General features: G+C 41.8%; 5 protein-coding genes across 6 annotated transcripts; 4 read left to right on the top strand and 1 right to left on the bottom strand.

Annotated features, from left to right (window-relative positions):
- The first annotated feature begins 34,444 nt into the window (after positions 1-34,444).
- On the top strand, positions 34,445-57,983 carry SPATA31H1 (SPATA31 subfamily H member 1). Its single transcript, XM_090280723.1, has 8 exons — positions 34,445-34,586; positions 45,937-45,991; positions 46,204-46,284; positions 46,682-48,483; positions 49,576-53,502; positions 53,590-54,194; positions 54,264-54,306; positions 54,475-57,983. The coding sequence occupies exons 1-8, from the start codon at positions 34,445-34,447 to the stop codon at positions 57,981-57,983; spliced, it is 10,164 nt and encodes a 3,387-aa protein (XP_090136849.1).
- Positions 57,984-58,454: 471 nt separating this feature from the next.
- On the top strand, positions 58,455-87,905 carry ZNF512 (zinc finger protein 512). 2 transcript variants are annotated; one of them, XM_090281000.1, is made up of 14 exons: positions 58,455-58,568; positions 59,099-59,157; positions 70,252-70,433; positions 71,105-71,200; positions 71,484-71,567; positions 72,230-72,354; positions 72,857-72,943; positions 73,460-73,558; positions 74,139-74,306; positions 77,237-77,431; positions 81,141-81,242; positions 84,222-84,284; positions 85,422-85,520; positions 86,216-87,905. In XM_090281000.1, exons 1-14 carry the CDS (start codon positions 58,539-58,541, stop codon positions 86,522-86,524), a joined length of 1,698 nt encoding a protein of 565 aa, XP_090137126.1. In that variant the 5' UTR covers positions 58,455-58,538; the 3' UTR covers positions 86,525-87,905. The 2 variants fall into 2 exon arrangements, with proteins under 2 accessions (XP_090137126.1, XP_090137125.1); XM_090280999.1 differs by having other exon boundaries at positions 70,249-70,433.
- A 3,309-nt stretch (positions 87,906-91,214) lies between these two features.
- Positions 91,215-106,816, top strand: GPN1 (GPN-loop GTPase 1). Its single transcript, XM_090280998.1, has 14 exons — positions 91,215-91,353; positions 92,735-92,828; positions 93,708-93,747; positions 94,532-94,598; positions 95,309-95,346; positions 97,442-97,520; positions 97,719-97,813; positions 98,698-98,743; positions 99,427-99,573; positions 101,501-101,583; positions 102,844-102,883; positions 103,508-103,598; positions 104,798-104,905; positions 106,164-106,816. The coding sequence occupies exons 1-14, from the start codon at positions 91,246-91,248 to the stop codon at positions 106,247-106,249; spliced, it is 1,122 nt and encodes a 373-aa protein (XP_090137124.1). The 5' UTR covers positions 91,215-91,245; the 3' UTR covers positions 106,250-106,816.
- Positions 106,817-109,018: 2,202 nt separating this feature from the next.
- Positions 109,019-115,728, bottom strand: SUPT7L (SPT7 like, STAGA complex subunit gamma). Its single transcript, XM_090280189.1, has 4 exons — positions 115,242-115,728; positions 111,822-112,146; positions 110,903-111,140; positions 109,019-109,705 (listed from the first exon to the last, which is right to left on the bottom strand). The coding sequence occupies exons 1-4, from the start codon at positions 115,652-115,654 to the stop codon at positions 109,443-109,445; spliced, it is 1,239 nt and encodes a 412-aa protein (XP_090136315.1). The 5' UTR covers positions 115,655-115,728; the 3' UTR covers positions 109,019-109,442.
- A 1,932-nt stretch (positions 115,729-117,660) lies between these two features.
- SLC4A1AP (solute carrier family 4 member 1 adaptor protein) lies at positions 117,661-142,306 on the top strand. Its single transcript, XM_090280997.1, has 14 exons — positions 117,661-118,523; positions 118,730-118,925; positions 121,673-121,795; positions 122,627-122,687; positions 123,034-123,173; positions 129,800-129,960; positions 131,256-131,325; positions 131,699-131,885; positions 133,145-133,256; positions 135,431-135,665; positions 137,347-137,433; positions 138,354-138,418; positions 139,779-139,848; positions 141,983-142,306. The coding sequence occupies exons 1-14, from the start codon at positions 117,870-117,872 to the stop codon at positions 142,030-142,032; spliced, it is 2,211 nt and encodes a 736-aa protein (XP_090137123.1). The 5' UTR covers positions 117,661-117,869; the 3' UTR covers positions 142,033-142,306.
- Positions 142,307-143,243: the final 937 nt, after the last annotated feature.

The raw sequence follows: 143,243 nt of genomic DNA, 5'->3' as shown, positions 1-143,243 counted from the left end.
TGCTAAATTCACTGCAGATGTGACATTGATTTAGTCTTTGCTTACTAATGAAATTTATAATCCAGTATATGCACTGATAACCATCATAGAATTAATAATCAGTTTGGGTACACTTTGCAGTTTAGAGTTTGGAAACGGCATCAGTATGTCTTGGTGCCAATGCAGCTTTGCTTTTGGGCCCAAGAGAGAAAGAAAGCAGTTTTACACCTCTGGTCCTCAGTTTTCTCACAGGACACCTGTCCACCACCTATGGAGCAGAAACATGGCCCTGAAGGGTTGCCTTGGAGAGATGTGGTATTCAAACCACCACTTCCAGGAAGATTCCTGACTTGACCAGACACCAGCTGGCACACTCCTTACCTGCACTCAGAGCCCAATGGAAGCCTTGTCCCCTGAGCAGGGGACCCGTGCTCCCTCCAATATGTATCTTTGTCTCACCTTCCAAATGGTGCTCATTGGTCACATCCCTACGCCTCAGCATGCCTTCCACATTTATTGTCTCCTTTGAGATTTCACATCTTCTAAGAAGTCTTCTCCAATTAAACCCTGTTCCACACTTATAGGTCCCATTGCACAGTCATAATTCCTAATACATATATTAGCCTTTGAATTTGATGAAATATTTCATATATATTATCTCAGTTCTCATAATCGCCTAAGGAATGTATGTTTAATGTTCATATTTCCCAGATGAGGAAGCTGATACTAAAAGATTAAGAGATTGCCTTGACTGGTGTGGCTCAGTGGGTTTGGCATCATCCCGCAAACTGAAAGATAGCTGGTTTGATTCCTGGTCAGGGCACGTGCCTGGGTTGCAGGCCAGGTTCCCAGTTGGGGGAGTAACAGAGGCTATAGATCAGTGTTTCTCTTGCATATCGATGTTTCTTTCCCTCTCATCCCATCTCTTTAAAAATAAATAAATTAAAAAAAATTTTTTTGAAGACAGATTGTAATCATTACCACATAGCTAAGATAGGAGTGAGGACTTGAAACTAGGTATTGTGACGGTAAGTCCATGGTTTATTTTATCATACAATGTACATTTCAACCATATCCATGAGTTAAGCCACATTCCTTTACTCATTTATCCAACAAATATATTTTTATGGACCTATCACATGTCACGTATTATTCCAGGGATAGGGATATAGTAGGGAATGTTAGTTAGTCTGTGATCTTTTTAAACATTTTAAAGAAAATTGTACTTATGATAACAATCATTTGTATTGTAAATACTTTAGACAATACAGAAATCAAAAGAAGGAAAAAATAGTTTATAATCCTCCTTTTTCCAAAAAACCACTCTTAGGCAGATTTTGGAGAATGCCCCTCTAGACTTCTTTTTTATGCATATATAAATATATTCATACAAAAAGAACCATACTTGACATGCTGTTTTTAACTTGCTTCTCTTCATTTAAAATTTATGAGCATCTTTTTGTGCTACTGTATCTACATCATCATTTATAACGTAAGTGTATTATTCCATCCTATGGATGGATGTACCATAATTTGCTTCCTGTAACCCCCTTTGTCAGATTTTGTAGACAGTTTCGATATTATAGCTTTTATTAAAATGCTGCACTGAACATTGTTATACACACATATGGCTATTTTATTAGGATAAACATCCAAGAGTAGAATCACTGGGTCAAAGAGTGTGTAAAATTTTAAGGCTTTTTTATACATGTGGTCAAATTGACCTCTGAAGAGGCTTATAAACAAAGTGAGAAATTGCTTGTTCCTTAATCACCTTAAAATACTGGGTTGTATTGTTCTTTTTAATCTTCACTAATCAGTAAAGAAAAAAGTAAAATAGTTAATTGTTTTAATTGATATTCCTTTAATTACTATGGAGATCGGTTACTTAAAGATACATATTAGCCATTGATTGTTTTTCTTTATTGTACTGCTTCATATCGTAGGGGCATAGTCACCTATTCTTTTGGGAGATATTTTGGCTAATTTGTAAGGGGGCGTGTATATAACAAGAACAGTAGGCTTCTTATACTGTTCTGTATTTTCCCCAGTTTATTATTATTATTTTATTTTATTTTTGTAGATGCTGTCTATGTAGAGATATTTTATTTACATTTTTATGTAGTCAAATCTATCTTTTTGTGTGTGTGTGTGGGTTTGGTCTTTCGTTTGATTCAAGTTTTTATCTTTCTAAATAAATGCATTGAAATTGTTTGAAATAAGGAGGCTTTCAGAGGGCTTGTAAATCTTTAGTTGTAGCAATATTTTTGATGTGAACTCCCCCACACATTCATTTTGAAAAATTTGAAACCTACAGAAAAATTGCAAGAATCAGACAATGAACACCCACACGCTTTCCCTAGATTCACCAACCATTAGCATTTTCCCACATCTGCTTCATCTCTCTTTTCCCACTGAATCATCTGAGATAATTGGAGATATGATGACACTTGACATAAATTACTGTGTCCCCTACAAACAAGGGCATTTGCCTACATAACTATGATATAATTATCACCTCAGGAAAATGACAATTAAAACACTATAATTATCTAATATACAGACCGTGTCGAATCTCCCAAATGATCCCTGTATTGTTTTCATTTTCCAGATCCAGGATCCAGTCACGGATAATACATTGCATTTAGTTAGCAGGTCTCTTTAGTTTCCTTTAATCTAGATGCGGATATGACAGCGGGGCCCCGCTAACCCACACGACAGCGCGGACGTGACCGCGCAACCCCACTTACCCACTGCCTGTGCGGACGTGACCGTGAGGTCCCATTTACCCACACCCCAGTGCGGACGTGACTGGGCAGCACGGTTCACCCACAGGCAAGCGCGGATCTGACAGAGCAGCCCCGCTCACCCACACGCCAGCGCGAACGTGACTGTGAGGCCCCGCTGATGAGGACGCGAGCGCGGACGTGAGGGCGCGGCCAGACCCGCTCACGACGACGCCACCGCGGATGTGGCCGCGCGGGGTTGCTAACGGTCATGCCACCGCGGACGTGATTCCCGAGACCCGCTCACACACACGCCAGCGCGAACGTGACAGCGGGTCCCCGCTCACCCAAATGCCAGCACAAACGTGACCGCACCGCCCCACTCACTCTGGAGCCAGCGCTGATATGACAGCGGGGCCCCACTCACCCACACGCCAGCGCAGACGTGACCGCACAGCCCCACTCACCCAGGCGCCAGCGCGGATGTGATTCCCCAGACCCGCTAACAGAGACGCCAGCGCGGAAGTGACTGAGCAGTCCCGATCACACACACGCCGGCGCACCGTGAACGCGCAGCCCCTGATCTCCTCTACAGAGCAGAAGTGACCGCGCAGCCCCACTCACCCACACGCCAGCACAGAGGTGACCGGGCAGCCCCGCTCACACAGGCGCCAGCGCGGATAGAAGAGCGGGGACCGGCTCAGTCACATGCCAGCGCGGACGTGACCGCGCAACCCCGCTTACACACAGGCAAGCGCGAACTTGACCGCGCAACCCCGCTTACACACAGGCAAGCGCGAACTTGACCGAGCAGCCCCGCTCACCCAGGCGCCAGCGCGGACGTGATTCCCCGGCACCGCTGCCCCACTCGGCAGCGCTGACATGACCGGGTAGCCCTGCTCACCCAGGCGCCAGCGCGGATGTGACAGCGTGGCCCAGCTAAACCACACGCCAGCGCGGACGTGACCGCGCAACCCCACTTACCCACTGCCACTGCGGACGTCTCCGTGAGGTCCCACTTACCCACACGCCACTGTGGACGTGACTGGGCAGCCCGGTTCACCCACAGGCAAGCGCGGATCTGACAGAGCAGCACCGCTCACCCACACGCCAGCGCGGACATGACCGTGAGGCCCCGCTCATGCGGACGCGAGCGCGGACGTGAGCGCGCGGCCAGACCCGCTCACGACGACGCCAGCGCGGATGTGGCCGCGCGGCCTTGCTAACGGTCATGCCACCGCGGACGTGATTCCCGAGACCTGTTCACACAGACGCCGGCGAACCGTGACCGCGCAGCCCCTGATGTCCTCTACAGAGCAGAAGTGACCGCGCAGCCCCACTCACCTACACGCCAGCGCGGACGTGACCGAGCAGCCCCGCTCACCCAGGCGACAGCGCAGATGTGACAACGGGGCCCCGCTCACCCAAACGCCAGCTCTGAGGTGACCGCACAGCCCCGCTCACCCAGGCGCCAGCGCGGACGTGATTCCGCAGACCCGCTGACACAGACGCCAGCGCGGAAGTGACTGAACAGCCCCGATCACGCACAGGTCGGCGCACCGTGACCGCGCAGGCCCTGATCTCCTCTACAGAGCAGAAGTGACCGCGCAGCCCCACTCACCCACACGCCAGCACAGAGGTGACCGGGCAGCCCCGCTCACACAGGCGCCAGCGCGGATAGAAGAGCGGGGACCGGCTCACCCACATGCCAGCGCGGACGTGACCGCGCAACCCCGCTTACACACACGTAAGCGCGAACTTGACCGGGCAGCCCCGCTCACCCAGGCGCCAGCGCGGACGTGATTCCCCGGCACCGCTGCCCCACTCGCCAGCGCTGACATGACCGGGTAGCCCTGCACACCCAGGCGCCAGTGCGGATGTGACAGCGGGGCCCCGCTACCCCACACGCCAGCACGGACGTGACTGCGGGTCCCCGATCACCCAAATGCCAGCACAAACGTGACCGCACCGCCCCGCTCACTCTGGTGCCAGTGCTGATATGACAGCGGGGCCCCACTCACCCACACACCAGCGCAGACGTGACCGCGCAACCCCGCTTACCCACAAGCAAGCGCGAACTTGACCGGGCAGCCCCGCTCACCCAGGCGCCTGTGCGGATGTGACAGCGGGGCCCCGCTGACCCACACGCCAGCGCGGACGTGACCGCGCAACCCCACTTACCCACACGCCAGTGCAGATGTGACTGGGCAGCCCGGTTCACCCACAGGCAAGCGCGGATCTGACAGAGCAGCCCCGCTCACCCACACGCCAGCGCGGACGTGACCGTGAGGCCCCGCTCATGCGGACGCGAGCGCGGACGTGAGCGCGCGGCAAGACACGTTCACGACGACGCCAGCGCGGATGTGGCCGCGCGGGCTTGCTAACGGTCATGCCACCGCGGCCGTGATTCTCCAGACCCGCTCACACACATGCCAGCGCGGACGTGACAGCGGGTCCCCAATCACCCAAATGCCAGCACAAACGTGACGGCAACGACCCGCTCACTCTGGCGCCAGCGCTGATATGACAGCGGGGCCCTGCTCACACACAAGCCAGCGCAGACGTGACCGCACAGCCCCACTCACCCAGGCGCCAGCGCGGATGTCATTCCCCAGACCCGCTGACAGAGACGCCAGCGCGGAAGTGACTGAGCAGCCCCGATCACACACACGCCGGCGCACCGTGAACGCGCAGCCCCTGATCTCCTCTACAGAGCAGAAGTGACCGCGCAGCCCCACTCACCCACACGCCAGCACAGAGGTGACCGGGCAGCCCCGCTCACACAGGCGCCAGCGCGGATAGAAGAGCGGGGACCGGCTCACCCACATGCCAGCGCCGACGTGACCGCGCAACCCCGCTTACACACAGGCAAGCGCGAACTTGACCGAGCAGCCCCGCTCACCCAGGCGCCAGCGCGGACGTGATTCCCCGGCACCGCTGCCCCACTCGGCAGCGCTGACATGACCGGGTAGCCCTGCTCACCCAGGCGCCAGCGCGGATGTGACAGCGTGGCCCAGCTAAACCACACGCCAGCGCGGACGTGACCGCGCAACCCCACTTACCCACTGCCACTGCGGACGTCTCCGTGAGGTCCCACTTACCCACACGCCACTGTGGACGTGACTGGGCAGCCCGGTTCACCCACAGGCAAGCGCGGATCTGACAGAGCAGCCCCGCTCACCCACACGCCAGCGCGGACGTGACCGTGAGGCCCCGCTCATGCGGACGCGAGCGCGGACGTGAGCGCGCGGCAAGACCCGTTCACGACGACGCCAGCGCGGATGTGGCCGCGCGGGCTTGCTAACGGTCATGCCACCGCGGACGTGATTCCCCAGACCCGCTCACACACATGCCAGCGCGGACGTGACAGCGGGTCCCCAATCACCCAAATGCCAGCACAAACGTGACGGCAACGACCCGCTCACTCTGGCGCCAGCGCTGATATGACAGCGGGGTCCTGCTCACACACAAGCCAGCGCAGACGTGACCGCACAGCCCCACTCACCCAGGCGCCAGCGCGGATGTCATTCCCCAGACCCGCTGACAGAGACGCCAGCGCGGAAGTGACTGAGCAGCCCCGATCACACACACGCCGGCGCACCGTGAACGCGCAGCCCCTGATCTCCTCTACAGAGCAGAAGTGACCGCGCAGCCCCACTCACCCACACGCCAGCACAGAGGTGACCGGGCAGCCCCGCTCACACAGGCGCCAGCGCGGATCGAAGAGCGGGGACCGGCTCACTCACATGCCAGCGCGGACGTGACCGCGCAACCCCGCTTACACACAGGCAAGCGCGAACTTGACCGCGCAACCCCGCTTACACACAGGCAAGCGCGAACTTGACCGAGCAGCCCCGCTCACCCAGGCGCCAGCGCGGACGTGATTCCCCGGCACCGCTGCCCCACTCGGCAGCGCTGACATGACCGGGTAGCCCTGCTCACCCAGGCGCCAGCGCGGATGTGACAGCGTGGCCCAGCTAAACCACACGCCAGCGCGGACGTGACCGCGCAACCCCACTTACCCACTGCCACTGCGGACGTCTCCGTGAGGTCCCACTTACCCACACGCCACTGTGGATGTGACTGGGCAGCCCGGTTCACCCACAGGCAAGCGCGGATCTGACAGAGCAGCCCCGCTCACCCACACGCCAGCGCGGACGTGACCGTGAGGCCCCGCTCATGCGGACGCGAGCGCGGACGTGAGCGCGCGGCAAGACACGTTCACGACGACGCCAGCGCGGATGTGGCCGCGCGGCCTTGCTAACGGTCATGCCACCGCGGACGTGATTCCCCAGACCCGCTCACACACATGCCAGCGCGGACGTGACAGCGGGTCCCCAATCACCCAAATGCCAGCACAAACGTGACCGCAACGACCCGCTCACTCTGGCGCCAGCTCTGATATGACAGCGGGGCCCTGCTCACACACAAGCCAGCGCAGACATGACCGCACAGCCCCACTCACCCAGGCGCCAGCGCGGATGTCATTCCCCAGACCCGCTGACAGAGACGCCAGCGCGGAAGTGACTGAGCAGCCCCGATCACACACACGCCGGCGCACCGTGAACGCGCAGCCCCTGATCTCCTCTACAGAGCAGAAGTGACCGCGCAGCCCCACTCACCCACACGCCAGCACAGAGGTGACCGGGCAGCCCCGCTCACACAGGCGCCAGCGCGGATAGAAGAGCGGGGACCGGCTCACCCACATGCCAGCGCCGACGTGACCGCGCAACCCCGCTTACACACAGGCAAGCGCGAACTTGACCGAGCAGCCCCGCTCACCCAGGCGCCAGCGCGGACGTGATTCCCCGGCACCGCTGCCCCACTCGCCAGCGCTGACATGACCGGGTAGCCCTGCTCACCCAGGCGCCAGCGCGGATGTGACAGCGTGGCCCAGCTAAACAACACGCCAGCGCGGACGTGACCGCGCAACCCCACTTACCCACTGGCACTGCGGACGTCACCGTGAGGTCCCACTTACCCACACGCCACTGTGGACGTGACTGGGCAGCCCGGTTCACCCACAGGCAAGCGCGGATCTGACAGAGCAGCCTCGCTCACCCACACGCCAGCGCGGACGTGACCGTGAGGCCCCGCTCATGCGGACGCGAGCGCGGATGTGAGCGCGCGGCAAGACCCGTTCACGACGACGCCAGCGCGGATGTGGCCGCGCGGGCTTGCTAACGGTCATGCCACCGCGGCCGTGATTCCCCAGACCCGCTCACACACATGCCAGCGCGGACGTGACAGCGGGTCCCCAATCACCCAAATGCCAGCACAAACGTGACGGCAACGACCCGCTCACTCTGGCGCCAGCGCTGATATGACAGCGGGGCCCTGCTCACACACAAGCCAGCGCAGACGTGACCGCACAGCCCCACTCACCCAGGCGCCAGCGCGGATGTGATTCCCCAGACCCGCTGACAGAGACGCCAGCGCGGAAGTGACTGAGCAGCCCCGATCACACACACGCCGGCGCACTGTGAACGCGCAGCCCCTGATCTCCTCCACAGAGCAGAAGTGACTGCGCAGCCCCACTCACCCACACGCCAGCACAGAGGTGACCGGGCAGCCCCGCTCACACAGGCTCCAGCGCGGATAGACGAGCGGGGACCGGCTCACCCACATGCCGGCGCTGACGTGACCGCGCCACCCCGCTTACCCACAGGCAAGCGCGAACTTGACCGGGCAGCCCCGCTCACCCAGGCGCCAGCGCGGACGTGACCGCGCAACCCCACTTACCCACTGCCACTGCGGACGTCACCGTGAGGTCCCACTTACCCACACGCCACTGTGGACGTGACTGGGCAGCCCGGTTCACCCACAGGCAAGCGCGGATCTGACAGAGCAGCCCTGCTCACCCACACGCCAGCGCGGACGTGACCGTGAGGCCCCGCTAATGCGGACGCGAGCGCAGACGTGAGCGCATGGCCAGACCCGCTCACGACCACGCCAGCGCGGATGTGGCCGCAGGGCCTTGCTAACGGTCATGCCACCGCGGACGTGATTCCCCAGACCCGCTCACACACACGCCAGCCCGAACGTGACAGCGGGTCCCCGCTCACCCAAATGCCAGCACAAACGTGACCGCACCGCCCCACTCACTCTGGCGCCAGCGCTGATATGACAGCGGGGCCCCACTCACCCACACGCCAGCGCAGACGTGACCGCGCAACCCCGCTTACCTACAGGCAAGCGCGAACTTGACCGGGCAGCCCCGCTCACCCAGGCGCCAGCGTGGATGTGACAGCGGGGCCCGGCTAAGCCACGCGCCAGAGCGGACGTGACCGCCCAAACCCGCTTACCCACAAGCAAGCGCGAACTTGACCGGGCATCCCCGCTCACCCAGGCGCCAGCGCGGACGTGATTCCCCGGCACCGCTGCCCCACTCGCCAGCGCTGACATGACCGGGTAGCCCTGTTCACCCAGGCGCCAGCGCGGATGCCACAGCGGGGCCCCGCTACCCCACACGCCAGCACGGACATGACTGCGGGTCCCCACTCACCCAAATGCCAGCACAAACGTGACTGCAACGCCCTGCTCACTCTGGTGCCAGTGCTGATATGATAGTGGAACATAATAAAGTTTAACAAACTCCGCATCTTAGTCCATGATACACTAAAGCTTTCCGGAACTGCATTTCCCTCTGTCATTGAAGAGGCTGTTCTCAAAGTCACCCTGAACCTTGAATAATCTGCATAATGGTTATTTGATTCTGTTAGCACAATGTGATTTTTTTTTTCTTCTTCATGGACATAGTAGCTGTATCTCCCTGATTATGCTTTCTTTGAGCTGCTTTCAAAAATGTAATGTGGGGAAATTTTTTCATTTTCTCATCTCAGAAGAAGCCAATTCTGTAGAATGAATATTTGACAAATCAAACCTTCCTCACCCCACCAAAACCCATTCTACCCTATCTCTTCTCTCTCTGTTCCTCATCAAGTGGCTTCCAAGGAGCGAGAATGGGTGAGCAAGCTCAGTGCCTGGGTTTTGCTTTTCTAATAGGACATCAGAGCAAGAGCTGTATTGCTTTGGGGGTGCTCAGGAGAGAGTTCCTTTCTGGCTTAACTAGTTCTGTGACTTGACTGTGGTGGCGACGACACAAATCTAGATGTGATAAAAGTGTGCAGAACCACACGCACCTACATGAATAAGTGCACACAAATCTGAATAAGGTCTGCAGTCTAGTCAGCAGTATCCTACCCACGGAGTCTATGATCTGGTTTCCACTCGAAGAAGCTGAGTGGGAAAGGGAATGCAGGACCTTCTCTGTTTTATTTTTGAAACTTGCTGTGAGCCTGTGACTATTTTGAAAATACAAAGTGTGAAGTAACTGGAATGTATCAGTTGTTAGTTCATACAGGGATGCTTAAGCACATGTGACCTTCACGGTGACAAATTGCTGAGTGGCTCTATCACCACCACTTGCCACCAGTGTCCGCTAGCTCAGTCCAATGTCCTTGTGGGTCCTCCAGAAGAAAACCACTAAGAAAGGAATAAAAGAAACGACAGCCACTATCTCCTTTGTTTCTCTACTTAATTTTCAAAGTAATCTTTGGAGGTTGGTGCTGGAATTCCAGAATCAGCAGTGGTGGTTTAGTAACCTGCCCCTAGTTTGAGCCTGAGCTGAGATTAGCAGGGGACCAGCATGCTCTTCGTCAGAGCTCAAGCCCAGCCGTTGGCAGAGAGCGGGGTCCCCTTTCACTCCGCAGCCTCTGCTGGGTTTCTGTCTGAGGTGCAGTTGGAGGCACCGGGAAGAACCCCCTGGTCCTGGAAGCTTCCTTGCCCTTCCCAGTACCTGCTACTCCACTGACAATGCCTTTGAGTTAAGACATAATTTCCCAAGCTGCTGTTTGGAAGAACTCTCTGTAGGAGGTTAGTAAGTAGTATGAGGAGAAGGGCCTATTTTCAACTATGTTTGGGAAAATTAATACAGCAGAATAAATGGAGAAAGTTGAGAAATATACTCTACATGTTGAAGTATTTCAAGGCTCTACCCTAAATCCTAAAAGAAGCTCCCATAAGAGGCTCTGACCTCAGTAATCCCCATTAGGTAATCATTACATCAACCTATTTTGTGTGTTACCATTCCCAGGAGCATTCACTTTTAAAGGTGCCAATGGACAATTTAAGGTTGAAGTACTTTAAGGATATACAGGCATTAGATGGAAGTATTTCAGGGAAGGAATTGGAGGGAAGACACCTAACATCACATCTTGCAGGAGACCACGTAACTCACACATCTAAACAGAGATCCTCTTCTGCCCGCCCGTCCATGGCTAACACCAGTTCTTCCCCAATGTTCTCTATATCACGAAAGGCATCATTTTCTACCCCATTGCCCAAGGCAGAGATTTATCTTTAGGTCAGATTTCTTATGATTTACATATAGTGAAATTCACCTTTTTTGTCATTGCTCTTAGAGTTTTGATACCAGCTTACAGCGGTGTAACCACTTCTATAATCAGGGCATAGAACAGTCCCACCACCTCTGACACTTCCCTTATGCCCTTGGTCACATGGTGACCAAGCCCAGCTCCTGGAAACCACTGATCTGTTTTCTGTGCCAATAACTGTGCATTTTCCAGGATGTCATATGAATGGAATCACACACAACATATCCGCGCTGGCGCCTGGGTGAGCGGGGCTGCCCGGTTAAGTTCGCGCTTGCTTGTGGGTAAGCGGGGTTGCGCGGTCACGTCCGCGCTGGCGTGTGGGGTAGCGGGGCCACGCTGTCACATCCGCGCTGGCGCCTGGGTGAGCAGGGCTACCCGGTCATGTCAGCGCTGGCGTGTGGGGCAGCGGTCCCGGGGAATCACATCCGCGCTGGCGCCTGGGTGAGCGGTGCTGTGCGGTCACGTCTGTGCTGGCGTGTGGGTGAGTGGGGCCCCGCTGTCACATCCGCGCTGGCGCCTGGGTGAGCAGGGCTACCCGGTCATGTCAGCGCTGGCGTGTGGGGCAGCGGTGCCGGGGAATCACGTCCGCGCTGGCGCCTGTGTGATCGGGGCTGTCCGGTCACCTCTGTGCTGGCGTGTGGGTGAGTGGGGCTGCGCGGTCACTTCTGCTCTGTAGAGGAGATCAGGGGCTGCGCAGTCACGGTGCGCCGACCTGTGCGTGAGCGGGGCTGCTCAGTCACTTCCGCGCTGGCGTCTGTGTCAGCGGGTCTGGGGAATCACATCCGCGCTGGCGCCTTGGTGAGCGGTGCTGTGCGGTCACGTCTGCGCTGGCGTGTGGGTGAGCGGGGCCCCGCTGTCATATCAACGCTGGCGCCAGAGTGAGCGGGGCGGTGCGGTCACGTTTGTGCTGGCATTTGGGTGATTGGGGACCCGCTGTCACGTCCGCGCTGGCATGTGTGTGAGCGGGTCTGGGGAATCACGTCCGCGGTGGCATGACCATTAGCAAGCCCGCGCGGCCACATCCGCGCTGGCGTGGTCGTGAGCAGGTCTGGCCGTGCGCTCACGTCCGCGCTCGCGTCCGCATGAGCGGGGCCTCACGGTCACGTCCGCGCTGGCGTGTGGGTGAGCGGGGCTGCTCTGTCAGATCCGCGCTTGCCTGTGGGTGAACCGGGCTGCCCAGTGACGTCCGCACTGGCGTGTGAGTAAGTGGGGTTGCGCGGTCACGTCCGCAGTGGCAGTGGGTAAGTGGGGTTGCGCGGTCACGTCCGCGCTGGCGTGTGGGTTAGCGGGGCCCCGCTGTCACATCCGCACTGGCGCCTGGGTGAGCGGGGCTGCCCGGTCAAGTTCGCGCTTGCCTGTGGGTAAGCGGGGTCGCGCGGTCACTTCAGCACTGGCGTGTGCTTGAGTGGGCCTGCGCGGTCACTTCTGCTCTGGAGAGGAGTTCAGAGGGTGCGTGGTCACGTCCACGCCGTAGTCTGGGTCAGCGGGTCTGGTGAATCACGTCTGCGCTGCCTTGTGGGTGAGTGGGTCTGCGCTGTCAGGTCCGCGGTGGTGTCTTGATGAGTGGGGCCGCGTGGTCACTTTCGCGTTGGCGTGTGGTTGAGTGGAGCTACCCACAGGAGCATCATCCTGTCCCACTGGCATCAAGGGGAGCCCACATTTACTGAGTTCGTACGATGTGGGAGTCTCTAAACTGAGCCCAGGGCCTTTGCGGGCCCTCTAGGATTTGCATCCCTCCCCCAGAGTAGTTAGGGACCTTGGATCTGAGTTTTGCTGCATCAGAGGGGAACTTTGGGATATGAGTGAGGGGCAGGAGGTGAGACGTCACTAGGCAGTCAAGATGGGTTACATTTTGAATGTGGAAAGGTGGGGATAGGGCAGTGGCCTTCTGGAGGCAGGGCAGGTTTGGGTTGAGCCCCCCCAACCCAGAGAGTTTAACGTGTGCTGGAACTGTAGGAGTGGCCAGAGTGTTTTCAGGGTTGGGTTCCATCTGCAGCACTGCAGCATCCTTGTTGAAATAAACCCGGTCCTCGTGGAGGAGTCTTGCTTACAGAGGAGAAGCTACCGTGGAAAGAAGAGCTCATATTCAAGAGCTGAAATCAAAGTCCTTCACCTGGGCCGCAAGTGTAACATGTGAAGCGGAGAGCAGTCACGTCTCATATGGTGTGGTATTTATTTCCTCCTGACTCTGGCTCGGAGCTTTCGTTTTCATTGCCCTGTTCTTGGCTTTTCTTCCTTTCCTCCTTTTCTTTTTCTTTTTCTTTCTTTCTTTCTTTCTTCCTTTCTTTCTTTCTTCCTTTCTTTCTTTCTTTCTTTCTTTCTTTCTTTCTTTCTTTCTTTCTTTCTTTCTTTCTTTCTTTCTTTCTTTCTTTCTTTCTTTCTTTCTTTTCTTCCTTCCTTCTTTTTTCTCTCCTCCTTCTTTATTCTTTTCCTTCCTTCCTTTCCCTCTCTCTCTCTCTCTCTCTGTCTCTCATCTCTCGTCTCTGGTCTCTGTCTCTCTCGCTTGCCTGTGATTTGGCCTGGGCCAGGAGAGGCCCTGGGTGTTCTCAGGCAGTCAGTGAAGGAAGGACCCAACTGCTCATTTCATGGTCTCTGAGGGGTGCAAATCCTGGTACCAGGCACAGAGTTTCCCCACCAGGAGCCTGAACAGCCTGTGGTAGAAGGTCAGCTTTCACAAGTGGAAGACCATGCGGGGCTGTGCTCAGCCCAGAGATCAGCCCACTGGGGCCAAACTGCAGAGTCTCGTATCCTTGCCATATTCAGCATGCTTGTACATGGCTGCATGTGTGTGAGTGTGCATGCATGTGGCTGTGGGCGCAGGCTCTCCGTCCCCAGCAGCTGCCTGTTACCCCAGGGAGAGCAGGGGTTCTCTTCTTCCCTCCCTGACTCCCTCGTGTCCACTCTCCTGGATCTCAACCCTGGTATTTGAGTGGTGAGCCTTTGAAACAAATAGTCTTTAAAAACCAGACTCAGAAAGGGAGGTAGGGGATTTTTCTTTCTCCTGGATGTGGCAGCTGAAGATCCCTGGAGACATCTGGTCCCTGGAGCCCCAGACTCGGAGGTTCTGGATTCACTGTGAGAGGCTGGACGTGCCGAGGGAACGATGGTCTGACATCAGAAGCAGTGAGGGGAAGACTGCCACACCACCCCCCAATGTGCTCCCGCCTGTTTTCACTTGTAGGGGCCACATCTCACCCCCTGGCCCTGGAACAGCTACACTGGTGTGTGTGTGTGTGTGTGTGTGTGTGTGTACACGCATACCAACCCCCCCCCCCCAATTTTATAACTAAGATGTGCAAAACCTGTCAAGTCTGCTGCATAGTGACAGATGAGCACCTCTGGTGTGTCCAGAGCTGTGCTTGGTACTTGGAGCAAGAATATAACAGACATGGTGTCTGCTCTCAGGGAGCTTTTATACTAGCCAGGGAGGAAGATGGGAACAAAGTACAAGCTGACATTTAAACAGGAGTCACGGCACCCACGTGAAGGAAACAGCAGGGTGCTGTGAGAGACAAGCATGGGGTAGATTTAATTTATGTGCCGCGAGTAGGTGACGGAAATGGCCTCTCTGAAAGAGAATTTTATTTATTTATTTAATCAACATTGAACTATCTGCTAAGTTCCTACCACTCAAGGTGCTCCACAGCACAGGGGATAAAACAGGGAACTCCCTGTCCTCCATGAGTTTGTCCTTCCTGTGAGCAGTGATAGACAAGATCCCAAAGATAAATAGGCACTAACGAGAGGTAAGTACTAGGGAGGGGGTTTGAGCAGGAGTGATGGCTGCCGGCTGTGCCTTCCACGGGGTACGGGGCCAGGCTTTGCTGCAGGGGCGCCCTGTGGGGAGAGACTGGAATGAGCGGGGCAGCGAGCCTCACAGGTACTGGGGAAGAGCCCTCCAGGCTGCGCGAAGAGCAGCTGCCCCGATGCAGGGACGCTGTGATTTTCAGTGCGGCTGGAGCGCAGTTGAGGGAGGCGAGAGTGAGCTGGAGAGGAGGCTGAGCCCAGGGTGCAGGGGCCCCCCGTGCACCGCGGAGATGCTGGCTGTGGCCCTGAGTGGGAGGGGGAGCCCCTGAAGGTGCAGAGCAGGACAGCGATGTGATCCGATGCCTCTTTCACAGGACCCCTGGCTGCTGGGAGTCACCGAGGCAGACACTTGCAGAGGGGTGCCGGGAGATTTAGGAAGGGAAGGGGACATACCTGTTACTCCCCCAGGGCGGGGCTCAGGCCTGGGAGAGGAGAGCTGGGATCCCTTCTGAGTCCCGCCTGACAAGACTGGAGGACATGCATAAGCAGCCAAGGACTGAGGAGCCCTGCGTGGCACCTGTTTGTGACAGGCTTGGAGTTGTTATTCAGTGACTGGGGTGGGGTTCCGAGGGTGAGGAGCCAGGATGCCTGGGCTGATGTCCCAGCTCAGCCGGGCACTGCCAGGCCAGTGGCCTGGGGTCTCTGAGCCCTGGTTTCTCTGTGGTAAATGGGTATCGTGACACCTGCCACATTCAACGGGGCTGCTGAGCAAAAGAAATGGATACAAAAGTGCTTCAGGCATTTTAAGCACAGTACAAATCTAAATGTAAAAGGAAACCTAAGTTTGGGTTCTCAAGCTTCCAGATTTGATAACATTGGAAACTTTCTCCTTGAAAGATTTCTGAACCAAAGGAAAGAAAACATTTCCTTTCCTTTTAATGTGATTAAATTTTTTTCTTGGAATAATTTTAGGTTTATCAAGAGATGTAAAGTGAATACAGAGAATTTCCATATTCCCTTTACCCAGTGTCCCCTAATGTTATATTTTACATAACTATGGCACATAGCTTTTAGGATTTGCTTCTTGCCTTTAAGCCTTGTCATTTTAACTATGATGTGGACCTTCTTGAGTTCATCTTGTTTGGGACTTTCTGTATTTCCTAGATTGTATGCCCATTTCCTTCACCAAGTTAAGGAAGTTTACTATTATTATTTTCTCAAATAGGTTTTCTATTTTTTGCTTTCTCTCTTCTCCTTCTGGCACCATCATGATGAGGATATTGGTATGCTTGAAGTTGCCCCAGAGGCTCCATATACTATCTTCATATTTTTAGATACTTTTTTCTTCATGTTGTTCTGACTGGGTGTTTTTTTTTGTGTGTGTTTTGTTTTGTTTTGTTTTGTTTTTTTTGCTTCCTTATATTCTAAATAGCTGATTTGATTCTCAGCTTCTTCTACTCTACTTTTGATTTTGTATACACTGTATTTTTTAAATTTCAGTTAATGTATCCTTCATTTCTGACTGGTTCTTTATTATGGTTTTCATGCTCTTTTTTATGCTATTGATGTTCTCATTAAATTCACTGAATATCCTTATAACCAGTGTTTAGTTCTTTTTCTGGAGTTTTATTCTGTTCTTTCATTTGTGCCATGTTTCTTTGACTCCTCATTTTGGCTATCTCCCTGGGTTTGCTTCTATATATTAGGAAGAGCTGCCATGACTCCCTGGCTTGGAAGGGTGGCCTGATATAGTAAGTCTCCTATAGGGTCCAGTGGCACAGCCTCCCCTATTATTCAAGCTGGGCACTCAAGGTGTGCCCACCATGTGGGCTGTGTACACCCTTCTCTTATAGTTGATACTTGATTGCTATTGGCAGATCAATGGGAGGGATTTAGCCAGGCTGCTCAGCTATAAGGACTGGGTATGTGTAATGACCACCAACCTCTAACCACTGTGGGGTCAGCTGTGCATAGGTCCACTCCACAGAGCAGAACTACTTCAGCAGGGCTCTGGTGTCCACTGAGTCTGCCCTTTGAGTGTATCACTTGTGGAGGTGGTCGGGTGATGGTGCTCTGACATGGTCTGTAGCTGTCCACTAGTTGTGCAGGTTCTGGGGCCTGTTCTAATCTATAAAAGGGAATGATAACACACTTCTTCCCTTCAATTCTCCTAGATGTGCTATTAGTAACTGTTTCTTGAACTTAGTATATGTATTAACTTATCCCAAAAGTTATAGCTTCTTCTCTTATTTAGTAATATTTGTATCACATCAGCATCTCTTTTTGATCTTTTAACATTATACTTCTCAGGATATCTCAATTTTGCCACATATCTCCCTCACCCTGGAAGTGGAGTTAAAGTTCCATGGTAATATTTTATTTTATTTTAAAGTTCCATGCTTATTAATTTCTAATTTTGCTGATTTAACTGAGATATATCTTCAAATGTATTTCTTCAAAATCATCAAACCTCTCTAATGCCACCTATTGCTCTATATCCTTGTAAGTATAAAAGATTCACTTTCAGATGATTTCCACTGTTAAACTTTATTATGCCCATTCCTTTCTCTTACGTGCAGTGCGCATGGGTTGACCCATAGCGAAGGTTCCTAAATATTCTGGTTGCTCCATAGCTCTACCACTGTAGCCCATTCCAGCTGCTTCTGAGTCCCAGATCATTGAACCTCTTGGTTCTCTGAGACTGCTTCTTGGGCCCCTGTACAAAACCCTCTGATAGGGTAATGCCCAGCGTCTATACACTGGAAGGATGGCACAAAATCTCAACAGACTGGGAAACCACCAGGGCAAGCTGGACAATACAGAATTGTGGCAATGGCCGCACTTATATCAATATGCAATCTGAAAATGTCAGCACTTTGCAATCTCCCAAACTCAGATGTAAGTCTCTCCCCCAGGGTGACCCCCAAGGGGACATAGTTCTGATGGCCAAACTCTGGCTCCTGCCTAACAATTCAATGACTGTGCGTGATTTCTGGACGTGTGGGAATTCAGAGACCTTCCCTGCTACGAGTCTGCCACCTGAGAGCCTGTCTAGGTACAGCTCTCAGCTCTGGGCACCAAGCATCTGTGAGGCATTAACACATGAACAATCATGTCCCTGTTTTGAGTCATGGCTCTTTCAACTGTAAAGTGGGGATAATAAATATCTCTAAAACAATATTATTGTAAAATTAATGAGTTAATGTGTTTAAAGCACTCAACCCGATGCCTGGACTATAGGAGATACTAACTAAATTATGTCTGTATTTAAGCCTATGATCCCCCTGGCTGGTTTGGCTCAGTGGATTGAGCATCGGCCTGCGAGCTAAGTGTCGCTGGTTCGATCTTCCAGTCAGGGCACATCAGAGAAGGAAAACTCTGACTCCAAAAAACCTCCGCTGCCTTGCGGCATACCTCCTCAGGGGAAAGGCTAAGGGAGTAAACCCCGACAGAAAATCCGGAGCCGGAGTCCCTAAGGCGGTTTGATGTTGTAGTCAACACCGGCAACTCCTGCGGCGCACCTGAAGCCAAGCTGTATTGACTCCGTCTTTCCCCTTGGATCCTTCAGCTGTGAAGAGAGGGGGGGTCTGCTGCATGGGCAACAGCTGGCCCTCCATATCACCCTGCCCAGGCTTTGTAGCTTCACTGGAGAGGACACTCCAGCGTCATCGCAAGATGTCGATTCAACACGGGAGGAGACAGATACCGTGTCACTCCCGAGTCGGACTGCACAGCCATTCTCGGCGGTGCAGATAGACTCTTAAGAAGCTACACCATCGTCTCTCGAGACGGACGGCTGCCGAATATGTGTGTATGTGTAATGGTTTACCTAGTCACCTCCTATGTAGGAGCACACAATGTTGTCCTAGATTCGCCTTGTACTTTTCCTGGTTCTAGCCCTGGAATCAGCCATTTTCCAAAGACTTCCAGTTGCTGTTACTGGAGATTGGTACTTAGAAACCTAGGTGCTAGGTATGCTCACTGCTACTGGTGTGTCCTTGCCTCTAAGCGTTTTCACACACATACATATATAGACATATATGTATATAATGAATCCCCTCAATTTCTTTACTGGACTCCTGTTGCCCTCAAATTGTGGTAATAGTTGTTACTAGTGTAAGATATGAGGGCCAAGGACAGATGGTAGTTACACTCGCAGTACCATGTGTTTGTACACATTTTGGTTTTCAGTGTTCTTTCACATGCATTATCTCATTCACATAGGAGATGACTGTGGCAAAGTAGGAAGTGCCCTCACCACTGAATCAGAAGACCTGGATTGAGATCCTGACTCTGAGTCATATGAGCTTATTCAAGACAATTTATTTCTGGCCTCTAGTTTCTGCATATAGAGAAATGGGGATAGAAAAATCTATTTCATAGCGTTGTTATAAGGATTAAATTGAATTCATTTTTCAACAAACATGCATTGATCAGTAATCACATGTCAGTCAGGAAAGCAAGGTTGCTAGATTTAGCAAGTAAAAATAGAGAACACAAGTTAAGTTTGCATTTGATAAATAAAAATAAAATTTTAGTATATGTCCCATCATATACTTATACTATTTTTTTCATAATTCATCTAAAATTCCTATTTAACTGGATGTCTTGTATTTTTATATGCTAAGTTTGGCAACCCTACATGAAAGGAATCAATCAATGAGTATTGAGTGGGCACCCACCAGGGTCCTAAAACAACCTTCTCAAATGATTAGAACCAACCAACCAACAGGGAAAAAAGAAAGTTTTATGTTCTTCTAGTTCCTGGGATTGGGGTAGGAAAGGGAGAACCAGAGATGTGTTTGAGCTGGCCCTTGCCATCCCAGAGTGGCCCATCTAATGGAGGAGAGGCAAAACCCACAGTTGAAACAGAGGACAATTAAGTGTCAAACTACATGATCCTTACTGAAGTCCAACAGAACTTCAAAGAAGGTAGGGTCTGTGTGCACTACAGCAAGACGGAAGTCTGCATGGAAGAGGTGATATTTGAGCTAGGTGTCATGGTTATGACTTGGATAGGTGAAGGGCAGAAGGACATCCTTGTTAGAAAAAACATTAGCCAAGGCCCAGAAGGGGACTAGGCATGACCTATGAGGGACAGAGGTCCGACTAGAGTGAAGTGTCATTTCACAGAGTAGTGAGGGATTATGAGGGAGCACGAAGGAGAGAGGTTGTGCAAGATCAAAGGCCAGACAGGAACTTGGACTTGCCAAGTGTAGCTAGACCTATGCTGTCTACAACACTTGAAATGTGGCTAGTGTGACTGAGGAATTGAACTTTAAATTTTATTTTTAAGCTGAAACAATGTAATCCTTTTCATTAAATGAAACTTTATTGTTTTGGTAGAACTATATTTCACTTTTACATTAAAATTCAGCGCTCAAATTGAGATGTGCTGTAATTGTAAAATGCACACTGAATTTTACAGAGATAGCACAAAGCGATTGTAAACTATCTCACTGATCATTTTTAATATTGAAACAATATTTTTGGATATATTGGATTAAATAAAACAGTTCAACTTTATTGTGCCTGTTTCTTTTTTCATGCAGTACTAGACAATTTAAAGTGACATATGTGGCTCATATCGTATTTCCATTGGGCGGTGCAGAGCTAGACAGAAGGCAGGGGTGACACAACAGAAGCAGGGCTGTGGATGAAGAGCCTGGACCGCAGTGTGAAGGATGCATATGCTTAGGGAGGAGACCAGAGGGAGTGAATTCACTTAAAATTACCAATCTATGGGGATGGTGGGACGTGGCTGAAAATTTGCTATTAATTCTCCAGTTTAACCTAACTCATCAAGATTCACCACTAACCCTTTGACCCCAGTTTTTCTTTATATTTGGGGATTATGAGTTTCGGATTGCCTACACAGACGAATTCTCTACAGCCTCTCTAGCCAGTGTTCAGGATCCCAGCCTCCCCCTCTCCTGCTTCTTTCTCCTCGCTTGACCCTATTCTTCGCTCTATTGGCCTTCCGGCCCAACACTGACCTTATCACTCCTTCCACAGCGGTTCTCTGGGCAGCCCAAGACTCAAGGCATCAAGAGCCTCTTCCAGGTGACCCACTTCCCTCAGCCCCTGTCAGACAATATTTGGCCTGCTCCCATCTCCTTCCACAGTCAGGTTGCACATGAGAAGGAACAGGTGTCCTGCTGATTGCTAGTCACTCAGCAAACACTTATTGAGTACTTTCAGTGTGTCAGAAACTTTGTTGGCACTAGGTTTACAAAGCTCAGTGACACTGTCAAGGAGCTCTCTATTCTTGGCGGGGGTGGGGGGGTGGCATGATTGTGATAAGGAGTCACAAAGGTATGAAAATGGTACTACAGAGGTGCAGAAAAGGGTCTTCAGGTCTGCCTAGGAGGGGAGTTGGGAAAGAGAGATAGAAGGGGTCTTTGAACTTGGTCTTGAAGGATGAATAGGAGTTTTCTGGGTCAGGCTGAAGGCTTCTCTCTGCTCTTGACCCACCACTTTACAATTTCTGGTCTTAATAACTCCTTTCCATTCCTGCATCATACCTGGTGGCTTCTGACTTCCGCATTGGATGCTCTAGTTCCTCCAGAGTTCTTCCTCAGATGACCACACATTTTCAGGCTTCAGTTTTCCCTGCCTCTCCCCCACAAGTGACCCTGTAGCCTTGCTGAGCCTCCTAATCTTATCCCAGATCCACACCAGCTCTTCAGTGCCTATGATGTATTGTTGCATGAATATTTGTGGAAAGAGATGCTGAGATTAAGTCCAGCAAGCAGGACGAGTGGTCAGCAACGAACGGAGGGCTATAACTTTCTCTGGTTACCAGCGATTGTTCACAGCCCTACCATTCCTTTTATTGGGTTGCAGAAAAGATTTTTTTAAAGTAAAACTAAATAGAAACTGAAAAGGCTTACATGGTAACAAACATTCTTTCCACTAAAAGGGACATACATTAACCTATAGAGCTACAGAACTAAAAGGCTTACATGATCCCACTAAGAAGGATAAACATTAACCTATAGAGCTACAAAGCTAAAAGGCTTACATGATTCCACTAAGAGGGGCAAACATTAACCTATAGGGCTACAGAGCAAAGTGGTAAATCACAAAAAGTCCAAGGGTCTGTCCCAAATCCAATATAGTTGCTATGAGAGAGGAAACACTACTTTTCAAGCTTCTTTGTTCTTAGAGACTTGTAAACTGGTCCCCAAGAATTGTGTGCAGGTAAGGGTCCAAGGGTCTGCACCACATCCGATCTTATCACTATGGGAAGGAGGCTTAGGTCTTCAGCCCACTCTGTTCCCTGGCTTTCATGACTCAGTTACCAGGAGCCACGTGCAGCTGCTGGCGTCAGCAAGACTCGCTTGCAAGTTCTTGCAGGCTGAGATCACAGGACACCTGGGTAGGGAGCCCGCTTGCAGGCCTCCCTGGCAAAGGGCTTGTGACTTTCGCCTACATTTCCCCCTTTTTGTTTTACAGACATCTTGTGGTGCATGACCGAAAATATTGCCAAAGTAGTGGCATTAGCCTTTTCCCTTTTTCTAATGCGCTTACAAATCATAATCAATAGGACAAGCAAAAGAGTAAGGAAAATTAGCAATCCAGCATGTGATCATATATATCCTTCAATATAGTTAATAGGATTTATGCGTTCAATGCCTGTCATAACATCTTCAAAAACACTTTGTCCAGACAGTTGTTCTAAATGCTTTTCGAAGGTACTATGTATTTTAGTCTGGAGAGAAATAATATGCTGAGTTAAATTATCATGATTTAACAAATGCTTCCTAACTACTTCCCAAGGAAATTCAGTTTCATTATAAGGAACAGGAGCAATACAATAAGTAGATTGATTCCAATCATATTTCAACGACAATTGCCTTTTTACACTTTGTAATTGATCACCTAACAAAATAACAGCTTGGTTTAAATCAGCTAATTCAGACTGCATTTCAGTGTCAATCTGACGCTGAGCAGTCCATAATTGTTCAGAATTCTTGTGCCAGGTCCTAACGAGATCAGCCGTCTGTACGGACTGGTGGAGAGCAACTCCAGCGGTGGCTGCAGTAGCTGTTATGGCTACTAGTCCCATGACGATGGCAATAAGAAGTCCAAGGAAGCGTTTGCTTCTGCGTAGTAGTTGTTCAGCCATTTTTTGAAAAAGTCTGGAGGCAGGGCTATCCTGCCAGAGTCGATTCAGTTGAACAGGAATCCAAACTCTGGTCCTGGCCCTGAGTACATAGATGCTTTCCTCAGGAGCTAAAATCATAGTATGATTAATACAAGTATGTAAAGTACAGTTATAACAAGAGATTTCTCCACTATCAGGCTTCCAGGTTATTTGTCCTTTTAATAGCAAATATGGAATATGAACACAAGCTTGAATATAGCGGGTAAGATTTTTAGTCATGGTCAAATTATGAATACTATTATGTTGTTGTAATTGACCAGTCCACAGATTTACAGGATCGAATGCAGCACTCAATTTCCATAAATGATGCTGAATATAAAATCCTTTTAAATAAGGCTCGGGGGGTGCAAATCCACCCCCGTGCCACATAATGGTCTCTTTGGCCAGAGTGGATACTACATTGGCATATTTGATCCACCTTAAAGTTCTTTTTGTCTTTGCCGTACGAGCAGAGCCGTAAGGATTCCAATTAATGACACTTCCATAGGAACTATTAATTAAAACTCGTACTTCTTCTCCCCTACATCGAGTCCAGTGAACCCAATCAGTTATTGAGAGAAAAGTTGGCATGGAACATAGTGGCATATCTGGAGGGGGATAAGATTTATTGTTAGATTGTATAAAACCCTTAAAACTTGTTGCTGCAAGTAAAATTAATTCTTTGTCATAAAGACCCATTTTATTTTGCTGCTTAGTTAACCAGGCTTGTATGGCTGGTTTAAGACAATGATTTCCAGCACCTAAACAAATTGGAAGCCCTGAAACTCCAGTAACATACTGTTTCATGATGGTCCCCTCTTCTTCAGGTTTTAAAGGTCCTCTTACATCAAAAGGACCGGGCAACCATCCCGTTTCATTATGATATACGGGAACAGTGGGGTCCCACCAGGAAACTCCTCTCGTCAGAGGTGGGTTAGCAATGTAGGCCCAATAAGTGTAATTTTCAGCATTAGCCCTGGAAGCTTGGGCAAACATGATAGCAAGCGTAGCAAGAAACAGCACTGCACATGTAAGAGGGTCATGATTAGCTCTTACTAATACTTATCCTTGATCTACTAATTGTTTAATTTGATTCCAAGTTGGCAGGTTTGGCAGGTTCCTTCAGTCCTTGTTGTTGTTGTCGTTTTGCCCCCTCTTCTGGGCGGACATAGCGTGACTTAAGGCGTTTATTAGGAATTCAGATATTCTGAGTGCCTGTGGAAATATAAGCATAGCCTCGGCCCCATCGAATAACAGTTGCTGGTAGCCAGTTAGAGGTTAAAACATCATAAAAAATAGGTTGATTTAAAAGTGACACAGCTTTCACAGTCCAATATTTTTGAGCTGCTGAGAGGGAATCATCTCCTCAATTAAAAAAATTTAAAGTAAATAATGCATTCATAGTTCTCTTCCTTGGGGAATCCATACCATATCCCCCCTTTTTGTTTTTCAAGAAGCTCTTTAAGAGTCTGATTAAGACGTTCAGTAAGAGCTTGTCCTGTGCTGTTATAAGGAATATTAGTAATGTGCTTGAATATTATATTGAGAAAAAAATTCCTGACATTTTTTAGAAAGATATTCAGGAGCATTATTTGTTTTAATAGTTTCTGGCTTTCCAATTACAGCAAATGCTTCAAGTAGATGTGTAATAAGACATTCAGAACATTCAGAAGACATAGCTGTAGCCCAGGAAAATTCTGAGCAAGTATTAATGGAATGATGAACAAATTTAAGTTTTCCAAAGCTAGGTACAATAGTAACATTCATCTGTCAGATTTGGTTAGGAACTAAACCTTTAGGATTAACACCTGTTGGTAAAGAAGGTTGGTTAATTACTTGACACATAGGGCAATTACGAATAATTTGACGCGCTTGTTGCCAGGTAAGATTATGCCATTCCTTAAGTGAGCGAGCATTAGTATGATGTAGCTGATGCTCAGACTGAGCACTTAAAACGGAGCCAACAAGTGTATCGACATGTTCATTGCCAGCAGACAAAGGTCCCGGTAAACCTGTATGAGATCGAATGTGGGTTATATAAATCGAATGATGTCTTTTCCTAAGGAGAAAATGGAGCTGTAAAAAAAGCACATTAAGTTCTGAACGGTTTTGAGGAATGGTTACAGTTTCAAGAGTTTGAACAGTATGAGCCGCATGTTGAGAATTTGTGATGATATTTAGTGGAACTGAAAAAACATTTGTTAACAGCATGACAATGGCAAACAATTTAGCCTTTTGCACAGAAGTATAAGGGCTTTGAATAGTTATACTGTTTTTTAAATTACTATATTCAGCGACGCCTAATTTATTGGCATTTGTAAACTATGTCTCTGCTTCAGAGATGGGCTGCAGAGCAACACATTTTGGAAGTATCCACTGAGTTCTTTTTAAAAACTGAAACCTTTTAGAGGAAGGATAAGAATTGTGAATTTTACCCAAATAATTAGAAAAGGCATTTTGCCACTCCTCACATAACATCCAGTGAGAGGCAATTTCCTTATTTGTAAAAGGAACAATAATTTCACTAGGGTCTTGACCACAAAGTTGCCTGAAACGTAATTTGCCACAAATTATAACTTGAATGATTTTATTAAGATATGTTTTGTGTCTTTTAGTTGATTTGTGGGATAAGAATAACCACTCAATAATATTTTCAGCTTGGCATAATACTCCTGTAGGAGAATGAATGTTATGGATAACAACAAGCTTTAAATTAGTTAATTGCTGGATACGATCTAACTGACTATTTTGAAAATATTGCTCAATTAGTTCAAGCTCCTTTTCAGCCTCTTTTGTTAAGGATCTGGGACTGTTTAAGTTAGAGTCACCCTCGAGGGTGCGAAAAAGATTTTCAAGAGCGTACGTGGGAATTCCCAAAGAAGGATGGAGCCAATTAATATCACCAAGTAATTTTTGAAAATCATTTAGCGTTTGGAGAGAATCCTTGCGAAGTTTAACCTTTTGAGGTGCTATATGACTTCTTGTTATTTGGTGACCTAAATAATTCCATGGCTCCTTCTTTTGAATTTTGAAGGCCATACTTAACACACAAATCAGAAGTTACTTTAAACATTTGCAATAACTGTGCCTCTGAAGGATGTGCTAACAAGATGTCATCCATATAATGTATGCACATTCCTTCAGGGAATTGGCTTCGAAGCTCTTCTAAAGGTTGATTAACAAAATATTGGCACATTGTGGGACTGTTTAACATTCCCTGAGGAAGTACTTTTCATTGGTATCTTTGACTAGGCCGCTGATTATTTAAAGCAGGCACTGTGAAGGCAAATTTCTCACAGTCCTCAGGCTGCAAATGAATGGTAAAAAAGCAGTCCTTTAAATCTATTATAATGATATGCCAATTTTGGGGAATTAAGGCAGGGTTAGGCAACCCTGGCTGTAAAGGTCCCATTGGTTGTATAACTTCATTAATTTTTCGCAAATCAGTTAACATTCTCCACTTTCCTGATTTTTCTTTAATACAAAGACAGGAGAATTCCATGGGCTAGTGCTGATTTCTATATGATTTTGATTTAATTGCTCTTTAACTAGTTGATGGAGCCCTTCTAACTTAATGCTGGTAAGGGGCCACTGTTTTACCCACACCGGCTTATTTGTTAGCCATTTTAGAGGGAGGGAGAAGCACTCGACAGTGGCCCTTAAAATAAATTTGAATCAAGGGATGGATATCCTAAACCCCTACGGTCCTGTCCAATTCTGGTATTGAGATTAGGCAACCTTTGCTGTGAAGAAACTGGATTAAAGCCCATATTAAGCATTATGTCTTTTGTTATCGGAGAAATTGTAGGTATAGACAACATAGCACCCCACTGTTGTAACAAATCTCTTCCCCATAGGGTAATGGATATAGGAGCCATATAAGGTTGTAAGACAGCCTTCTGGCCCTCAGGCCCATAGCAGTTGTGGGCTTTACACTTCGGTGTATTTTATTAAGCGTCCCTAGGCCGACAAAGGTGGCTTCTATAATATTAGTGCCCCACCGCTTTGGCCAATGTTCGGAGGATATAATGGACACATAGGCTCCAGTATCCGCTAGTCCTGTAATAATAGTCCCATCTTCAAATTTAACTGTTAATTGAGGCCGTTGATCATTAATTAACATATGCCAAAATACTTGTTTTTCTGTGCTTCCAAATCCTCTGGTGCACTTAACAGGCGCTGATTTTCCGGGGATATAAGGAAGAATAAGTAACTGAGCAATGCGCTGGTCCTTTTCAAAAGAAATAGGGGCATTTGTTGACATCATAACTTCAATTTCTCCTGTAAAATCAGCATCAATTACTCCCATATGAACTGTAATTACTTTGCTAGTTAAGCTGCTTCTTCCCACTAGCAAACCAACACTGCCAGCCGGCAGGGGGCCATAAACACCAGTAGGAATTCTCTGGACCCCTTGATCAGAAGACAAAGAAAACGAGGCAGGAGCCGGTATATCTAAGGCCGCGCTTGTAACGGTGGCGTGGTATAATTCCGAGATTAGTAATTTGGATTTAGGTTTTGATTCATCTGCTGATGGGTTTGCCCCGAGCTGACAGGATACTGAGTAATTAGGCTCGTATTGTTTGATATTGGGCCCCGAGCTGGGCCCTGCTGCCAGTTTCCCGACCCTGCTGAAGGGAGGGGCGGCAGAGGATTGCCTCGTTTGTCTTTTTTAGAATGACATTCATTGGTCCAGTGCCTTCCTCTGTAACACCTTCAGCACAGTCCCAGAGGCTGGGAGGATTGTCCTCCCCCTTTTTGTTCTTTTCCTATTTTACACTCTTTTCTAGTATGTCCAATTCTGCCACAATTATAACACCTAATTTTAGAATTTTGTGAGCCTTCCTTCATAGCTGAGGCAAACAAATTAATACTGTAAGTCTGAGATTCAATTACTCTACATGCTGTGATATAATCTTCAACCGTTCCATCCTTTTGTTTTTCAAGAGCCAACGCCCTTTTACAATTCTCATTAGCATTTTCATAGGCCAGGTTTAAGAGTAATAGATTCTGTGCTTCAATGCCAGTAGTGGCCTTTCTGATAGCATTCTGAAGTCTGGCAAGAAATTCAGTATAGGGCTCATTAGCCCCTTGGAGGATTTTTACAAAAGATTTTGCTACCTCCCCAGGATTTTGTAATTGTTGCCAAGCAAAGAGGCAAATATCCTTCACTTGCGCAAAAGTCTGATTAGGTAATTGAATTTGATCGGTAACCGCGGAGAAGGCCCCGGTACCCGTAAATTGCTCAAATGTTGCTCCCGGCGGCTGATGGGCAGCGTTCTCACGGCTGACCCGCCCCGCCTCCTCGCGCCACCAAGATTTAAATTGTAAATACTGCGCGGGCTCCAGGGAGGACGAGAAAGAACATCCCAATCTGCTGGGATTAAATGATTATCATTAGCAAATGAGGAAATGATACCGTACACGTAGGGAGAGTTCGGTCCATAACTAGAAACAGAGGATTTAAGGACTTTAAAAAATTGAAACTCAATGTTGCGATGAGCAACAACAACCTGGCCCTGCGGATGTTGATCATCCGGAGGCTGTTGAATTCTTATTACCGGAAATATTGAAGAGGTATTAGTTAACAACTTTGAGGGAGGTGTTTCGTCCTCTGCCTGAAGCATGACCCTTGTTAAATTTGGAGGCCTTGAAAAACAAAAGGTGGAATCGGTATAATCAGAAGGATTTTTTGGAACAAAAGCTGCAGTAGTGGCAGCCGGAGGCAGCGTCGGAACAGACGGCGGAGCCCCCTGAGCTAGAAATACAGCAGGAGGAGCAGTGTGCTCCTTAGTATCCATACGATTAGCAAGTTTTTCAAACTTATTATCTATATTAACAGCGAACTTCTCAAACAATTTAGACATGTTGTTAAAGGCTGCTAACAGCTGGGCATTCTCATCAGGAAATGCTGCAAGTGGCAACCCCGGAGGATACAGGGGTGGAGCCTCATTTTCTAATTCAAAATTGGAAAGCGGGACTGGAGCTGCTGCTAGCAGAGGGCTGAGCACAGCGGCTGTAGTTAGGGCGGGGGTGGGCTCTCGTTCTCCATATCCTCCGCCGAAACAGAGGGGGCTGCAATGGCACCCTGAATATTTCCCGGAGCTTCATTGCTAATTTTCTCCGGCTGGTCATACATTTGAGGCGAGGGCTGACTACAACGAGCTTTTATTGAATCTGTCTCAGAGTCCGATTGAAATGGCTGCAAGGCCACAGCCACCTGGTTAAAAGCAGCCCATGTTTCACCTGCTATAGGATGACCAGTTTGATGAGCTCTTCTGAGAGCTTTACCAACTTGTTTCCACATCTTTAAATTTAACTGATTCTTTTTTTCTGGAGTAGACCAATAACAGTACTTCCTGATCTGCAGGAGTAAATCTGTTAAAGTACTCTCTTTTATCTGTAAACCTGAGCTTTTAAGTAAAGACTTTAAAAGCTTAACATATTCCTCATTTACTGAGGGATTGTTCCCCATTACTCCGAATCGTTTTTCCGAAAAGTTTTGCATACTACTGCGAAACCAGTTCCTTTTAGGTCCTGCCTGTTCCCGGTCCTTACCTTCGGGTCCCTAGTTCCAGGCGCCAGATGTTGCTTGAATATTTGTGGAAAGAGACGCTGAGATTAAGTCCAGCAAGCAGGATGAGTGGCCAGCAACGAACGGAGGGCTGTAACTTTCTCTGGTTACCAGCGATTGTTCACAGCCCTACCATTCCTTTTATTGGGTTGCAGAAAAGATTTTTTTAAAGTAAAACTAAATAGAAACTGAAAAGGCTTACATGGTAACAAACATTCTTTCCACTAAAAGGGACGTACATTAACCTATAGAGCTACAGAACTAAAAGGCTTACGTGATCTCACTAAGAAGGATAAACATTAACCTATAGAGCTACAAAGCTAAAAGGCTTACATGATTCCACTAAGAGGGGCAAACATTAACCTATAGGGCTACAGAGCAAAGTGGTAAATCACAAAAAGTCCAAGGGTCTGTCCCAAATCCAATATAGTTGCTATGAGAGAGGAAACACTACTTTTCAAGCTTCTTTGTTCTTAGAGACTTGTAAACTGGTCCCCAAGAATTGTGTGCAGGTAAGGGTCCAAGGGTCTGCACCACATCCGATCTTATCACTATGGGAAGGAGGCTTAGGTCTTCAGCCCACTTTGTTCCCTGGCTTTCATGACTCAATTACCAGGAGCCACGTGCAGCTGCTGGCGTCAGCAAGACTCGCTTGCAAGTTCTTGCAGGCTGAGATCACAGGACACCTGGGTAAGGGGGCCCGCTTGCAGGCCTCCCTGGCAAAGGGCTTGTGACTTTCACCTACAATGTATTACTCTGATAGTAGAGAGCTGGCTCCCCCTTGTGCCTGAGATATACCAACTAACAGACACCCAGGAAGTCTGGGGATAAAACCTCTCTGAAGTTCACTTGAACCTTTAGGCAGGAGGGTGACTACTAAGTAGTCAAACAGATCTTGGTTTTATGAGGGTAAAATAATCAACCTTTGAAAGGTCCTCTCTATATCTCCAGCCTCCAGCCTCTATTGGAGCTCTCTTTTCTCTCTCTACATTCACATTAAATCATTAACCAATGCCTTTCCTCAACCACCACCGGTCCCACAGTGCATCTGTGTGTCATCCTCTGATTTTCATTCTCTGCAAAGACCTCTTCCTAACTACAACTAGACATGGGTCAAGTTAGGAAAGGATCCTCCAAAGGTTCTCTGCTTCTCTTTCCCTTTAATTCTCTTCCATGTGCTTTCATTGGGTAAATTCCTCTCTCATCTTGGCAGTATGAGCAAGGTCAAGTCAGAGAAGAGACCCAGGTTTCTAGGCCTGGGAAAGGCAAAACAACCCTTGATCCTGTCAATGAAGCCAATGTGTGCAGCAGCCCCACTCCCACGTGTGGAATAGCTATGATATAGGATCAGATTTCCCTAAGGCTGGATGCAGGAGGACTCTAGAAGTTCAGAAGGTTTTCTCTTTACTTGCCAAGTATGTGGTACAAAGACATCAAGTGAATTCGATATTTATACAGCTGCATATGATATCCAGGTGTTCTGAACAACGTGAAGTCCTGCTCATCTTAGGGGGTTTTAGAGGCTGGCTACACTCTGGCACAGTGGAGAAGATAGAGGTGACTAAGATCTGACCCTACCTGTTAGGAACTCACAAACACATATGAGCAGTTCCAGTACGAGAGAGAGTTGAAGTGGATTGGGACAGCAGGATAGGTTCAAAGAGCTGTGGGAACTCTTTTGGGAGATTACAGAGTAGGCCAAGAATCAAGGAAAATTTTGGTAAGGTTGGGGTGAGGAAACACCACAGAAAACCCAGGAATGTTTGGTGGCTTGCACTGCTGAGTGGATCCAATATCAGAGAGTCAGGTCATTGTCAGTAGAACCTGAATTCTAGACAGAGCTAAAGAGGTTCAAAATTAAAGTATATATTAGGATCACAATACACCTTTGTTAGATAACTAGAAAATCCCCCTATGTCTAGAAATTTAAAAAATGAATGACTAAATAATCCATGAATCAAGCAAGAAATCATTATGGAAATTAGAAAAACAGTTGGGACAGAAGGATAACAAAATTCTACATATCATAACTTGTGAAATGAAGCTAAAGTAGTACTAAGGAGGAAATTTACATCCTCCAGTGCCTATGTCAGGAAAAAAGAGCTAAAAATGAATGATCTAGGCACTTATCTCAAGAAGTTGAAAAAAAAAAGCCCAGCAAAATAAATACAAAGAAAGTAAAAGTAGTTATATGTCAAGTATATTTCAATAAAGCTGGGGGTGAGGGAGGAAAAAGTAGAAATAAGCAAACAAAAACAAAGGCAAAAAGTATTGAAATAGAAAACAAACATACAGAAAGTTGGCTCTTTGAAAGGATTAATTAAAATGGACGATTCTCTAGCAAAATAGATATAGGAAAGGGAAAAAAGAGAAGAAACAAAAAAACAATATTGTAAAAACAAAGTAGACGGTACTAGATTTGGATAACTTTTTACCAATACATTTGAAAATATAGATTAAATGGAAAAAAATATTAGAAAATGTAACTCTCTAAAGCTGACTCAAAAAAATTTACAAATTCTCAGTGGTATTGTAACCTACAAGTAAATTGAAATCTGTAATCAAAAACAGTCACTCAAAGAAAGTTTCCAGATTATATGCTTTGCTGACCAGTTGTACTAAACATTGAAGGATCAAATAGTTCCAATCTTATACAAACTCTTTCAAAGTATAAAGAAAGAAAACATTCCTCGACAATAAGTCTAGCATAATCCCGTCACCAAAAATCCTGAAGGACAAAACAAGAGAGGAAAATTACAAGCTGGTCTCACTTATGAAAATAGGTAACAAAAATCCTAAACAGACTATTAGTAACTAGAATATAGCAATATACTTAAAGACAAGTGCCCGCTTAACTTATGCAAATATGTTCACAAGTTAGTAATTATTAGTAATCAAACATTGATGTTAAAACCACAAGAAATGCCATTACCACATATACCAGACTGGCTAAAGTTAAACAGCGTGACAATACTGCATGTTGGCGTGAGCATGAAGCAGGAACTGCCTGCCATTCACCACTGGTGGAAGTATCAACATCACCACTTGGGAAAAATAGTTTGGCACTGTCTACTAAACCTTAAGTTACCTATACTCTAGGTAGATACCCAACAGCCAGGATCCTCGAAGTGTGGTCCCTGGAAACTTGCATCAGCATCATCTGGAAACTTGCTAAAACTGTCAAATTCCAGGATCGACTCCAAAGTTACTCAGTCAGTGACTCTAGGGTCCAGCAACCTGTGTTTTAACATGCCCTCCAGATGATTCCGATGCATGTTAAAGTTTGAGAAACACTGCCATGGAGAAATAGGAATGTAAATCCACCAATGTACATGAACGAAGATATTTTTAACAGCATTGCTTATAATAGCCAAATACAAAAAAACCAAGCCAAATGTTCATCAATATAATGGATAAATAAGTTATGGTATGGTTATATAATGCAATGAAATAATGTAATACAAAAGAGCATAAATGACTCTCAAAGATAATGGTGAAAAATATTTAAGACACAAAGAGTACATTTATATATATATATATATATATATATATATATATATATATATATATATATATATATAAGAAAAAGTTCTTGTCAAACTGTACCTATATATTTTAAGAACCAGCCTTAATCTTTTCTTAGAGCTCTGGGCTGGCACATAACTAGTACCTGCCATATAATGTGTGCTCAGTATGACAGGTCTCATTCTTTATAAAATTTATAGTGACTGTAGAGTATTTCATAATATGAATATACCGAATCTCTTTAAACACTTCCTTGTTGATGGGTTTTTCAAGAATATAACTTTGGCTGCCCCAATAACCTGAAAATTCTGAGAGGTGAGAGATTGTATCTGTCTTCATCTAAGACAGTGTCTGCTATTCAATAGTTATTTAACTGATTTTCCAGATTAACTTTCCTATAAGAAAAAAATGTCCTGGAGAGTTCTATTTATCTTTGTTAGAGCATAAATTTATTCCTTGCAATTTTTTAAAATCCTCACCCAAGAATATGTTTACTGATTTTAGAGGGGGAGGAAGGGAGGGTAGAGAGAGACATTGATCAGTTGCCTCCCATACACACCCTGACTGGGGATCAAACCCTCAACCTAGGAATTTGCCTTGACTGGGGATTGAACCCACAATCTTTTGGAGTATGGGACGCTCCAACCAACTGAGTCACTTGGCCAGGGCAATTCCTTGAAAATTTCGTTTACAGGGAATTAACCCTAGAAAATCCATTCAACTGGGTGTAATGACAAAATAAACATTCTAGACTTGGAAAATTAGATCATAGATTCTGGACTAGAGTGATCCTCTAAGATCATTTAATATCCCTATGTGACACCTCTTCTTTGCCTCAGTGCAAGAGCAACTAGGAAACATGTCAAGCCTTAGAGTTAGGGAACCATAAATATCACATTTTCTGAGAGTACCCACTTAAACTATCCTAGCTTTCTTAACTGTACTTGACCCATTGTAATTTGTGACTTGGAACATATGACACCATACCTGGAGCTCTAGGGAATAACTGGCTCCAGAGAAGATGCTTATAGGGCAGGGCAGGCCAATTGGGAGTCCTGCCCCTTCTAAACCTTGACTCCACACTCTCTACTTTATGCCAAGTTTTCCAGCCTGAGCCTAGAAGAGTTATAAAAGTGTTGACTGTCGGAGCAAAGACCATGGGCAGCTGCTGGAAGGTGCAAACAGATGGGCATGGCTCAGAGAAGGGACTCAGCAGCATGCACAGTGGCTGGACCCTGTCAGGTTTACCTTGGATTGGAACGCCCATTGTGATGTCACACAGAGTCATATCCCTGAGAGAAAACAACAGTTTGGCTGAGAGGGAATGGGGTTGAGTAATGGCGCTGACATGGGGCCCAGCCCTCCCACTGTCATCACAAGTCAGCCTTCTACTATTATTCGGTTTCCTTGTCTGGGGACTTTGGGTGCTTTGGGTGCTATTTTCTGGGAAACAGAGCAGGGAACAGGAGGCAGCAGAGACAGACTCAGAGGTATGTGAGCAATACTCTCTTGAAACTCACTGCTCCTTGCCCATGCCCCTGCCCCTGAAGCCAGAGAAACTCCTACATCTTGGGCCGTGGGGGAAATCAGATGGGGGTGGGTGGGAAGAGGGGAGTTGAGATAGTGCTTTTGAATGTCTTCCTATATGTGTCATTCTCAATCCTTTTTCCTTCAGTTCATTTCAACAAACCTTGAGCATTTATTATATGACAGCGTACTAGACATTGAAGAAGAATAAAACACCATCTCCACCTTCTAGGAGCTTGAGACAAAGAGGGGCAGACAGGCTGACAGATATATATTGAATGTATAACTCAAGAAAAGGGGAAGTGATAAGATTTCATAGAGGTATAAATATTGCTAAAGAGATGGGACGCAAAGAGTATTTTGATCTATAAAATGCCCTCTGGATCTATAAAATGGCTTCTGGGAGAGCTCAGTTTGAGTTGTGCTTCAGAGAAAGGGTAGGATTTTGAAGGTGGATAGGGTAGGGAGAGGAGAGTAGCGGAAGATTCTTAAGACAGAAGGGATATATTGGGGGAAAGTGTGGGAAGCAGAAGAGTGCTGGATGTGTTCAAGGAGAGCTGAAGACACCTACCTGAAGAGAGTGTAGAAGTGCAGGGAACTCAGTGAGAGAAAAGGCTGAACATTGATAGAGGTCACATTGCAGAGGTCTGGGAATGCCAGGCTGAATACTTTGTGGTATAAATATTATTCTTATGCAACTAAAAGACACCAATAAATTTAAAGCCAGGTAAAAAAATGTGCTTAGATCTGTGTCTTAGAGCAGTGCTTCTCAAACTTTAACAGACTTACGAATCACCTGGTGGTCTTTTTTAAAAGCAGATTCTGATTTAGGTGTGGGGTAGGCACTGAAAGTCTGCATATCTACCAAGCTCTCAGGTGATGCTCCTATTGTTGAGCAAACCTTGAAAATAACTCCAGTGAGTGTAAATGGTAGTCCTCTGGCGTAAATAAGCCAATGGGAGGCTATATTAACGACTTAGTGTGAAGGAGGGCAAAGGAAATGAAAGAATCAGAGCAGTAAGATGGAAAAGAGGACATGGATTTTTTTCTTCGAATGTTTATCACCCATCACCATCACAATGTGCAGGGCCCTCCTTAGGCTGTATAGACAGGTAGTAAAACAGGGACAAAACACTCTGGGTCTCAGAGATGTGAAAGAGGAGGGGTAAACTATGGTGAAAGTTTGGATGTGGGAAGCGAGGCAGGAAGTGAGGCAGAAAGAGAGGGAAGTAGCTGAGTCTTTTCCTGATTGAGCCTTAAATACAAAGAGCTAAATAGGAACATTATCATCAGTTTATGAGGACTATATTCATCTTTGCATCCCCTGTGCCTAGCATAATGCCTGGAGTAGTAAGTGATCCATAAGTGTCTGTGAAATGAAGGATGACTTCTCAATGTTAACCCTGAATGACTGATACGATGATGGCCTTTCAAATAATAGAAAATATTAGAAGGAAGAAGTCATGAGTCCAGCCCCACCGTTTGGCCTAGGCACACCTACCAGCTCCATCATTGGCAGAATGGCACACATTGCTTCTGTAAAGTGACATCCTTCAGATATTTTGTGGCTTTTTGGATATGCATATCTTAATGGCCCAAGCAGTTTCATGAGTGTTCTTAAAGTGAAGACAAAGATTTGAACCTCTTGATTTGTGTGATTTTGTGGTGTTTTCTGGGTCAAGTGAATAGTGAACCAGTTTTAGAAGTCACCAGGAGACACTGAACCTCCAGCACCAACCACAGGCTGTCTGTACCCCTGCTGCCCCCATCATGCCCATTGTGCCCCTCTTTGGGCTAAAAGGCTGCATGGTCCTATGGTGTCAAGTTAGGTGCTCTGATCTGTCATCTAATTTTTTAAATATAGAAATCATATGTGGGGGGAGAATAAAAAAAAAAGAAATCATATGTACTTTAAAGTACATGTCTTTTAACAATATTTGTATTGACTGTGAGTTTCTTTATATTGCCCATTCGTCTTACCTTCTAGTATACATGGCTTCTTTTTCTTAAATACCAGGCATGCTATATGTAAAGTTACTTTCCTCCAGACATCAGAGTTACTTTTGCTTCCAGAAGTTGTTTAGCATAGAGAAACTCATCTTAATCCAATCAAGGATTGAACTCATCAAAGGCTGAGTTTCAATTTTTTAAAAATTAAAAAGATTTTTTCAGTTACAATTGACATTCAGTATTTTTTAAAATATATTTTATTGACTATGCTATTACAGCTGATCCAATTTTTCCCCTTTTTGACCCCTCTGCCCAGTATCCCCATTCCCTCCAGCAATCTCCCCACCTCCCCTTAGTTCTATGAGTCATGCATGTAAGTTCTTTGGCTTCTCCATTTCCTATACTGTTCTTAACATCCCCCTGTCTATTTTTTACCTACCAATCTATGCTTCTTAATCCCTGTACCATATCCCCCATTCTCCGCCTCTCTGCCCCCCTGCCCCACTGATAACCCTTCAAATGATCTCCATATTTATGCCTCTGTTCCTGTTCTGGTTGTTTGCTTAGTTTGTTTTTGTTTCTTTAGATTCAGTTCTTGATAGTTGTGAGTTTATTCTCATTTTAATGTTCAGAGTTTTGATCTTTTTTTAAAAAATAAGTTCCTTTAACATTTCATATAATAAGAACTTGATGATGATGAACTCCTTTAGCTCTATTGGGAAGCACTTTATCTGCCCTTCCATTCTAAACAATAGCTTTGCTGGATAGAGTAATCTAGGTTATAGGTCCTTTTTATCACTTTACTACTTCTTGCCAGCCCCTTCTTGCCTGCAAAGTTTCTTTTGAGAAATCAGCTGATAGTCTTATGGGAACTCTTTTGTAAGTAACTCTTTGCTTTTCTCTTGCTGCTTTTAAGATTCTCTCTTCATCTTTAACCTTTGGTATTTTAGTTATGATGTGTCTTGGTGTGGTCCTCTTTGGGTTCAATTTGTTTGGGACTCTCTGTGTTTCTGGGACTTGTATGTCTATTTCCTTCACTGAATTAGGGAAATTTTCTTTCATTATTTTTTCAAATAGGTTTTCAATTTGTTGCTCTTCCTCTTCTCCTTCTGGCATCCCTATTATTTGGCTGTTGGTACGTTTGGAGATGTTGCAGAGGCTCCTTAGTCTATTTTTGTTTTTTCTTTTTAATTCTTTTTTTCTTCTTCTTTCTTTTTCTTCTGTAGAAATAACCTATTTAATAAAATGCAGTATTCATGGGTATTTTCTGAAGCCTAGGATAAAGATCTTCCTCCGAGAGTATTTTATTTGCTTTTGACTATGGCATCATCAATCCAGGACTACTTTAAATTCATAGTTTGAGGGTTTTTATTTCGTGAAGTTTAGCTGCAAATTACACAAAAGTCAACCTGTGGTTACAACTTTCCAGGGACTTCTCTTTAGTCCTCTGAACTTTTGGTGTCGTGAGGTTCCAGCTGAATGTGGCAGGGTCTTCTATTGGATTTTTTTTTTTTGTCTTATGGTTTGTATTTTTGAAGTTTTCTTTAAACCATTCTTCTGTATTATAGGTCACAAATATTCTTCCTTAAATTTTTTGGAGGCTCCAGGCTTACCTTTCACATTTTAATTTTTAATACACTTAGAATCCACCTCTATATATAGTATTAAGAAATGATCCAATTTTATTTGTCCCTTTATAGTGAGCCAGTGTTCTCATTACTATTTGCTAAAGAACCTCTCCCCCATTGATTTGTGGAACTCCCTTTATCATATACATGACTCTATCTTTGAGTTCTCTACTCTGTTCCATTGGTTTGTTTGTTCCAGTATTTATTGTCATAGATTTGTAGTGTGTTTTAGTGTTTGGTACAGTAGGTTTTTTCTTTGCCCTTCTTCTTAAGGTTGACTTAGCTATTAGTGGACCTTTCTTTTGCCATATAATTTTAGAGTTTAACAAGTTCTTGAAACTTTCCAAATGAAATTTAAACTGGGAATGTATTAAAGTATAATTTAATTTGGGGAATACTGATATCTTCATAATTTCAAGTTATTCCAACCAAAAGCCCAGAATGCCTCTTTATTTATTCAGATTATTTTCTATGTCCTTTATTAGAGTTCCATAGTTTTCTACATGAATGTCTTCTGTAGTCTTCGTTAACTTAATACTGTGATACTCTATCATTTGTATTGCTATTATGAAGGACATATCTTTTATTATTTAAAATTATATTTTTCTAGTTTTTTTGATGTAGTAGAGAAATGCTATTGATACTTATAAGTTCTGGTATTTAGAAACTTGAATTCTTTTATTAGGTCTGATGGAGAATGTCTTTATCATTTGATTGTTTTCACACTTATTCGTCTATTCAACTGGTATATATTTTTTGCCTGCCTTTGATATCTTACATTTTTCTAAGAATTTAACCATTTCATCAAGTATTTTTCATTTAGTAAAGTATAGTTATTCAAACTGTTTCCCTTCTCCTTCCTCTTCTACTTCAATTTCCAAAGAGATTTTATATTTACTTTCCTCTTTTGCCCTATGGGCATTGCCAGCCAAGAACCACTTTTTTTTTTTTTTTTTTTGAGGGTTCCTGATGACACAGTTAAGTATAAATTAGTATTCCAAACCAGCATGAGTATAGACTCTTGGTTAAAATTCTCAGAAAAGGCTGTTTTCTTTTTTCCCCTACCCAGAGTTCAAGTTCTATTGTCTGGTGGGCAGATTTTTTTTCTAGCCACCTTTTTACTGAGTTTGCAACAATTTGAAAATCCTGTCTCTTTTTCCCTGGGGTATCAATTCCAAATATCCACTTCACATGAACCTTTTGTTCCTTTCTTGTTGTTATCAAAAGTCCTTTAGGGACCAACACTGCAAATCACCTAGGTCATTGAAGTATACTCTGACTTTCCGCTCTGGTTTTTCAGTTTTCTATTTTTGGCCTATATATTTCCCTTATTGTCTTGTAAGGATCTAAGTTCTCCATTTTAAAGAATATTTGTTATATTTTATTGGGCATTTTCAAATGTTTTGTAGTGGGGAATTATTTAGGTTTGTGGTATGTAGAGATCATTTTGAGATAAATATATAGAAAGATCATTTGTAAATATATTAACCTGTATTTCAACATCAGTTTTCCTTTTGCTTGATGTTTTTAGTTAATAATTATTGACATAAATAATACATAACTAAGCATAAAATCAACTTAAAACTATTTAAAAGTTAACACTACCACTGTGCTAGGGATATTCAAATGAGTGATAAGCTGAATGACTGAATTATGTAGACGTTCATGAATTCCTCAGTAGTCGTTTTGGAGGCTCTTTTAATATACTCTCAGAGACTGATGCTCTAGTTTAAAGAGAAGAAATAAAAAATCGTAATGAATGTCATCTTTGCCTTTCAAGTGACCTGGAACACCCTTGGAAAAACCCAGGAGTTTACTAACTGCTGGTTGGGAAATTTTTTCCTACAGGACAAAATAAAAATGCTACAGTTGGCATAATCTGGCTTCTACCTACCTTTTCAGTTTCATCTCTCACTACTTAGCAAAAGTGCACTTGAAATCATGACTTTCTAATCTCAGTGATGTCCCCAAGCCTGAAAGGCTCTTTCTTCACCTAAAAACTCTCTTCTCATTCTCCAAACTCCAATACAAATGACAACTTCTTGTGTAATTCTTATCTTCCCTCCCAAGCAGTTAATAACTGTCCTCTATATTCCCTGGCACTTATATTTCTGTTACAGCAATTACCACACAGCATTGCAATTTATATGTTTACAGATACATTTTATACCTACTATATAAGTTCCTAGAATACAGGGGTCATATTTATCTTTGTAGTTCTGGCACCCCACAAAATACCAAGAATTTAGTACTCAATAAATGATTCATGAATAAAAGAATGAGGTGGTATTTGTTCCTGTGGATAAGGATGCCAATTGTATCAATACTTGTGTCTATAAGATGAAATGCAATGTCAATAAATTCTCTAACCTAGAGCATTACCTGAATTTCTTTTTCTTTTTATGCCTCTCTAGACTTCAAAGCAACATCGATTGAAAAAGATCCAGAAATTCACAGGTTAGAAAGATCCTGTTTTATTCTTCAGCTCAAGGCTAATGACAGATCAGCTGTGGTTTGCTTTAAGACTCTATCCTTTAGCCCTGGCTGGTGAGGCTCAGTGGATTGAGCATCAGCATGAGGATGGAAAGGTTGCTGGTTCATTTTCCAGTCAGGGCATGTTCCTAGTTGTGGGCTCTCACACAAAGATATTTCTCTCCCTCTCTTTCTCCCTCCTTTCCCCAATTTCTAAAAATAAATAAAATCTAGACTTCCAGTCAAGATGGAGGTGTAAGTAGACATGCTTTGCCTCCTCGCACAACCATAAGAAGGATCACAACTAAACTCAAAGCAGAAAACACCCAAAACTGCCAGAAAACTTGAACTATGTGGAAGTCCGACAGCCAAGGATTTAAAGAAGCCGTATTCATCCAGATGAATAGAAGGGGCAGAGATGAGGAGGAGGTGGGGTGGAGAGGATGCATGGTGGTGGTGACAGGGTGGCGGTGGCAGCCGATGGCCAGTGGAATGGGTCGTCCCATATTCACATGTGGTGGATAAAAATCAGGAGTGATACCTGGGGAGGGAGCAATCCCGGCCCCAGCCATACTGCGCAGCTCAGGGTTCCAGTGCCAGGAAAAGTAAGCCCCGTAACTTCTGGCTGTAAAAACCAGTGGGGCCTGGGGCGGCAGAAGAAACTGCCAATCTTTCAGGAGAGTCCATATAAAGGGTCCACATGGTCCTAGAACATATGCAAACCCACCCACTCTGGAAACAACTACCAGGGCAAGGGCTAGAGGGGTGCCAGTCACACACGGGAAGTGGATGAAGTGACTGGAAATAGGGTGAGTGCAGAGTAAGTCTCCAGCAGACAGCAGAGGCATTGTCCCCTCTTCACTCTTCCCCACATACAGAGCCACAAAGTGGTGAAGCAGGTTGCCCTGCCCTGACAATCACCTAAAGTTCCGCCCTTACAACAAAACAGGTGTTCCAAGACAGGAAGTCAAAGCAGCTCTACCTAATACACAGAAACAAACACAGGGAGGCTGCCAAATTGATGAGACAAAGAAATATGGCTCTAATGAAAGAAAAGAACAAAACCCCAGAAAAAGAACTAAACAAAACAGAGAAAGTCAATCTATCAGATACATAGTTCAAAACACTGGTGATAAGGATTCTCAGAGAACTCATTGAGTATGGCAAAAGCATAAGGGAAGAAATGAAGGCTATACTAAGTGAAAGAAAGAAAAATCCACAGGTAATCAACAGTGAAGGGAAGGAAGCTGGGGTTCAAATCAATAATTTGGAACATAAGGAAGAAATAAACAGTCAACCAGAACATAATAAAAAACAAGAATTCAAAAGAATGAAGAGAGAATAAGAAGACTCTGGCACATCTCCAAAAGTGTCAACATGCGAATCATAGGGATGCCAGAAGGAGAAGAGGAAGAGCAACAAATTGAACTCATTTGAAAAATAATGAAAGAAAACTTGCCTAATTCAGTGACGGAAATAGACATACAAGTCCAGGAAGCACAGAGTCCCAAACAAGTTGGATGCAAAGAACCACACCAAGACACATCATAATTAAAATGCCAAGGGTTAAAGATCAAGAGAGAATCTTTTTTTTTTTTCTATTTTATTTACTTATTTTTTAATATGCTTTATTGATTATGCTGTTACAGTTGTCCCAATTTCTTTTCCCTTTGTTCCCCTCCACCCAGTAACCTGGTTCCCTCCAGTTGTCTGCCCACTTAGTCCATGCCCATTGGTTGTGCATATAGTTCTCAACATCTTCCTGTCTACTCCACTCCCTCCTACTATGCTTCTTAATTCCTGTACCATCTCCCTCCCTTTCCCTTTTTCCCTCTCTCTACTGAACCCCCCCCATAATGTTCCCCATACCTATAATTCTTTTCCCATTCTCGTTGCCTACTTAGTTTGCCTTTGTTTAGGTTCCCTAGCTTCTGTTGTTGGTCGTTGTGATACAGTTCTCATTTTAATGTTCATAGTTTTGATCCTCTTCCTCCTAAACAAGTTCCTTTAACATTTCGTATAACAGTGGTTTGGATCTGATGAACTCCTTCAGTTTTACTTTGTCCTGGAAGCACTTTCTCTGCCCTTCTATTCTGAATGACAGCTTCACTGGATAGAGTAATCGTGGTTGAAGGTTTTTTCTTTTCATTACTTTGAATATTTCTTGCCAGTCCCTTCTTGCCTGCAGAGTTTCTTTTGAGATTTCAGATGAGAGTGTTATTGGGACCCCTTTGTACGTAATTTTTCTCTCTTGCTGCTTTTAAAATTCTCTCTTTATCCTTTATTTTTGACATTTTGATTATAATGTATCTTGGGTGGTTCTCCCGGTGTCCACTTTTTTTTATAACTCTCTGTGCTTCCTGGACCTGTAAATCTATTTCCTTCCCCAAGTTAGGGAAGTTCAGGTTCATTATTTTTTCACATAATTTTTCAATTTCTAGTTCTTCTTCACCTTCTGGCTACCCTATGATTCAGATGTTGGTCCGCTTATAGCTGTCCCATAGGTTTCTGAGCCTCTCCTCATTTTCCTCTTTTTGTTTCCTCTTTCTGCACTGGTTGACTGTTTGTTCCTTCCTACGTCTCCCTCATCCAGACAGGTAGGAGGGGCGGAGCTGGGGCAGAGAGGATGTGGTGTGGTGGTGGTGGCAGCAGCAGCAGCAACAGTAGCAGTAGTGGCAGGCTGGCAAAAATTGTAGTCACATGTTTTAAGAAGTCAGGAGGGACACCTGAGGAGCGTTCCCAGTTCCTCACCGGACCTCGCAGTCCACGGTCCCAGCACTGGGGAAAATCAAGCCTCATTGCTTCTGACTGTGCAGACCAGTGGGGGCTGGGGTGGAGGCCTCAGCAGAGTCCGCTTGTTTGAAGGGCCCCCTGGTCCTAGAGCATCCGCAGACGCACCCACTCTGGGAACGACGGCCAGGGCAGCAGCTGGAGGGGCGCCAGTCTGGTGCAGAAGTGGGAGAAGTGCCTGGAAGACGGGCGAGTACTGGGCAGGCAGCATTGTTCCCTCTCAGACCCCTTCCCCACATACAGCGCCGCAACGTGGTGAAGCAGGTCGCCCTGTGCTGACAAATCCCCAGGGTTCCGCCACTTGCAACGTAACAGGAGCGATGGCTCTGCCTGGGATGTGGAGGTGAACAAACACAGGAGCCTGTCAGAATGAGGAGACAGAGAAGTATGGTCCAGAAGGGGAAACAGATCAAGGTTCCAGTGGGAGAACTAAGCAACGATGAAGAGATAGCCAACCTAACAGATGAGGAGATAGACAACCTAACAGATGCAGAATTCAAAACACTGGTGATAAAGATGCTCACAGGCTTGACAGATATGCTTGAGTATGGCAACACATAAGACAAGAAGTGAAGGCTATGCTAAGTGAAACAAAGAAAAATCCACACAAAACCAATGGTGAAGGCATGGAAACCGGGGTTCAAATCAATGATTTGGAACATAAGGAAGGAAAAAAACAGTCAACCAATGCAGAATGAGGAAGCAAGGATTGAAAAAAATGAGGACAGCTTCCCAAATTTTGTGAAGGATATGAACATACAGGTCTGGGAAGCACGGAGGGTCCCAGGCAAGCTGGACCCAGAGGGGACCACACCAGGACACATTATGACTGAGATGCCAAAGGTGAAAGATAAAGACAGAGTTCTGGGATAGCAAGAGAGAGGCAGAGAGTTGCCTACAGGGGGGTGCCTATAGGACTATCAGCTGATTTCTCAGAGGACACTTTGCAGGCAGGAAGGGATTGGCAAGCAGTATTCAATGTGATGAAAAGCAACCTACAACCAGGATTACTCTATCTAGCAAAGCTATCATTTGGAATGGAAGGGAAGAAGTGCTTCCCAGACAAGGTGAAGCTAAAGGAGTTCATCATCACCAAGCCATTATTATATGAAATGTCAAAGGGACTTACTTAAGAAAAAGAAGATCAATACTATGAACACTAAAATGACAACAAACTCACAACTATCAACAACTGAATCTAAAAAATAAAAGCAAAACCCAACTAAGCAAACCAGAATAGAAACAGAATCATAGGTATGGGGTCATATGGAGAGTTATCAGCTGGGAGGGGGAAAGGGGAGAGATGGGGAAATGGTGCAGGGACTAAGAAGCATAATTGGTTGGTACAGAATAGACAGGGGGAAGTTAAGAATAACACAGGGCAGGGTGAAGCCAAAAAACTTACATGCATGACCCATGGACATGAACTAAGGGAGTGGGGTTGCTGGAGGGAAGGGGGGTACTGGGCAGAGGGGAGCAAAGAGGAAAAAATTTGGAACTACTGTAACAACATAATCAATAAAAAAAAAAAAAAGACAAACTCACAACTATCAAGAACTGAATCTAAAAAACAAGCTAAGCAAACAACGAGAACAAGAACAGGATCATAGGTATGGAGATCACTTGGAGGAGTATTAGCAGGGAGGGGGAAGGGGCAGAATGGGGCAAATGGTGCAGGGATTAGGAAGCATAATTAGTAGGTACAAAATAGACAGGGGAATGTTAAGAATAGTATAGGAAATGGAGAAGCCAAAGAACTTACACGCACAACCCATGGTTATGAGCTAAGTGGGGGGGGGTAGGGGTTGCTGGAGGGAAGGAGGTATGGGGGGAGGGGCTCAAAGGGGAATAATTGGGACCACTGTAATAGCATAATTAATAAAATATATTTTAAAAATAAATAAAAATAAACAAATCTTAAAAAATTCTGACCTTTAATATATGATGGGAGGTGGGAGGTAGAAAGAACTGTGTTTATTCTAGCATCTCCACTTCCAGAGAGATGTAAGTGGCTCCATAATTGTTTCCATGCTTCCTTTCCTCATCTCATTTTATACAAAGTTCAAAGCATCAGGAAATAAACTTGGTGAGATTGGAGAATGGAGAAGGAATAACTACCAAGAGTTTGACATGGAAAGTTTCAGTACTTTTTTTCTCTACCATAGACACTGGGAGACTCCTTTGGAGGGAAAGATATATATACTATGACCTCTGTTTCCTCCACTCCAACTCCCTACTGCCATGGTTATTCCCGCTCTTTCCAATTGCTTACATCTATACTTTATGGAGAAGGCAGCATTGTATAATTTAAAAAACAAACTTGAGACCTAGGTTAAACCTTAGCTCTACCACTAATTAGCTTTGTGATCTTGAACATGAATTCATCTTTGTTTCCTTATTTGCAAAATAAGGGCTTTGGATTAGGTGATGCCAGTCATCATAATACTAATAGATTCTTCATCTCTTCTCCCAGCTCAACAGTGGGAAGAAGATCTGAGGTTGGGTTGCGTTAAAACTAATCTGACATGGTGAGTAATATTGATCTTCACTGTTATCTATTTTTTCTCTTTTCAGTCTATGCTACTGACAAACTGTAAAAAGTTAGGAGTAAGATACCTCGGACTCTTTTACTTCCCACATTATCATAACTGTCTCTAAGTTAAGTCTCTCTTCTTATTGGTTTCCTTACTAGTACTTTTAATATTACTTTAGTTACATGGACATACTCTTTTTCATCCAGCTTTTCGGGACTCCATGAACGATGGACCCAGGAATGTCTACTCAGTCTTCAACAGATCTTCCAGCATCTGGAAAATGCAAGGTCAGGCAATGTAGTTTTTGAGTGGGGATTGAAGGTGGTAGAGCTTTTAAAAGGGAGGAAGGAAGGGAGTAAAGGAGAGAGGAAGGGATATGAGTAAGGAGGGAGGGAGAGGGAAAAGAGCATTACTTAGTTAGTTTTGGCAATGGGGGAAGGTTCTAGGTTAAAGGAAGTTCAAATGGGTTTATTGATCATTTCTGATTGGAATGGGACAAATGCCTCCCTTTGTCTTGATGGAGGAATTCTTTCCAAAATTAACTGATGTTGGGTAAAGCAATTTGTTGTCCTCCTTCAGTCCAAAATATTTTGCATTTGAAATGGCCATTATTTTTCCCTTTTTCTACTTTTCCTACCCTTTTATGTTTTAAAGCAAAACAAAACTTTTCTCTTTATTCTTTAGATCAGCTCTTATGGAATCATGTTTGCCTGAACCACAGTATACAATTTCTTCCTCCACCTCCACTGTTTTTGAGGCTCAGGAGCCTATTCTACCCTTTTGTGACTGTAAGACAGCAAAATATTCCACTACCCACAGCACCTCCTCTGGATCATCATGCAGCACCTCCAGTTTGTCTCACTTTCCTGTCTTTTCTGAAGGAAAAGCCTCAAAATTCCAGAGCCACAGCTTACCTATTTTTTCTAAAAAGCAACCATCTGTGTTCAAGAATGTAGGAACATCCTTGCCTCCTCTTCAGGTGTCAGAGGTTGGGAAATCAAAACTCTTTCAGGATTTGGCAGCTCTTTCAGCCTTAAGATCTCAAGGCTCTTTCACCAACTCTACTTTCTGCAAACAAGTGAAAACAAAGGATGGGAGAAGGAGCAATAATAATTTGACATCAGGTCATCAGCCAAATTCTATTTTCAAGGAGACACCACAATCCCCAGGTCTGGCTCCAGCCCAGATAGCTCCTTTGACTAGGTGGGAGTTGGAGGGACATATAGCTTGGAAGGTTTGTACTTTGCGGAAACAAACAGTACCTCTGCCTGTGAGGGAATCATGGGCGATGCTGAATTATTTAATTGAGGTACAAGGAAGCATTCCTGAACCAGGGAAACCCCAAATCCACTTATCTATGCCCATTCATCAAAGCACTGAGAAAAATATCAACAATGAATCCTCAGACCGTCCATCATTTCAGTGCCATGTGAACATTGGAGTGAAATCTGGATTAAACAGAACAGAAAAAAAAATTTCACAATCACTTATCCCAAGTAAGCAGTCACAGCACAGGAATGGCCCCCAAATCCTTGGATCCAAGCTGTCAGTTACATCAATGGGCACTCCACCTCCCAAAAGTTTAGAAGTTGACGTAATTCATAAAGAAACCACTTTACTACAGAAGGACCCAAAACATATGCTAGAGCTTAGTATAGAGCAGAGGGTAATAGGTCTTCCAGAAAAAAGCATACAGAAGCATGAGGTCCAAGTGACTAGTGTGGAGTTGACTCCAAGGCTACCATATCAAGTCACAGAGAGCATAAAGGTAACTCCATTGGCATTACTTCAAACCATGGATTTGATGGGGATGATCCCAGAATCACATTCAGAAGTGACAGAATCTGTGGGTTTGTTTCAACGGCCAAATGAAGTTGTGAAACCAATGGAAAAAATGAGTGTGAGCTCAAAACCAGCATACCAAGTCACTGAATCAGTGGAAGTAACCCCAAGGCCTCAGCACCAGGTTATAGAATCAAAGAAGATGACCTCAAGACCACTGAATCAAGTCACAGATAATGTAAAGGTAACTCCTGTAGCATTGCTTGAAGTCATGGATTCTATGGGGATGATTAAAAAATCACCTCCACACATCATAGAATCAATGGGAATGACCCCAAGACCACAACATCAAGTCAAGGAGTCAGTAAAAATGAACACATTGTTGGACCATCAAGTCATACAACCAGGAAAGATGAGTCCAAGGCAACAACATACAGTCATGGAAACTGTGAAAATGACTGCAGGGCCACAGCATAAAGTTATTGAATCAGTGGGCATAACTTCGAAGCCACAGAATCAAGTCATAGAACCACTGAAAATTATTCCAGGGCCAATATGTCAAAACACAAAATCATTGAGCATGAAGCCTAGGCCATTGCACCAAGTTATGAATATCATGAAAGTAACTCCAGTGGCACTATTACAAGCTATGGATGGTATGGGAATAATTCCACCAGCACAACCAGATGGTATAGGATCTGGGAGCTTAACTCCAGATTTATGGACTCATATTTCAAATTTAACCCCAAGGGCAACTCAGCTAGATGATTTGACATCTTCTAGTTTCCCTCCTACTATTGATCCACCTGGAATTAGAGAGGCTATGGGTGTACCTCCAAAACCACTACCTAAAGTCATAGACTCAGTAGAGATGCCATTACATCAATCCATACATTCTCTAAAGAAAACCCCAATAGTACTGGGGTCATCCAATGAAATGATCACAGAACCACAGTCACAAGTTGTAGAAACTCAGTGTTTGACCCCAAGGTCAATATCTCAAGTCAAGAAATCCTTGGAGTTGACTCCTAGGCCATGGATTCAAGTGCTAGACCCTGTGGGGATGACTGCACAACCATATAACCAAGGTACGGAATCTATGGCATTAACCCCAGTGCCACCTCAAGATATGGAATCTTTGAGGTTGACCCCATGGCATCAAGTCCTGGAAGATTCAGAGATGAGCCCAAGGCAAAATCATCAAGTTATAGATACTATGGGATTGACCTCTGACAAATGCCTTCAAATGAAGAAATCTGTAGAGTTGACACAGTCACAACATCAAATAATGGAATCTTTAGGGACAATCCCAAAGTTGCTGGGTCAAGGTACAGAATCTATGGGAATGAGCCAAAGACCACTGCATCAGGTTACAGAATCCTCAGTAATATCTACCACATCACTGCTTCAAGGTGTGAAAATGCCACAACTTAAAGTTACGGATTCTATGAATTTATCATCAGGGTTGCCAAATGTAAAATTAGAGAAACAGACCATGGGATCAGGGTTGAAAAGTATAAAACCTATAGATTCACTGCCACAAATAGCAAAATATGGACAGCTGATCCCAACTGTGAACTCTATAGAATCAGCCATAGAACTTCAACAGCAGAGTGTAAAATCTGATGAGTTGACCTCCATACCACAGCTGCAAAGTGGGAAATCTGTGCAGTCATACCTAGGATCTCAGCTTCAAGATGTGAAATCTACCCAACTGACCCTAGGACCACAACAGCGAAGTGAAAAATCTGCTGAGTTGGCCCCAGCAGCACAGTTGCAAAGTAGGAAACCTATAGATTTGACCTCCAGTTCACAGTTGCAAGGTATGGAATGTGTTCATTTGAGTCTACCACCAAAGTTGCCAGATATAAAAACTGTGGAGTTGACCCCAAGACCACAAGAGGAAGATATGAAATCTGTGGAGTGGGCCCCCAAACCATGGTTACAAGATATAAGATCTGAGGAGATAGCCCAATTACTATTGATTAAAGATGTGAAAACTCCTCAGATGGTAGAATGTAGGAGGCTGATTCCTGAGCCACAGGTAGAAGGTATGAAATATGAGGAGCTGATCCCAAGAACACATATTCCAGCAGTAAAATCTATAGAACTGGTACCCAAACCAAATAATCAAGCCACAGGACCTGAAGAATTGACTCCATGGCATCAAGCTTCAGATTCTTTAGGGATGATTTCAGAGCCAGGATATCAAGAAACAGAAGCAAAGTTGACCTCTGACACTTGTGACCACAAGAAAGAATCTGTGGGGTTGACAGAATCATCTTTAGGAAATACCCCAGTGCCATTGAGATATGCTTCAAAATCTAGGCAGATGAACTCAGTGTCATTCCAAGGTACTCCTGAGACAAAGCTTCAAAGTGTAAAAGCCTCAGGGGAGACTCCAGTTTCACAACATACAATACAAGAATCTCTGAAGGTGGTACCAGGATCAGAGAGGCAAGGTATGAAATCAGAGGTGTTGATCCCAGACTCCAAATGTATTAAGTCTGTTCTGAATCTAGGATCATATTCAGAAATTATGAACTATGAGGAGCTGACTTCAGAACCACAATTTCAAAGTGTGAAATCTGTGCCATTGACCTCAGAACCACAGCACCAAAGTATAAAACTTGAGTCAGTCCCATTAGTGGTAGGATCTAAAGAATTTATTGCTGGACGAAAACCACCTGTAATGGAGTTGACTCCAGAGCCACAGACCAAGGGATTAAAGTCCAGGCAGTTGGATCCAGAGCCACAATTACAGTATATGGAATACATTAATTTAAACCAACAGTCAACTACTACTAGAATGGTAGAATCTGAGAAGCTGATACAAGAGCCACAGTCACAGAGCTTTAGATTTTCAAAGTTATCTCCAGGGCCACTTCTTCAAGGAGAAAAGTCTATAGATTTAATCTCAGGGCCCTCATACCATGGTATGAAATCTGATGAATTGATCCCAGCTTCCCCAGTGCAAGAAATTAAATCATCAGATTTAATCCTACAGCCAAAACATCGACATGCTATGTCTGTACAGTTGACTCCTGAACCACAACCTCAAGGTATGAAATTTGTGGAATTAAACACAAGGCCATGCTCGAAAGATGTTAAATTTTCTGATTTGGACCCAGAATCAAAGCATAAAGGTTTCAAACATGTGCAGTTTATACCAGGAACACAGATTCAAGATATAAAGTCTGTAGGGTTTGCAGCAAAGTCATCTTTGCAGTTAAACCAAGACCTCCCGGTTGAAAATATGAAATCTGTTTTGTCTATTGAAGGATCACAATTTCACAGCATGAAATCTGTGAAACTGACTTCAGAAATACAATTTCAAGATGTGAAATCTGAGGAACTGAAACCAGGGCCAAGGCAGCAAGATGTCAAATTTTCTGAATTGACTTCAGAGCCAAAACTTCATGGTGTCACGTTTGGAGAGAAAATCCCAGGATCATTGTTTCATGGTGTGAATTCTGTGGAGATGACTCCAGAGTTAGTGCTTCAAGATTCTAAATTAGCAAAGATGTCTCCAGGGGTTCCAGTTGAGAAACAGGTCGGGCTTAATTCAGGGCCATGGCTAAAAGACGTCAAATTTTGTGATCTGACATTAGGAACTCAATCTCAAGGTATGAAATCCTCAGAGTTAAAATCAGGGCCACAACGACAATGTGTGAAATTTTTTGAGTTGACTCCAGAATCAAATATTCAAAGTATGAAATCTAAAGAGTTTAAGCCTGAACCACAGTTGCAAAGCATAAAATCTCCCAAATTGACCCCAGGGCCACAGTTGTACCAAGTGAAACCCCTGGTGTCAACTTCAGAACCACAGTATCAAAAGGTGAAAACTGCTGACCTAAAACAAGAGCCACGGCTTGGAAGTATGAGATGCATTCAGTGGATACCAGGACCTGAGTTCCAAGGTGTGAAATCTATAGGGTCACAATCTCAAGGTGTCAAATCTGCAGAGTTGAAATCTTTGATACAGTCAAGAGATAAGTCATCTAAATTGACTCAAGGGCCAAAAACTCAAGGTGCAACATATATGGAGTTCAACTGTGGGCCACAGTTGCAGAGTGTGAAAACCCTTGAGTTGTCCCCAGTACAATGGGAAAAAGGGCAATTTTCGGCATCAACCTCAGAGCCACAGCTTCAAGACATAAGAAGTGTAGAGTTAAGCCAAAATCCACAGCTTCAATGGATACCTGCACTAGAGTTTCAATGTCTGAAATCTTTGCTAAATCTTGGGTTACAATCTCAATGTGTCAAACCAGCAGAGTTGAAACCTTTGATACAGTTAAGAGATACAAAGTCATCTATGTTGACTCCAAAGCCAGAGCTCCAAAGTATAGGTTCTTTAGCATCACTCCAGAAACATCAGCCTGAAGGTCTGAGTTTGAAACCTTGTCCACAGTTTAGAAATATGAAATCATGTGACCGGACTTCAAGGTCAAAGCCCTATGATATAAAATCTGTGATGTTCAAATCTAGGCTTCACTTGCGTGACGGGAAAGCTCCTAAATTGACCCAAAGACTACAGCTTCAAGAAGTGAAACCCTTACAGTCATTCCCAGGAACACAACTTCAAGGTGTAAAGTCTCTAGTGCTTACACAAGAACCACAACTTCCAGGTGTAAAATCTGGGCTGTTAAGTCAAGGGTCACAATCACAAAGTAATAAAACTAGAGAGTTGTGCTCCCCACTACACTTGAAAAGTATGAACTCACCTGAGTTGGCTCTTCAGACAAAGTTTCAAGGTGTGAAATCTAAGGATTTCAACTCTGGGTCACAGTGGCAAGGTTTAAAATCTTCTAAGTTGCCACCTGAGCTAAAGTTCCAAGATATGAAATTTAATGAGTTAAATCTCAGCTCACAGTTTCAAAGTAGAACATTTTCTAAATCGACTGCAGGGACAAAGATTCAAAGTGTCAAATGTATAGATTTCAGGCCTGGGTCATTGTTACAAGGTATGAAATCTTCTGAAAGGACTTCAAAGGCAAAGCTTCAAAATATAAAACACAAAAAATTCAACTTTGGCCCCCAGTTACAAGTTGTGAACTCTTCTGAGCCAACACTGGGGACACAGCTTGAGAAAGGGAAATCCGCAGAATTCAAGTCAGGCCCAGAGTTGCAAGATATAAAATCATCTAGGATGATCATGGGTATAGAGCTTCAAGATGTAAAATCTATGAATTTCAGGTCTGGGCCACACTTGCAGGGTATGAAATCTTCTGAAGTAATCCCAAAGGAAAAGCTTCAAGGTGTGAAATCTGTAGAATTGAAACCTAGTCCAAAGTTACAAGATGAGAAATCAGATTTGACTCTGGGGAGGAAGTTTCCAGGTACAAAATCTGTACAGTTGCAATCAGGTCCAAAGTTGCAAGACATAAAATGTTCTGACTTGATCATGGGTATAAAGCTTCAAGATGTAAAATCTATGGGGTTCAACTCCAGACCACACTTTAAAGGTATGAAATCTTCTGAAGTGATCCTAGGGACAAAGCTTCAAGAAATGAAATCATTTTTCAACTCTGAACCACAGATAAAAAGTAAAAAATCTGAGTCAATTCAAGAGACAAAGCTTCAAGATGTGAACTCCTTAAGGTTCAACCATGGTCCAAAGTTACAAGGTGGAAAATCTTCTGATTTAACCCAGAAGAGGAAGCTTCAAGATGTGAAAACTGTGGAGCTCAACCCTGGACCACAGACAGAAGATGAGAAATCTGATTTGACACTAGAGTGGAAGCTTCGAGATCTGAAATCTTTTGAGTTAAAACCTGTTCCACATTTACAAGTTGTGACATCTGAGTTACCGCCAGAGACAAAGCTTCAAAGTGAAGAATCTGTGGCGTTCATCACCAGGCCAATGTGGCAAGATATGAAATCTTTTGAATCGACTCTAGCTACAAAGGAACAAGATGTTAAATCTTTCGGGTTTAACTCAGCCCCACAAGATAGGAAATTGTCTATGCTGACACAAGGCACATACCTACCAGGTGTGAAATCTGTGGAATTCAACCCTGGGACAAACTTGCAAGGTGCAGAATCTTCTGAGCTTATAAAACATCAAATAATGACCTCTACAGAGATCAATGATGCCCAAAAATTTCAGGTTGCAAAACCCTCTGAGTTGGCCTCAGAATCAAAGGTTCACGGTGTAGTATCTTCTGAGTTCAATGCTGGGAAGCAGTGGCAAGAGATCAGATCTGAGTTGAGCACCAAGATGAAGCTTCCAGATGAGCCATTTTTGGAGTTAAAGCATGTACTTAAATTGCAAGGTGGGGAATCCTCTAAACTGAATCCAGGGCCACAGTTTCAATGTATAAATTTTATGGCATTCAACACTGGGCCAGAGTTGCAAGGTCTAGAATCTTTTGAATTGAATCCTGGGCCAGAGCTTCAAGGTACAGAATCTAAGGTGTTCTGCCTTAAGCCACATTTGCAAGGTATGAATTCTTCCTCATTCACTTTGGAACCAAAACTTCAGTGTGTAAATTCTACTGGATGCAACCCTGGGCCACAGCTGCAAGGTGTGAACTCTTCTGAATTGAATTCAGGCTCAGAACTTCAATGCATAAACTCTATAAAGTTTAATCCAGGGCCACAAATACAAGGCACGAGACCTTGTGAGTTGAACCCTGGGCCAGAATCTCAAGGCACGAAGTCTATTTTGTTTAATCCTGGACTACATTTGCAAGGTGTAAAATCTTCTAAGTTAACTCCAGGCACAAAGTTTCCAGAAGTCCAAGTTTTGGAGAACCACCTTGGGTCACAGCAACAACTTGGGGACTCTCTTTTGGGTCTTCAGTTAAATGGTGCAAAATCTATGTTATTTTTACCAGAGCCATGGCTTGAAGATGTAAAGTCTGTGACAATGAACAAGGAGCCGTTGCTTTGTGGTGCAAATTCTGTGAAATCAATTTCAGATTCTGAGCTGCAGGACTTAAAATGTGAGGTGCTTGGACTAGAGTCATGTTTTAAAAAAGTTAAATCTGTGGAGTTAAATCCAGGGTCAAATATTGAATTGAAATCTGCAGAATTAACCTCACAGCCAACATCTCCATTTGAGGATCCTATAGTGTTGACTCAGGAACAGGGGCTTCAGGCTGTGAAATCTATAGGGATAAAAATAAGGCCTCCTCAAGTTATGAAATCTGAGGATTTGAATCTAAGACAGGTATATCAGAATAGGGAATCTGAGGAGTTAACATCAGGAGAAGAGTTACAAATGAAGAATTATTTCTCTAGGTTTCTACACAACTCTTCAAACTCAGTCACCTCAAGCTCTGTCAAAACATCTGAATTAGGAGGACTTTGGGATTCTGAGATGACAGAAATATCAAGAACCTTGGATACAAAAAACCTTTGGGCAGATGTTTTGCAGCCTGAAGAGTCCTTTATAGACCCTGCTTCAACCTTTCCCTTGTCCCTTCATAATCAACCCTCTGATAAGACAGCTAACACTGTAGAAACCCCCCATTCTGAGATCCCAGGAGTGACTGTCATACCTAAGGAAAGGATTCAGAGGGAGCAGGTGGCAGAGTTAGAGAACTCACTCCAGGGCCTCTTCCATTATCCACCACAAAGCTGGAGATCACCAGTTAAGACTTTCCAGACAGGATCAGGGGCTCAAAGAGACCTTACGTGGTCTGTTCTGGGAAGACAACAGAATGTCTGGGAGAGTCACTCCTGGAAGCAGAAACTACCTAGAAAATATCTCTCCAATATGTTAATGCTGGGGAATGTCTTGGGGACCACTATGGAAAGGAAGCTTTGTTCTCAAATACCTTCAACAGAAAGAGCCACTGCAGATACTCTTCAATCTATTCAGAATTTATTTGGAGTTCCAGCTGAATTGATGGAATTTTCCCAGAGTCTGCTGGAGATGAGTCGAGGTACTCTTTCTCAGGCTTCTGTGGTCAAAAACTACATTCAGAGACATACTTCATGCCATGGTCATGAGAAAAGAATGGCTTTAAGGATGTGGACACGTGGTTCTATGTCCTCCATAATACAGCAATACTCTGGAACTAGAGTGAGAATAAAGAAAATAAAGCTCAGTGATATATCCCAGGGAGTCATTCAGGACATGCCTGTTTCATATACAGGGGACCAACTTGTTGACACAGTGACGTCAGAGTCTTCCGTCAATATATTTTTCACTGTGAAAGATCCTGTTCTAGTGAAAGAGAGTGAGAACTTACAGAGTGATTCAGAGACAAGAATTTTTGAGTCTCAATACCCCCTCAAGCCAAGTTATCTTTCCCAGGACAAGGCTGACTTCTCAGAACAGCTCCAGTTGTTACAAGATCTGCAGCTAAAAATAGCAGCAAAACTGTTAAGAAGTCAAATACCCCACAATGTACCTCCACCACTAGCTTCAGGACTGGTCCTAAAATACCCTATCTGCTTACAGTGTGGCAGATGTTCAGGTTTTAATTGCTGTCATAAATTACAGGCCACTTCGGGGTCTTATCTGCTTATCTATCCACAGCTCCGCCTTGTGAGCACTCCTGAAGGTCATGGAGAGATTAGATTGCATCTTGGCTTTAGGTTACGAACTGGGAAAAGATCTCAAGTCCAAAAATATCATAGAAGAGACAGACCCATTACACCAAGGAGTCCAATATCACCATCACTAAGGAAAACTAAAATCTGTACTCAAGCTTCCAAGAGTCCTACTTCCACAATAGATTTCCCATCTCAGTCTTCCCAGTCTCCTGTTCCTGTACAAGTACACATTAGGCAAAAGCAATGTGGCAGCCCTGACCTTCTAGGAAAGACAGGTAGTGGAGAGCCTGGGCACTATAAATTCACTGAAGTTCGCTCTTTACCAGAGAGTGACTCTAAAAGCAATCAGGATGAAATATGGGCTGAAGTGAGAACCCAAAACACTTGTGATTCAAAATATCCAATGAAAAAAATCACCAAAGGAGTTAGAACGCAAAACAAAAAGTCCCACACAAACAGTAGAACCTTAAAACACAGTCTTTCTAGGGAATTACCAGCCCAATTAAAAAGGAACAGGAATGGGGGACCTCAGACAACTACTGGCTCTTTTAAAAGACAACCTAGGAAATTCTCCCAACCCAAATTCATTCAACTGGTTTTTCAGGGTCTAAGGAACGCATTCCACACGGCACAGAGAATTATGGCATTTGTTGGGCAGAAGCCTGAGGACGACAGAACAAGGGCAGGCCATTTGTGGTCAAGAAGAAACTACCGAACAAAACAAAAAGACACAGACTACTGCTTACTAAGACATATCAAAAGAGACAGGATGCCAGCAGATCCAACTACTAAACAGGAGAGCATGTTGTGGGAAGGTACAGACCAATTCAGATCACCTCAACAACCAAAAAGAGATAGCTCTTTCCAACCCAGACCTTTTCCATTCCCCAGGTGCAGAGTTTCCCAAGGAAGTACCACTTCCCAAACCACCACAATCAGTCATCCTTTGGGTACCATTCAAAATGACAGTGGCAGCAGACCTAAGAAAAACTACAGAAAAGAAATCTCGAGCCCAGAGCCCAAGAACTCCAATACAGAAATCAGAGGTCAGGCCCAAGGGAGAGTCCTACATGGTACCACTATGAAAAGAACCTCCCACAGTCACCTTATAGAGAAACTCACACATAAGAAACCAAACCACCGCAGCTTCCTTAGGGAAAGAACCCCATGTAATTTCTCTTTGAGGAGCCATCTCAGTCGCTCTCGGAGGAGTCATCGCAGTCCATCTGGGAGGAGCTGTCACAGTCCCTCCCAGAGAAACCGCCGCAGTCCCTCTCAGAGAAGCCACCGCAGTCCCTCTGAGAGGAGTCGTCGCAGTTCATCTGAGAGGAGCCGTCGCAGTCTCTCTCAGAGAAGCCATCGCAGTCCATCTCGGAGGAGCCATCGCAGTCCCTCTCAGAGGACACGTCGCAGACCCTCTCAGAGGAGATGTCGCAGTCCCTGTAAGAGGAGAGGATACAGTCTTTCTGAGAGCAGACAGCCCAGGCCCTGTGAGAGGAGCCATCACAGTCCCTCTAAGAGGAGAGGACGTAAGCGTTCTGAGAGGCGCAGACACAGTCACTCTGAGAGAACTCATCACCGCTCCCCTCCTGAGAGGCCCAGACATAGTTTGTCTGAAGATTCCAAGAGTTACTCAAAGATGTCTCCTAGGACCACACAAAAAAAACCCCAAAGCAGAGCGAGTTTGGAGTCTTGAAGCAAGTGGATGAGCTTTCCGCCCCCATTATTCGTTTTTTCGCTCAGGTCTTCATCAAGCTTGCTTTTCCTGGCTTCTTTCCTGCTCAGCCACTGGCTCCAATTCTTGCACCCTCAGCAATGCAAGAGCTTATGCCTCTCCTCCTGCGGGCTGGGACAGCGGGAGTGGGTGTGCCATTTTTCTAAGCTAAATAAAGGGGCAATAACTGATTTCCTTGTGCAACTAGAAAGCCTACTCGCCATGCTGGGTGGAGAACGGAGGGTGGAGGGACATTAAAGGCGAGGGTCCGGAGGCCAGATTAAGGCTCCACCCCCAACTCACGGCCCCGCGGCCCCCACAACCTAATCCGGGAGCGGGGTCTCGGAGGACTGGGAGGGCGACTCGTCACGTGACTCACTCCGTCCGCAGCCCCCGGGAAAAGCGCTAGGCGGAAGTAGACTTCCAGAGCGGGGTTGGGCGGCACGGCCTCCACATCCGGGAGAGGCGAGGAGAGCGGAAGTGGCGTTGGTCTGGCCGGAGCCCTTGGGTGAATTTGTTAGGCGTGGAGAGGGAGTGATGTCTTCCAGACTCGGTGCAGTACCCGCCGTGAGTTTCTCGGTTTGACCGTTATGCTTCAGAGGTAGCGCTGTCGAGCCTGCAACACGCGGTCCTCGCTTTTGTCCCAAGCTCACAATTGGTTTTACTAGAGCCCATCGCAGGCCCCACCCTTCTTGGTCAGGTTTACCTGGCCCCCTCTTTCCCCTCACTTTTCGCTGCCTGTTCCCCACCTCCTTGGACTCCGTTCGTCGCCAGATTGCCGTTAGTTTCTATTCCTTTTATAAATCCAGTGCCTCCTATATCCCTTGTCCTCTCTTTTCTTCTCCCTTTACAGCCTTTATCGAGACAGGGCTTTAAAAATAGGGGAGATGAAGGCTCTGGGGTTGTCACTTGCCGTGACTCTCTGTAGGAAGTCCTTTTTAAGGACCTTTCCTTAAAAAAAGTCCTGCCTCCTTCCGTTTGAGGTAGCTTAGCTGCCCCGGGGGGAGCTTCATTTCTTTCTGGGCACAGAGGGATTGTCTTTTTGTGGTCGAGGTTCAGAGGTCTCTAGCATTCACTCCTGTGCTTGCGTTTGCTAGACTCCGGGACCCACATCCTTTAAGCAGCAGAGGAGCACGAGGATCGTGGGAGCTAAGAAGTAAGTGAGGCTTTCTGAGGTCCGTTTCTAATTGTGTCGCCAGCGCTGTCCGTTCGAAGGATCTGTGATGATGAAAATTTTTTGTATCCACACTGTCCAGTACTGTTGCTACTGGCCACATATGGTTTTTGAGCACTTGAAATGTGGCTAGTATGAATTTTAAATTTAATTTTAAATCACTTAAATTTAAATAGCCACCTGTAGCTAACGTCTACCTTATTGCACAGTGTGGGTCTAAACCTAGAGAAAAACTTAGCTTGCCCCGCTCAAAGTACGAATTATAATAAAAATGGAACGTATGAGTCAGTATAGCCTTGCATTTATGTACTCATGGATACACTGATGAACATGGGAAGGACTAATAAAAATGACTGTAAGAAATCCTTGTATTTTCAAACTACTTGGCTTCCAGACTTGTGTATTATTTTGTATATTGAATGTGCTAAGCTTTTCCATACTTGTTAATACAAAAAGGTTATTGTTAACTAGATACTCATTGGAAGGGATTACATACTTCATTCCGGTAACAGTTACTAAATAATTGTTATGTTCCAGCTGTGTAATAGGTTTGATATTAAAAACACAGAACTAACAGTCTGAATGGGGAGATAGACAAGTAGATCAACACAATACGGTATAATTCAATATTTTTGAACAGGAATTTAATATAGCCTTTAGGAAAGGGGAGTGATTGTTTAGAGGGGGAGGGTTGCCAGAGCAAGTCAGACTTGAAAGTTAAGGAATAATTTAGTCAGCCAGAAGGGAGAGAGATTTTTTCCAGCAGAGAGAACAGGAGGTGAACAGGTAAAAATAATTTAATGGGATTGCAAGTGAGTAACTGTTAAAAAATATAAGGGTTAATAGGCCCTCATTTATTAATCTAAATCAGAATCATTGGGGTTAGGGCATTGAAATTTCTTTCTTTTTTTTTTTTTAAATCATTAAAAATATTGTTATTTTATTACAGTTGTCCCAGTTTTCCGCCTTTGCCTTCCTCCGCCCATCCCAACCCCCTACTCCTGCAGTCAGTTCTCACACTCTTGTCCATGTCCGTGGGTCTTTCATACATGTTCTTTGACTCGTCCCTTCCCCTTCTTTCTGCCATGGTCCCCCTGACATACTTAATTGGCTCCCTAGGGGATTGTGAAATCTGAGAACCAGTGGTGAGAAGTAAGACTAGAAGTGAGTGGAGGATGAAACCATGAAGAATACAAGCATTTAAGGATTGGGTGGAATAAAAGGCTGCAAAATACTTTGTTAATGAAATCTAAATATTTATACCTAGAGAATGAACTAGAAGTTCTTAAAAATTCTTCCTATATCAGAAAGCAGTTGAAAATAAGGTTAAATTTTTCATCTTTGTGATCAGAAGCAGAGATTGAAAAGTAGTGGCACCGACAACAAATTATAAAGTCGTTATTATAGTCATTGTTTGACCAAAAGCTTTTTTTCTTCTTCTTTTGGTCATATTTATGGAAAGGGAAGTTTGAGATTAATGTTTTTTTTTTTTCCTCCATTTTTTTATTGTTGTTCTATTAGAGTTGTCCCATCTTTCCCCCATGGCTCTCCCCTCCCCCCCCCACCTCCTTCCTCTCCCACAGTCAATCCCCACTCTGTTGTCCATGCCCAGGGGTCATTTATACTAGTTCCTAGGCTAGACCCTTCCCCTTCTTTCCCCGCTTCTCCCTTTTCCCTCTGCCCTCTGGTCACTGTCAGTCTGTTCCTTGTTTCCATGCCTCTGGTTCTGTTTTGCTCATTTGTTTTGTTCAGTAGGTTCCTGTATTCGGTGAGATCATATGGTATTTTTCTTTTGCCACCTGGCTTATTTTACTAAGCAAAATACTCTCCAGTTCCATCCATGTTGTCACAAAAGTAATCTGGTTTTTAACAAATAATGAAATGCCCTGACTTAATAGATATGTAGTATAAGTATAAAATATTTCAGAACTGTTTTTGCTGAGTCTTTAAAAAATAAACAGAGACCTGGAGGCATTTCCTAACCATGTTGACTCAATACCCAAGATGTTAATCATGCTGGTCATATAAACTATGGATTTTTGTTTTACTATGCTCATGCTTATTTATGAAAAGAGATATGGCTATCTTTGAGTCCTACACTGAGAGTAAAGAAATTTCTATGAGGATAATTTCCTAAGAGGAGTCACATGGGACGTGACTCTCAATGGCCTGTAGATACTATCAAGTCTTTCTAGTAAAGATTGCTCCTACTGTTTGGGATGTTAGGTTTTGGCCCTAAAGGATGGCCAATTCCCATTGAAAATGTTTTTTAATACTTTTATTGAAGTATAATTGAAGTACAATAGACTGTATTTATTTAAAGTATATAGTATTATCAGCTTTGACATATGTAAGTAGCTGTGAAACTGTCAACACAATCAAGATAATACTTCAGCCTCTCCCAAAAGCTTTTTTGTATCCCTTTGCAATCCATTCCTTCTTCTACTGTCCCCAGAGACCACTAACCTGTTCTCTGTCACCATACAGTGGTTTGCATGTTCTAGGATTTTATGTAAATGAAATTATACAGTTTGTTGCCTTTTTGCATGATTTCTTTCACTGAGAATAATGATTTTGAATAAAATATAGTTTTTATTACTGAATACAATTTCATTATGGATATATCATAATTTGTTTAGCCATCTATTTTGATGAATATTTGGGTTATTTTCCAATTGGGGGTATTACAATAAAGCCGCTACAAACAGTCATGTACAAGTGTCTGTGTGGAAAAATGTTTTTGTTTTGCTTGAAAAATACCTAAGATGGTATTTATTTAACAAGATGATATTTAGCATTCAAGATAGTTAGGTCATATGTCAGGAATGTATTTAACTTTGTAAGACATTACTTGTTTTCTAAAATGGTGGTGGTATCTTATATTCCTATCAGCAGTGTAAAAGAGTAAGTCTTTAATTTTAACTAATTTAGAGGGCGTAGTGGTGTTTCATTGTGTTTTTCTAAAATAACTTTTATTTTTCTGCTTATTTTTAGTTTCAGGTGTACAACATAGCGCTTAGACATTCATACAATTTATGAAGTCATCACCCTGATAAATGTAGTACCATCTGACACCATACCTAGTGTTACAATATCATTGACTATATTCTCTATGCTGTACTTTACATTTCCATGACTGTTCTTTAACTACAAATTTGTATTTCTTAATCCTTTCTACTTTTTCACCCATCTCCTCCCCATCCCACTCCCATCTGACGCCCATTAAAATGTTGTCTGTACCTATGAGTTTGTTTCTTTGTTTATATTTTTTTTTTAGATTCCATATGTAAGTGAAATCATATGTATTTTTTTTGTGTGACTTATTTTACTTAGCATTACTTCTAGGTCCATTCATGTTGCTACAGATGGCAAGATTTCTTTCTTTTCTTTTTAAAGTTGGTTTTAGAGTGAGAGGGAGGGAGAGATAGAGGGGGGTGGGGTGGGGGATGTCGTTCCACTTATTTATGCATTCATTAGTTGATTCTTGTGTGTGCCCTAACAGGGATCCAGGATCGAATACCCAGCCTTGGTATATTAAGGGGATGCTCTAAACAACTGAGCTACCTGGCCAGGGCTAAATTGTAGCATTTAAAAATATATGTATATATATTCGGAATACAATTCCTTTGTCTGATACATGTTTCTTTCTTTTTTTAAAATCCTCACCCAAGGATATGTTTATTGATTTTTAGAGCTAGAGGAAGGGGGGGGGGGAGAGAGAGAGAGAGAGAGAGAAAGAAAGAAAGAAAGAGAAGCATCCATGCAAGAGAGAAATATTGATTGGTTTGCCTTCCTGACTGGGGATCAAACCCGCAAACTTTGATGTATCGGATGACTGTCCAACCAAATGAACCCCTTGGCTAGGGCTGATATATGTTTCCTTAATACTTCCTTCCAGTTCACAGTTTGCATTTTATTTGCTTAATCGTGTCTTTTGAACAACAAAGGTCTTAAATTTACATTAAAAATGATAAAAATGCCTGGTTGGTATGGCTCAGTGGCTTGAGCAAAGGCTGAGAACTGAAGGGTTGCCTGTTTAATTCCCAGTCAGGGCACATGCCTGGGTTGTGGACCACATCCCCAGTTGGTGGCTTGTGAGGGGCGACTCAAACACATCAATGTTTCTCTCCCTCTCTCTCTGTCCTGTCCCCTCTCTAAAAAATAAAATCTTTTTAAAAATGATAAAAGTGTTATTATTGTTTTTTTGGTTTCTTGCTTTTTGTATTCTATTTAAGAAAACTTCATCATCTCTAAATGATTTTCTACTATGTTTTCCTCTTAGAAGTGTTACAGCTTTTACATTTAGGTCTGTGACTCCTTTGGAGTTATTATTTTAATCCTCACCTGAGGATAGAGCTAGTTTTTGTGTGTGGCGTGTCTTAAGGGTCAGTGTTAATTTCTTTCCGTTTGTATATCCAATTGTTGAAAAGACTTTCTTTTCCCTAATTTGAATGTGTGTGTGTGTTTCTGTTTCTGAACTCTCTTCCTTCTGTTCCATTGATGTATAAGTCTGTATTTTTACCAGTTGTAAAGTGTCTTGATACTGCAGCACTAGAGTAAGTCTTAAAATTAGGGTAAGTCAGCTAACTTTTTTGTTCTTTTTCAAAATTGTTTTGGCTATTCTAGAGTCTTTGCATTTTTATATGAATTGTAGAATCAGTCAACATCTAAAAAAATATGCTGTAGTATTGATTGGTATTACTTTGAATGTGTAGGTCAATTTGGGGAGAAATGCCGTTTTAACAATTTTGAATTTTCTGGCTTATGAGCATGCTGTATTTTTCCATTTATTTGGATCTTTAATTTCTCTCACCAGTGTGTTGTAATTTTCATTGTAAAAGTCTTGGATGTCTTTTGTTAAAATTGTTCTTAGACATTTTATATGTTTTTTATGTTATTGTAATTGTTTTATTTTTATAAATTTATTTTTTAGTTGCTTATTGCTAGTATCTAAGAATACAATTAACTTTTTTTGGTTAACCTTGTATCCTACCAGTTGCTAAATTTATTTTTAGTCCTAGTGATTTTTTTTTATAGTCCCTGCAATTTTCTTTATAAACAAACATCAGTATGCAAGTAGGAGCAGTTTTACTTTTTCCCTTTTGATCCTCATGCCTCGCCTTTTATAAAAACCTTATTGCAATGGCATTTAACCATGGCACCTTCTGGGCCTGGAGTTTTCTTTTTGAGAGGTTTTTATAAAAAAAAAAGAAGTTCAATTTCTTTAATAGATAGAGAGCTTTTCAGGTTTCCAGTTTCTTGTTTCAATTTTGGTAAGTTGTATTTTTCAAGAAATTTGTTTTTAACTTGTCAATTTATTGGCATGTAATTGTTCAAGTTATTATCTTATTATTTTAATGTCCATTTGATCTGTGGTAATAACCCCTCTTTCATTCCTGACATTTGTTATTTGTGGTATCTTTAAAAAAAAATCATCTAGCTACAAGGTTGTCAATTTTGTTGTCTTTTCAGAGAACTAGATTTTCTCTATTGTCTGTTTTCTAATTCATGAATTTCTCCTCTTATGTTTTTCCTTCTATTTACTTTGTTCTTCTTTTTAAGGTTTCTTAAGAGGAAATCTTAAGTTACTGGTTTTCTAATATAAGCATTTAGAGCTTTTAAGTTTCCTTTTAAGTACTGCTTTGGTTGTACCCCACAAATTTTGATATGTGCATTTTTGTGTTAATATTTGCAAATTTTCCTTGTGGTTTCATTTTTGATCCATGAATTATTTAGAAGTAGAATGTTTAATTTCCAGATTCTTCTTCTTTTCTTCCTCCTCCTTGGCCTCCTCCTCCTCCTCCTCCTCCTCCTCCTCCTCCTCCTCCTTCTTCTCTTTCTTCTCCTTCTCTTACTAGTCTTGATTTCTAAAGTAATTCCAGTGTGGTCAGAGAAAACATGTGTAATTTTCATCTTTTTAAGTTTGAAGTTTATGGGCCAGCATATGATTTGTCTTGGTGAATATACAACATGCACTTGACATGAATGTATATCCTGTGATTGTTGGAGATAGTGTTCTACAAATGTCAACATAACAAGGTGGCTAATAGTGCAGTCCAGATCTTCTTTGTCTTCCCTGAATTCTTGTATAGCTCTTTCAATTGCTGAGAGGAGGAAGTCTTAAAATTTTCTGCTGAGAGTGAAGAATTGTCTATTTTCCCTTTTAATTTTACCAGTTATGCTTTGTGTACTTTGAGCCTCTATTGTAGACACATACAATAGTAATTATATCTTCCTGATGTTTTGTTATCATTCTGAAGTGTCCCTTTTTATCTCTGGCAATATTCTTTGTCTTGAAGTCAGTTTTATCTGCTATTAAAATAGACACTTCAGCCTTCTTGTGTTTGCTGACTGCATGGTATAATTTTTTTGTCCATTTACTTCCAATCTATATATGTCTTTATATTTAAAGTGTGTACCTTGTAAGCATCATATTCTAGGGTATTGCTTTCTTATTTACCCTGTCAGCTTGATTTTTAACTGGAGTGTTTAGACATAAGCATTTAAATTATGATTGGATTTGGGTGTCCCATTATATGATCTGTTCTTTGTCCTGCTTTTGTTCCTCTATACCTTCTTTTTTGAATATTTAGAGTCCCATTTTATTTTATCTGTTTGATTTTTGTCTTTCTCTCTCTTGGTAGTTGTTGCTCTAGGAACTACAATATGCATGCCTATCTTTGCACCGTCTACTTAGTTAAGATCCTACTACTTTGCTTAAATATAGAAACCTCACAGCCATATAGATTCCTTTAATCCCCTGCCTGACCATTAAGTTATAGGTGTCATTACAAGGCTTGTCCAGAAGGTATCCAGCCATGTAATATGAAAAATAATAATATTTACTTAAGAAGGTACAAGACAGAAGAAACATTGTACATAGGACAATGACCCCTTAGTCCCCTTCAAAGTAGGCACCTTGGTACCTCACATATTTCTCCTAGTCACCATTAGCTGCCCCATCATATTTTCCTGAATCTCATTGATGGTCTGAAATCTCTTCCCTTTCAAATGGGATCTTAGTTTTGGGAAAAGCCAGAAGCCACAGGGCACCAAATCTGGGCTGTAGCGAGGATGAGGCACCTGGGTGATCTGATGTTTTATCAAAAAACTGCACAAGGTGTGATGCATGCCTGAGTGGCTTCAGATGTTGTGATGAAGCTCCCAACCACCGGTTGCCCATAGCTGTGGCCTTCTGAATTGTCCAGATAGTTTCCACAGAGGAATGTTCAAGCTTAACACAAAATTTGATGCAGATTCTTTGCTCTACTTGCTCAGTCATTTTAAATGAGATAGCCACACAGTACACATGCTCACTCAATGGCTTCTACCACTCCCCCCGAGTAGTGCAGTGACGTTGTCATTGTTCATGCATGAGCATTCCAGTCCACTTTCCTTGGCGGCCAGGTTATACCAATGTCACGCAAACTGCTCTTGTTACATTAACAATGGCTGGACTTTTGCTGGACAGACCTCATTGTATATTGAGAACCTTACGAGATGATGTTAAAACTTTGCTTTAAAGACATATATATATATTTATAGTTACCCAATACCATTTCTGTTCCTCTTTATTCTCAGACTCTCTTTCTGGTGTCATTCTTCTTCAGCTGGAATAATTTTCTTTAGTATTTCTTATAAAGCAGGCCTATTGACAAATTTTCTTAGTTTTTCTGTATTTGAAGAAATATTTCTAAAGGATATTTTCTCAGCATCTTTTCTGTCAGTATTTAAAAGATGATGTTGCACTGTCTTCTGTCCTTCATGGTTTCTGTTGCGAAATCCATGATAATTTGAATCATCATTGCCTGTATATAATGTCATTTTTCTAGCTGCTTTCTAGATTTTCTTTTACTCTTCCATTTTGAACAGTTTTGTTAAGATGTTTTAAGTGTGTTTTTACTTACTTTTCTTTTTTACGTACTAGATTACCAGTTTATTATAAAAGAATATAACTCAGGAATAGCCAGATGAAAGAGATGCGTAAGGCAAGGTATGTGGGAAGGGGGTGCAGAGCTTCCAGGCTCTCTTAGTGCTCTGCCTCCCTAACTCTCCAGGGGTTCACCAGGCTGAAAGCTCTAGGTGTGTTCTCTTTGAGTTTATCCTTTTAAGTGTTCATTGAGCTCCTTGAATCTAAACTCATTAAATTTGGGGAGATTTCCCATCATTATTGTTTTCAAATGTATTTTTCTGCCTCAGTCTCTTTTTCTTCTTTTTCTGGGATTACAGCTACACTTAAGTTAGACCTACACATTATTGACCCACATTTTGGTGCTCATTTGACTGTTTTTCAGTCATTTTTTGTCATTCATATTAGATAATTTTTATTGATCTATCATCAAGTTCACAGATTCCTCTGTCATCTCCATTCTTTTACTAAGTCCATCTAGTGAATTTTCATTTGGTTCTTTTTTATGGTTTCTAATTTTTGCTGAAAATTCCTACCTTTCTCTTCATTTCAAATGTGTTTTCCTTTATTTCATGGAGCATAGTTACAATAGCTGCTTTAAAGTGTATGATGGTTTCAGTATCTAGATTATCTAAGGGTTGACATTTCTTAATCTGTTTCTCTGAGAATTGCTCACATTTTCCTGGTTCTTTGTGTGTTGCATAATTTTGGAATTTAGTCTCAAGATTATGATTGTTATATATGTAGACTCTGGTCTTTAAGAATCTTCTGGAAGTGTTAACATTTTTATTTTAGCAGGTGACCTGTTTAGGTTCAGACCATAAGTTCTGTTTTGCCTTCTGAGGGCATTGGTTGAATATTAGTTTCAGTCTTTGTTATGAGGGTTTAGGCTTGTTTTGTACACAAACAGCTCACGAGTTAGTCTGAGACTTTTTTTGGGTGTTTCAAATCTTGTTTTCACTCTCAAAGCTTTTGCTACATTGGCTTGGGTCTATCACACACTAGTAGCTCAGGGGTTAGTCTGAGATTTGTGCATTTGTTCAAATCTTATTTCACTTTTCAAAGCCTTTTCTAAAGCTGGTTGGGTATGCTCCGCACATGCATAGCTCAGGCTAAGCTGTGACTTGTGTGGATTCATATATAAAATTATAGGCTCTCTTCTTTGCCTATATCTCTTCTTCACCATTCCCTTCTACTCTGTGGTCTATAAGGATCTCTCTTCCTGGTTTCTCTGGCCAGAAAGGTGTAGATTCTATTGGAATTTAGGCTGCCCATGCTGCTCTGCAAGTGGGGTCCACTGTGGTTGCAAAGCCACATGTGAGGGGGTGGAACCTGGGAAACACACCCCCATGTGGATCACTTCTCTCAGTTTTGACTCTTCTTCACAATCTACTTGATTTTGTTTGCTTTTCAGAGCCCAGAGTTTTCGGTTGTAATCGGCAGGGGTGGTGGGCTTATGCCACCATGCCAGAACCAGGACTTCTTTATATTAAATTTGTAATGTTGGCCCTCATGTGCAGAGAGCTGAAAACCCTTCCCTTTTCATAGCATACTGACATCTACAGTCCCTGTTATTTTTTCTTATCTCCATTTCTATTCCCTTCCTCCCACAGAGAACCATGTTAACAAATTTGATATTTACCCTTAAATATAGGGGTGGGGCAAAAGCAGGTTTACAGTTGTGAGTGCATGAAACACAGAGTTTATTCTTGTATTCTTATTTATTAATTATTGTATTATTTCCCATATGAACAACTGTGAGGCTACTTTTGCCTATCTGTATTTATGAATTTTTATAAAATAGCTAGTGCTATTTACACGTGTATTTGTTTTTAATTTACTGAATTGACATTGTACTATATAGATCTTGTTTTGTTTCTCTTTTTATTCAATAGTATACTTTTTAGTTATGTTCATGTCTCTATGTAGAAATGGTTTATTGCTTCTAACAACTACCTAGTATTCCATAGTGGGCATCTGTCACATTTTACTTACATACCTTCCTCAGAATGGTCACCTGAATTTCATCCAACTCTTTGCTTCTAAAACTTCTTTCTGTAATTCTTATCAGCTTTACCTCTAAAGTGCTATCTTGAATCTGTCAGCTTATCTTTACTACAAAACCTTAGACCAAGCCCTCCTTATCTTATCCATACAGTTGAAACAAGCTACTAATGCTTCCTCCTTCATTCACTTTTCCTCCATGCATCGTCTTCCATACAGCATTCAGAGTGACCTTTCTAAACCGTAAATCTAAAGTGGCCTCAGATTTTGACAACTGTTGCTCTACCACATCCTGAGCCACCTAGAAGATACTTGGTGGTTACTCAGTAATGTTTGTTAATGACATACTGACTGTTCTTGGATTCGGGAATTTGGATCCAACTGTATACCACATTTCTCGGGCCAGCTTCACTTAGACAAGATAGCACCCTTCCTTTAGCTAAACGAGCTAAGTATCATGTTGCCTAAGTAAGATAGGGTGACTCTGGCATCAGGGTTTAGGGAAGAGGCTAAGGGAGAAGGAACATGGATCAGACTACAGCCTACGAACTGTTCTGTCTTTATTCTCAGGGGTATTGCTTAGTTCCTGTCCTTCTGTCAGAGAAATAGGGAGACCTGGACATACCTGGTTACAGATCCAGGGGATCTCCTGGCCACACAACACCCTGTTCCTTAGGCCAGGGGTCCCCAACCTCCAGGCCGCAGACTGGTACCTGTCTGGGCCTGTTAGGAACCAGGCTGCACAGCAGGAGGTGAACTTGCGTGTAATGCACTTGAATCATCCCTAATCCGTGCGCCTCATCCCAGTCTCTAGAAAAATTGTCTTCCATGAAACTGGTCCCTGGTCCCATAAGGGTTGGGGACCACTGACTTAAATTACTTTTCTTTTCTTGGATGAATCCAGGAAGGAATGTGTACTTGGACTGCAGAGTGTTCATTATGTGAATAGCTTACTCTTTTGGATTATAATGAAGTCTGATACTAGTTGTGTGTGTTGTATTAGGTCAACCATTGTAATTGTTTGAAGGTTAAAATATAAATTCTGTTTTATTATCAGACTTCTTTGTTTTTGCAAAAATAACCAAGGTGCTTATCATCTTATGGTATAAAATAATTAATAGGAACTTTATTTCACACCCCCTTTTGTGGCATATTAATAGCAGGACCAAGTGCTCCATAAAGGATAACAGTTTCCAGTACACTATTCCTCATGATGACTCCTTAAGTGGCTCATCATCTGCCTCTTCTTGTGAACCAGTAAGTGATTTTCCAGCATCCTTTCGAAAATCTACCTCCTGGATGAAGATGAGAAGGATCAAGCCAGCTGCTACTCCCCATGTTGAAGGTATCATTCTCGATATTTTATTCCAAAGACAGAGCACTCTCTAAAGTTATATTTTCAGGTAGCCATTGTATGGCTCTTAAAGTATTAAGTATCACATATGTGTTTCTCATTAGTGACCACTTTTTTTTAAGGTGTTAGGCTATCACATACTGTTAGCTTCATAAATGGTCCCTCTATTTTAGAGTGAAATTCTCCCGATCTTCTTTAGGTTATATCAGCCTTTCCTATTCATGATTTGAACTTCTTTCCCCTTGTTCTGGTTTAATCCTTTCTTGAGGGTTTAGGGGCTTGTGTAGGTTATTCTGGGAAAAATTTTCTTGGTGGTCATAGTCTCAAGGGTCCTTGGTAGCCCTCTATTTTGAACAATTCTGCTTCAGTGTTAACTTCAAACCACAATGAAACAAAGCACACCGCCTGCAGTCTCCTGTTACTCACAGGCAACTACTGATCACTTGTGATGGAGAATAATACAAAAGGAAAAGGGGAGATCGAGTTAGTTATTAAAAAGTTATACCAATTTCCCTAACAATGTCACAGACACTTCTGTGAGGCCTGTGTTTGCTGACGGTCTTCCCCTTTGATGGTCTTGTGAGTAATGTTTTGAAGGTAGTCCCAGATGTTTACTTATATACCATACTTAGGTTTTCTTCTGTTTTTGTATGGTATTTCAGGGTCAGGTGGAGTATCAACCAAAGGAAAAAGGAAACCCAGGCAGGAAGAAGATGAAGATTATCGAGAATTTCCTCAGAAGAAACATAAGCTTTATGGTAAGGGAGTAACTTTGCTAACTCTTTTCTCCCCAGGTGCCTGGGCTTTATTGTTTGAGGGAGAGACCTTAGGGTTGAAGCACTTTTGAAGCCTTTGGATTTTTTGGCAAGGCATGGCCTCCACCCTGCCTTATTTTACTCTTTCCTTTTGTCATGATTTAAGGGAGTCAGGTGGTTAAGGGACCGGGGCGTAGGGTGTTGAGGCAAGGAGGGTAGAGATGTTGGTACTAGAGAGGGGTTAGCAAAGTGATATGTTGGGCTTCAAGTTTCTGTCTTGTGTCAGGGAGGAAGCAACGGCCTAAAACTCAGCCTAATCCCAAACCCCAGGCTCGTCGTATTCGGAAGGAACCACCAGCTTATGCCGCAGGTACGCTTTCTGTTGGAAGCTTTGTGGGCTCTAGTTCTCTCATTCTGACTTTTGTTGTTACTGTTGGTAAAGGAACGCTGTACAAAAGCCTTTCTTTAAGGAGGCAGGTGTTAATGGCATTGGTTTGCAGGTCAGACAGACCCTTGATCAAGTTTTGGGTCTTCATTAATTTTCTCATCTGCTTCAATTTGTTTTAATTTTTGCAAGCTTCAGTTTCCCTGTCGCTAAACAGGGATAATAAAAGCAGTCAGAATTATGAAAATTAAATGGGATAAAAACATTTAACAAAATCTCAGCCACCTATGAAACACTCAGCACACTGACTGTTATATATCTCGGCATCCCATTATTACATGCTGCTGTGAAAAATGTTGCCCATTGTCCGTTATACCCCAATAAAGCTGGGAAAAATGTGGCCTAGTTCTTTAAGTCATTGGGACTTGAATGTTTCTCTGATGGTTTTTATCACTGGAATTGAGTAGAAGTTTCAGAAACTCCTTACTGTCTGAAAAATATTATTTCTAGAAGTTATGCACAGCAGGAGCCTCTTACCCGCAGAGGCAAAAAACCATTTTGTGATACTTTTCCGAAGTTGTGGAATTGTGCTTTTTGTTTCTGGAGAATGCTACAGGTTATATCATGTTCTTTTCTCTTCTTTGTAGGCAGTTTAGAGGAGCAGTGGTACTTAGAAATTGTGGATAAAGGCAGTGTCTCCTGTCCTACCTGCCAGGCAGTGGGGAGAAAGACCATAGAGGGCTTAAAGAAACACATGGAAAACTGCAAACAGGTTAGATCTCTTCTGGCATGGTGTTGGGTATGCTGATTACTGTGGCGAAGAGGCAACGTGGTGTCACAGGGAAAACATTGGCTTTGGAGTGTGACAGGCTTGGGTTTGAATCTCCAGGCAGTCACTCACTAGTTGTAGCATTTAGCTATTTATGTGTGAGCCTCGGTTTCCTCACTTCTAAAATAGAGAAAAAATAATTACTACTTTGAGTAGTCCATGACAGGATAAGAAATAAAAGATACGTGCTAAGTTTCTACCCCATTACTTGACAAATATTGGCACCCAGTAAGTGGTAGTTTCAATTAAAAAGAAAAAAAAAAAACAATTGCTTTTACTTCTTTGCCCTTGAGGATATGACCTTGAGCTTATGGGAGTTTGAGAGTCATTGACTATTGAGTTTGGGAAATAAGGGCGATAAAAACAAGAGCATTTGAATCGGATTTTGTGACCTTCTGTTTCTTTGTTGAACAGTCTGGCACTGAGCAGTGTTTTTTCACTGTAGGAAATGTTTACTTGCCACCATTGTGGGAAACAACTTCGTTCACTGGCAGGGATGAAGTATCACGTCATGGCAAATCATAATAGTTTGGTAAGAGTGTCTTCTGTCCTATATGAGCCTACATGGTGTTCGGCTCTTTTAGATGAGTATAGATAACTCAGTGGAGGTGGTGAAGGCTCTGGGACTTTATAGGAGTGTAAGTAAGAAAACCCTTTTAATAGAAGACTTATGTACAATGAAGCCCTTGTGGTGGTTACATAGGTATTTGTGTGTTTAGGTTAGTCCCAAATGTTCGTGTCCTGGGAAGTAGAAGCTTAGAACTCTGATTTTCATTATCTTTTTTCCTTGTCCGTCTAGGAGATGGAGAAAGCCAGGAGTCAGATAACTTAGACTCTGTGGGCATAAGCTTAGGTGCTTACTAGTCCTGTCCTTGATTCTTATTTATTTATTTATTTATTATTTTTATATATGCTTTACTGATTATGCTGTTACAGTTGTCCCAATTTCTTTTTCTTTTGTTCCCCTTATTCTTCTATGATACAGATTTTTTTTCCGTATCTGTCTTTTCCATGAATTATCTGCTTGTTTGCTTCTCTTGCTTCCTAGCCCATTTTGAAGACCGGAGATGAAATAGATGAGCCAAGTGAGAGGGAACGGCTCCGAACAGTCCTAAAGAGACTGGGAAAGCTCAGGTGCATGCGTGAGGTAAGAGCCCAAGGACAGCAGCTCCTCTGCCTGGAGTCTTAGCTCCAGGTCTTTCTGTTGTTCTCTGTCATGTGTCCTCCTTCTCCCTTGTAGGCCTGGTTCTGTATCATCTTCCAAATAAGAGTGGCTCCTGCTTTTCCAGGTCTCCTGAACTCATTAAATGGTCTTTATTTTCTTTCTTGTCTCTAAAAAATTACTTTTCTTCCCTTATCCTTTGTTAGAAGGGGTTTCTTTACCATCTTTTCTTTGGCGTGATGAAAAGGACCCTAGTAACCTCACTGTGAGGAGCTTTGATGTTGCTGGGTATTTGATATTGGAGTGGAATTGGATCATAGACTAAGGACGAAGCACTGACACAGAAGAAGTGCAGAGTTCTAGTTTATTGAATGTTGACTGAATATTGAATGTGATGCTTGGTGGTAGACAGAACAGCCATTGGGATGTGCCAGTGGGAACTTTTGGAGATGGTCTAGTGATATCAGAGGGTCTATTTGTGTGGAATGCCTTGTGGCTGTTCATAGATGTAGAGATCATGTCAAAAGATGTAAGATTGTAATTTAGGTCTCTCTTCTGTGTTCAGAGTTGCTCTAGTAGCTTCACCAGCATCATGGGATACCTGTATCATGTCAGAAAATGTGGCAAAGGGGCTGCGGAGCTGGAGAAGATGACCCTGAAGTGTCACCACTGTGAAAAGCCATATAGATCGAAGGCTGGACTTGCGTATCACCTGAGGTCAGAGCATGGGCCTGTGAGTACTGATTACTTTCTAGATCCTGTTGCGATATATTTTGTGGTCACTGCTTACCCCTACATCTTGCCAAGTATTCTTGGTTCCTCATTTGTATCCCCATTCAATCTTTGATTGCTTGTGTTCTCTCTTACTTGTTCTTCTTTTGTTCTCTTATTTCTGCCTTTTGAACGTTCTTAGCTTACAGAAATCAAAGTTCATTTTATAGTCTAGGCAGAAATAAACTCATTATATCTTTAAAGCTTAAGGCGTTCCTCCTTAGCTAGAAAAATTTTGTGGGAATCTGCCCAGCTGTTTTCTGTATTCCAAGTTTTTTGTTGTGACTTCTGTTCCTGGTTACATTTCTATACTCTCCCCACCTCATTTTTCTTTTTTAAGTTTCAAGATATAATTTATATATGGTAACTAATATTTATACTTTGGTGTAGTTATAAAAGTTTTGACAATTATATACCGTCATGCAACCACCACCATAAACAATGTATTGAGGAATTTGGTTATCCCCCCAAATTCCCTTTGTAGTCAGCTGTTCTGGCCATTCCCAACCCATAGCAACCATTGATTTATATTCTGTCTTTATAGTTTTGCTGTCTGTCTGCCTGTCTGTTTATCTATCTATCTATCTATTTATCTATCTATCTATCTATCTATCTTTATAGTTTTGCCATTTATTTATTCATCACCCGAGGACATGTTTATTGATTTTAGAGAAAAAGAAGGGAGGGAGAGAGAGAGGAAGAGAGAAAGAAACATCGATCAGTTGCCTTCTGTACATGCCCTGACTGGGTGTTGATCCTACAACCTAAGTATGTGCCCTGACTTGGGATCGAACCTGCAAACTTTTGGTTTACGGGATGCCACTCCAACCAACTCAGCCACCTGGCCAGGCTAGTTTTGCCTTTTTTTTTAGAATGCCATTTAAATGGAATCATATGGTATATAAACTTTTGAGTCTGGCTTCTTTCACTTAGCTGATGCATTCATGTGTTGGCATGTATCTTTAGTTTATTCCTTTTAATTTCTGTCTAGTTTTCCATTATATGCATGTCTCACAATTTGTTTATCCATTTACTAATTGAAGAATGTTTGGTTATTTCCATTTGGGGCAATTATGAATAAAGATGCTCTAAACACTTAAAAGTTTTTGTGGGGAAATAAGTTTTAATTTCTCTTGGATAAATTCTGAGGAATGGGATTACTAGGTCACATGATAAACGTATGTTTAACTTTATAAGAAACGGTCAAACTATTTTCCAAGTGGCTATGCCATTTTGTCTTCTCATCAGCAAAGGATGAGAATTCCAGCTGTTTTACATTCCTCTCAGCACTTGCTATTTTCAGTTTCATTTAATTCATTCTAATAGGTATATAGTGGTATTTTACTGTGGTTTAAATTTAAAAAAATTTTTTTAATTGATTTTAGAGAAAGAGAGGGAAAGAAATACTGATTTGATGTTCCACTTCTTCATGCATTCATTGGTTGATTCTTGTATGTGCTCTGACCAGTGATCAGACCCACGCCCTTGGTGTATCAGGACAATGTTCTCTAACCAACTGAACTGCTGGGCTGGGGCTGCTACTGTGGTTTAAATTTGCATATCCTTGATGTTTAGTGATGTTGACCGTCTTCTCATGTGCTTATTAGCAATGCCAATCTTTAGTGAAGTGTCTTCATTTGTGAAGTGTCTATTAAAATCATTTGTTCATTTTATTATGGAGTTCTTGCTGTCTTACTGTTAAGTTTTGAATACATTCAGATTTTTCTTTTTTGCCTATTCTGGACACAAGTCCTTTATCAGATACGTTTTGTAAATATTTTCTTTCAGTCTGTACCCTGTCTTTTCATTTTTATAGTGTTTTTCAAAGAGCGTATTTCTTAATTTTGATGAAGTTCACTTAATACATTTTTTTTTCATTTATGGCTAATGCTTTTGTTGTTGTACCTAAGATATTTTTGCCCAGCCTAATGTATAACTTTCTGTTGCTGCTGTAAGAAAAATAATCATAAAACTATTGGCACAAACAACACAACTGTATTATCTCACAGTTCTTCAGGCCAGAAGTCCAGGTACAGAACGGCTCAGCTGGCTCCTCTGCGTAAAGCCTCCACGGGCTGGCATCAAAGTTTCATTAGGGCCATTCCTTTCTGGAGGTTCTAGGGGAGACTCTGTTTCTAGGCTCCTTAAGATTGTTCAAGAATTTAGTTCCATGCAGTTGTGGGACCTCATTTCCTTGCTTGCTGTAGGCCAAGAGTTGTTCTCAGCTGCTAAAGGCCACCTCCATTCCCTGGTTCATGGTCCGCTTCGTCTTCAAGTCAGCAGTGGTATTGAGCCTGTCTCATTCTTGGAATCTCTCCTGACCCTTCTTCTGTCACATCTCTCTTACTTAAAGTCCACTGATTATGGACTTTAATTAGATCTACAAATACCTTCCCATCAGCACCTAGATTAGTGTTTGAATAACTGACGACTGTAGCCTAGCCAAGTTGATACATCGAAAAAGCATCACACCCCTAATATGATATTGTACGATATGTTAATTTTAACTGAAAAATAAATTTAAAAATTATTCATCTACCCAGGATCACAAAAATTTTCTCTCTTGGTTTCTTCTAGAAGTTTTGTTGTTTACATTTAGGGCTATTATCCATTTTGAGTTTATTTTTGTTTGTAGCATGGGGTATGGGTTAAGATTCATTTCTTTGCATATGGATGTGTGTTGACTTTGAACCACTTTCACTTATTACAAAAGAATAGATTTTAGTCTGTTAAGAATATCTTTTACCAATAAAATGTACATTAAGATGGTGTGGAGCTTTATGAGCAAGCCAATAGCTCTTCGGATATTTAGAGCAAAAGGACAGCCTTAATCACTGTCTCTGAGGGAAGCCACTTCTCAGGCTTGTGTTTTGCTATGTTTCATCTTTGCAGATCTCCTTCCTTCCAGAGTCAGGACAGCCAGAGTGCTTAAAAGAGATGAACCTGGAGTCAAAGAGTGGGGGCCGAGTTCAGAGGCGTTCCGCCAAGATAGCTGTATACCACCTGCAGGAGCTGGCCTCTGCAGAACTGGCCAAGGAATGGCCTAAGAGGAAGGTTCTTCAGGATCTGGTACCTGATGATCGGAAGGTAGGGTAGAAACTTGTATTAATTTGAAGATTATGTCTGATACTGGGCTTGTTACATACAGAAAAGTAAATGCACTTGAGTGAGTACATGATAAACAGTGTTTTGCTTCTTGATTCTTGGAGATCGAGTACATCTGATCCAGCTCTAGTGTTTAATTTCCTATAGGTTTTAGTCCATTTCAGAAGCTCCTTCAAGAAGCCTCTCAATTTTGGACCACTTCCAGAGGGCACCTAAAATCCCAAATTAGTTCTTTGCATAGTCCTTGCCTAGTGTGTTTCTGCTTCATTAGTTTATATGTAGTGGTTTGTATATAGCTTAGGTAAATGCCAAACACTTGATTACGGTGTGTTGTCCAGTTTTTTCCCCATAGCAAAATAACAGTTTTCCACTTTGCAATTAGTGAATATTTTGTGGAGAGCCTGAGACTACATAACTAACCTGTGTTTTTTATCATACTTCTACCCACTTTAGCATCCATCAGGGATTCATGCCTGCACCGTGGTGTTTACTTAATGATGATTTTTTTCTGTCCATTACTTCTTCTATAGTTATTAATTGGAATTAAATTGTGAGAAAGATCTGTTCTTTTCTTTAGTATGGACTCGAGGATATTTATTTTAGTCTGTGGCCTATGATCCAATGCTATTTGCTGCTTGTTGCGTTGGTTGTGATTTCGGACGCTGAAATAAATCCGGCAGGCAGGATTATTGGCCAGTAACGAACGGAGGGCTGTGGCTCGCTCAGACCATCAGCGGAGAGCGGGAAGCCTCATCCTCTTTTTATTAGGGTTTCAAAAGTTACTAAAAATAGAACGGGGGGTGTGACATTCCAGCCAACAACAGGAGAATTTTACAAGTGAAAGAATTCTTACAGTAGCATTAATATGTAAAATACGGCCAGGGTAACTCCTGGTTTAGCTAGCACCTATCAAGGAAGCAAGGCAGATCCACTAATCCTCAAGGCCAGCTCCATTTTAAGACTTCATTAACAAGGAAGCAGATGGAGTACACAACAGAACCTGTTTTACCCAGGATTCCATGACTCAGTGGCCTCGACAGCCTAAAGCCGAAGGCGGAGATGAGTTGCTCATCGTCTCCTGAGTCACGGGATGCCACCTGCGTGGTGGGGCATGAGAATGCCCCTACCCAGAGATCTGTCTTCCTGCAACAGCTGCTCATATTGTCCCAGATTTGGGCATCAAGAACTTTTTTTTTTTTTTTTCTTTTTAAGATTTTATTTACTTATTTTTAAGAGAGATCTGAAAGGAGGAAGAAAGAGGGAAGAAATGTCAATGTGCAAGAGACACATCAGCTGGTTGCTTCTCGCACACCCCCATGTGGGTACCTGGCCCGCAGCCCAGGCATGTGCCCTGACTGGGAATTGAACCAGTGACTTTTAGGTTTGCAGTCCTTAGCAGGGTTCAAGTGCTCTTCTCAGTGAGCTCCTCTATCTTTTTGACATTCCCCTATCATTTTTTTAAAACTCCTTTTTACTCTCTGAGATACTGTAGGCTCATCTTGTGTTTTTCCTGTCCTAACCTTGGAAACAATAATTTCTTAAAGGAATTCTGGTTCCTCTTATTGGAAAATATATTTAGAAACCAAGAGTTGAGTGCTAGATGTATATTCATTCCTATTGGGGTATCATGCTTCTGGGACCTGTTGGTGGATAGAGCTAGGATATATATATATAAATATATATAGATATAGATATAGATATATATATGTGTGTGTGTGTGTGTGTGTGTGTGTATTCATAGATACATACACACAGTTTGCATTTATTTTTATGTTTACCTGTTCAGGGTGGGCAAAGGTCTGTTTACAGTTGGGAGTATGCAAAACAGAGTATATTCTTATTTATTAATTACTTTATTATTTGTATTATAGCTGTAAACCTACTTTTGTCCACCCCTGTATGTATGTTTAAAGCCATGATAACATTAATTCCAATCCAACATAGGAGTTTTATTTTCACCTTCTTCTTTCCTTATTTGTAAGTCCTTTTTCCAACAGTGAGAAACGCTGACTCTTGTTGTCTACAGTATATTTACTAAGTTCAATCCTAGTATAAATAACACAGTTTCAGAACTGTTAATCTATACGCTTTTAAAAAACAAATTTTACTAACTGAAAGAACAATATCTGTGTATAGTTACTTTCATCTTTAGCCTTACAGAACATAGTTAAAGTACAGTTTTCTAGTTACTTAGGCTGGTTTTTATCACCCATCCCCATCATTCTCTTTTCTCATTTATAATAATTGGGTTTATGTGTCACTCATTAATTTTGGGTTCTGCCTACATTCTATTTAATTTAAACTACTCATTAATTTTGTGGTATGTGAAACATTACCATAGTTTTAAAAATCAGACCTATGCAAACAGGTCTTCTCAGAGAAGTGTCACTGCCCCTCTTCCCAACTGTCCTGTTCCAAGTTCCCTTTTCTTACCACCCTGTTCATACCTCACTGCCCCCAAAGATAACCAGACTTGGTAGTTTCTGGTTTATGCTTCCTGTATTTTGATGGGATGGATGATCAGATACATGAATATTTTCTTATATACCCTTCTTACTCTAGATACTTTAAAAAAATTTTATTCCATTAAAAAATATATCCTGGGAATCACTCTTAAGTATGTTCATTAGGGTTATAATTTATTTTTTATAGTTTCATAAATATGATAGCTTATTGTAGAACTAGTTTATATAAATATTCCTCTACATCATAAAAAGATTTTAAATGGACCTGTATATACTAGCTGCAGAGGAGAGGAAATGTTTATAAATAAAGCCAACTCACTGCTCTGATTTCTTTTCTAACTTTACCAGAGTTTCTTTAGTCTATCTTCCTTACTTCCTCCATTGCCTCTGTGGGCTTTGGTTCTGTTTTTCTGTCTTAGAGAATCAGCTTCTTTTCAGATACTTCCATTTTTCAAACAGGAGGATTATTTACTCATCGGAAATACAGCTATTACTCATGGTGGGCTTTGTAAGAACTATCTGTACAGTGCTATCTCTTTTCTGGAGGTTACAGTTATAGTTGTAAAGAGAGACTAACTGATGTCAAAGCATGTGAAAGGAAGTGCTAGGAATAATTCTACTTTTGCAGTATAAGCAAAGATTATGTGTTCTATTCCCAGTTCTCTCACATCCTTGTTTTAAGTCAAACTTTAATTTTTTTGTGTTAGAATTTTTAAAGTATCAAAAATTAACATATTGTTGAAGAAAAATAAGAACCGCAGATAAGCAGAGTAAAAAAAATTAAAACCACTCAAAATTCTACCACCCAGAGAATACTACTGTTTATATTTTGATTAATAGCCTTCTAGCCATTTACCCATCTACATGTATTTCTATTGAATATATGTGTATATATATGTACTTCGCATAATATGATATATATATGCATATAATATATTTTTAGTGAATTTTTATACCCCCCTCCATTTTATAACAGATACTTTAACTATATAATGCTCTGTCACTTTTTTTTTTTCAACTGTAGATGAAGTATTATACCTGAAAGTCTCCTGCCCTCTGTTAAAATCAAACTATTCTAAGACTAAACAATAGACTATTACACTTACCAGTTTCACGAACTCTCAAGGGTCTTACATATTACAATTTTTTTGTGAAGAGTTGGGTGTGAAACGTTTGGGGTGTTTTGGAAGTTGGATTCCTCCAATAAAATCTTTCTTGTCTTATAGTTAAAATATACTCGCCCTGGGCTACCTACCTTCAGCCAGGAAGTACTACATAAATGGAAGTCAGATATCAAGAAGTATCATCGCATCCAGTGTCCTAACCAGGTGGTTCTTTCTTATTCACTTATTTAATAAATGTTTGTCGAGCATCTACTGTTGTTCCAGTTACTTATTCCTTTGTGACAAAGCACCTTCTACTTAGTGGCTTTTAAAACAGCAATTATTTTATTTGTTTTATTTATTTGTTTACCATTCTGTAAATAATTTTGTCAGGGCTCAGGGTACTTCTCCTGTTGTGCATTACATCAGCTGGGATCACTCATAGGTTGCATGCAGCTGGTATGTCCAAGATGCAGCTAATTCAGCTGGAAGCTTGGCTCCCTTCATTGCCTTTCCCTCTAGCAGGGCAGGTGGATTACCAGCAGGGACACAGTGACTGACATTTCAGAGACTATTCCAAGAACATGAAAGTGGAAGCTGAAGATCTCTTAAGGCTTACTTTCAGAATTTGTTTAGCATATTTCTGTGGCATTCTGTTGTTCCAAGGAATCACAGGACTAACCCAGGTTCAAAGAGAGGTTCCACAGACTTCTCTTCTTGATGGGAAGAGTGGCAGAGAATTTTCAACCTTAAAAAAAAATAAAGGCAGAGTGGTGTGGAGAGGACACTGTGTGGTGGCTGTGGTGGTGTTGGTGGCGGTGACAGCGACAGCACCTGTGGCCGTCCTGCAGAAAGAATAGTCACACATTTTAAAAAGTAGGGAGGGACACCTGGGGAGTGCTTCCAGCACCAGACCAGACTATGCTGCTCACAGTTCCAGCACCAGGGAAAATAAAGCCTCATTGCTTCTGAATGTGAAAACCAGTTGGGGTTTGGGTGGAGGAATAAACTGCTGGTCTCTCAGCAGAGTCCATTTGTTTAGAGGCCCCCATGGTCCTAGAATGTCCGCAGATCCACCCACTCTGGGAACCACAACCAGGGCAACAGCTAGAGGGGTGCCAGTCCCATATGGGAAGTGGGAAAAGTGCCTGGAAAAAGGGCAAGTGCTGAGCAAGTGGCACTGTTCCCTCTTAGTCCGCTCCCCCACATATAGCACCACAATGTGGCGAAACGGGTTGCCCCGTTGAATAACTAAAGCTCTACCTCTTAAAACGTAAGAGATACAACAGCTTTACCTAAGACACTGAGGCAAACACAGGAGCTTGTCAAGTTGAGGAGACAGAGAAGTATAGCCCAAAAGAGGAAATAGATCAAGGTTCCAGTGGGAGAACTAAGTGATTTGGAGACAGCCAACCCTACAGACGAGGAGATAGCCAACCTAACAGATGCAGAGTTCAAAACACTGGTGATAAAGTTGCTCACAGGCTTGACAGATATGCTTGAGTATGACAAATGCAGAAGGGAAGAAGTGAAGGCTATGTTAAATGAAACAAAAGGAAAATCCACACTTAACCAATGGTGAAGGGAAGGAAATGTGTTAAAATCAATGATTTGAAACATAAGGAAGAAATAAACAGTCATCTAGTACAGAATGAAGAAACAAGAATTGAAAAAAAATGAGAAGAGTCTTACGAACCTCTGGGACAACTTTAAACGTGCCAACATCCAAATCATAGGGGTTCCAGAACGAGAGGAAGAAGAACAAGAAATCGAAAATTTATGTGAAAAAATAATGAAAGAGAACTTCAGTGAAGGAAATAGACATACAAGTCCAGGAAGCACAGAGTCCCAAAGAAGCTAGACCCAAAGAGGACCACACCAAGACACATCATAATTAACATGCCAAAGGTTAAAGATCAAGAGAGAATCTTAAAAGCAGCAAGAGAAGAGTTATCTACAAAGGGGTTCCCATAAGACTGTCAGCTGATTTCTCAAAAGAAACTTTGCAGGCAAGAAGAGACTGGCAAGAAGTATTTAAAGTGATGAAAGGCAAAGACCTACAATCAAGATTACTCTATCCAGCAAAAGTATCATTTAGAATGGAAGGGCAGATAAAGTGCTTCCCATACAAGGCAAAGATAAAGGAGTTCATCATCACCAAGCCATTATTATGAAATGATAAAGGGACTTATTTAAGAAAAAGAAGATCAAAACTATGAACATTAAAAAGACAACAAACTCACAACTATCAACAACAGAACCTAAAAATAAAAACCAAATAAACAAAAACAAACTAAGCAAACATCCAGAACAGGAACAGAATTGTAGGTATGGGGATCATTTGGAGGGTTATCAGCTGGGATGGGGGAAGGGGGAGAAATGGGGAAATGGTGCAGGGATTAAGAAGCATAATCGGTAGGTACAGAATAGACAGAGGGAAATTAAGAATAATATGGGAAAGGGTGAAGCCAAAGAACTTATATGCATGACCCATGGACATGAACTGGGGTGGATAGGTGGGATTGCTAGAGGGAAGGGGTGTACTGGATAAAGGGGAGCAAAGGGAAAAGAAACTGGGATGACTGTAACATCATAATCAATAAAATATGCTTAATACATGTATTTAGAGAGAGGAAAGGAGAAAGAGGGAGAGAAACTTTGATTTGTTTTCCACACATTTATGCATTCATTGATTGCTTTTTGTTTTACTGATTTTAGAGAGAGAGGAAGCGGGGGGGAGAGAGAGAGAAATATCTATTTGTTGTTCTACTTATTTATGCATTCATTAGTTGTTTCTTGTATGTGCCCGGACTGGGGATCAAACCCACAATCTTGGCATATCTGGACACCCCTAACCAGCTGAGTTACCTGGTCAGGGCTCCAGCAATCTTTAATCTAACTTAGCTATATATGCAGTACTTTGGGGAGGAATAGATATATAAGAAAAAGAAGACATATTTATACTAAATAAAGCAAATTAAAAAAAATTCTAACCGAGTAATTTGCTGTGTTTCTCTACCAGAAAAAGTGCTAGGGAAGGGAATATGTTAAGCTTTTGTAAACAACTTGTTTACCTCTTTTTCTTTTACCTTTCATTTCTTGTTGCTTGCATGTAAATTCTTTTCCTGTGTTAATGACATGATTGCTAAGAGAAGGCTGCTCTTTTGTATAGTCTTCATGTTATTATTTTCTTCTTTTTTTCAGGGTTGTGAGGCTGTCTACAGTAGTGTATCTGGCCTTAAAGCTCACCTGGGCTCTTGTACTTTGGTTTGTACCTTTCTGAACTATTTATCTTAACATGACCTCTAAGATAGTCTGACATAGAAGAGACTTCAGTTTAGGCGAATAGCTAGTTGTCTTGTTATCTTCAGAGGTTTAGTTTTTTATGTCTCAAAGAATCTTGGTCTGTTATTGGGTGGGATGCCAGGGTATGTCCAAGATGCAGAAAAGACCAGCATAGCCTTAAGTCCTATCAATTAAAGAATTTGGAGAAAAATGTGTTAGTTCTGAATCCCTACCAGAGATTTAACTTCTACCTGAGCTTCTCCCACACTGGACCTGCTCTGTCTTATTGGGCCTTAAACTTTCTAGAATCAACTTACATGCACTTGTCTGGATTAGTGAAGATCCTCTAAACAAGCCTATCTGAACTATACTGGCCTCTGGAAATGGGAGGCGAGATTCCTGGGTGTCAAGGCTAATAGCCATTCACCTCACTGAATCTTTTCCATGTTGACCCAGGTGCCCTACAACCCACCAGCCATGGGGATTGCTGGCAATTTCCAATCCCTTTCAGAAGTATCTCCTCACCCAAAAGGAGCACCATAGAAACCTGAAGCTTCAGGAGGGGAAAGAGGCCTCAGTTCAAGGCAACAAGAGGGTTGTAGGCATCCAAACCAGATCTGTTCAGGAATGCTTAGGAGTTTGTCATCTTGATCTTAGTTTGAGTCCTTAAACTTTGTATTATGGATGCTACTCTTCTAATTCTGGATTTCCAAGGCACTCTTTACAGCACTGGATTGTAGTGGGAAGAATTGTACATTGGTGCCTCTTATGAACTTCAGGAGTTTGATAATTTTGGGGGAGGAACCAGAGAACTTGGAAGTGAAGTGACAGAAACAAGGGAAGATAGAAAAATGTGACATGTTACATAATAAAAGTAGGAGGATTTTGGGTCATGTTGAAGGAGTCGAAGGGTTTGGTATAGAATTGCATTAGGATAGATTTATCGCGGTGATAGTCTGCCCCAGCTGTTTTTCCTAAATATACTGTTGTTTTGGATTTTCTTCCTTCTTATATTTGCTGAAGTAGAATCATTTCTTTTCATCAATAACAATCCTTACACATAGCCTAGGTGTTCATTCCAGAATTTACTAATAATTAATTCTCTTTTCTTTTAAATAGGGAAACTTTGTGGCTGGAAAATACAAGTGTCTTCTATGTCAAAAAGAATTTGTATCAGAGAGTGGTGTCAAGTATCACATCAACTCTGTCCATGCTGAGGTGAGGATCCTGCGTGCCCAGAGTTTTTGTCATTCTGTGGACCCCATATATACACCACAGGAGAGGTGGACTTCATGTCTGTTTTTATGGGCTAGGAAGTATCGTGGATAGTAACGTGGTTACCAAATACATTGGCATTAAATCCTATTAAATCAGGCATTTGGGAACCAGGCTGAATTTATACCTTTGGAATTCTTATTTCACAGCTATCTATACTTCTGTTCTTTTTGTATTCTGATGTCTTCGAGCAAGCTGTTTTTAATGCTATTTAAAATACTGCATAGAAACAAGTATAAGGGACATTGAGACAGTTGGGGAAATTTGAGTAGTGACTATATTAAATAACACTAATATGTCCATGTTAATATTTTGAAATGTGATAATTGTAGTTAGGAGAAAACCCTTGTTCTTAGGCAGGTACATGCTGAAGTCTTTAGGGATGAAATAGCATAATGTCTGTAACTAACTTGCAAATGGCTCAGCAAAAGGAAGGAAGGAAGGAAAAGTGAAGGAGAGAGATTAACAATGGTAAAATCTAAGTGTTCTTTCAACTGAAGGTCTGTAAATTTTCAAAATTAAAGAATAAAAAGTTCTGTGTTCTGCCCTAACCATGCCTTTTAAAATTCTTCCCACACCCCTCCTTTATACTCTCCACTGTGTTTCTACTAGATTGTGTTTCTTTTTTGCCTTTGTAGGACTGGTTTGTTGTAAACCCGACCACAACCAAAAGCTTTGAAAAGCTAATGAAGATAAAGCAGCGGCAGCAAGAAGAAGAGAAGCGGAGGCAGCAGCACAGGAGCAGAAGGTCTCTGAGAAGGCGGCAGCAGGCTGGCCCCGAGCTTCCCGAGGCAGACCTGAGTCCTAGAGGAGGGAAGGATCAGAGGAGGAGTAATGAGGGACTGCTGGTGTCGGCCTCCTGTAAAGAGCCAGAGCAGGAGCCAGTGCCAGCACAGATCCAGAAAGCAAAGCCCCCAAAGACGAACCATAAACGAGGAAGGAAATAGGCAGGCAGTGCGAACGTGCTTCTAGGAGAGTGCGTGGGATGCCATTGTCACAGGGACCTGTGCTGGGAGGACTGAGTCGGGCTGAGGGAAGAGAAATGCACTCTTTCAGCTGGTTGTGCAAAGCTCTGACTTCCTACTCTTTCCTCCTGTGTAAATTTCACTGTTTTCCCTACTTATTCACTTTGACAATCCCTCTCCCCCAACCCTTTTTGGTAGGTTTTCCTGTTATTCCTCTTTGGAGTCCATTGTTTTTCTCTTATCTTGCCCACAGAGCTCCCTCTTAAGGCCAATTATAGGCTCTTGTTGCCCTGTACAAGACTAAGAAAACTGGTTGTCCTTTCCTTCCTGGAGTGTAGAGTGTTCTTGGAAGTTCCATTGATTTAGTAGTCTCCATCGTCAAGTTTATAAAAACAATTCCAAATTAATTTTTAAAAACAATACCAATCAATCATTTTGTATTTGTGCTATTACAAGCCTAGAAGCTAGAAATGTCACTCATGTAATAAGGTTACCCTGTCTCTTTGGGAAGCAAACTTTATTGAGGCTGTTTTTTCTCTCAGTCTGGTTTTAGGGTTGAAAGAAAGAAAATGGGCTTAGGATGAAAAAGCTAGAACTTCCCTTCATTATTTTTACTGGGAAATGCTTTGTTTAAATAGCAGTGACTAACAAGACTCACAGGCATGAATGAAAAGCTGCCTGGAAAGAATGTGTCCCAAACATTAAAATGGCTGGAAAGAAGAAAGAAGAAGCAATAAATACTGCAACTTTCCTGGGGCTTGAGGCTTCATCTGTTGTTACAATCAGTGCCCTCCTGAAGCTTGTTTTGCCCCCTGAGTTCTAAGAATTGAGAAACACCAGACTGATTGCCCCTGATTTTTTTTTTTTTTTTTTTTTTGATACAGAATTCCAGGGTTCCTGGTAATGCCACAAAGGTTGGTAGCCGAGGCACACATTCCTTCTCTCCTGGACTTGATGTCACTTGTTAGTCTGTACCCTGCTAAGTCCTCATCCCTCCCTTTAGTCAACCTGTCTGAATTTTCTGAGAATATTGCTCTCTAACCTCTTTTATATGTGTTCTGTTGTCTTTAATCCCGAGACTTTGACACCAGATGTAGATACTTATCTGGAGTTGGAAAGAAAAATTCTTTTTCTGTACCTCATGCCTACCTGATAATTTCTAATGGGCTGTTAGATAGTTGTTTTGAAACAAGTGAAGGACATGGTATATCCGCTCTACCTTTTCATTGGCAGTTGGACACTTAGAGCCCTTTCAGTAGGTGAGGATTGTCAGGGAGGAGAAATAAAGCTGTGTTAATTTCTGGTGAGTAAGACTTGGGAAATGTTTGGCAATGACAAAAGAAATAAATGACTTTCAGTTAGATTGATGTTTCCAGTTCATTGACTTCCGACCTGCTACTTGCTTCCTTGCTGATACAGTATATGGGGTAAGAAGATGGCCAGAGATGGGAATGAGTGGGAAATAAGTACCAAATGCAGTTGTCTCAGTTGTTCTTTAGCCCCCATAATCTGCTGGCTAAAATGAACAATTTGAGATTAAAGTGAGTAAGTATAGGAAACTTGCCCAATCTCATCTCATACAGGACCCTTACAGGCACTCCTTTCTTTTTCTTTTTCTTTTTTGAGGCCAGACATCAGCAGGACTCAATATAGACTATCCTAATCATACTATTTGAGGTTTTAAGTTTTATTAAAAATTCATTAGGAAAACATAAACTTAAGTTTGACAATATCAGATACAGCTAGATTTTGAAGCAATGAACTCTTGATGCATGGTTTGGAATGTGAATTCATACACTTGGCTTTGAAAATTTGGCAGTATCTAGTAAAGTTGAAGATAGGCCCTGAGACTCAGCAGTTTCACTCCTAGGTGTGTTCAGAGAAACTCCTCTTGCCCAGGTGTACCAGGGGACATAAACAGGAATGATTATTGCAGTGCAATTCATAACAGATACTGGAAACAACATGTAGTGGAGACTACTAGCTGTCCACGAAAATCTGCTCTCAGCTTGCAAAATTATGGGATTAAAGAACAATTAGACTACAGTTCCTAGCCCTTTACTCCCCTTCCCCACAGGGAAAGGGGTAGCCAACTTCTCTCCAGTGGAATGAGAGTGTCACTTCCAGACTAGAACTTAAAGGTGAGTGAGTGTACCTCCATGCTTTCCCCTTCCTCAGGTGCACATGATGATGAGGCTCTAGGGATGTCAGAACACAAATCGGATAACAGCTGACTGAATAACCCCATGAAGGACTACTTGCCAACCAGGAACATCTACCAGACTAATATATGAGCAAGAAATAAATGTCTGTTATTTGAGACATACATCTTTGGGTCTCTGTTAGCTTACTCTAATATATATAACTTAATTGTCCATCATTAGGAGAAAGGATAAATTGTGGTATAGTCATACAGTGGAAAACTATACAGCTCTGAAACTAGGGCTTTTTCATCATGAATACATGTGAGAAATAATGTCTGGGGAAAGCAAGTTATAGAATACATCAAGTGTACCATTTGTATAAAGTAAAAAATGCAAAAATGCTCTATACTATTTATGGATGTATATAAGTATAAATATATAGTATATACAAACAGTTATGTTTATATTTGAATACATATAAACAGTATGAAAACATGCACAGGGGTGATAAACACCAAATTTAGTATAGTGCTTCTGGGACCCTGGGACTACCAGTGAATTTAGAAGTTCTTATTTCTTACCGTGGATAGTGAATTTGTTATAATTTTATATCTTTTGTATGTTTAAAATACTTTAAAAACCAGTTAACACAAACAAAATATATTCTGCTTATCTCTTTTTAAAGGGAGTACTTTGGAAATTTTTCTTCTGCTTCATCTTAACCTTTGATCTTCCCCTCACCATAGTTTACTCTCCCCCATGTTTTCACTTCTGTTTCCACCATCCCAGTTGGAACCATCATCACTTCTTGCCTAGACTACAGTAGCTTCCTGATTGGTTTCCTTTTGCTTTTTACTGGATTGGATACACTCCACATGACAGTTTGTAGTGAGTTTTTAAAATGATAAATTAGACCTCATTCACCTGCTAAAAGCAGACAAAGTAGATTGAGATCTTAGTTGGCCAATCTGCTGCTCACTTGCAGGTACAAGTACTTTTATCAGATGATCCATCCATTAAAGTCTTGACACTCTCAGAGGCCTCACTCTGAAAGGGACTGCCATAGCAGTACACCAGATCCATTACCTGGGCTACAAGAGTTAAAACTAAACTGAGATGAGGTGGAAGTTATCCACTCCTGAATTAGATAATTGGATCAGCAATGGCAGTAGGGGAAGGAGTAGCAGAAGAGTAAGATTCTAAGATCTTAGCAGCAGTAGGTATATATTTTCCTAAGGTTTTTGCATCCAAAGAGATTAGGGCTTCAAATTTGTCTTGGATACCATGTTTTTCCAGTGCAGTGTTTCTGTACTGTGTTTCCAGCTCATGAAGTATTCGGGTTAAGGTAACAGAATGTTATCAAAGTTTTATTTTCTGCATTAAAACTGCAGTTTTATTATTTGCATAGTAGTGTAAGACATGCACAAGTAATAAAGAGGAAAGTGATGAAACTAGCAATAAAATCAATGGATAAATTATAATCCAAGTAGGCTTTTACTTTTTAACAAAAACTTGTTTAATAAACTACATAGTAACAGAAAAATTGTTAGAACTAGGAGTTAAAGGAACATTGAGGGAGGGTCCTTTTAACCCAATGTAAAGGAATTTTACATATGAATAAAACTAAATTCAAGAATATTATTAAGTTTTTTGTTACTGACAATTTCTGGAAAACAAAATTGATATTTTTCCAAAGAGAAGCAATGTTAAAATATGGGGTTATATTCCTGTATTAGGATTCAGGATTCAAATAAATCACTGCTCTAACCATCAGTAAGTATATCGTAAGTATGGGAAAAAAAAAAAAAACCCTAAAAGTCTATACTAATTTAAAATACTATTCCCAGTTCTATTAAATAAGCATAAATATATGGCACATATTAAAAAGGCATTTCGTGTACTATTTAAGTCCATATATATAGTAAGAAAATGTAACAGGTGGCCTAAAATTACTTAGTATATTTAACATTAAGTAATCTCATCATCTTAGACTTGAGCATGTTGCTAGGGTCATAGATGGCATAAAACTCTTCAAAAAGTCATCAAATATTTGAAAATCTTTCTTTTGACATATTTCCCTAAAACAAGCAGAGGCATTCAGCTACCTCATTAATTCTTGAGGTATTTCTTCACAGAAGACCTTTTCAACAGCAAAAGTTGACGTAATACACCTTCCCTTTACCTCCCCTTCTCAATCTACTCAAAGCTAAAATTGTATGGGCTGCACTGTTTTTCCTGTCGTGGGAGCCCTGTCCTAGGGGGGGGTCTCCCCTCCTCTGGTTCTCCCGCGTCACACACCTTCACCTGCCCAGGCCCCACCCTGCGACGGTGAGCTTGTTTGTCTGCCTCCCTCCAGCCCTCCCAGCGCCTCCGCTTCCTGAGCGTGGTACCCGGCCGGCTCCCGAGCTGGGCGGGACAGGAAAATGCTCCAACATCCTTCGCTCCTCCCTTTCTCAGCCGGTTGGAGCCAGTTCCGGTCTCTTTCACAGCCCCCGACGTCACGGAAGCCTCTCTAGCCGCGTGACGTCTCTATGGTAGGGTGGGCGGAACCAGGGGAAGATGGCGGCGCCCGCAGTCCCCGCGCCTTCGGCTTCCGGGGGCCTTCGGCCCCCAGTGTGTCTCTTGGTGCTGGGAATGGCGGGATCTGGGAAAACCACGTTTGTACAGGTGACGTACGTGGCGCGAGCGTAGTGGGTGTGCGCGAGGGGTTGTGGAAAGCCAGGGGGAACCGGAGGGAGGTCTTTCTGAGGAGTTGGACGGCGCGTGGCTTTCCGGGACCTGCTAGCGACTCGGGTTCCTTACTGGGCGAAACCTTGGACCGTCGCTGGGTTGATTGGGCCTCCGTTTTGCGCCCCCTCAGTGCATACTTGTTACCGCTTACCACCTAGTACTGGGATTGTCCTGCCGTTAAATTGCCGGCGTTTTGAAGGCAGAGGCTGACCAGTCACTGGCGGTTAACACAGGCTCTGACGTAGGTTGCCGGAGAATTACGTATTTCTTGCGCGCCTGTAACTTTTCATGTGTGGACAAAGAGGGCTGTAATAAGTCTAACTGAAAGTAACCTCACAGGGTGATTAGATCATACATTTTTAAAGTTGAATTTATTGGGATGACATTGGTTAATAAAATTAAATAGGTTTCAGGGGTACAATTCTATAATGCATCATTTGTATATTGACTAGCGTGTTCACGACCCCATATCCAGTCTATCATCGCCATTTGTCCCCCCTTTACCCTCTTCTGCCCGCCCCCCTTCCCCTCTGGTAATCACCATACTGTAGTCTGGGTCTGAGGAGTTTTTCTTTTTGTTTTATTTTGTTTTTTGCTTAATCCCTTCTCCTTTTCCACCCAGCACCATAACCCTCCCTCCCTCTGACATCCGTCAGTCTCTTTGAGTATATTTCTGTTTTATTTTGTCCATTAGATTTCACATATGAATGAAGTCATATGGATCATAAATTCTTAACTGAACAGGTCTTGGTGGGTAGTCACATTCCAGGCATATAACCTCTTTAGTAGGAGGTTTATATTTTCTCTAAGCAAGCCCTGTTCATTATTTTTGGGCATCTAGGTTAACACATGTTTGAAATGCCCCCTTTTTTAAAAGCACATCATCTTATTAAGTATCCTGTAATCTAGTTTCCACCTTTCTTTTTCCCACTTATGTAATCTTTCTTATGTTACCTCCTTAATTCCAAATGCATAAAAGAAAATACAAAACTGTCATTCTCTGGAGCATTGGAGATCTAGTGGCCTGGTAATTGTCATCAGTTTGACTCAAACACAGGCACTGGGAATACAGTGAAAACTAGGTTGACAAGGTCCCTGCTTTCTGAGCTACTGTTTTATTTGAGGTGATGGGAAAAAACCCACACAAAGCAAGTAAATAAATGATGGAGGGGAAGCTCTGTTAAATGGTTAATAAAGAAAAGTTGCATTTCAACTGAGAGTTGAATGTTGGAGGCGAATATTTCAGATAGAGAGAAATGTCCTTTGTCCCCTTATGGCCTCTTGGTCTCACGCCATCCCATACCCCATGTCTCTGCAGAGGCTCACAGGACACCTGCATAGCCAAGGCTCTCCGCCTTATGTGATCAATCTGGACCCTGCTGTGCACGAAGTTCCCTTTCCTGCCAATATCGGTGAGTAACTGTCCCGTTCCGTGTAAGGTGCCTTAAAATGGAAAGTTTTTAATGCTGTCATTCTTTCTAAACTATCTACTTTCGTTTCTCTTGGGTTTGCTAGAATTCCTAACAGGCTTCTACCATATTCATATTTTTTCTTTGTTTATTCCTTTCCCTTTCCTTACCACTCAGTGTTATTTCTCCCTTTTGACCCTAGGGGGTCAGGCTATTGCTATTTAAGAAAATGAAGTCCTCTCACTTCTAGGCCATAAACCCTTCAGCAGGCTCTGATATATATGCCTTTTTATTTAGCTGCTTTTCTCAAAGTTTAGTTAAGAGTATAAGGGTTCTTGTGTGGTGGTTCACTTAATGATTTGTAGAAACCTTGTGTCCACTCCCAGAGTTAACATGGAAAAATGTGCATGTGTATGCATATGTGCATTGTTTTGGGGAGGGGTTCCCAGTTATTATAAGGAGAATCCGAGACTACCGTAACTTGAGAGCTCCTAGCCTAACATTCTTCGGAGTTACTTGACAATTATCCTTTTTGAGGACAGAAACCAATATAAAGCTGGAGAAATTAGTAGAAGAAAATGCTGCCAAGGGAATACTAAAAGGCTAGTTTCAGTTTCTTGTTGGTAGAGAAAGTACAGAGCACCTTTGGCCCTTCTGTTCTTTTCCCACATTCTTGCTGCTTTTTCTCCCACAATTCAATGATATTAGCTTAAAAATTTAGGAAACAAATTTGAAAAGTCACTCGTGCCAAGAGAGAAACTAATTTTTCCCCTCTGAGGAAGAAGAGATGTCTATTGGCTTAGGATAGTATTGGTGGAGGGTCTCAAGTTATATTGTTTCTTATGTGTTAAATTCTGATTAATTCTTCCCCTCTTCCTTCAGATATTCGTGACACTGTGAAGTACAAAGAAGTTATGAAACAGTATCCTTTTTTACATCTTCTTTAGGGTTCACTCATCTGGCTAGTTACCATCTGTGTATTTTGTGGCTTTGAAAGAGTATTTTTACATTTCCTTGTGAACTATACTAGCTAAAGCATTTGATTGCTCTAAAGTCATTTTATTAGGAGGATTAAAGATGAGTGTGGGAAGAGGTTTTATGGGTGGTTAGAAATATTCTTTGAACTTGGGATTTCAGTTTTTTGACCATCTTTCCAGACTGCAGACTGTTGTAATTAGAGAACAAAGATAACGAGAGTCCAGTTGGTAGCATGTCCGGGTCTCAGAAAGTAGTATTGCCTTGGAGGCTACTTCCATTGGTCACCACGTCTTTAGACTGGGAAGCCCAGAAATGAGTAGGTTGAGTAGGATCTACTCTTAGTACATTGCTGTGTAAAATGTGTACTTTCCCTGTAGGTAAGTCTAGGCAGGAAAACCAATTATAATCAGCAGGGTTGCTTGATTATTGAGGATCAGAGCAAAAGTGCTGTGTAGGTGACCTTAACAGCTAATGCTCGCAGGCTGTCACTGCCTGATGCATCTATTGTGTTTTGGTCCCTTTAGTTTCTTCATTTTACCTGGCCATCCCTAAAACAATAAGTGAAGAAGGCCTTGATAATGAAGGATTAGCTAGTCAAGGATTAGCTTGGCAGTATCCATTAATGGACCACTAGTGTTACAGTTTGTTTGTGTGAATGATATCCTAGGTAAGAATTTTATCATCTGAATTCATCTATAAGCAGTTTAAATCCTTAGCTTAGTGTCCAGATATGGACTTGGGCCCAACGGTGGCATAGTGACCTCACTCAATCTCTTTGCTACCAGATTTGATCAGGTATGTCTGTCTGTTTTTACTTATATGGACATGGCTGTGTAAAAACCTGTGATTATTAAATGCCTTAGCTTGATAACATTGGGAAAGAAGAGCAATAAACTTGGCTATAAATATAGAAAAAAAGTAGGCATTTTGATAGACGGAAGTAGGCCATGAGAGGATGATCAGTTTTATGAACACTTCACATTTAATATTTGTGACAGCCAATAAAACAGATCCAGGAGATGGGGGTTTGTTACTGGGTTGTAGAGTTACCCTGAGGATAGAGTAGGTGGACAAGGAGTAAGGTGGGCTAGCGGGCATGGAAAGGAAAAATAATGGGGCTTTTACCTTGTGACGAATAGTTGTCGTCATTTAGGTTTTCTCTGTCACCGTTTTCTGTAAGAGTGTTTTAAGTGTGCTTCTTATTTTTTTTTACCCTAATGTTAAAGATAGGCTATTAACATTTTGCTGAAGCATCAGGAGAAGTGACTTGACAGTGACAGATCAAGTCTTCAGCTTCTTGGACCCTTGCAGTGGGCTCCAGGGTGTTGCAGTGCTGCTGATGGGGCTGTGTGTCTTTGGTTCGGTGCGTTGTTAGTTGGTGTCTTAAGGTTGAGGACATAGAGAAGCAATCGTTGATTGTCCCTCTGAGGCAGGCCACCTGGAAAGGGCCCTGTGATTTTATGCTGAAGTTGGATCCTGTTGTAATTGGCATCTTTTTCTTTTAGGTGATGAAATTTATTGAGAAAGCCCAGAACATGTCTAAGTAAGTGATTTCAGTTTAGCACCTGTTTATTACTCTGTAGTTGACACCATTTCTAGGCTTTTTTGAAAGATTTTAGGATAGCATCAGGTTTTGAAAGGGTCTAATTTGAGATGAAACTGTTAAAAGTGAAGAAAAGGCAAGAAAATCATTAAGATGCTATACAGTCTAGAGCTAAATTTAATAGTATCCTACCCCCAGTCACTTTGGTATATATGCTCATGGCCTCTTAGGAGATATTTTGAAACTGTCCAAGTTCAGTTGTCTGCTTTCTCTTGGGAAACCATACTTGCTGGCATTAAAGTCTCTAAAACACCTTTCAAACTCTTGTTTAAATGAATATAATTTAATAAATCAGAATAATTGTTTTTTAGTTTTAAAAGTGTCAAAATATAAAATTATTATGGTTAACTGTAGGTTTTTAAAAGTTGTGCTTCTTTTTAAAGAAAGATTTTATTTTTAGAGGGAGGGAAAGAGAGGGAGAAAAACATCAATGTAGGAGAGAAACATTGATCGGGTTGCCTCTCATATGCACCCGGACAGGGGACTGAACCTGCAACCCAGGCATGTACCCTGACCAGGAATTGAACTGGCGATCTTTTGCTTTGCAGGATGTTGCCCAATCCACTGAGCCACACCACGGCAATAAGTTTGCTTTTTTACAAAAAGAGAGATAACTTTATTTTTGTAAAAAAGAATACATGCTCATTATGAAGAATTCATATCATATGTAATATTTGAAAGACGAAATTATCACCCACTAGATTCCCACTACAACTAACTGTCATTATTGTTAGCATCAGTGACTATCATTTCACATGTTTCTATGCATATATACATAGAAGGATGGATGGATAAGGTGTTTTACAAAAATAGGATCATACTAGAGATGATTTTAAAAATATCTTTCTTGAGATATAAAGTGCACTCCTTAATTTATGCAATTTAGTGGTTTTTAGTATACTCATACAATTGTGTATTGATCCCTACTATTTAATTTCAGAACACTTTTATTTTCCCAAAAGAAATCCCATACACATTGGCGATCATTCCTGGTTCTTCCTTTTCCTCAGCTCCTGATGGCTGCACCATTTAACATTCTTACCAGCAGTGCACAGGGGTTCCAATTTCTGTACATCCATGTCTGTACTTGTTATATCTTTGTTTTTGGTTATAGCCAACTTAGTGGGTGTGAGGTGGTATTGTTCCCTCAGTGATTAATGATGTTGAGCATCATGCATGTACTTATTGGTCATTGGTATGTGTTTGGAGAAGTGTCCATTAAAATTTTTTGCTCATTTTAAAAAACAGCTTTATTGAGATATAATTCACATACCATGCAGTTCACCCATTTAAAGTGTACAATTCGGTGACTTTTTATATAGTCATAGAATTGTGCAGTCAGCACCACAATCAATTTTAGATAATTTTCGTCACCTCAAGCAGAAACCCTGCATATTTTAGCTGTCACTCCCCTGTCCCTCCATTCCTCCCTCTCTCCCAACTTTCCCCACGCCCACCCCTAGGCAGCCAGATGGTTTCCCAGAAGATTTACATTCTGGTTTTGCTTATCTCATTTTTTTTTAGAATGTCTTTGTTTTTTAAAGATTTTTATTTATTTTTATTTTTAATTTATTTTTAAAATTCATATTATAAAGAGGAGGGTCGAGGGAGGGGAGATTGAGATTGAGCTGTCCTTCCACTTATTTTTGCATTATTGGTTGATTCTTGTATGTACCTGACCAGGGATTGGACTTGTAATCTTGGTGTATCGAGATGATGCGCTAACCAACTGAGCTAACCAGCCAGGGCTAATGCTTATCTCATTTTTCATGAAATGTGATTCTATGAATATCGCAGTGTCCCCTGTGATCATTTGTAGCAATTTATGGACTGCTGTTCTTACCCATTAGCATGAATATTAGACATTGAACAAAGCCTGGGGGAATGTGGTGTGCATTTAAAGGTAATGGGAGGAAAGTAGACTTGGCAATGTGAAGAAGTTATTGTATTGGATAACCAGATGATTGGTGTTTTATTTGATGGAATATGTTCAGCATTGGCTAAGAATAATACTTCTTTTATGGTCTTATCACAGATATGTCTTGATTGACACACCTGGGCAGATTGAAGTATTCACCTGGTCAGCTTCTGGGACCATCATCACTGAGGCCCTGGTGAGTGTTGTAGGACTTGTTACTGAGAGCTAGACTAGATAGGCATCTTTTTGTTGCCTGGGACTTTATGTGGAAGAGAGTTAGAGAAGCTCTTTAGACCTTGCCTAAAGTGATTCTTCCTTGCTAAAGAAGGTAGGAAAAGTTTGGGGACAGGTCATGAGCCCTCTGGCTAAGGCTTTGATTATTTTGTGGCTTTAGGCATCCTCATTTCCAACGATTGTCATTTATGTAATGGACACCTCGAGAAGTACCAACCCAGTGACCTTCATGTCCAATATGCTCTATGCCTGCAGGTAATTGATTATTGGTGGGCATGATATTACATCAAGGTATGAGGCCTCCTCTTCTTTTAAGTCCTGAGTGCTTACCCCTAGATTTGTGCTCAGTCAGATTTGCCACTCAGTTTAGTGCTTGTGAGTTGGAATGGGGTCAGAAGAGAAAAGAGGCTCATGTGCTGTTGGCGTTCTCTGTCAGTAGCTTCTCATCCTCCTCCCTTGCTTGCTACACAGAGAGGTGGTGTATGAATATGAATCTTCTGGTAGTTGCTCCCAGTTCAGTGAAACCCAAGTCTAAATAGAATAGAGCTCCTTCTCTGTGCTATGATAGGTAGAGGGAAATTATAACACGAGGGGAGGTTATGAATAAAAAGTTAACCATAATTCTAAGGTTTGCCTCAAGTATGGTGCCATTAGAAGAGGAAGAACATGCCTCACGAGGATATGTCAGTGCATTAGACCTAGGAGCAAGGCATACCATTATTAAAGCCAAGAGAATTTGATTTGGGGGGTACACAAAAGCCATCACTAACATTTGTCCCTTCTGATTTGACTAGGAATGTCTCCTCTTGTTAGATGCAAGAAATCCTCGTCCATTTTTATCTTAATTATTAAAAGACAATTATTTGGTAAAAATAAACAACTGAACAGAAAACCACACATACACACACACAAGAAACAGGATCAGGAGCAAAGCATTGTTACTCAGAGTGTTTGTGTGCTCTTTGCTTGATGATGGTCGTGATTTTCCTCTTGGGAGAGGAGAACCTTGTGTTTCTGAGAATGGACACCTTATGTTGAAAGTCTGAACTCATTCCCCTTCTTTTTACTCAATTCCAACAGACTGGGTAAACGAGAGCTGAAGTGTTTTGACTAATAATGTCTTGATGTTTGATTTCCAGCATCTTGTACAAAACCAAGCTTCCTTTCATTGTGGTTATGAATAAAGTAAGTAGATCCTTACTGTTGTGTTTCAATACTGTATTTCTTTTTTATCAGAACTTTGTGTCATTGGAAGATTTGGAATAGGTGAGAAGGATTATTTCAGATGCTGGAGAGCAGATTAAGTTTAACTGAAACAGTCATGGGCACTTCTAGGAAGAAGATGCAACCAGATCAATTATTTATCACTGACTCTCATACACAGTTATTTTAGCGCAGTCAGAGCAGCCCTCAACCACAGGGTGTAGATTATCCCTCAGAATCAAGACCATGAGGGGTGGGGGTAGGGATTGGACTGCTAGTCTATTAGAAGTAACAAACTAAAACAAAAAAACCAAAACTTCCCTCTTGGTTGATAGCCAGGCTACAACAGACTACTTGACTTCATAGCTTAGAATGTGCTGGCATCCACTGTGGTCATGGTCACTTGGCAGTGGATAGTGAAGGATCTGCTTCATCCAAAAGAACACATATCTTTGTTTCATTATTTACACTATACAAGAATCTTGGGTCTTTGTGGCATGTCGCAGTGGAAAAGGAACTGGGAGAAGGGGAGAAAGAAAATATGAATAATTGCTTTTTGCTGTCACCACTTAATTAAAAAAATTGGGAGTGGGGCATTGTTTGCCTTATTGTTTGCCTTCTGAACTCATCTCTGGTGGCTCATAGTTGGCTTCTCTCTGGAACAGACTGACATCATTGATCACAGCTTTGCAGTGGAATGGATGCAAGATTTTGAGACTTTCCAAGATGCCTTGAATCAAGAGACTACATATGTCAGTAACCTGACTCGTTCAATGAGCTTGGTGTTAGATGAGTTTTACAGCTCGCTCAGGGTAAGTGTTCTCTTCTGCTCATACTGATAGTCTTTCCAGATAACCTCTTATGCAGATGGCTGGCTTTGAACCCATCTTACGAAAGAAGTTCATTACCTTCTGAAAAGTAAATTTTAAAGCATTAACTTATTAAAAACTAGAGGTTTAAAAGATAAATTAGAGACCCTACCTTCAGAATTTATAGTCTAGTTAGAAGAGAAGGCTACCCACAGAATTGAAACATACGATATATTGTGGTAAGTACCTCAAGAAAGATTGGAAGTTGGTTTGATGGTGGAGAGAGGGCAGATCACTTTTGAAATGAGAAACTTTGGAGGATCTAGTGTTAGAGGTATGTGTTGAAGGAAGGGTAAGATTTGTATAAGCAAAAGTGAGTATGGGTAGCAGAGATTATGTTAATTGCCCAAGCAAAGGCACTGAGATACTAATTTTCATAGAGAGTAGACAGTGGTTTGATTTGATAGAGAATAGATCAAAAGTCCTGCTACTTGTTCAGTCCTAATTATCTTTGTTGGTCAGTTCTCTTTTCCATACACTTTACTTCCATGACTTTTTAGTGGGCATGCAGCTTTGTTTTGTATTGGGTTGGCTAAAAAGTCCTAATTCTTTTTTCTATAAAATAAAAGAGACATTTTTCATTTTCACCAATAACTTGATTGATTCAGATATTTTGAGGATTTCGGTTACCTCCCACGTGGTAGTTGTTCTCAATTAACGTCTTGATTTGATCACTGTCTGCTTCAACTGGTCTGTGCAACCATGGAGCATTGTCCAGTGGGAAATCTCCAGCATGAAACTTTGCAAACCACTTTTGACACATTCAGTTAGTCGCAACACCTTCTCCATACACTGCACAAATCTTTTTTTGTGTTTCAGTTGTGTTTTTACTTTTCTTGAAATAATAAAGCATAATATGCTGAAAATGTGTATTTTCTTCTATCTTTGGTATTAAAATGGCTACACAAAATTTTACCAATTTTGATGTCTTTTTTTTTTTTTTAAATGCACGCTGATATGACAGGTGTCACAATCTAACAGAATTGTTTTGAATGAAGTTAAAGACAACTAAGCAGTACTAGAGCCATCTTAATGGAAAAAAACCAGACAAACTTTTTGGCCAATCCAAGATTAGCTTTACACGATCTGTCTGCAAAAAGTCCAGTCATTGTTAATATAACAAGAATGGTTGGTGTGATATCCGTGTAACCTGGCAGCCAAGGAGAGTGGACTGGAATGCGCATGCATGAACAATGGCGCCTTCACTGTACTAGTCAGTGGGGATGGTAGACACCATTGAGTGAGCATGTGTACTGTATGGCTGTTACATTCAAAATGACTGAGTAGAGCAAAGAATCTGCATGAAATTTTGCATTAAAATTGAACATTCCTCCATGGAAACTATTGGGATGATTCAGAGGCCACAGCTGTTGGCAACTGGTGATTGGCAGCTTCATCAGGACAACTGAATCTGCTCAAGCATCACGCCTCTTGCAGTTTTTTTGCGAAACATCAAATCACCCAGGTGACTCAGCCCCCTTACAACCCAGATTTGGCGCCCTGTGACTTCTGGCTTTTCCCAAAACTAAAATCCCCTTTGAAAGGGAAGAGATTTTAGACCATTGATGAGATGCAGGAAAATACGATGGGGCAGCTGATGGCGATTGGGAGAACTGTGTGAGCTCCCAGTGTGCCTACTTTGAAGGGGACTAAGGTGTCATTGTTATGTGTACAATGTTTCTTCTATCTTCAGTAAATGTGTCTCATATTACATGGCTGGATAACTTCTGGACCTCATATTCTGCCAGAGACTTCCTGAAATAACTATAAACTTCTTTTATGAAGATTTTATGAGATTTGAACAAAATATTGTGTACCATTGCAAAATACAGATTTGTTTTCTCTGTGGTATTAATGTTGCTTTTGTCAGGTGGTAGGTGTGTCTGCTGTTCTGGGTACAGGCCTAGATGAACTCTTTGTGCAAGTCACCAGTGCTGTGGAAGAATATGAAAGGTGAGAACAAAGGAAAATTCTTGATGACGTTCTTAGTAACCCACAATTCTGTTATGATAGAAGTTTTGCCAGGCAAAACTTTTTGGTTTTCATAGTGTACATCTTAAAGTTGGCATGAATATGTGTACTGGATGTGACCACAATTGGGGCTAATAAGTCGCCATTAACTTTAGAAGAAAAAAAAAGTATAAAATCTTCACTGTATTGAATGATTAAGAGCAGGAGTTATCAGACTTTTTGAAAAAGATAATAATTATTTGTGGGCTATATGATCTCTTGTCGCAGCTGCTCAGTGCTGTCATTGTAGCATGAAAGCGTCCATAGACAATTTGTAAATGAGTGAGCATGGCTGTGTTTTAGTAAAACTTTATTTACAAAACTAGACAGTGGGCTTGATTGGGCCTATTTGCCACATTGGCTGATCCCCGATTCAGAACACAGACTTCAGAGTCAGACAGGTATGAGTTGTACAGTATTTCTGTTTTCTCCACTTAATAAACGACCCTGGCAAGTTTTCCTTTTTTGTGGATCAGATAATAATAGCATTTATTGCTAAGGTCGTTGTGAGGATTATTCGAGGAAACATTTGGTGCACCCAGCACAATTGCTGACACGTATTAAACACGTTTGATAATAAATGGTTGTCATGGTCAATATTGGAATTTCATTTACCTAAAAGGAAAGTGGAGTCAGAGCATGCAGATACTTTCCTTAGGCCTGTAGATGTTAATTGCTTCTTAGCATGCTCCTTTGGCTTCATATCTACCAAGATCCTGAAAACCACATTGCGATTTTCAGGCACATTATTTTAATTTTGATTCATCAGATAAGTGTGTTTGTTTGTGTGTGTGTGTGTGTGTGTATCAAAGCCTTAGGTTATCCTCTATTTTGTATCCTCATTGTTGCCCTGATAAACCACATAATTATATATGGGCTTCCTGAACCCAACAGATGTAGCTTCTTTTACTGATCATGAATGTTTGTCCAAATGAACGATAAGTTCATCAATCGTGGTTTCTAGAGTTAATCTTTCCAGCTTGGCAGTCAGACGTTTTTATTTTCTCTAGTTTCAGGGTTGAGGACAGGCACCTTGGCTTTTAATTCCATAGGGATAGAATTTCAGTAACAATTGTTACGTCTGATGTTCAGTGAAGTAAGCTCTTTTTTTTATTGTCAGAGTCCTAGGAGAATAGAGGAGATATGGGGGGCAGGCAGGAAAGATTTTTAAGCATAGAAATTTAGAAAGTGTTTCTCTTCCAGGGATTATCGTCCTGAATATGAACGTCTGAAGAAATCACTGGTAAGAGAGGGGGCTGATTGTGTATTTTAGGTCACTAATAAAAATTAATACTTTTGTTTTGGCCATTAGGGTGTCTTTTAGATACTTTTCTTTAAATTTGTAAGGTTCTGTGTGTGCTGTCTGGATGCAAAAAGGCCCCTTAATTAGTTTTCTTTTATCTGAAGTTTTAAAAATCAGATGTTTCTGTCATATATGCTAAGCCCTTATTGTGTCCTACCCCGCCCCTGCTCCAAGGTCCATTTAAAGGCTAGTTGTAGAATTTTGTTTAGGAACCAGAGGGGTGGTTTACAACTCTACCCCAAACTATCAGGTGTCCTGTCCCCATTGGCTCTACTGAGTTCTATATCACCGAACCTTCCTGCCGTGTCTCCTTGGGGGGTCTTTTGATGTGTTTTGTGTCCAGTTTCTAAAACTTCTGATTCACTTTCTAGAGCCCTGTAGCCTGAACTGCTCATCTGGGCCTATACCGCTCGGTGTTTCTGTCCCCATATCAGCCGTCCTTTATCTGCCCCAGTGTTTAAGTAGCCGCTGGCACCTGTAAAATCGGTCATCTCTAGTTAGAAGTCTAGCATCTAAGGAGGGGCTCCTTTTTGACTCTGATGATGTTTTTCTCTGTGTATACAGGCCAGTGCACAGAGCCAGCAGCAGAAAGAACAACTGGAACGCCTTCGGAAAGACATGGGCTCTGTAGCCTTGGACCCGGGAACTGCTACAGGTATTGGAGGGTCTCTTAGTGTTAGGAACTCAGAGGAGTACATTCACTCTTAATGATGGACTGGCCTTTAGAGGATTGAAGGTCTTTTCATGAAAGCTATTGCTATACGCCTAGTAGAGAACAGCAAAGCCGCTGGGAGGAGGAGATGCTGGAAGTGGGCTGGGTTGACCAGTTACAGGAACTTGCCTGTGCCATACTTGTTGGACACCTCAGCAATGTAAAGTTCTGTGTGCTGTGGCCTTTGGAATCATTCATTAATACATGAAATGGCAACTGTTAAATCTGCTGTTGCAAAGAGTCTGCTGTACTCAGATAACCTGTTAAAGGTTGGGGGAGTTTCAATAAATTATTTGAGGAAAATCACAAGTATAGTTGTGTAATTCTTAGTTGGGCATAGAATAAAGCATTGGTTATCAGCACACCTTGTCATCATCCTCAGGGCCACAGGCCCCTTGAGATATGTGCCCCTTGATGTTGCTGCTCTTTGCCACCCTGTTCCCCAGCCAACCTCTCTTAACCTCTTAGGTCCCTGAAGAGAGCATGGCCATGTCCTCCAGTGGCTGTAGGTTAGTTGTAAGGTTTTAGGTTCTCATGGACCCCAACCCTGTAGGCTGCCTAGGAATGACCTGATTAGGCTTTCCTGATTATTAGAGCGCAGACCTGTTCCGTTTCCCAGAGTAGAGAATGTGCCTCTACTATTATATTCATTGTTCCACTTTTTCCCTCCCTTTTATTTTTGAATAATACCCTGGCTCCTGTACTCCGGATCGTTTCACTCTGTGTTCTCTTCAGACCCTGTCAGAACTTACTTCCCACCACAAGCTTCCTCCGTGTTCCACACATCCCCTTGACTCACCAGCACTTTGGACCTGCTCAAATGCCTTCAGCCTTCACAAGAAAAACCATACTCTGTTCCAAGCTGGGAGCTATTAAAAACGAATGATGTTCCTATTAAGACAAGCTACTTGAGAATTACTTTCCTCAGTTTAAAAATGAGACCTTGAGTTGTTATTGGGATAGTGAAAGCACTTTGTGAACTAAACTATTATAGAAATGTTAAGTGGTATTAACCATAACTTTGAGAAGTAGGATCCTGCCTTTTGTCATGACCTCTTCCATGCACCAAATTTAAAATCACGGTTACTTCTGGATTCAGAATCACCTGTGTTCATGACATGCTGCTGGTGTTTTCTCTGCAGATGGCTCACCTACTATGCGGGTCCCTTCGGACTTGATCTTGACGAGGGGAACCTTGGAGGAAGAGGATGAGGAAGCGGACAGTGACACTGATGATATTGACCATAGAGGTGAGCGGTAGCTGAGGCTCATGAAAACAGCCCAGCTACTTATCCTCATGTTGTTTGGTTGGGAGGTCCTTGTGGAGAGAAGACGTTAACTGTGCAGCTAGTGATAGGGAGAGAGGAGATGGGAAAGGGCATAGCACCAGGAAAGAGTTCCATGTCCCAAGAGTTTCTGGCTTTCCTCCTGAATGGTTAATATTCAGTTGATTACAGGTCTTTTATTAACCTGTCTTATCATTAGGTCCTTAGTTTGAGAACTCTAGGGTTTTGTTCATCATAATTTTGTTTTAGAATACATAAGGAGGCCTCAGCAGACCTAATCTAGCCAGAAGGGACTGTAACGCTGTGAGGATAGAATGGCTCTGGAAACCAGAAGGGTCAACTTGGCCTGGCTTTATGGACTATGGACAAAATCCATCTCTTTTAAACACGCTTTTAGGTTCTAGCTGTGACCAGGAGCAGACCTCTTTACGCCAATGTACTGGATGCTAACATGTAGAGTCTTATTTAATCAGATTTATTGAAATATAACTTACAGTGTAAAACCCACTTTTTAAAAGTTTATAGTTTGATGACTTTTAACACATATGTATATTAGTCTTGTAACCACCATTATAATCAAGATACAGAACACTTCCATTACGCCAGAAAGTTCTCTCATGCCTGTTTTTTTCCAGCTTCTTCCTGCGTACCTAGTTCCTGGCAATTATTGATCTGATTACTGTTCCTATAATTTTGCCTTTTCCAGAATGTCATATTGGAATCACAGTATTTAACTTGTATTCAACTTTCTTCACTCAGTATAATGCTTTTGTGATCCACACATGTTGTTGCATGTATTAGTAGTGATTTTTCTTGTTGAGTAATATTGCATTGTGTGGATGTACCTCAGTTTATGCATTCACCACCTGATTGACATTTGGGTTGTTTCACGACTTTAGCTATTATAAATAAAGCTGCTGTTAACATTCATTAATAGGTCTTTGGACATAAGCTTTCATTTCCCTTGGATAAAAATACATAGGAGTGGGACCTCCTTTTAGTTTTTTATGAGGGAGGTTTTCTCCCCACTTATAGATAGAAGACATTGTACATTCTGGGTGACATGGTAAATAAAGCATGCTCTGAGTTTTTCCTCACTGGGAGAAGTGAACACTTAGTTTCTTAGGAATGGAGTACTGTGTCTGATGGATGGGTGACAGCAGCTCTAATCTAATGGGAGAGTTTAAAGAGAATTGACCTGTTGACCTTATTTTCCTTGCAGTTACAGAGGAAAGCCGTGAAGAGCCAGCATTCCAAAATTTTATGCAAGAATCAATGGCACAGTACTGGAAGAAAAACAACAAATAGTTTCTAGAAGTCCAAAAGTTTGGAACTCTGTGGAGGAATTCTCCATACCTCTGGTTGGGGTTATTATAAAGAAAATTTTGTTCGGAATAGCATAGTTCCTCTATTAGGGAAATATCCTGACTTCGATGAAGCCAGGAATAGAAGACATTTGCACCTGGCCAGTAGATGCCAGTTCCTCTTGGCCTTTGCCTTGGATGTTTGCAAGGAAGGATATTCTGTTCTTGGGTGCTGGTATTCCTTCAAGCATAAAACTTCACATTTTATTGTTTGAACTCAAGTACTTTTGCTGCTGACGGATGGAATAGAGAAAGAACATATTGTTCACTTCAGATCTCTATTATTAGGCTGGAACTGTGGCCTGTTTCCCTAGCATCTTGCCCTTGACTCACAAATTCCCCTCCTTTGAGCAGAAGTGGGGAGGGGACACGAGCTTGTACAGAGGGCCACCAATCAATGTTGGTGGGAGATGTGCCGCGTGTGTGGTAGCTCACTATAGGACACTGGGTTTATTTTAGAAAGTGGGAAAAACCTGTAATTAATAAATAAGAATCCTGCTTTTGTTGGTGACTTGGATAGAGTTTTTAATTTTTAACTTCGTTATAAGCCTGGCTATCATAATTTCAAATAAGAAATTTATATAATCACAAATAGATTCACTTCTGTTCATCAGAGGGGTATAAAGTCACATGTCCAAGCCTGTCTCAGTAAGGTGATGTTTACTCGAGTTTCCCCTATACATATACTAGCAACCAGGTATAGAGGCAGACCCTGATTGTATTGTACTTTGAACTTAATGCAAAGTAGCCTTGGTGATTTACTCAAAGGCAATGGATTAGGGTCACGTGTGTGTTCCCTTACCATGGTTTATCCTACTTCGGTTCTTCACCGTATCTTAAAAGTAAATTTCTCGTAAGGAATTTTATCCCTGCCTAATCTATATTCCAGTGGTACTGAAAGTATGACTGCTGGACCAGAAACGTAAGCATCACCTGGGGAACTGTTACAAATGGGACACTGAAGACCTGAATCAAACGCAGTGGGGTGGGGGGTGCCCAGCCATCTGTTTGGACCACTGCTCTAACCCAGACAGCCTGTGACAGTTCTGGGTCAGGTGAATCTCGGCTATCAATCCTCATGAACCTGCTTTGTCAAAAGCATCCTAACTTGGACCATCTGGTGTCTGTTCTCCATTTTAAACATTCTAAAAATAAAAGTATTTCATTTTACCATGAAGTATTAACTTCAAAATTCTATACCTAGTGGGAACTACCGGTTTAAAATTTGACCTATTCTTTAAGAAGAAACCATTTGCATAGCAAAACTCTGAACATACCTGTTTTTTTCCATTAGTGCCTTTGACTACTTTTTCCTTAAGGAATAACTTTATGTATAGATTGTTAGGGGGGGGAGGAGGACGGATGGAGGTGGAAGAGGTTATAAGGATAAAAGGTAATAGAAACAAATACATAAAAAATTGAAAAAAAAAAAGTGAATTGTATGGCTTACACTAGAAATTCCATAAGGGCAGGCGCAAAGTCTTTTACTCATTTTTGTATCCCTTGCAAAGGACCTAGCACATAATAGGTACTCAGTAAATATTTCCTAACTGAATTAAATACTTGATGGCCACTTCTTGGAAATTGATGTCCACTTTCATAAATAAAAGGCAAACAAAGCTAAGTCTGCAACAGGAAGGATGTACAATTAGCAAGTTTATAAACAACCTGGTAACAGTTTAGATTATGACCTTGCTGCTGTTGCATTCATCCTTATTCTCAATGCCCAGGACATTGAAGGCACTCAGGAATGTACTAATTTAAACTGCCTTAGATTTTTATTTTATTTTTTTAAATTAAAGGAGTGCTCTAAATTTCACAAGACTTGCGTTCTGCACCCAAAAATTAAACTTAAGTAGTATTTAACATGCTGGTACCTATTACTGAATTATTCCTAATCCAATGCTGCATCATTTATTTCATAAATACTAATTGAGACTATCAGATGCCAAGCAGGGCAGTACTGTGGTGGGTGAGTAATGACAGTAAAGCTGTTCATGACATGATGAAGAGTAGAAAGATGTCCATTACTGTTTCAGAGGCTGCCCATCCAGCAGAAGCATAATGTGCAGGTGCAGAATTCTGGCAAAGGAATGGCTAAGCAGATGCAGCAAATAAAATAAGCACAAGCCTGTCCTTGGACAGGTTCTGTTTGTTTCGTTCACAAAGGAGAAAATGAAAGGAACTGAAAAAATGTAGTGAAAACGATATTCTTTCTGCACTCATTAATTTGTTCCAGAACTCTAGTCAAGTGCCGAAACTGACAAGTACCAAAGGATGCAGCATTTTCTTTTGCAGGGTGGTGGTATGACTCACATGTTCTACCAAATGTGACAAGTCCCGAGTAAGCACCGAGGGCTGAAACTTTTTTTCTCCGCAAAATGCGACAAGTACAGGGTTTGATGAGTTCTGAAGCCAATGATAAGGAGGTATGACTATTTTAAAAATCTGAGTGGAAATAAGAAGACAAAAAGGATGAGAATAGATGGAATAAATCTAAAGAAGAAAAAATAAGTGGATGAGATAGGAGAGGGCTGTCTGAATAAGCAAAGGCTGTTACCACAGACCTGATTTTATGAGACTTCATGGGCAACAAGTTTAAAAGACTCCTGATGGAGAGCTTGTGCAGTTTAGCTATTTCTTGTTATGTATGAGTATTGGATTCCCAATGACTGAACCAAAAATGAAGCAAATTAAATGAAAAAACTGACACCTGGTACCAGCATACATTTACTTGTGAGTCTGTCCAAGCACAGCTTTGAAGTTTGATAACATCACAGTATTCACAGCAGCCCCGTGACATAGGTCAGAGTGGTATGACTCCTCAGTTGTGCAAGAGAAGAGGCTCTCGAGAAGCTGAGCAACTTGTCTAGTCACACAGTAAGTACAGCAGTCAGGCAGTGATTCAGTCTGATGATTATTCCAGCGTCATGACATCTGTGAAAGGTGGCTTGGTTGTGGAAAACTACAAAAACCGGGTGCAGAAGTAAAAGGCCAACTTGTTTGGTTAAGTCCAGTTCCACTGAAATTGGGGAAAATCCACTGTGTTTAAGAGTCTAACCGCTATGGAAGCAAACTTGAATATATCAGGTTTTCTGCTGGGTTTATTGGTTTGGACAGGAAAATCTCTCTTCCTTTTATATTTTCCTCATCCTCTTCTTGCAGCGCTGGTTGAAAACTGGGGAGGAGCCCATGAGGCTATCCGTGGAGTGAGAACCGTAGCTGCTGTCTGAATCATCAGGGCTCTGGGGGATGCCAGCTTCGCTCATGCCTGACATGGGCTCCTCGAAGACATCGCTGCCCAGCACACCGTGCCCAGAGACGTTGCCTTCTTCGCTCTCTTGGGGCTCCATTTTCACATGGGCCAGATTCCAAAGAGGGGAAGCATTTACCTCTGCACCTAAAAATGGAAGAACATATAACTACTGGTAAGCCAAGGCTAGAACCAAGTAGAATGAATATACTATCCAGGGAAGACTGACTGATTCTGAACTCAGCTTACATTCTGACTCTAATGTGGCTGGAGAATATGGTTGTATTTCTCTGCTTCAAAAAGTTAGACCAACTCTGAATATCTTCCTTTCCACTTCCTCCACCCTTCCTTTACCCAGCCTCACCCAAACCAGGGAGGGAAAACTGCATGTATGTGGGAAGAGACCCTGTCTCATGGCCTAAAGGCAGGTACAACCACAGGCCTGTCCTTCCTCCTTTTAACGGGGCTGTCCTGTTTTTCCGCCTCTTGTTTGGGTCCCTAGTCCCATTTCACTATGAAAAGTTAACGATCACTCCAAAATGCTGGCAGTTCCTAGAGTGCTGAAAAGAGGCATGGCCCGTGAGTCTGCAACAAGGCCCTCCTCTCTCTGTGTGTTCTAGCAATAGTGTCCTGTGGTTATTCTTCCATGGTGAAAGGCTCTGCCCAAGTTTAAAACCTATGGTCTAATTCTGTTTAGGCCACACTGGAGGATTTGCTATTTGCATAATTTCTGCATTGATGAAATGACAATTTATATTTGTAAAGAATCAGTGTCTAGACTAATTTGCAATCTGACTGACTTAAGGATCAAGTCATCCTGGTTTGTAAAGTAACAGCAGAATCCATCTGGAAGAAGAGGTCTGCTACCTTGTGTAGCCCCTTTTCAATCGCTTTTAGCTCCAGTTCGTTGTTGTACTCTAGCAAGGAAGCCCAACTGCTGAAATACCTTTGAGCAATTAACATTCCCCTGTCGATCTGGAAGTTGTCTTAATCAGTTGAGTACAAGCCCCAGGAAGAACCAATACAGATACTAAGGGAAGGAGGGCACAGCTGCCTACCTAGCTGGGTCAGCTGAATTAACTTGTAATCAACAGGGCAGCACATATTGCATCTACGTCCTAACTGGGAATTATTTTAAAGAATGCTTGTCAAGCTGTACTAGCCCTCTGATTACAAAGAGAAGAATGTTAGTATCTCTAGATCAGTGAAGTTATATTTGTTCTCAGACTTTCACCCTGTCCACTCCCACTTTTGTTATTTAGTCTTCAGAGTATGATTCCATAATGCAAAATGGTACTGAGATTGGCAGATCTCCCAGAATCAAAGTAAGGTGATTTCTCTTACTTGAAGCCTGTGGTGAAGCCTCAACCTCCAGATTAGATGGGAAGCGCTCACTCTGAGCCCCGAGGACTCCCATGGGCAGCGACTGGTCTCCAGAAGCGAGGTCAGCCTCCAGTTCCTCACTGACGGGGAAGGTGATGTCGCTTACAGGTTCCTCCTTGATCTTGACAGGTTTAGTGTCCTCTGTGGCCTTCTCAGGGTGGACAATCCTTTCATACTCTTCAGAAAGTTGCTTACTAATCTGTTGGCAAGCAAGAGACAATTTTCCAAAGAAATGTCAGAAACAAGTTGGATAGTCATAGAAAAGCCAACAGAATATGAACATGAATATGAATAAAGCATCCACTGGGAATGGAAGGAATTTGCTTTAAGGTGTTGAGCTGGCATGTAAAGAAAATTTGTTTGCAGAGAATGTGTGTGTATCATTAATTAAAAGTTGCATAAAGATGAAAAATAGACAAAGCTGTCAGAACTGGGCCAAAAGGTCACATATTTGGCTATAAAAACTAATAGTTAACATATATACCCTCGGTGGATTATGAATGGTGTAGGAAATCTGGATCATTTAGCAAAGACTTTTTTTGTTGGGTGTTAAAAATCTCTTATATTTTAGATTCAGGGAAACCAAAACCGTGAACAAATGACTTGCATAAGGCCACCAGTTTTGCAGAGATTAGATATTTCTGGTTCTAACCCCAAATGGTGTCTCTCCCCGCTTCCCCACCCTCGGGCAGTACCACCTCACTGATTTGTTTGGCCAGGTCAGTGAGGAGGCCAGTGAATCTCAGCTGGGGCCAGGAGGAAAGTAGGTTATGTCCACTCTGTTCCAAGATCCTGTGCTCTGCCTTCTATGGCAATTGCAGGATCCTGCTGAACACCCCTAGTCTACACATTTTTACGTCCTTCTCCATGGTCACCTTACCTGGAGCACGTAACTGTGATAGTCCTTGATGCGGTGCTGCCAGAACTTCTGGAGGGAGAGCACACTGCCAATGCCCACTTCATGGAATACCTGCTCCATTACATCAGGGAAAGGAGTCTGCCCCAGCCGGGCCTCCCGATCCACGGCAAAGCGCAGCAACTTGGTGAACTTAAGGCAATACTCGTGTGCCACATCAGTTAGGGTCTCCAGGACACTTTCATTTGCACACTCAAAGCCTGCATGGGCCAGGATGGTGGCCACTGCCTGGTACAGGAGCTGCCGGCAGGAGTGCCAACTGAGTTCTGTCACAGGTTCCCCTTTCCCACTGAAAACGGAGACATGGTAGTAGTGTTATTAGTGCTCTTGCAAAAGGGTGACCTGTCCTGTCTCCCTACAAGCTTGACAATTCCATTCAAACCACTGGCCCAGCTTTCCAGGAAATGTCTATGCAGGTTACATAGCCCAGTTTCATCTTGGCTGCTCTCAGAGCATGTCTATGCAACCCACAGTCATTTCTCTGAGCTCCTCCCACTACATGAAGTTTGAATAGGCAATACATGCCTGTAAGAAAGAGTATGAAAGGGTATCTAGGGAAAAGGAAGTTTCCTTATATACCAACAGCTCAGTTTTGATCACTTGTAGGACCTGATTAATATTAACAGTGTAGCTCAGACACTGCTCAATGGTGCTCTGGTTATTTCACTGGAACACAGTTTTCTCACATGCTGGGCAACATATGGCCTTTCAGAAATGTATAGTCCCATTTAGAAGGTTCTATATAAATGCAACAGACCATTTGTAAAACTGGGAAAGCAACTCAATTTTACAAAAGCAATTTAGAACCTATTTAGCTCACAAAGCCTTTTAATCCTCTCCTACACTATGAAATGGGTAGAGTCCATGTTATTCTCATTGGCAGGTGAGGAAATTGAGGTTCAGAGGGGCTACTTGCCAAAGGTTGTTTAGGTATTATTAATAAGTGCCACATGGAGCTTCTGACTCCAGACCCCATGTTCTTTATAATACACCATTTCGTACCTAATCACTATTGTGGAAATCTTAATCTTTCCAAGAAAAAAACTTTAAAAAGCTGTCTGTTCTCCTAAAAATAACTTTTAACAACCTCTCATAAGTACCTGTTTCCTGAAATTGCCTATCTTCTGCTCCCGCTTGGCAATGGAAGTAAATAATGAAACTATATAAAAATAAAACAGGCTACAGAAAATTACTTGTCCCAGCTCCATACTTGGTATGGGGCAGCACTTGCTGTATAAACAGTGCTTGAGGATCTATCTACCCACTTTACTATTACTATCCGCTCAGTAGCAACTACTGCAATTCATATAAGAGTTGGAAAATAAGAAAACCAACTGCCAAATAACTTCTCATTCACTATTTTTTTCATCATTTCCTAGGCATTCTTTCTGGGCCAAACGCTTTAGGCATCAGAAGTGCCTAATAATCAGAGAGCTAAGCCACTATTGCTTTACTTGAGTAATATATGGACCTATATATTTTCATTTCACAGGCCGGCACTCAGTCCACTGAGCTACACCAGCCAGAGAGTGGACCTATATATTTTCAAAGGAAAATGATTCCTTTGGCACCCCCATAACTGATGCAAATTATTTTTGTTACAGTTTCTTAAATATGCATAAAACAAACTAGGTATGAACCTTTGATGTTTATAGCTCTTCCTAACAATGAAGTTAGAAATTTGACACAAAACTACAATATTCTAAATAAAAGCATCGATTTAATATGATGGACAATACTATTTTGTTACAACTAAATTGCTCTTGAAATGGTACTGATTGCTACAGAGCAAGTATTTTTAAGTTGGATGTACCTGTAAGAATATGTGCCATACATGTAATTACATAATTACTCCTCCTCTATTCACTATTCCAGTGACTTCACTATGACATTATATGGCCTTTATTGGCTCAACTGTAACTTTTACATATTAAGTCTTTCTGTTCTTTTCTCATTAGTTTGGGACAATTAAAATAGTACTATTATCATCAATAGGCAGATGCAATAAGTGATATACACTATTATTTATGCAGAATTTTTGCCAAATTTAACTTGAACCTAATCTGGAGAAAATATCAGCAAATCCAGTAAGCGGGATATTCTAGAAGACAAATGACCTGAACTCTTAAGAAGATTAATATCATGTTTTTTAAAAAGAAGGGAACTTAACTAATGTCATCCCAATAACTCATAAATAAATAAAACAAAAATAATAATAATATAAAGGAGGAAGCTATTCTGGCTTAAAAGACACTAAAATGGCACAAAACCAAATGTAATCCATTATCTTTGTTAGGTCCTGGACTGGGAAAAATTTATCTACAGAAGATATTTTGGGAACAACTGGAGAAATCTGAATATGGACTTATTTTATATTACTTAATTAGTGTTCATTTACTTTGGTTCAATAACAGCATTGGGATTATAGAGGAAAATTTCCTTATTCTTAGGATACGGTGAAAAATTTACACATGAAATATTATGATGTCTGCAACTTTAAAATATTTGGCAAAAAATATGTTTGTGTGTATATATATGTGTGTACGGCAGAATGTTAACAATTGGTGAATCCAGGTTAAGGATAATAGGGTGTTCACTGTACTATTATTTAAACTTTTCTGAAGGTCTGACAAATTTCAAAGTAAAAAGAAAAAAGGAGTTATTTGGCACCAAATGCAAACTTACTGAAATCTAGTAGTAGCACTAGGCTATAAGCCAGTCATTCAAAGCACCTGGAGCAGGACTTCTCGAACTTAAATACACACATGAATCTCCTGCAAATTTGTTTAAGTGAAGATTCTAATTCAGTGGGTCTGGGTGTTGTCTGAGACTGCATTTCTAACAAGCTTCCAGGTGATGTTGATGCTGCTAGTGTTCAAACAGATTCTGAGTAGCAAGAATCAAGAATGTTTTTATGTTATTATTTCTTAAACTATGTTATCAAAATGAAAATACATAATTAAAAAATTCTTGTAGAGAACTTGTGAGATCCTAATAATACCAGAATAAGTCTATGAATCTCAATTTGAGGACACTGAACTAAATCCATGATATACATTTTAAATGTGAGAGGAAGACTAGATTCTGAGGATTATGAGGGCATGGCCTGTTTTGCATACCAGTGTAGTACCTTGCTCCTAGTAAAGTGCTTGGTACATAGTTGGCACTCAATAAATATTTACTGCATCAGAAAAAATATATAGACTTTGGATTTTGAAGATCAGAGTTTGAGTCTTAGACTTCCCCATTAATTGCCTGAGCAACTTTGGCCAAGTCCATGACTCTTACTCTCAGTTTCCTCGTGAAAATGTTATTACAAGCTTAACAGGGTGGTTGGAAAGATCTTTCGTGAGGAAAGTAAGACATAGCAAAGACCTGACTTACCGATAAAAGTCACTCTCTGGGTCACTGTGCCGAATCTGGAATGGAGCGTTGGGATTCTTACAATCTAAAGGCAGGAGGTCATCAGGAAGAGGAGGCGACCCAGGACAAGAGGGAAGAGGTTCACTCTCTTCAGTCTTTACACCTTCTGTCTGTTGCTGATTCTGGGCCTGAGCTGTAGCAATGAGGCTGCGCAGGCGTCGGTTGTGCTGGATCAGCTGAATAGTATGGATGGTGAGACTGCATGGCTCTGACGGGATATCCAGCATAGTGGGGGGCTTGGGCTTGTTGGCTGAGGGCTGGTGCAGGGGTGGGTCATGGACTTCCACCAGACGGAACTCCCGGGGCAGCAAGTCAAAGGAACTTCTGTTGGTCTGGCTTGATGAGATTGGTATCTCTCCCCAGTATCTCAACATTTTGGAATAACAAGAGTTTTCTAGTCAAATGTAGATGATATCCTAAAAGTAGTGTTTTAAGTCTCTGCCAACCATAGATTATAGGCTTCTGAAGTGAAAAATATGAAGTCTAGCCACTATTTACATAAAAAGTAGTCTGTTCAAGACGACTTAGAAAAATGTCAGTGTCTGCAACGCTATAGGATCAAGATGTTCTCCCTGAAGAAATCAAGAGAAATACAACTGTTAGAGGACAGTCATCAAATCATACACAATGACAAATTCCAACTGGACCGAACCACACTGTGAAATCTGGGTTATTAGGAGACTAATAGCTGCAGTAGTAACTGAGACACTATTTTCCATCTCACTCTTCTAACTCACGATGGGAATTATCATCATTCCCAATCCTGAACAATCTGCAGAACCAGTTTCTTAAATGAGACTTGGGATATTTCTTTTCTTGACATATATGTATGTCCTGGATCAGTAGGAGAAAAGGGAGTAGATTTAAATTAGGAAGAGGTAATTCTTATTCTGTGTGTCGGGCACGGGAACTTTTTAGCTGGTCCTGGTGGAGAAGTGCATTAACCAGTAATCTAAATGGTCTTAATGCAGTCAATTTCTGATATGCACATAGGAAGAATATGAGACTTCTGTTGACTACTAACTGGTATTCCCTTCCTCCAGTCTCTCCTTGTGTCTTAACTTACTCTCCAGTGCTGCGACACTTACTCTTTTAAAAACTCAGATTAAAGGCTTCCTATTGCCTGTTGGAAAGAGCCAGTCAGTATTCTTTGGTCTACCATTCAACAAAATTCACAATCTAGCTTCCACCCACCTTTCCAGATTCATTGCTCATATGTCCCTTTAAATTCAACAAACATTTATCAAATGCCAGGCATTATGGGAGGAGACAAAGACCAATGCAAGATCCCTGACCTGAGGTGAGGGAGAGAAACAAAAAGAACATTTCAATATGAAAATATGTGGTAAGTGCTGTCCTGGAGGCACAGACATGGTGCAGTGGAAGTCCAGAGGACCTTCCTGGAGGAAATGACCATCTCAGTTCTAACAATATCATACTATCAGTTTCTTGAGAATGCCATGCATTTCCAGAGTTGACTCTTAAGGACTTTTTCTGCCATTAATTCCCTGCCACCCATCACAGCCCTGGTAGACTTGTACTCATTCTTAAGTATAGCTTAAGTCACCACCCTCCATGACCTCCCCAGTACATCTCTCTCCATTATATTCTCACAGCACTTTGCACGTGCTGCAGCACGTATCCCTGGATTTAAACTAGTATTTATCTCAACTGATTTTATTCTCCCATCTCTCTCTCAAAACCATGATCTTAGTACAGTGTCTGGTTCACAGTAATGTCTGGAATTTACTGAGTGCCATGTGCCAGACTTTGCCTTCATTGTTTAATTCAATTTTCTCAACTACCCAATGAAGTTGCTGCTGTTATTATCCTATTTTTCATATGTGGAAGCTGAGACCCACTGTCTTGGCCATTGTCACAAACAGCCAAGGGGGAAAATCAGGACAGGCTCCAGAGTCTGCCCTCTTAACCATTACACTGTGCTGCCTCAATAATTGGTTCTGGAAAGAATAAAACAAAGAACTAAGAGACCAAAGAATCGCCCTCTTCCCTAACTTCACCGAGAGGAGTACGAAGAACGGGCACCACGCCCAAGGAATGCCCAGGTGCCTCGGGGGCTCTTCAGCGGGCGCAGGCACAGATCGCAGGGTCCCGGAGTCGCCTGCTGCCCGGGGCAGCGGGGAGACGAGGAGGTCTGAACCTGGACAGAGGTAAGAAGGCTCCACTATTCACTGCTGCGTCGCGGGAGCGGGCCTGGGGTGCGGATCGACTCCGAGAGGCCTGAGACGAGGATTACTTCAGGGCCGTAAGGCTGGTCGTGGACCGGCGTCCCAGGCTGCCGGAAGCGCTTCTTGCAATCAGGCTACGCCATAGGAAGTCATTACAACCCGATGCGCAACTTCTAAACGTGTCCCTGTTCTGACAGACCCCGACCGCCTGCTTTTGTTTTTCTCTTCTTATGACCTCACAGTCAAACGCGCCCCTTCACGGCGCTCTCTCCACGCAACTCCACCACTGCTGCCCACAGAAGCCGCTGGGAGCTGGGGAGAGGGACGCGCGGGGGGGGAACGTAGGGAGCGAAGGGTGAGGTTTCTCTGGGCCGAATTTCGAGACTGCACCCGATTGAGGATGGCCGATAGTCTCCCTCTGTCCGAGCCAACGGCTTCACAAGAAGTCAACGACGACTTCAAGAAGCCAGCCGTGCCGGTGCCCCCGGCAGTGCGGGGCCAGTTCCCGGCCCCCAATCCTTCAAACCGTGAGGAGGTGAAGGAGAGGCCCACGGCCCTGCAGGATCCAGATTCCGGGGATACTGACGTATCTCTGCCTCGGCCCGAAGGCGCGGAGACTAGGAGTCTACCGGAGGGACAGCCCCCCACCGCGGCCTCTGCTCCCGGGGGCCCGCCCCGGGCTCCCCCTTACCGAGAGCCGCCGTGGGGCGGCCTCGCCACGGCCGCCTACAGCCTAGAGACCCTGAAGGGCGGCACTATCCTTGGTACCCGTAGCTTGAAAGGGACCAGTTGCTGCCTTTTCGGGAGGCTGTCTAGCTGCGACGTGTGCCTGGAGCACCCTTCGGTGTCTCGGTACCACGCCGTGCTGCAGCACGGCGCACCCCGCCCCGACGGAGAATGCGACGGTCACGGGCCCGGCTTCTACCTGTATGATCTGGGAAGTACCCACGGCACCTTTCTCAACAAAACCCGCATCCCCCCCCGCACCTATTGTCGGGTCCACGTCGGGCATGTTCTTCGCTTCGGCGGCAGCACCAGGCTCTTCCTTCTTCAGGTAAGTGGAAAAACCGAGAATTGCAATCTAGAGCGCACTGGGTTGGGTTCCGTAAGCTTTCGCGGATGAGGGAGATTCTCCTAATCAGTGATTACAGAAGTGGAGGAATCTGGCCCATCTCCAAACCTCAGGACGCATTGCACTATTTCTGAAAGTGACTTCAACCTTCCTGAACTCTAAAAGAATTCTTTCGCTTGGTTTATCAGGGACCAGAGGAAGACCAAGAGGCAGAATCCGAGTTGACAGTAACGCAATTGAAGGAATTGCGCAAGAAGCAACAATTGATGTTGGAGAAGAAGATGCTTGGAGAGGACTCAGATGAAGACGAGGAAATGGATACCGCTGAACGAAAGAGAAATACTAGTAGTCAAGATGATGAAATGGGCTGCACTTGGGGAATGGGTAAGAAATTAAAGTTGCTGCCAGAGGTTAATACTTAAAAATTATTACTAGTGGTACCCTCAAATGTTTTTTACCAAGCAAGTTTTAATGACTCGAAATACAATTTTCGCATGAGGTTACCAAAACCCATAGAAATTCACTTACTTTTCTGAAGTCAAAAATTGAATTATGGGCACTATGGATTTCTTTCTTTTAAAAAACATTTATTTTTAGAGAGAGGAGAACGGAGAGAGAAAGTGAGGGAAACATTAATGTGTGGTTGCCTCTGGTGCGCCCCCAGCTGGGGACCTTGCCTGAAACCCAGGCATGTACCCTGACTGGGAATTGAACCAGTGACTCTTTGGTTCACAGGCCGGTGCTCAGTCCACTGAGCCACACCAGCCGGGTCATAGATTTCTTTTAATGTTTTTTATTTACAGTTCACTCCCTTGTTGGAAACTTTTCCTCAGCACAGTTAGTGTGGTATTTCTGCCATTTAAAAAAATATATTTTTAATTAACTACTGACCTTGATTATCATTGAAGAAGCTGGGACTACATTTAAACAAATACATTGGAATATTATTTAATATAGGATAGTCCCTTGAATTTTTTGTATGTTGTGTAAGGATCCTGAAATGTGAAATATTTAACCAGAGAAAGCTGGTCCCTTAGCTAGAGGAGCTAGGAATGGGTATTCAGGAGCTTGGAATGTAAAAAGATAGAAAAGGCCTTACTATGTTGTTGGGAGGACAAGATGAATAGGAAATTACTGTGATAAGTGCCAAACAAAATTTAGAAACCATGCTAGGGTAAGGGTTCAGAGAAGGGAACACTCACTCAGGCCTGAGACCTGCATGGTCCAGGATGATAGCCACTGACCACGTGTGGTTACTGGGCACTCACAGTGTGGCTAGTCTAAAACAACATGTTATGTAAATGTAAAAAGCCCACTGGATATCAAAGACTTAGTGTGAAAAAAGAATGTAAATTATTGATACTGTTTAATATTGATAACATGATAATGGTTAAAAATGATAATGTAATTTCACCTGATCTCTTTTAATATGGCTACTAGAAAATGTTAGATTACATACATGACTTTTATTTATGTGGGGCAGCACTAACTTAGATCTTTGGGAAAGTTTCTAAGCAGGAGAGTTTTTTTTTTTAAGTATATTTTATGCTGTTACAGTAGTCCCAATTTTTTTCCCTTTGCTCCCCTCACCCAGTACCCCTCCTTTCCTCCAGGAATCCCACCCCCCCTTAGTTCATGTCCATGGGTCATGCATATAATTCTTTGGTTTTACCCTATCCTGTGTTATTCTTAACATCCCCCTATTTTGTACCAACCAAATTATGCTTCTTAATCCCCGCACCATTTCCCCATTTCTCCCTCTTCCCCCTCCCAACTGATAACCCTCCAAATGATCCCCATACCTATGATTCTGTCCCTATTCTGGTTTGCTTAGTAGGATTTTGTTTTTATTTTTTAGATTCAGTTGTTGATAGTTGTGAGTTTGTTGTCATTTTAGTGTTCATAGTTTTGGTCTTCTTTTTCTTAAATAAGCCCCTTTAACATTTCATATAATAATGGCTTGGTGATGATAACGCCTTTAGCTTTACCTTGTCTGCGAAGCACTTTATCTGCCCTTCCATTCTAAATGATAGCTTTGCTGGATAGAGTAATCTTGGTTGTAGGTCCTTGCTTTTCATCATATTGAATACTGCTTGCCAGTCCCTTCTTGCCTGCAAAGTTTCTTTTGTGAAATCAGCTGATAGTCATCCCTTTGTAGGTAACTCTCTCCTTTTCTGTTGCTGCTTTTAAGATTCTTTACCTTTCACCTTTGGCATTTTAATTATGTGTCTTGGTGTGGTCCTCTTTGGATCTAGCTTGTTTGGGACTCTCTGTGCTTCCTGGACTTGTATGTCTATTTCCTTCGCCAACTTTGAGAAGTTTTCCTTCATTATTTTTTCACATAAGCTTTCAATTTCTTGCTCTTCCTCTTCTCCTTCTGGCACTCCTATGATTTGGATGTTGGCACGTTTAGAGTTGTCCCAGAGGTTCCTAAGCCTCTCCTCATTTTTTTCAATTCTTGTTTCCTCATTCTGTACTGGTTGACTTTTTTTCTTCCTTATGTTCCAAATCATCGATTTGAACCCCAATTTCCTTCCCTTCACCATTGGTTTTGTGTGGATTTTCCTTCATTTCATTTAGCATAGCCTTCACTTCTTCCCTTATACGTTCCCTTCTTAGTTGTGGAGGGAGACGCAGCTTGTCTGTCTAGGCCTCCATCTTGGCTGAAAATCCTATAAGCAGGAGATTTTTGAGCGTGGACTTGAGGGAAAGAAAAAGTAGCTCTCAGGAAGCTGAAGGGGGTGGTGTTCAGGGCATGGTTTGATGATTTTAAGGGAGCAATGATTAGACCAGTCTTATTTGGCAGATAAGAGAAGTATTAGGAAATTATATTAGGGGCAGAGTATGAGACCTGGAACTTAGATTTTTTTTCCCCATAGAAAATGTGATAGGTAATTTTGCTTTTAAAATACAGTGATAGAGAAAAAAAAAAAGTGCCACAAAAGCAAGTTTTAACCTTTCACACAATTTAGGAAAACTGAAGATGTCTGTATTGGTGGTTTTTGATCCTCCAGGCCACCTCTCCTTTTCATCACTGATAACTATCTTTATGAAGCCTGAAAGGGTAGTGAGTATCATGCAGATGGTCTCTTATGTCTGATTGTCTTTTCTTTCTTTCCTGTATCCTGTAGGAGAAGATGCTGTAGAGGATGAGGCTGACGAGAACCCCATTGTTTTAGAGTTTCAGCAGGAAAGGGAGGCCTTTTATATAAAGGATCCGAAAAAGGCCCTCCAAGGTTTTTTCGACCGAGAAGGTATGTAAACGTATTCTGACCCTCCTGCGAGAATGTGTCCTCAGCAGTGTTGTTTTCTAGGTCTTTAGGTATTTAGAAATGCTGTATTTTACCTGCTGTCTTCTTTGTTCAGTACTTGCCCTTGTGGTCAACTGTGTCAGGTTTATTTTGAAAATAGTAAAAATTTTGTTAGTCTTTCTTATCTTGGAAAAAAGGAAGTTCTTTTTTTCTGACTCTCCTAATTTTTTTTTTTTTTTTCCAAAAGATTCTAGACTTTGGTGGCAGAAGATTGAGCCAACTTCTTGTGATTTTTTTCTTTCTAATTTACCTGATCTTTTGTAATTCTTAGCATGGATTTTGACTTTATAAGTTTTAAAAAATAATTCCACAGAGGACTGTTTCACTAGTGATATGTTTAAGGAACATCTGTATGTATGTGTGTATGCATAGATGTGTGTGTGTGTGTGGTGTGTGTGTGTGAGTCCATGAATATATGATGAATAGGTTACATTGTTTGCCTCATACTTTATGTTTCTAAAAACCAGGCAATTGCGACTATATAACAACTTAAGTCTGTAATTTATTAAAAATATGAGAGCTACTATGGACAAAGCTATGTATGGAGAATTGATTGTTTTGATTTGAGTTTGCTTTTTTTCTGTCTCAGGCTTATCCTGATTTTATTATTAGATGATAATCCCTAGGAATAAGAACTGAAATGTGTTGAAATTTAGTTTTCGGTGTGGTAGGGGAATTTGATATTCTTATTTAACTTTTATTCTCTTTTCCCTTTGTATCAACTAGCAACTTTTAGATCCTATTAAAATTGTCTTGTCTTTCTTTTTTCCAAAGGAGAAGAATTAGAGTATGAATTTGATGAACAGGGACATAGCACTTGGCTCTGCAGGGTGAGGTGGGTTCTCCTCTCATTAATATCCATTTCTGGAAAGTGGCCAATTTCAGGTCTCATTTCTGGTTATAGTTAACATTCCAAAGAGTAACTTTAGTTTTAATTTTGAATGTTCCTGATTTGGGATCTTGATAGTTTAGTAACACTTACATTGTTGGGGGCTGGGATGGAATGAATGGGTAAGAGGTGGAAGGAAAAAATTTGGAATCTAACCTTGGCAAGATAAAACAAAATGAACTGAGAAGTTGAAAAGCCATCTCCAAAAAAGGAATATTACAATAACAAATTAACCTTTTTTGTAAGAATTGGAGCTTAGTGCTATGCTATAATTCCCTCTAAACCAATGCAGATTACCTGTGGATGATTCAACTGGAAAACAACTGGTGGCTGAGGCCATTCACTCAGGAAAGAAAAAAGAAGCAATGATCCAGTGCTCACTGGAAGCTTGTCGTATCCTCGATACTTTGGGATTGCTGCGGCAGGAGGCAGGTGAGTGTGGGAACACTTTTTTCTTTAAAAAGAAAGAAGGAAATTTTAACATACAAGGTAACAGAACCTCTTTTTAGAAGGAAGATGTAAATTGTACAGAATTCTATGAAGTGAAAAGAAAAAATTCCCTATCTCAATACCATAATGTAGCCATTGTTTATATTCTCCCAGACATTTTCTATGCATACAGATGTGTGTTCAGAACTAGATCCTTAAACAAGACACTTGTACACAAGTGGTGTTATATTATTTATACTCTTTATTGACTTTTTTGAAAATTATATTTTATTGATTATGCTATTACAATTGTCTTGATATTTTTTCTCCCTTTGCCCTCCTCCACCCAGCACCCCCCACTCGCTCAGGAAATTGCCTCACCGTATTTCATGTCCCTGGGTCATGCGTATAAGTTCTCTGGCTACTCCATTTCCTGTGCTGTACTTTATATCCCCATGGCTATTCTGTGACTACCTGTTTGTACTTCTTAATCCCCTCACCTCTTCACCCATTCTCCCACACCCAGTCCTGTCTAGCAACCATCAAAATCCTCTCCATATCCATGATTCTGTCTCTGTTCCTCTTGTTTGCCTCGTTTGTTTTTTAGATTGAATTGTTGATAAATATGTATTTTTTTGCCATTTAATTGTTCCTAGTTTTCATCTTCTTTTTCTTAAGTAAGTCCTTTTAACATTTCATATAATAATGGTTTGGTGATGATGAACTCCTTTACTTTATTCTTGTCTGGGAAGCTCTTTATCTGCCTTTTGATTATAAATGATAGCTTTGCTGGGACCTGCTTTTCATGATTTTGAATATTTCTTGCCAATCCCTTCTAGCTTGCAAAGTTGCTTTTGAGAAATTAGCTGACAGTCTTATGGGAACTCCCCTGTAGGTAACTAACTTCTTTTCTCTTGCTGCTTTTAAGATTCTCTCTCTCTCTTTAACCTCTGGCATTTTAATTATGATGTGTCTCGGAGTGGGCCTCTTTGCATCCATCTTGTCAGGGACTTTCTGTGCTTCCTGGACTTGCATGTCTATTTCCTTAACCACTTTAGGGAAGTGTTCCTTTACTATTTTTTCAAATAGGTTTCTAATTTCTTGCTCTTTCTCTTCTCCTTCTGGCACCCCTATGATGTGAACATTGGACCTCTTGGAGTTGTCCCAGAGGCTGCTTATACTTTAGTCATTTTTTTAGATTTTTTTTCTTCTTTTCTCTTCTTGGTTGTTTTTTGGTTCCTTATTTACAAATTATTGATTTGATTCTTGGCTTCATCCCTCTCTACTGGTGTTTTCCTATAAATTGTTCTTTATTTCAATTAGTGTATCCTTTGTTTCTGACTGGATCTTTTTTATGCTGTTGAGGTCCTCAGTAAGTTTCTTAAGCAACCTTATAACTAGTGTTTTGAACTCTGTATCTGATAGATTGCTTATCTCAATTTCGTTTAGCTTTTTTCCTAGCGTTTTGATCTGTTTTTTCATTTGGGCCATGTTTCTTTGTCTCCTCATTTTGGCAGCCTCCCTGTGTTTGTTTCTATTGTATTAGGTAGAGCTGCTTTGACTCCATGTCTTAGTAGTATGGCCTAATGTAGTAGGTGCCCTGTAGGGTCCAGTGGCACAGCCTCCCTTATCACGCAAGTTGGGCACTTGAGGTGCACCCTCCATATGGGCTGAGTATACCCTCCTCTTGTAGTTGAGCCTTGGTTGCTGTTGGCAGATCAATGAGAAGGATTTACCCAGGCCAGTCAGCTGCAAGGAATGGCTATGACCACTGACCACCAAACTCCACCCTTCATGGAGGATCAGCTGTGCAGGGTGGTGGTGCTCTGATGTGGTCTGTAGCTGTCCACTGGGTGCGCTGGCCCTGGGGTTTACTGGGTGGTGCATGCCAAGGTCAGGCCCAACCTGTGTTTTGTCTGGGGCACCCTGCCTGAGCTATAAAGCGATCTGAGATGGCTGCCACTTGTGCTGGTCTTGGAGGTTCCCAGGCAAAGCTGCGAATCTAGGCGGGCTGCTGCTAGTGCTGGGCCTGGGGCTCACTGAGGCCAGCTGTTGCTTGTGTGAGAGGATTTAGGAATTTCAGAAGCTTGAGCCAAGACCAGCCATTCATATGGAAAAGAAGCTTGTGTGGCCCCATAAGCTGGGTGGGGCAGAGTCCCTGGGGATCTCCAAGGTGGGTCAAATAGTGTTAGCCAGGTTGATGGAGTCTCAGATATGGCACCAGCTTGTTGGCTCTGTGGGGGAGGGTATAGAAAAGGGACAATGCCCCTGCTGGCCTTGATGGCAGACACTTCATTTTCTCCCCATATACCACTGGTGCCTTTCAAGCTGCTACCCTGGTGCTGGATCTCAGAGGGAGTAAGTCTTAGCAGGTGAGTCCGTGTATGGGTTCTTTTTTTAATTTTAATTTTAAGATTTTATTTACTAATTTTATAAAGATGGGAAGGGAGGGAGAAAGAGTGGGAGAGAAACATCATTGTGTGAGAGAAACAATCGGTTGCCTCTTGCATGCCCCCAAAGGGGACCTGGCCTGCAACCCAGGCATGTGCTCTGACCGGGAATCGAGCCTGTGACTTTTTGGTTCAGAGGCTGGCACTCAGTCCACTGAGCCACACCAGCCAGGACATGTGTGTGGGTTCTTTAAGAGGAAGAGTTTGGGGCTCCAGCAGTATCTTCAACTGACAATTCCCAGTGGTGTTTGCAGTCAGATGTTGTGGGGACTTATCTTCCTGAAACTGGAACCCTGGGCTGGGAGGGCTTGGTGTGGTGCTGAGACCCCCTGCTCCTGAGATATCCCTCCCGAATTTTTATCCACCACACGTGGGTGAGGGACCAGACCATTCTGTGTTGTGCCTCTCTTACCAGTCTGGATGGATGTAGTTTCTTTAATTCCGTAGTTGTCAAATTTCCATTCAACTCGATTTCTGATGGTTCTGAGTGATGCTTGTTCTGTATTTTAGTGGTAATTTTGATATGGTTGTGTGAAGAGGCGAGCCATGTCTGCGTGTGCCACCATCTTGACCAAAAGTTCCCGACTTACTTTTTTAATAAGAATCTGTCATGGAAATGATCCACATCATTATGTTGTTTACCTCATTTAAAAAAACTGGCTATGTAATTATTTATTAATAAGGCTTATGTTTATTTTAAAATTAATTTTTATTATTGTGAAGTAACTTATATATAATTTTAAACTACCAAAGGTTTATAATGAAATACACCTGCTCTTTGCCCTGTCCCTCTTCAGTCTTCATCCCTAGTCATCTAGTCATTTATTGACTCTGTTAAATTAGGATTTAGTATTTATGTGAGTATGCTTATGCAAATATTAGTCACAACTGAGCAATTTTAAGTTTTTTTGCTCTTCCTAAAATTAATAATTGTGTTTGTTTTAAGTGAACAAACAAAATAAAATAGAAACCGACTCATAGACATAGAGAACAAACTGATGGTTACCAGAGGGAAAGGGTATGAAGGGAAGGGCAAAAATGATTAAGGGGAATAAGAGGTACAAATTTACAGTTAAAAAATAAATAAGCCACGGGGATGAGATACACACCATAGAGAATGTGGTCAGTATTGTAACAGCCTTGTATGGCATCAGATGGTTACTAGACTTAACTTGGCTATCACTTCATTAGGTATACACATGTTGAATAACTATGTTTTATACCTGAGACTTAATATATTTTATATCAACTATATTGTAATTAAAAAAATATTGTGTTTGTTTTTCCTGTCTTTGATTTTTTTTGTATATCTTGCTCATTCTTCCCGCATCTTTCCATAGCTTTTTCGTTTGTTTTTCCACGTGGTCAATCACATTAAGTAATTTATCAGTTCTCATATTGGGGGAGAGATATTTCTCCTGAAGAGCACTATTCCCCTCTCACTAGAAGTTTGTAAGAGTTTCCCTTTATTCTCAAGGTTCTGAAACTTCACTGTGGGTTCCCTTTCTGTGGGTCTATTTACCCACTTTGTTTGGTGTGTTTGGTGTGTTTTCTCTGGAATTCTGTTATTTAGATATTGAACTTCTTGTACTAACCATCTATGTTTCTTGTCTTTCTTCCTTCTCTTTTCTGTCTGTATGTCTTTTTGTTCTCTGTGGGAGGTTTCTGCAACTTACATGTCAGTCTCTGTTTTGGTCTCAAAATTTTCATTTCCAAAGCTCATTTTCTTTGAATTTTCATCTTTAAAACATAATATCCTGGTGTTATTTCATGGATTGTAATTATCTCATTTCTCTTCTAATCTTTTTTCTCCAGGTTGCTTTTTCTTTTTGTTTGTTTGACCGCTATTCTGCATATTTAAAGATTTTCTCAGGTGTCGTGTAGTCCTTGGTTGTAGATTCTTATTTTGGGCTGAAAAAGGTGAGTGACAGCTTGGAATATTTAGGTGGAAACTTCTCCTGTAAGTGTCCTGATGTTTTTCCTCTTCTGCTGGCAGGATTTCCCCAGAGGGCTCTTCCAGCCTCCTGCATGACAGGAGGGGACTGGCTGCCAGCTTCCTAGAGCTCAGTGGTGGAAGACGGCCAAGGGGCTTCTCAGCATTCAGCTATTTTCAGGACGGCACTCTTTCTAGAATATAGTGCTTATGCCCTCAACTGTACTAGGCATTTCACAGTCCAGAGATTGTTCTACCCTTCCTAGAGATGAACCTCTGAATGTTTTCCGCGGGTGGGAAGGAGATGAGTAGGCGCTGGGAGGACCTGTTTCTCACCAGCTTTTACTCGGCCCTCCTTATTTCAGCACTACTGTGCATTGCCAGTACCAGGTCCTTCTGAGGATTCTGCAGTATAATCAGATTACTTCTCAGCTCTCCCCACTGTTGCTTTAGGAGTCATCTTTTTAGTTCTGTAAGTTAGTTTCCACTCATCTGTTTGCTTTCTAGTACCCGGAAATTGGTGTTGCTGTCCCTTCCCTTTTCCTCTCTGTCTTGTGGATTAGTGTCTATAAAAAAAGATCTCTTTACTGCAGTTTTAATGGGGTTTGGGTAGAAAGTGAAATTTGATATCTTATGTTCAATGTGCCATCTTAACTTGGAAATTATCAGACTTATATTAATAAAGACTATTTTAGTTGCAAATAATAGAAACCCAGTTTATACAATCTTACTGGATTGAAGGAAGAGCTCCATGAATCAGGACCTTAAGTTCTGGAACCAGAACTTAGCCCTACCAAACCACACATGTAAGCTATGTGCGTGTGTATCTGAAAGCAAGTCTGAGGAGTGCATGGTTTTATTTTTCAGACAGATTCTTACCCCATTGCATTTATATCCTCTTACTTTAATAACCTCATTAGAAGAGAGTCTTTTCCCTCTATATCTATAAATACAAGGGAAGGATTCTCAGTGCTCTGGCTTTGGTCACAGGACACCCTCTAATCCAGAGGGAATGGGGAAGGCGTTCTCTAGAGGAAAGGGGGTAATTTTACCATAACAAGGGGAGTAAGATGATACAGAGTAGACATAAAACTAGTAGCTATCATAGTCCCCTTTTGATGGGCTTTCCAGATTTTCCCTCTTATGCATAATGATGCTTTACATCTATAGTATAAATTCCTAGAAATTCTGGCTCAGTTGCTGACAGATGTTGACAGATGCTGTAATATTGAACATGAAAAAGATTATATCAGTGTACATTCCCACCAACTGTTTGAGAGTCCATTTCCCCATACCTTTGCCAAATTGGTTATTATTAACCTTTTTATGTTTTTTTTCCTGCTCTGATAGGTGACAAGTGGCACCTCATTATTTTAATTTGTATTTTTAAAATTGTTTTTTAAAAGTTTAACATTTTTCAAATGTTTGTTGACCACTTGTATGTCTTTTAACATGAACTGCTTTTATTATTCTTTACCAAATTTTCTTTTGGGTTTTTATCCTTTTCCTCATTTATCTTTTTTCCTTTCTTACACACTGATTTTTTAAGGGCCTCTAGCTTATTAAGTAAATTAGCCCTTTGTTTTAATGTTTTATTATGGTAAAATGTACATGACAAAATCTGCCATGTTAAGCATTTTAAAATTTGAAATTCATTGGCATCATATACATTCACATTGTTATACAACCATCACTAGTGTCCATCTCCAGAACTTTGTTGTTGTTGTTTTTGATTTATTGGTTTTAGACATAGAGGAATGAAGAGAGAATGAGAAACATGATATGTTGTTCCACTTATTCATGCATTCATTGGTTGGTTCTTGTGTGTGCCCTGACTGGGGATCGAACCCACAACCTTGGTATATCGGGATGATGCTCTAACCAACTGAGTTACCTGGTCATGGCCATCTCCAGAACTTGGTACCCATTAAACACTAACTTCCCATTCTTCATCCCTTTTGGCCCCTAGTTACCACTGTTCTACTTCCTGTCTATGAATTTGACTACTCTAGGTACCTCGTATAAGTGGAATCATGCAATACATACATGTCTTTTGTGTCTGGTTTATTTCATTTAGCATAGTGTCTCCCAGGAATAGTCCTTTGTTTTCATATGTAGTTTGGCACCTTGTTGAATCTTGTCTTTTAATAATTGATGGTGACATTTTAAGCTGCTTGCCTACTTGCCTTCTTTCTTTTTCTTTTATTTAAACTTATTTTATTACCATTTATTTTGTCTACCTCTAGTATCTCGGAAAAGGAAAGCAAAGAACTGGGAAGATGAAGACTTCTATGATAGTGATGATGACACATTTCTTGATCGGACTGGCCTGGTTGAGAAGAAGCGTCTGAACCGAATGAAGAAGGCTGGGAAGATCGATGAGAAGCCAGAGACCTTCGAATCATTGGCAAGTTTTATTTATAAAAGTAGCTGCAGTAGTCTAACTTTTTAAAAAAGTTATATTCTTTTTTGTTTTTTTAAAGATTTTTATATGTTTGTTTGTTTGTTTTTAGAGGAAGTGGGGAGGGAGAAAGAAAGGAAGAGAAACATCACTGTGTGGTTGCCTCTCTCGTGCTCCCAACTGGGGACCTGGCTCACAACCCAGGCATGTGCCCTGACTGGGAATCGAACCTGTTACCCTTTGGTTTGCAGGCTGATACTCAGTCCACTGAGCCACACCAGCCAGGGTAGTAGTTCAACTTTTTAAAGAAAATAATGTATTATTTAAACTTTTTATTTAAAAAATTTTATTTTATTTTATTTGTCTTTACCCAAGGACATTTTCTCATTAATTTGAGAGAGACAGGAAGGGAGGAAAAGAGAGAGAAAGAGAGAGAGAGATTGATTCATTGGGTGCCTTCTCATATACACCCCGACTGGGGATTGAACCTGAAGCCTGGGTATGTGCCCTGACTGGGAACCGAACCCGTGGCTTTTTGGTCTACAGGATGATGCTCCAACCAACTGAGCCACACCAGCCAGGGCTATAAGTTTTTTGATAATTATAATTTTTAAAGCAGTAGTATTGAAATCTGGTATATTGAAATCTGGTACTAAAGTGTAACTTTTGTGATCTGCAAATTTGATGGTAATAACTAGTCTTATGCAAGTTAGAAAAAGGTTTAGCTTGCTGCTCGAGTCTCTGTCCACCTCTAGGTGGGTATTGGTCCATTGGTGAGCATTCTTTGGATATGATACTGCCTCCCCCAGAAAAAGAAAGGATAAAGTTCCAATTGGGGACATTCTGAGGTGAATTTGACTTTAGGCTTCTGGCATTCAAGGAGCATGAAAGGAATTTTGAGTAGTGTAGTTTGATAATAGTCTTAAACAGTGTATCCTTCATGAAATTTGAAGGTAGCAGGTGTTTTCACTATAGGAAGTAGCATTCATTAAAACACCACCCAGCATCTGTCCTTTTGATTTATTGCTGAAAACAAATACCTCAAGCTTTTTCTTTTGAGCAAAATGAAGTCTGTGTTCTATATACTTATTCTGTTTAATGCTGACCTCTTTAATTCAGAAATGAATTAAGTTAGAATTAAGTAAACAAATGAAAAATGTTAGCTCCATAAGGAACAGATGTAACTGGACTTCGAATTAATCCTCTTAAAACTTATAACAATAGTGAAAATAAGAGGAGAAAACTACCATATTTTAAAAGAAGAAAAACATTTGCTAACCCTATTAATTTGGGCATTATAGGTTGCAAAGTTAAATGATGCTGAAAGGGAACTCTCTGAAATTTCTGAGAGACTGAAAGCTTCAAGCAAAGGTAAGACAACGAATGACTCATTAAACAAATATTTCTTGAGCATCTACCATATACTGTGCCCTATGCTAGGCACTGGGCTACACTGGTTAATAACATATATTATATGGAGAATACGGAGCCTTTCTAAGGAGCAACATAGCATTATAACCTATTTGGTGTGAACTCTTTATTCAGTAGAGGAGGGGAATGAAGCCCATTGAGCCAAGGTGATGTCCCAGAGTCTCCCAGCTATAACCTGCTTCCTTATTCCTAGTATCAGTAATGTCCTTTGTCCAGCTCTGTGTTAGTGACATTTCTTTGGAAACTTTGGGTGACTTTTAAAACATTTGCAGCCATCTTTCTAAATAAACCTGTATTATCCCGTTCCTGACAGCTCTATCAGAGTCACCGTCTCAGGACTCTTTAGATGCATTCATGTCGGAAATGAAATCAGGGAGTGCATTAGATGGCGTGTCCCGGAAGAAACTTCACCTGAGAACTTTTGAACTGAGGAAAGAACAACAGAGACTCAAAGGGTTGATAAAAATTGTAAAACCTGCTGAGATACCAGAACTAAAGAAGTAAGTTTTGTACTTGGAATTCTATTTATTTGTGGGGAATTTTATAAAAAAACCTTTTTCCTGTGTAATCACTATTTGTTTTTAAATTATTATTTAAAATTTTTTTTTCACTTACAGTTGACATGGAATATTATATTAGTTTCAGGTATACAACACAGTGATTAGACATTTATATAATTTATTAAGTGATCATTGCAATATGCACTTGGAAATTTAAGTAAGCATGTTTACACAGATAATTTTGAATTATATTTTCCTCTTTTTAGATAATCATTTTTTAATAGAAATGTATAAGGAACTCTTTAAAGTACAGAAGGCAGTGGTTTCATAGAGTTACTAAAAACCTATTTCATTTGGGGAAAATAGATTGCTACAGGATTTTTAGAAAGAGGGGAAGGAAGGGGGAGAGACATTGATGTGAGAGGGAAACATCAGTCGGTCGCCTCTCGCATGTGCCCTGACCAGGGACTGAGGCCGAAACCCAGGCATGTGCCCTGACTGGGAATTGAGCTGGTGACCTTTCCCTTTGTAGGATGACACCAAGCCAACTGAGTCATGCCAGTCAGGGCTGCCCTTTTTTTTTTTTCCTAATTTCTACAATCCCTTCATTTTGACCTTTGTCAGCTTTACCTGGCTTTAGTGGGCTTAGCTTTTATAAGTATGTCTAACCAATGAGAACATTGACAAACTCATCATTGTAGGGTCTCTCGTTATGTCTTTGTCATTACTCACTGCACAAGATATCCTTCCTCCTGCCCCCTACATACATGTACACACAGACACACACACTTTTTAAAAAATTTCTGTGCTCAGAGCTGTTGTGTGTGACTGTAGGTGTGGGCTCTAGGGAAGTAAGGCATTCTGAGTCCTCCTTATGTGCTGGTGAAATAGGGCTTTGCACCATGGATCTGTCTCCTGCCACTCAGTGGGGATGAAGTCATGCTTACAGATTGCCAGTGGTCTTTGTATTGTAAGCGTCATTTTATGTGTGTGAAATCATGTAGCATGGTGTAAATCACTAGCCTAAGGTAGGAGCCTCATCTCACCCTTAATAAACTCTGTGTCCGTGACAATCCGTAGTGTCATTATTCATTCAAATTCTGCTGGCCTGGATACCACTTTTGTATGGGTGTGTGCTGAGATGTTCATTTTGTAGAAACTTCTGTTTTGCTAAAAGCTTCTTTGTCAGTGCCGTGGTGTTTTTAGATAAATTGTTGTCCTCACTGCAGTAGATGCGTATAATTATTCTTTCTTCCTAGAACTGAAAGTTGCACTGTAGATGCTGAAAATAAAGCTAAAAAGCTTACATTGCCTCTCTTTGGTGCTATGAAAGGAGGAAGCAAATTCAAATTAAAAACCGGAACAGTAGGGGTAAGTTGTGAATCAGGGTGTTAAACTTCTAGCTTTTGAGTTATCTGAGCTAATTTTTCTCTTTTCAGAGCTCAGATGACTCATTTCATAATGTGAATCATTTTTTCATAGTAATGTAAAAAAGAGCTATGGACTTGGTATGATCCTATCTTTCCCAGATCTTGGTTCTTGGATTTTTCTCTTCAGTTTAGGGTTATCAAGAATTAATGATGGGGGTGGGGGGTGGAGGAAAAAAACATACAACAAAACGAAAAAAGAAAAGAAAGAATAAAAAAAGGAATAAAAAACAACCAAAAAGAATGAATTGATTTATGCCAATCAATTTGCATGTAAGTGATTTGTAAATTAGAATACCAGTTGATTAATTTGTGGTGAATGTTACATGTAAGAAAGGGTCTTCTGCATTAAATGCTTCTATCCTGGTGGATAGATGTTGTAATACGCAGACTCAACTAACATTTATTTGTCGGTAACAGTCTCTGTACCTGGCTCTGCCATGTGGTTCTTCCTTACTTCATTTAATCCTCGTAACACCTTGTGATGTGTGGAAATTATTACCTCTTACAGGTGAGAAAACTGGGTCACACCATCAGTATGTAATTAGCTGGCAGTCAAATCCAGGTACAGTAGTCCCTCTCTATATCGCGGTTCAGTTATCGCGGCCTCACTGTATCGCGGGATTTTAAAAAATATTATATTTAATTACTTATCGCGGATTTTTCACTATATCATGGGATTTTGCGGTACTGTACAGTAAATACTAAAATAAACGTAAGGTTTCTACTTTGCATATTTTCACCTATCGTGGGGGAGTCTAGAACGTAATACCCGCGATAAGTGAGGGAATACTGTATTCTGTCTCTTGAGTTTTGTTGTCTTGGTCCTATTCTCTAATAGTTCACTGATGTATGTTTTGCTTTAGGTACATCCCTATTTGTAGTTTGGCTTTTAAAAGGTTTTCATCACTGCAAAGAGCTGAACCTTGTATATTAGTGGGCTAGGGCTGCTGTAACAGAATACCAGAGACTGGGGGGCTAAACAACAGAAATTTACTAAATTTATTTTCTCACAATTCTGGTGGCTAGGAGCCCATGATCACCATGCCAGCAGGGTTGGTTTCCTCTGAGGCCTTTTTCCTTGGCCTGTGGATGGCTGCGCTCTTGCTGCCTCTTCACACGGTCATCCTTTTGTGCATCTGCACCCCTCTTCTTATAAGGACACCAGTCATATTGGATTAGGGCCCCATCCTCACAGTCTTATTTTTACTTAGTAACCTCTTGAAAGATGTTATTTCCAAATACAGTTACATTTTGAGGTACCGTGGGTTAGGACTTCACCATATGAATCTTGGGGGTACCTAGTTCAGTCAACACCTTGAATTAGGGAAAACTGCCCTCTGAAGCCCCAGCCATATGTTCTGAGTGAGGATGTGGTTTACCTGAGATCGGGAAGCTCTTCTGTGCTGTGTGTGTTGGGGTAGGGGGAAGCAGGGTTTAATTTATGCTTTAGTTAGAAGGAAAACTCTTTACTAATAAGCTCTCCTTAGATTGATTATTGGAATAAATCCCATATTTAAAACATGATATACCCAACATATACTTTGGTACCTTTTCTCTATTCCTTAATCTGTTATCAACTTTTTCTAATAATTTTATTAAAAGGTCTTGATTAGAATAGTTGGCCTTATTCTTGAAGAATTGTCTCCCTTTTCCTCAGGATCTGTTTTACTTATTTACATGTCTTATTTCCTTGAAGTTATGTTAAATCTAAAATGAAAAGGCTGTACAGATGATTTACTTCTTAGAAATGTGTGTCTGATTTATTCCATAGAAGATTTGGTAATGAATTAAGATCCTTTAACATCATGAGGGGGTAACAAGACACAATTCCTGCAGCTGATACTCATCTGGAATAATTTTTTAGTTCCTTACAGGCTGTGTCCAGTGTTTCATCCTTACTATTCCTTTGACCCTATACAGTACACTAATAGAGATACTTATTAAGGTCCCATAGATGGATAAAGTTTCAAGTGAGAGTCCTGCTTCCAGAAAACTTCTGCAGGGTTTATCAACATAGAGAGGTTAGACATTCTACACACTTAGCGCGACGCCCTGGAAGAGGCACGTTTCTTTATCACAGAGAACTGCTTGCTCCCGCTTTTGTTTCCATTACAGAAGTTACCCCCTAAGCGTCCTGAACTCCCTCCAGCTCTAATGAGAATGAAGGATGAGCCTGAAGTAGAAGAGGAAGAAGAGGAAGAAGAAGAGGAGAAGGAAAAGGAAGATGAGGAAAAGAAAAAACCGGAGGCTGGAAGCAGTGGGCTGCAGCAGCAGAGAGGGCCAGCAGCAGCAGCGCCGGAAGCGAGCCCTCCCGCGGATCTGACGCGCCCTAAAGAAGCGGAGCAGCATGGTGATGTGTTTGTTTGTTTACATAATACGTTTGCATTAATTGTGGGTAGCTTTGAAAAAGCAAAGCCAATTCTCGCCTGTGCATTTTTTGACTTTGAAATACTTTGTGATATGTGGTATAGTTGACTCGGTGGAAACATACTTTAGCTGTCATTTTTATCCTCATGTAAAATAAGGGCAGGTATTTCCCATCTGTTCCAGAATTATGGAAAATCGAAAGCTGTGGAATCTGAAACCCCAGCTGCTGTGGTCAATCCTGCGCTGCTACCACTATATGATTAGAGGGCAGTGGAGTATGGTGGGCGATGAGGCCTGATCAGGTGGTCTCAGGATAAGCCTCCTCTTCCTCATCACCCCCATCCAGTATGTACCCACTGGACATACCTCTCAGGAAGCATTACGGCATTCATTTTTTTGTTCATGGTGCCTGGCAGAGAACCTGGCACGTAGGATTTACCCACCATAGCAAAGGTTTGACGAGAAGGGGAATTAATTGGTTTTTAAATGTATTTTCTTCTGATTATAAAAGGAATATGTGTTCATTTAGAAACTGAATCATGAAAGTCAAAAGAAGAAAACTCTCCTATGATCCCATTCCATAGCATAATTGTTTATCTTTTCAGTATCCTCTTACCCTTGTCAGCTGCAGGGGTTATTTTCCTGCAGGCTGGCCAAACTGCTTAGCAGGATCAAGTCTGCACAGAAAACAGGGAGCAAAGGGTGGGGGGAACAACTGGCATTAAACGTGTGTGGGAATCTGTGCACGTCATCTTCTAAAAAATACCAGGCTTGTCTACATAAAACACCGCGCCTGGTATGGAGACCTTCTCCTCAGTCATTTTCAGTTGTTAAAAAGTTACCATTTCCTCCCCTGAGAGAGGTAAACCTTCTGTTTTTCTGAATTCTCCTTTGTTTTAGTTATTGGCAAAATGCTTGGCCTTTCTTAAAAAGGTGCTTATACAGACTTTTTCTGAATCTGGTCTTTGATCCATACGTTAGATCCATATAGCAGGAAGGGGAGCAGTAACTATTGTATTTTTGTATTTTTTTTGTTTATGGGACCAAAGCAAATACAGGAGTGTAAAAATAGCAGACTTTAAAATTTGGTTTATAAGATACATTAATTAATAAATCTGCAGCTGATTAGGATTACTTCAGGCTTTTTTGTTTTACAACATCGGGATTATTTGTACATGCTGTTTTATAACTTTTTTTTTTTTTTTTACATGTTTAAAAAATTTTTTTTAAATGTGGTTTTAATAACGGACATAGTGGTCCATCACATGCATATGCCATAACTTATTTAATGAACTCCGGTTGTTAGACATGTTATTTATTAATTTTGGCTATTTTAAACATACTTGTATATAATAAATTTTAGTACTCATCTCTAACTATGTTCCTGGAAGTAGAATTTCTAGGAATATGCACATTTCAAAGAATATGTACATTTTTAGGATTTTGGAGAGTAGTGTTAAAAGTTTTACCTCAGAGATGGCCAGTTTTTAAAGTGGAAAATTGGTGATTCTCTGTTAGACATCTGGGGGCATATTTATTGAAAACTTAATTTTAGTTGAAGCTAATGATTGTGGATGTGCTTAGCTTTTCTTGCCTTTGTTTGTTTTCCTGGTTCCCACCATGAGTTAAATCATAACAGTATGCTTTGGTTCTGCATTCCATAGAAAACATGTCTCAGCTCGGCCAAGTGGAACAGAATAAAGATTATCAAGAGATTAGTGAAGCAGCTGCGTCCCATGAGGAACCCTCAGGCAAGTGGTGCAGCCGAATGCATCCCAGCTCTGCACACAGGCCACCGACTGGTGTCCTGGAGGAGGGGTGGCAGCCGACCTGAAGCAGCACAGAGAATGGCCGTTAAGACACTGGGTAGATGCTGCTTCCAGGGCCCTGAGAGGCTTACGTTTGGTGCTGTCCCATTTGCCTTTCTTCATTCCTCCTCTGCCTCCTGAGGTTTCCTCTCCCTCACCCACAAGTACCTAATGCTCTTCAGCTTCCCTCTGGCCATGCAAAGCCCTCCACGGTTTTACAGTTCCCACAGTTGAATAGGTGCCTATCATGAAAATCATTCCAAAACTATTAAAAGAAATTAGTTGAAAGTTTGGCCTGTTCAGCCCTGACCAGTGTGGTTCAGTGAGTTTGGCCCCATCCTGCGAACCAAAAGGTCACTGGTTTGATTCCTGGTCAGGGCATGTGCCTCGGTTGCGGGGGTAGGTCCCTGGTTGGGGGCGGGCGTGTAAGAGGCAACCTCTCACATATCGATGTTTCTCTCCCTTTCTTTCTCCTTTCCTTCCTTTCTCTAAAAAAAACAAGTCTTTTTTTTTTTTTTTAAAGAATGTTTGGCTTATTCAAAGGTTTTTTTTCTGATTTTCTACTGCTCTTAACTGTAATGTTTAAACTGTAGTATAGTAAAGTCAACCCCATTTTCCTTCACGTGTTCAAGTAGTGTGATTATATTCAAGCTTGTAGGACAGCCTTAGGATTTGAAAATTAGGGTTATTAATGAAGGGAAAATTCTCTTAATACATAGTCTTTAGTAGAAGGAAATTCTGAGAATTCGATTGTTACGTTTTTATCTTCAATAATTATAATGCTCTCTTAGGATTATTTTTTTTTTTTTTTACTTATTCTGAAATAGCCTTTGCCTCTTGTTTTTCCCTTTTTCTTAAATTAGCATCAAAGAATGAATATGAGAAAAGCATAGATGAACTGAAGAAAAAGAAAGCTGATCCAGGCAAGGTAAGTGCTCTAGTTATAACCTTCGCTTCTCTGGAAGTTAAAAATGAATCCCCTCCCATCCAGACGAGTGAATCTTTGGGGATGGTCTTAGCAGAGTTCCCACCTGCCTTATGTCTCCTCTTCTAGAAGCCTGGGCTCTTATTTTATTTTTAGTTTTGAATTTTTCCTTTTTGAGTTTTCCGTTCTTGTCTCCATCTACCCTGTAACTGCTCACGTACCTCTTTTATTAGTTAGTGAAACTACACATTCTAGCGCACCATGCAAAGCCATTTGAGTTATATATTCTTATTCTTCTCCTTTTATTACTCAGAAGGTAGAATGTAATGTACTGCATGCTACATCTTGGGTTTTTTGGGTTTTTTTTTTAACCTATTGTGGAAATCATTGTATATCAGTACACCAAGAGCTTCCTACTGTTGATGTACTCTAACCAGTTCCCTGTTTACACAGTGCTGTGAATAACCTTGTATATACATAATTTCGTATGGTTCCAGTGAGTTCCCAGACTTGGGATTGCTGGGGCATCTCCCAGGAGGCCTTTAAGACCACCCTCAGGCTAGATAATTCAGGAGAGACCTCACAGGCCTCGGCAGGTGGTTGTTTCACAGCTGTGATTTGCTACAGCAAAGCGCATATACCAGGCCAGTAAACAAAAGGAAAAGGCACCAGGGGTGAAGTCCGGGGAAACAGGCACAAGCTTCCGAAGGGCCTTTTTCAGTGGGGTCACACAGGATATGCTTAACCCCACACAACGTGATAATTTGTGAGTTGTTGCTAACCAGGGAAGCTCATTAGAGACTCCGTGCCCAGGACTGTTACTGAGGACTGAGATGACTAGGCACACCCCCTGCCTGGCATGTACCCAATTGGATTCTCCGAGAAGGAAAGGTGTTCAGCATAAATCACATTGTTTTTACTAACAGTTCAGGCACAGTGAGCCCTCTTGTCAGTTAGGATAGTGGGAGCCCTCCATAAATCCAAGTTCCCAGACTCCAGTTGAGGGCCAGCTTACAAACAGGCCTTTCGAAGGAGAGCAATCAGGCTTGCTATGCTCACTTGTTCCTGCACCCAGAGCAAAAGGCAAGTGCCAAATTTCCCTCTATGGAAACGAAAGCAGACCTCTGTTAACTGCCCCTTTAAAAAAAAATCACTTCACTGTCACTGACTGGAATTGGCTCATTCAGTCTTTACAGAAAAAAAAATCAAGGTTCAGAGAGAATGCGCCCCATTTTTTGATAACTTATGTCAGATCATTCATGGAAACTCTTCTTTCTTAGTTTTTGTTTGCTGACAGGCATAGGAACAATAATTCTTAGCATTAGGTTACTTTTGTAAAAATAATTTTATCTTTTCTTTGCAGCTTCCACCAACACTTTCCTCCAAATATCCAGAAGATGACCCAGACTACTGTGTGTGGGTGCCACCTGAAGGTAGAGCGTTTTTACTTTTCTTTTCCTCGAAGGGTTAGTTATGTACATTTATGAATATGTAATATACAGGGGTGGGCAAAAGTACTTTTATAGTTATACAAATAAACAATAAGTAATTAATAAATGCTACAAGAATAAACTGTGTTTCATGAACTCACAACTTTAAATCTACTTTTGCCAACCGTGTATATTTAAGGTTCAAAATAAGAAAGTTACAAGAGTATGTAGTGGAATATTCTCCCTTTTGAGGAAACAGGTAAATTAAAAGACCTAAAGAGACACATCAATCAAATATAATTTTGGACTCTGGATCCTCATTCAGGCAAACTACTGTAAAAAAATGTTATAAGCCAGATAATTTTGAACACTAGCTAGATATTTGATGATATTAGGAAATTATTATTAATTTTTTAAAAGTATGAGTGATGTTGAGTTGCATTTTTTTTTTAGAAAAAGTCCTTATGTTCTAGGAATATGTACAGAAGTGTTCACAGATGGAATGATGTCTGGATTTGCCTTAAAATAATCCAGCGATGGAGGATGAGGGGAAGTAGGGGAGGATCCAGCTAAAGCAGGATTTGCCATATATTGATAATTGTTAAAGTGGGGGATAGGCTCAAGGAGCTTCATTAAATACTTCTCTTTACTTTAGTATTTTTGATTTTCTTTAAAGTGAAAATAAAAATCATCTGGCCCTGCCTCTCCCACTCAGTTTGTTTCCTCTAAAGACAACCAAATACCAGCTTCTTATGACTTTTTTTTCCAGTAGCCTAACTACATTTTTAAAAAATTAATTGTTTTTCTATTACAGTTGTCCTTTTTCCTCCATTGTCTTATGTCTTCTTACATATATGATATAAAATGTTTAAAATACCTGTGTAAGCAATAACATACAGAATATTTCACCACTTTTTTACACAAATGGAAGCATATTCCGCGCCCCCCTCCATAGATTTAAGAGCATTCCCTATCATTCAGAATAACTAAATCCCTAACAGTGGTAGACTTTGTTACAGACAACACCACATGAAACCCACAGCATGCATTTTGTGAATTTATTTATTATTTCCCAAGTACAAGTAAATACCTACTATAAGTATTTACCTTGATGAACAGCACTGAAATTTCAGTTCTTTGTGTTGTGTTAATTGGTTCATTAATTACATTAAGAGTTTAATTAGTTCTGGTATTTAAGGGAACTATACACTAGTCAAAATAAGAATAGTTACCTTATTTCTCATAGGAATAAGTTTATCCTTTTAATCAACCCCTTCTTTTCACACTGCACAAAATTTATAATAGGAAATGTTGTTGAGATGTTTTCCAAATAAGGCATAAAGGGTTGTTATCTGGGTTTTTTTACGATAAAATATTTTCTAATTATGTCACTTTGAATGTTTGTTAATATAAATGTTTTTCTTATTTCAGATAAGTCAAACAATCTAATTTGAAAAATTGGAAGCATATTCTATGCCTTGCTGTTTTTCACTTAACACCATATGGAGACTCTTTTATAGTTATTTATAGATTTGTGTATGTGTGTGTGTGTATGTGTGTGTGTTAGCGTAGTTCATTTTTATGGTATGGTTATACCATTACTTATTTAATCAGTTTCCTCAATGGCTATTTGCTGTGTTTTTCTTGCCATTACAAATAACTCTGCAATAAGTAACCTCTAACATATATAATTTTGCAAGTGTAGAAGTATACATGTAGAAAAAAATTCATAAAAGTTAGCATGCTTGATCAGAGGCTGTGAATGTTTTAAGGGTATTTTAAATCACATTCTAGAGACATTGTACCAGCTTACATTCATACTAATATCCTTAAGACAATATAGAAGATGCTTATTTCCCATATGCTCATCACAGTTTGCTTTTTCTGTGGATTGGGTTTCTAATATATTAGTAATTCAGAGAAATTTAATTATTAGAAATGTTTGCTCTTTTGCTAGTAAGTGTTAGGGTAGAAGTGAAAGGAGGGCTATACTTTGAAATTGTGTATAAAAAGTCAAGTTTCTATCATAGAAGAAACCTTTATCTTTTTTACTTTTTGGCCCGTTGATGTCTTGTCTTTTCCCTCCTGACTTTGGAAAACTGAATGTATTTCATTCTTTCTTTATGTTCTGATGTAGGTCAAAGTGGAGATGGCAGGACCCACCTTAATGACAAGTATGGCTATTGATTGCTTCAGAATCCTAAAGGAAGACTTTGGGGACCATGTGACATGGGATATTTAGGGTAACATATCAAGTTGGATGTCCAGAGAAGGAATTAAGATGATCATTTGTGAAATCTGGTGACTGGCCTTTTATTCTATACTGTTGGCTTCCTCAATTTATCCATCTGATTCTCTTGAATTTGGTATTTATGTTTAAACGTGTTTGTGTATGTATGTAAAAAGGAACCATATATTTTGAGAATTAGTAAAGTAAGAGACATGACTGTTAAAATGAGAAGGTGAAGATGTCTCATGTTTGTTTAAGGCCACAGCATCTTTCATTAAGTGTTGGGGACTACTTTTCCTGAGCAGCAGGGTGCTTCTGGCAGGTAGGCTCTAGGAGTCACTGATACTGCCTCCTCAAATAGTGTTGAAATAGAGGTCATGCCATGGGTGGGACCCGGATGGCCCTGTCATTCTTGGAACTAAAAAGTAGATGCACGTTGGGGGTTTCCTACCCCTTCCACTGTAATCCTCCCGGCAGGTTTAAGAACAGACCCTGACTTACCAGGACCCAGTTCAGGACATAGCACACCTGTGCATAGTCCTGATAAAAATCAGCCCTTTGATTGTCTTGGGCTCTGACCAATCAGATTAGTGACTCCTCCTGTGGAAAGGGGCAAATAGGTGTGTCTTGCCCAGTGTGGGGCTTCCCACCTCTGTGGAGAGGGGGATAAAAGTTCCTTTCTCTCTGGAAACATGAAGAAGTGCAAGAAGATGTCTTATCTCTCCCCATTCCACACCCATCAGTAATGCCTCACTTCTCGGGAAAGGACAGCCTAAGCGTGGGAGCAGGTAGAGTGCCCGCGGGCGGGGCCGGAGGCAGACCCAGAGCAGGCAGGAGCAGTGCTGTGGTCCAGCAGGAGGGCGGACAAGGATGGGGGGCTCTCTGGCTGCAGATTATACAGTGTGCGTGAGGCAGGCAAGAAGCTGTAGTGAGGAACCTGTTACCCTGGCAGATGTGGGAAGTCTGGTCTGCTCGAAGTGATGTCTTTCATTTCTCAGAAAAGAACACCAAGATTGGTATTATGAGAAACTATTGTTTTGGATTTCATTTAGGGAAACAGGGAAGAACTTGTTAATGATAGAAGAAGTGACAGGAATTTGGGGACAGACTTACCATGCCATCTTGTATGAAAGCAGGAGACAAAGGTCTGAACCAGAGAGCAGTGGTT

The sequence above is a fragment of the Furipterus horrens genome, unplaced genomic scaffold, assembly GCF_987537825.1.
Source record: "Furipterus horrens unplaced genomic scaffold, mFurHor1.1.pri manual_scaffold_6, whole genome shotgun sequence".
Classification (NCBI taxonomy): Eukaryota; Metazoa; Chordata; class Mammalia; order Chiroptera; family Furipteridae; genus Furipterus; species Furipterus horrens.
Note: the sequence above shows the minus strand (reverse complement) of the source record. Positions and strands in the feature narration are given on the sequence as shown.

What these genes read in the sequence shown, in the direction of transcription:
- SLC4A1AP (XM_090280997.1), top strand. Translation starts at nt 117,870, where the DNA reads ATGGCCGATAGTCTCCCTCTGTCCGAGCCAACGGCTTCACAAGAAGTC. An exon ending in CCAGGCTCTTCCTTCTTCAG is followed by an intron (nt 118,524 to 118,729) that starts GTAAGTGGAAAA and finishes TTGGTTTATCAG; the next exon opens with GGACCAGAGGAAGACCAAGA. An exon ending in TGTGTGGGTGCCACCTGAAG is followed by an intron (nt 139,849 to 141,982) that starts GTAGAGCGTTTT and finishes GTTCTGATGTAG; the next exon opens with GTCAAAGTGGAGATGGCAGG.
- SPATA31H1 (XM_090280723.1), top strand. Translation starts at nt 34,445, where the DNA reads ATGGGGCCCAGCCCTCCCACTGTCATCACAAGTCAGCCTTCTACTATT. An exon ending in GTTAAAACTAATCTGACATG is followed by an intron (nt 45,992 to 46,203) that starts GTGAGTAATATT and finishes TTTTTCATCCAG; the next exon opens with CTTTTCGGGACTCCATGAAC. An exon ending in GACAGAAGATGAGAAATCTG is followed by an intron (nt 53,503 to 53,589) that starts ATTTGACACTAG and finishes CATCTGAGTTAC; the next exon opens with CGCCAGAGACAAAGCTTCAA.
- GPN1 (XM_090280998.1), top strand. Translation starts at nt 91,246, where the DNA reads ATGGCGGCGCCCGCAGTCCCCGCGCCTTCGGCTTCCGGGGGCCTTCGG. An exon ending in GGAAAACCACGTTTGTACAG is followed by an intron (nt 91,354 to 92,734) that starts GTGACGTACGTG and finishes ATGTCTCTGCAG; the next exon opens with AGGCTCACAGGACACCTGCA. An exon ending in TGATGATATTGACCATAGAG is followed by an intron (nt 104,906 to 106,163) that starts GTGAGCGGTAGC and finishes TTTTCCTTGCAG; the next exon opens with TTACAGAGGAAAGCCGTGAA.
- ZNF512 (XM_090280999.1), top strand. Translation starts at nt 58,539, where the DNA reads ATGTCTTCCAGACTCGGTGCAGTACCCGCC. An exon ending in TGCTACTCCCCATGTTGAAG is followed by an intron (nt 70,434 to 71,104) that starts GTATCATTCTCG and finishes ATGGTATTTCAG; the next exon opens with GGTCAGGTGGAGTATCAACC. An exon ending in AGCTCAGGTGCATGCGTGAG is followed by an intron (nt 73,559 to 74,138) that starts GTAAGAGCCCAA and finishes TTCTGTGTTCAG; the next exon opens with AGTTGCTCTAGTAGCTTCAC.
- SUPT7L (XM_090280189.1), bottom strand. Translation starts at nt 115,654, where the DNA reads ATGTTGAGATACTGGGGAGAGATACCAATCTCATCAAGCCAGACCAAC. An exon ending in ATCACAGTTACGTGCTCCAG is followed by an intron (nt 111,141 to 111,821) that starts GTAAGGTGACCA and finishes GCTTGCCAACAG; the next exon opens with ATTAGTAAGCAACTTTCTGA. An exon ending in GGCTTCACCACAGGCTTCAA is followed by an intron (nt 109,706 to 110,902) that starts GTAAGAGAAATC and finishes TTCCATTTTTAG; the next exon opens with GTGCAGAGGTAAATGCTTCC.